The sequence below is a fragment of the Chroicocephalus ridibundus genome, chromosome 6 (assembly GCF_963924245.1).
Source record: "Chroicocephalus ridibundus chromosome 6, bChrRid1.1, whole genome shotgun sequence".
Taxonomy (NCBI): domain Eukaryota; kingdom Metazoa; phylum Chordata; class Aves; order Charadriiformes; family Laridae; genus Chroicocephalus; species Chroicocephalus ridibundus.
Window position 1 is genome coordinate 22,107,290 of NC_086289.1, and position 144,179 is coordinate 22,251,468.

Below are 144,179 nucleotides of genomic sequence, written 5' to 3' on the forward strand. Positions count from 1 at the left end.
TTCTTTTCTTTTCTTTTCTTTTCTCTTTTTTCTCTTCTTATCTTTCTTTTTTCTCTTTTTTCTCTTTTTTCTTTCCTTTCATTTCCTTTTCTTTTGCTTTCTCTGCCCTCTCACTCTCTCCTTTCTGTCCACAGACGCTAGAGGTTTTCTTCCTCCCTCATTTTCTGTTTCCTTCTTCTCATATTCCATTTTTCACATTAGAATTTTATCTCTATTCTGTCTATTTATCCATCCATCCTCCTTTCATCTGCAAATTAAAGGTCCCTTCTTTTGTTCAGCCCTTTTTTTTCTCTAATATTAGTAAAAATCAATGTCTGTCTCTCTGTCTATCCATCCATCCTGATTTCCATCTTCTCACTTAGTCCCATCCTTCTTCTATTTCCCCTTCTTTTGCACATTAGTACGGGGCGCACACTGTCTCCAACCTCTCGGATTTTTTACGTGATGTCCCAGTTTTCCCCTCCTTTTCTTCATCCCTGGCAACGGCGAGCGGGTGTCCCCCGCCTGCGTATCCCCCTCATTCCTCCCCTAATCCAGTCAGCGACTCCCCATGCTCCCCGACCCCTGGGGGCAGCGCCTGCTAGCCCAGGCTGTCCCTAAGCCCAAAGCACCCGCAGGCCACCCGGCTGTAGGGTTCCCCTCGTCGGGCTAGAAACTTCTGTTGAGCTACCCGGGAAAGGAAGAAGCGATCCCACCGATGTCTCCCAAAACCCCGGGAGAGCGCACCCACCCGCCGCCCAGACCCCGGGGGACTTCGCCGGGTTTTGCCTATCGCCGCCTCCGGCCAGAGGGGACGGGACGGGCGCGTGGAAACATTTCGGGAAGCGCTCTTGGATCTGAGCCTGGGGTTAAAGGTCCCCGTCCCCCGCCGGGGCTGGGGCAGAAGCCCGCTCCCCTGCCCCGGCCGAGGCGGGAGCGCCGGGCCCGGCACCGCCGATCTGCACTGCCCCCTCTGGCGGGACGCCGGGGAACGGGGCCGGGGCCGCGCCGCCGCGGGGGCACCGGGAGCCTCGGGCCAGCGGGGGTGCGGCCCCGCCGCGGCTCCCTCCGGGCAATTGCCAGAGCTCCCGGCCGGGGACCCGGCTTCCCGCAGCTGGCAGGGCTCGGTGCACCGGAGCAGCACCGGGACGCCCTCCCGCCCAGCCCGCTCCTCCCCACGCCGCGTCCCGGTCCCGGCCGGCAATTTCACGCCAAGGCCGCGGTACCGGCGTCGCCTGCCGCAGCTCCGCCGGCTCCCACCCGTCTGTCTCCCCCGCCAGCACCCCGATACCCCCCGAGAGAGACCCGAAGGCAGCGGGAGCCCCTGAGGGTGCGTCCCGAGGGAAGGCAGGCGGTCCCAGCCCACGGCAGCCCTCACCCATCGCCTCCCCAGGCACTCGCCCGCACCCCTCGCGAACCCCTTCCCACTCCACTGTTGTGCCACCAGCCCAGCCCCCGGAAGGGCAGCGTCTCCCCGTGCCAGCAACATCCCTCCAACTTTAGTAGCTCAAAGTGCTCCTGCTCATCCCGCAGCCTCTACAGACAGCCCACTCCGTCCTCCGCTCCTCTGCCCTTTCCCTGTGTCCTCCCCAGCTCCACCATCACGCCAAAAGGCACCAGGTGGCCAGCCCAGCACTAAGGCAACCGTGCGGGGCACAGCAACAGCCCTATGGACATTCTCGCAGCTCTGAAGTCACCCCGAAACTCTCAGGAAGGGGCCGAGTCTGCCCCGGGCTCAGCTGCCGGTCGGGGGGACCCCAGGGAGAGGCCTCCGAGCGCCGCAGCGCCCCGGCCGGGGTCGAACCTCGCCCCTGTATCTCCCTCGTAGGTTCCTCAGCAGGTACCCTCCTGAATACCCTCCTATCCTTCAGTGCACACCCTGCCTCAGAGAGAGGGAGAGCAGGCGCCGGACAAAGGGAAAGGCACCCATTTCCTTAACGATGCTCTCAAGCCAAACAGGCAAGCAGTGTGCATTTCCTCTCGCCACTGAAAAGCCCCCCCGATCCCCGTGTCGCTGGTGCCTGCCCTATTACCTGTTGCACCCACTTTCTGTCTCAGTCTATGGGGAAAGTGCCTGCCCCCCTCCTGCACCCCACATCCCCCTCAGGAGTTTGTCCCTTAAAACACTCAGTCCCGGTTTCTTTCCTGAAACGCGCGGGCAGCCGGAGCCCCGAGCCCGCAGCGGAGGAGCCGGGAGGTTTTGCCGGGGGGGTCCCGGGCAGCCGCGCTCCCCCGGCCGGGGGAAGAGGCGGACGGTGCTCGCTGAGAGCGGGGAGAGCCGCTCTCCCTCTGCCTCCGCATTTCCCTGGGAACTTTCTATTCCGGAGTTAACTATTAACTGCAGGAAAGCAGGCAATTTTCTTCGGAATGTGAACTATTTCCTTTATCCAGGAGATAGATGGGGTGATTGATTAATATGGAAATTGATATTAAAATATGGGTCGCAGCCAGGCACACTTTCCCGGTAGTCACAGCCGCACGGCTACAGCCGCACGGAGGAACAGGAGTCCAGGGCAGGCAACGCACCCAGCTGTCGCCGAGGGTTTTCCTGGTTCGCCAAAAAATGCTTTAGTTATGAAATACACACGGATATAATTATAATAGCTCGCATTAATGTATTCTGAACGGCGCTGAGCAAAAGGGCACACGGAAGGGCCACAAGAGCGCTCACGGGGGGAGAAGGGCCGGGAGTCCCGCCGCAGAGGGGGGAGATGTTGGGATACCGCTCGATGGTCACCTCGGGGGAAAAGGCGCGGGGGGGGGTCCCATATGCTGGCGGGGTCGGTGGCTAAAGAGCAGAGATTCACGTATATAAAGATGGTGCATAGCCAAACAGGTACCACATACCCATCTGTAGGGTACCAGTCTGCTGCAAGGGGAGAAATTAGAGATGACAGCAGGGAAGTCTGTAATTGTAGACTGGAGTTAGATGATACTTCAGCACGGCTTTAAGGTAGGAAGAGACGCGTGTCCGTAAATGTACCCACGAGCCTTCCGTCCTTAACCGTTCACTCCTTTTATTTGCGGTGGCACCTGTGCTCTTTGGTTAAGGGTCGCAGTTTGACACCACGGGGAACTGTTACAGCCTGGAAAGCCGGCAGAAGCCCTGTCCCCATCTACCCCGGCCCCACCATGTGTTGCTGTTCTCCCTCGGCCAGTCCCGTTCTAATTAACCGGCTCCTCTTTTAATTAAGTTGAGGACCCTCCCGGATGCGACCCCCGCTCTGCCTGGCGGCGCGCAGCCCCACGCTACCCCAGCCGCCCCCCGGCCGGCCGGGACCCCCGGGCGGCCCCGGCCCGGTTGCCCAGCCCGCCCCACACCCGGCCGCCCCGCAGGGGTGCCTGGCACCGGCCCCTGCTCCTCCCGGCCCGCTCGGCTCAGCCTCCTGGCGATATTTTTCATGTTCCTTCCCCCCCCAACCGCCTATTCACATCTCTTTTATTTTTTTCTTCCCTTTCTCGTCTCTTTATACCGGGGAGGGGGGGAATTTTCCAGCCCCCTTTGCTGCTTTTTCCTCTTTCCTGGGTTTGCCCCTCTCCCCCTCGCCCCCTTCCCCGCTGTTTCCCTGCCCCTCGCCCCCCCGCCGCCGTTTGTTTGTCCCGGTGCCCGGACGATCATCGCGGTGTATGAAGTTCTAACTGGTTTGTGTCAGGCAGCTCTCTCTAAGCAGCCTGGCGTGACGGATTAAACATCAACTAGTTAAATAAAAATTAATATCAACTGCCTCCTAACTTCTAATGTCATGTTGTTTATAACTAATGAACTGATTAGGGGATAAACACATCAGGAAGACATTTCTGCTTCCCTGCTCTTTCGAGAGAGATTTGCAGAATTCAAAGTAAATCTCCCAGAGTCCCTCCTGGGTTTTTCCCACACCAGTTTGGGGAGGGAGGAGGGGGATTCCGTGGGGTTTGTTGGGGCTAGGTCGGAGGAATCTGGTGCGTGTGTGAGGGTTAGCTGGACTTATTTAAACATCTCTCCGTGGAAGGAGGTTTCAGAGCGGCAGGAGCGTGCGGCGGCGAGCGGGGCTCCGGCTGCAGCGAGGTGAGGAACCGCTCCAGACAGATCTGGCGGCTGCTGCAGACCGGGCTGGAGACCACGTCTGAGAAAAATACTAATTGCTGCCATTATTGACTTTTGGCGTCCCATTTTAATATTTAAAATGAAACTTTTTTTTTCCCCTTGCTTGAAGCGACAATCGATGATTTTTAAGTGTTATGAAGGAAAGCGCTCCCTCCGCCTTCTTTATTTTTACAATGATCCACTTGTCTGGGGCATGCCTTTCGGCAGTCCGCGTTGTTAACATTTTCCTAAACACTTCAGAAAAAGAAACACATACACACACAAAACGCCCAACAGCCTCATCTTGGAGAGGTCCCAAGCTTTTAAACACTGTTTGCCCAGCACCGCCGGCTCTGACAAGACAATAATAACAGGGGAAGCTTTTTAAAACCAATTTAGCAAATGCAGAAATGTAATTTTAATGAAGAATCGATAGCAGAATGGTTCATTTTTCCTGGGACTCCTTGTTGGAGCTGAGAGAGACTTTCAATCAATGGGGAGATGGAAGAGGGGGGGTAGAAAGAGAGAAAGAAAAATATTCGCTCAGTGATGTCTTTAGCACTGGGAATTTTTCTTATTTTCTTTGGAGCTTTGTTTTATTTATTATTTTTTTTCAGTCACGAAGTCTTTACCAAAACGCGGCGGTAGGAGCAAGGAAGAGACGAGTGGACAGATAAATGGATGGACGGATGGATGGGCAGATAGATAATCTCTCAGAAGCACAAAGCCAGGCGCTCACAGGGGCAGACTTCACAGGACTGCCTTCCGCCGCCTCCAAAGTAAACGGCGGAGTCCCCGGCCCCGTCCCCCGCCACCCCACCTGGACGCTGCCCGGTCCCTGTGCTGAGCGCTGCCAGTCCTCGGGTGGGCTGTGCCACGGCACGGATCCCCCCTCCGGCCCCGGCGCGCTCCCCCTGCTCCCCCCGCAGCCAGACCCCACCGCCCCCCTTTTCAAGTTGGAGGAAGTTCCTCCTCTGTCCCGCGTCCCCCTCTCCCTGCCAGCCCCTCTCCGAGCACATTTTTATGGTAATAAGACAACAAATTAATCTGCTGTTGCAACAAGACCTCCCTACAGGTAGCCAGTTTGCGGGAGGGGGGCAAGGGGAAGTAGATTCAAAGTCCAGGCGCTGCCTCCCCCCACAGGACCCCCCCCCAGCCCCTCTCCTCCCCGGCTGCACAGCCCTGCTACACTGGAGCAGGTGAGTCCCTCCACTTTTATAAGCAGCAGCGCTGTATTTGCTTTGATTGTTATTTATTTTCCCCTCCTTTTAGCCTGTCCCGGCTCAGTAGAGCGGCGTTTCTTTCTCTGTGGCTGGCTATTTTTTTTTTTTTTTGGTGGTGGTGGTGGTGCTCTGGTGTGTGTGTGTGTGTGTTGTTATCTAAACCGTTTAGTTTTGGGTGGTTGCGCCTAGATCTCGAAAGTCAGCGGGGGAAAGCAAGACACCCAAGCGGGGAGGAGAGAAGCGAAGAAAAGGCCGCGGCGGATCTACTGGTTTGCAGCCGTCCCGGGGAGACGGGCCATTAGGCAGAGGAGCCATGGCTCAAAGCTCAGGGAGAGCAGGTAAGGGGGGGGGGGGGGGGGGGATGGGGGCGCTGAATATTCAGCAGGGAGGGATGAGACCGTCACCCCCAACTCCCTCCTTTGGCAGGAGGCAGCCTGCCTCTGCTCTCTTCCACACACACCCTCCTTGCCTCGCTAGATTCCCCTCTCGCACTTGCCATCGCACCTGCTAAATGCCCCGCTTTTCCTAATGGGTGCCCGCTCCAGCCACCCCCATCGAAGGGCTGGGTTCCCACCGTGTTTACCGTGAGAGCTTCGCAAGGACGCGCAGCGGAGTCTCCAGAGGCGAGCCAGAGCCGGGCTGAGCCCCGTCCCCTCCCGCCCGGCCTGGCCCGGCCCGGCCGCTCTGCCTCGCCGCCCCCCCGGCGCCCGGGCCGGCCGTGGAAGCTCCCGCCACCCGTTCTAAGCCCCCGGCCTATTTTACACTCCGGTTTTGGCTATTTGCCCCAGTCCCGGAGTTTCCTCCCGTCCGTAGAAAGTTCAGGGCATCCCCTAAACTCTTTCCCCACCGACTCTCTCCCCCACACCCCGTGAAACTTTCCTCGCTGTGGTGGCTCTTTTGCTTCTGGACCTGCGCTCCCCCCGCCTCGGGGCTCTCCGGCAGCCCCAGCGCCTCGCCGGTCTCTGCGGGGCCGGGGCGCGAAGCAGCTGCGCCCCGGGAGCGGGGCTGCGGGGGCCGGGCCGGGGGCCGCGGGGCTGGCTCTGCGGCGTCCCCCCTCCCTCCCTTCCCGAAACCTGCCCCGCCGACGGACGGGTCTCCGGATCGCCCCCCCCCCCCCCCCGCCTTTCCCCGTCGTCAATTTTATGATTTGCAAACAAAGCTTCAAACAAACCCCGCCGGAGAGGAGAGGTTTTCCCCGGCGCTGCCGCTCGCGGTAAAAGCACAATTACGCGGTTTGGTTCCTTCAATTTACGTACATAAACGGAGCTTTTAATTTAGGGATTTTTTTTTGGGGGGGGGGGGCGGGAAGGACAGAAACCTAAATGGAGGTTTAAAATGCAGACCTCGCCGGCTGTCAGCCCGGAGCCGCGCTGCTGCCCCGGCTGGCGGCCGTTTGCCGAAGGGGCGGCTCGGGAAGAAAGGCTCCGGCGGGCGCTGGGAACCGGGGCTCGCAGCTCCCGTTTTCTTTTGTCGTTTCTGGTGGAGTCGCAGGGTGAAACAACCCCCATCTAGAGAGTGATTCAAGTGCACAAACAGAGAGACACATACGGGAGGCAAACAAAAACACCCGCCCTTCAGAGAACCGCATCTCTTTTCTGTCGACAGATTTCCCATATATAAATGTTTGTGCATCACGTCGGTAAATCTTAATATTAAATACGTTGTATATGTGTATATATATGCATGCATATACACATACACGTGCGAACATATATTTTCATAATCGAATCAATTAAATCTATTATATATGTTGTATATCATATATAAATATGACAAAGATTCACCAAAACGTAAAGGAAAAATATAAAGGCAACGAAAAAGGCCTCCTAAAAGAAAAGGCCACAGCGGCTTTTTTTCGCTGTTCTGCACCGAAAATCCTCTAAGTCGAAACTGAAAAAAACCTTCAGAAAGTTTGCAACCCCCTCTGTTCCTTTTCCCTTCTGTGTTTTTAAAGGATCTGCCGAAGTCCCTTTGCATCTGAGGTTTAAATAGGGAGATCAATAGAAAACAGTTGTAATGATCTAATTAATTATGGCAAAATTAAAAGCGAGTAGAAAATCAATCTCTGATGGTGTTGAAGATGGAATTAAATTGATAGTCCATCTGTTCACCTCCTAGACCGTATAAATATGCAACCCAAGGACGGAGCTAATGGGATCAAGCTGCCTGGGAGACTCTCTCTCAATCTCTCTCTCTTATTTTTACTTCTTTCCTTCCCGAAGTTCAGCCCCGCAAACCCAGCCTGCCCGTGCTCCCACTCGCAGCCCCGCGTTCACCCAGCGTTACTCCGCTCGCTGGAGACACGCAAAAGACGTTTGTGCCGAGCAACTCAAACCGACAACAGCAGCCCACAAACCTGAGGGTAAAAAGCCGTATGGTTGTGGGGGGTAAAAAACAGGGGAGCTGAGGAGACAGCGTTCAGTGACAGCGTGTTCCCTATCGTGCTGTTTTTAAATCAAACGGACAGGCTTGATGATGATGATGATGATGGCTATGGAGTAGTTTGAGGATGCTCTCCCTCCCTCTAAGCGTCTTTTTTCACATCGGTCGGGGTTTCAGAAAAGTCATCCGTTTCTTTAGTCGGATTTCTACAAAATACCGTGTGTGCGCTGGCAGGGAGAGGCGACACATTGAATTAGTTTTGTTTGTCAGGTTTTTCTGACCCTGTGAAGCTCTAAGAGCAGAGACCCAACGGGAGGACCCCGGTGCCGCCCTGTCCCACGTCCCCGCCCGTCCCCGCCGGGCCAGCCTGCGCCGGGCTCTCCTCGGGCTCCCCGCGGCCACCCGCCTGCCCGCCGCCGGGGGATGCTTCCCAACTACTAGCGGCGCTTAAAAAGAAAGGAGAATCGGTGTCATTGCTAAATTAGACAGAGAGGACGGAATTCATATATTTGCCCGTTAAAAAAAAAAAGTAATAAAGAAATACCCTTTTCCCCCCCGTTTCCCCGCTGATTTGTAGGTGTGGAGCGCACGCTAACCGCAGAGCGAGCGAGGACGGGCTGTCAGGCTGGAGGAGTTTCCCACCATCCCGGCCCCTGTTTAATTGTGAAAAATGAAAGCTGGGTGCTGCGGGTCCGTTGGAAAACAAGCGAACAAAACGATGATGTTTATTGCCCGGGTTAGAGCTGCGTGGGGTGGGACGGAGTGCGGAGGGGTGTTGTTGGTGGTGTCGTTTAAAGAAGTGAAGCCTAAATATAAATCAACTAAGACCGGTCCCAGGCCCGGCTCTAACGGCGTGTGCACACCCCCGCCGCGTCTCTGGTGAGTGTGTGGGGGCGAAAAAACCGACGGTGCCTCATCAGGTTGTGCTACCTTAGCTCTGCCGGACTCCGATGCCGACGGGGAGAGTCCCGCCGGCTTCGCCCGCCGCCCCCAGCGCAGGGCCGGGCCGCCGGGGCTGGAGCCGGTCCCGGAGCCCAGCGCAGGGCCGGAGGAGGGGGGGGAATGGGGGGGCGGGCAGGCCGGGCGCTGCCTGCGGGGACTTCCCTGCCAAAGTTTGCCTTCCCCTCACACTTCCCCATCCGGCCAGAAAGAGTGCCCGGGGGGGAGCAGCCCGCAGCACCAATCGGATTTATTAATTGATGTATTGAAAAGAAGGATTGATTGACATCTCCTAATGGAAATTACAGCCCCGCTTTCCTGCTGAACGCTGCCCTCCCGGCTATCCCTTCATAAAGAAACCCTTGAGGCGAAAGGTAGATTTTCATTTAAAGTGCCCCCGTCCTCAATTTCACAGATTAGATACATTTTAAACACAGACACACATATTGCAAATTAGAAGCTAATTTAATTATAAATCAAAACTGGGCATAAATCTGCACTCACCACAAAGGATCCATTTAGCAGAATGCAACAACCTCCCCTAACCCTGGAAAACTGCCTTGCAGAAATAACACTGTATATACATTGCCAAAGTTATGGATTGTGCACAGTTCAAAGAGATCCACGGGAGATATTTTTCCCCCACGCTGGGGGAGGGGTAAAGCCCCGTGTGTCAGAAATTAGCCGATCACATGGTGACAATTTCTCTTTCTCCTAGAGAAAGGAATTCTCCGATAAATAAAAGTTTGCATAGATGTAGAAGGTTGTAATTCTGAACTTACAGGCTGGGAGGGAGTCGGAAGCGGCAGATTTTTGAAGTCCAGCAGGTCAGGATCAACAAACGCGCTCATACACGCGCACACACACACACGCACACACACACCCACGGAGCCGGGGTTCGTATTGATTGGTGACGTTTGGTTTGCAAACCTCAGAGAGGAGAGGAAGAAGGGAAGGGATCAGGGTGCAAGAGAGGAGAAGGCAAGACAGGCAGCTCGGAAAAGCGCTCCGCGGCTCGGAAGAGCTCCCTCGCTCCCTCCCTCCGTCCCTCCATCCCAGGTCCGCTCGTGCTCACTCCTCTGCCGCGCCGCTCTCCCTCGCCCGCACAGTTGCTCCCTGACTCCGTCCCTCTCCCGAGCCTGCCCGGCTGAGGCAGCCAGGGGAGCTGGAGGGGAGATTTGGTGTCTGCTCACAGTTCAGTCCTTCCCCGCCCCTTCCACCTTGCAGCTCCCCTTTATAAGTTAAAATTCTCCTTTTCTCTCCTTCTCTTCCTCCACCACGCTTAAAGACCCCCCTTCTTTCAGCCCCTCCGTTTCCTCGCATACTCCTGCCTCTGCCTCTCGCTCTGTGCCTTTCTCCTCAGATGCACTAAACTCCGAGGCCATTAACAGCTGATGTTAAAGAGGAATGACTCTTCCTGCCACTCTTTTTAATTAGGCGCCGAACTTGGGCTTTCGCGGCTCCCAGCCAGGGGAAGGGAAGGAGAGAGCCCCCCCTGTGCGAAGGGGACAGGCGGAGAGAGAACTGAAATAGCCCGGTTTCCCGGCTTTCCCAGAAAGAGGGGAGGGGGAGAGAAAGTTTCCCCACCAACTTACGACCAGTTTCTCCTAAAAGCCCCGCAGACCCCCGCCTTCCCACCCCCCCTCCCCCGCCGATTCAAGCACTGCTTGGCAAGCAGGACCCCCCGCGCCCGGCCGGGCAAGCCCCATCCCTCACCTGCGGCTCTCGCACCGGGCGGAGGGGCCGCGCCAGGTCCTTTGTTGGTGCGTTTCCAGCCTTTGTTTAGCGGTGGAAACGAGCCTGCCTTCCCCGACCCAGCTCCCGGCGCATCCCCCCGGACCGGAGAGCCGTCCGTGGCGGAGGGAAGCGGGGACAGAGGCAGGGCTCGCAACGGGGCTTGGGAAACGCTGCCAGAAACGCGAGCGGGGCAACTTTCTCTGGGGAGGTTGGATTTGTGTGTGTATAGAAGTTGTCCGGGCTCAGCTTGGCTGGGAAGGAAAAGAAGACGGGACGCGTAGAGGGAAAGGAAGAAAGACGGAGAGAGGGAAAGAAGAGAAAGGGGGAGAAAGAGGGAGAGAGAGAGAAAGAAAGAGAGAGAAAGAAAAGAGAGAAAGAAAAGAGGGAGAAGAGAGGAGACGGAAAGAAAGAGGGAAAGAAACAGGGAAAGGGGAAGAGCAGAGGGAGAGAGGAGCGAAAGAAGGAAAGAAAGAAGAAATAAAGTCTCGAGGCATATCTATCACTTTCTAATGCATGTGCGGAGAAGTCTGCTCCCAACTTCCCCCGCCGGCCCTGCGGAGGGAGTGGAGCGCAGCGGCCGCCCCTCTCCCCGGCAGGTCTCTTTGTGCGATCATTTTTGGAGATGTGAATCCCAGGCAGTCATTACCACACTTTGGCCCCTCTGACTGCTGGAATTACCCTTTCCGGGGACTTTAATGGGCAAGACATAGGGTTTTTCGCTGATCCGCAGCAGTTTTCGCTCCCTCCCCGTTTTTATGGGTGTATTATAGTTAGGGGTTATATAAATGTTTTTGCGTGTGATAACTGTAAATCCTAACATTTGCAAATGGCCCGGAGGCAAACTAACCTTGGACGGGCAGAGAGAGGGAGGGAGGGAGGGTCTCCCATTACTGCTGATTAAAAGGAGACTTTAATAAGCGTCTAATTCACTCATCGGGAGTTTTATGGAGAAATTAGAGGAGGACAAAAAAAAGACATCTCTAGCGTGGGGGAAGGAGGCAGCAGAGGGGGCTCCTACGCCTCTACCCCAGCAGCAGCCCAGGGCAAAGGGAAGAGGCAGCTGGGCCTCGCCAGTGCCACGGCCTCCATCACGCCAGGAGGGTTCACATCTGGGCCAGCTCCTTTGGGTCAGAGGAGCAGCACGGACCGCCCCCCTCCTCTGCCCTCACCCCCCACCCCCTCTCCGCCGCTCCGGGGCTGAGAAATGAGCAGGCAGAGGAGCGGAGGGGCTCCGGTACCGGGGGACAGACAAAAGGAGAGAAATGTGGCAGGGGTTTTGTGGGGAGGGGGAGATGCCGGCCGACGGAGGCCGCCTCGCTGGGAGCCAGGTCCGGGGACCCCGCTTGCAGCGAAGGCTCCCCCAGCCCGGGGCCGGTGCGGGTCTCAGGGGCAGGGGATGGACCGAGGCCCAAGGCCGGCGCCGGGAGCCGTGTGCCCGCTCCCTGCCTACCTGCTTGGGGAGGGAGGGGGCAGGCTCGGGCGGTCTGCGCCGAGGCTGTCCCCGTCCCCATATGTCTGTGGCCCGGGAGGCTTGGAGACTCGCCCCAGCTCCGGCCGGCCCGGTGCGCTAAGAGGCGGCTTTGTTGCAGAAGTGTCTCTTCACATTGTTGGCTTTTTCCCCCCTTCTTTCTTTCTTTTCCTTTTTTTTTTTTTTTTTTTTTTTTTTTTTTTTCCCCTCAATGAGGCTGTAAAAGGTCTCCGGCTTGTCTCGTTTTTGTGGCAAACGCTCTCTTGTAAAGAGGAGAGGTTAAAGTGTCGGTGACTGAATAAAGAGCAGCACACGTGGGCTATTACCATTCAGGGCAAACAAATGCAGAGAAGGGAAAAGCCAGCAGCAGGCAGGGCGCGGGGGGAGCGCGGCCCCCCCGGCGCACACACACGCACCCGCCCCGCTGGCAGGGCCCGTCCGCCGGCCTCCTCCCGGCCCCGGCGTCCCCCAGACATGCAACCCACCCATGGCTCACAAAAGAGCGAGAGAAAGAGAGAGGGGGAGACATGAGGGGGTCTTAGATGGGAAAAAAAAAGAAAGTAGCTTTAGGGGAAATGTGCTGTGGAGTGTGAAATTGCAGCCCGTGGTGCTCCATATTGTACCAGAAGCTCTCCAAAAACTCATCCTCCAACGTGACCAGAGGTGCTTAGAGGGGGAGAGAGTGAGGCAGAGGGGGAGAGGGGCTCGGAGACACAGGGGGAGGGGAAGGAAGGAAGGATGGGGGTCCTTTATTCTTTTCGCGCTCCCTTTTTATTAATTGTTCGTCTAAAACCTAACTTTGTGTTTATTTGTTAAACTCGGCCACCGAGAGCAATCTCGGGTCTCCCGGGCAGAGTGGCTGGGGGGGGCGGGCGGCAGGGCCCCGTCTGCCTCCCCTCACCCTGCCCGGCCCGGGGAGAATCTCCCGGGCAGCTTTGATCCTGCTCCCACATCTCCACACTGCTGTCCAGCACCACGGCCGTGCCCCATCGCCCTCTCCGCCCCCTCTTCCCCCCGGGGAAGATCAGACCCCCATCACCCCTACAGCGAAGGTGTGATCCCTAGTCTGGACACCCCTTTCCCATGGCTGTGGAGAGGCAGTGGGATGTCTCCTCAGGCCAGAAATCACTCTGTCTTCAGACAAAGCACCCCAAAAGTCGCCCAGGAAGATGTTCGCAAAGCGCTCCCTTCCTTGAAGACCCCTCTCACACTCATACACACGCTGACTTAAACGCTCACATCCCCGGCCTTTTTTTTTTTTTTTTTTTTATCGTTTCACAGCCAGGAATTTCGCCGCCGACTTTCCCACGCGAGATTAAATTAGTTGTGGCATGTCAGAAAAATACATATAGATGGTCAACGCTGATTTATCCTGTAAATTCGTAAAAATGAGGCTGGGGAGTATTAAGGGCAGAGCTAAACCACCTCCAAACCACCATTTCGGCTGAAAGCGCTCGCACCCGTGGCAAAGGGAAGAAGCCGGGCGGTGTGTTGAGCCGAGGAGTTAGCGGCATCTCGAGGTGGGATAAATACAAAACTTCTGCCCCCGCAGCACGCCGTCCTGCCAGCCATAGGGCGCGTTTAACTGGTTCCCAGTGTAGTCAGCGACAGACAACCCGTAAAAAAATGGGAGCCAGCGCGGGCGCAAGTCCTGGCTCTGGAGACAAGGAGGATGGCAGACAGAACAGTTTTGCTCCAGGCCTGACTTCTCCGAGGGGCTCCCCCCGCCGCCCGGCCCCCATTGTTCCCGGGCCGAGCGCCCTTCCCCGGCGGGCGGCGGAGGAGAGGAGGCAAAGGCCGAGAGCAGCGGTTGTTTAACCCGCTTCCCAGGGACAAGGCGAGCCCGGCAAGTTGGCGAAGCCAGGGCAGCACGGGAGAAATAAAAACACTTGGGAAGGGAGCTAACAGGGCCCTCGCGGTTATGTATATTGGGGCCGGGGGTGGGAAATGGGATCAATGGAGAAGATTTCGGCTTGATCAGCTGGAGAAAGCCGACTAATGAAGCAGATCGAAAGATAGCTATCGCCGCAACTCCCCCCAAAAGTTTATTTTTCTTGAAATTTCCGCAGAGAGGCGGTCGCCTCTTTTGAAGTGTAAATGTTTGCAGCTTGGGAGGGGTGGTTAGCGAAGAAGAGGGAGATCCTCAGATCCTCTTTGAGAAACAGAAATAAAAGATGGGGGGGGGAAGAAAAAGAAAAGAAAGGAAAAGAAAGGAAAAAGAAAGGAAAGGAAAAAGAAAAGAAAGGAAAAGAAAGGAAAAGAAAAAAGAAAGGAAAAGAAAAAAGAAAGGAAAAGAAAAGAAAGGAAAAGAAAAGAAAAGAAAAAAAAGAAAAGAAAAGAAAAGAAAAGAAAAGAAAAGAAAAGAAAAGAAAAGAAAAGAAAAGAAAAGAAAAGAAAAGAAAAGAAAAGAAAAGAAAAGAAAAGAAAAGAAAAGAAAAGAAAAGAAAAGAAAAGAAAAGCACCCTGCTTGCTTTCCCCTTCCCCCACCACACATACCACAATATCACCTGGTGCCCCTTCCCACACCACACTTCCTGGAAGAATTGCTTTGTCAACATTTAAATCCACCAAACAATTTCTGTCTGACCAGATAAAAAATACCGGCCTGTCCCCGCGGCCCCGGGCACGGCCGTGTGCCCTGCAGGACCGAGACCACGGGCCTCCTCCCACTCCCACGGCTATGCATGCATCTCCTCAACCTATTCCCACTTCACCAGCCCCGAGTGCTTTCTTTTTTTCTTTTCTTTTCTTTTCTTTTCTTTTCTTTTCTTTTCTTTTCTTTTCTTTTCTTTTCTTTTCTTTTCTTTTCTTTTCTTTTCTTTTCTTTTCTTTTCTTTTCTTTTCTTTTCTTTTCTTTTCTTTTCTTTTCTTTTCTTTTCTTTTCTTTTCTTTTCTTTTCTCTTTTCTTTTCTCTTTTCTCCTTTCCTTTCCTTTCCTTTCCTTTCCTTTCCTTTCCTTTCCTTTCCTTTCCTTTCCTTTTTCTTTTTTCTTTTTCCTTCCTCTCCTCTCCTCTCCTCTCCTCTCCTCTCCTCTCCTCTCCTCTCCTCTCCTCTCCTCTCCTCTCCTCTCCTCTCCTCTCCTCTCCTCTCCTCTCCCCTTTCTCCTTTCCTTTCCCTTACTGAGAAAGCAGTCTTGTTTTACCAGGCTCGGGGCTCCCCCGTTTACAGAGGTTAGCTCCGCGCCGTGGGACTGAAGCGTCGTTTCGCAGAGCGCTCACGTTGTGCATTTCTCGAGTCTCTTATTCCTGCCTTTCTCATTACTGAGACGGGGAAACAGCAATAGGGAGTGAAGAAAGTACGGCAAAATACATTCTCAGGAGGAGCTTTGGGGTCCGCCGGCTCCCCCCACCCCGGCCCACCACCAAGCTGTTCTCACCGTACAATCAACAGTTACGAAGGCACAGAGCATCTCTGAGAGAGACAAAATGAACTCCCCAAGTGCTAATGACTGCACAGGGTGGGAGGCGATGAGGAAGTTCCCGGAAAGCAGAGGCCCTGGGGATGGGGCGGTTAGGCGAGGCAGATACAGCCCCGGAGAATGTACCCTTCCACCCGGCATTGCTGGGGGCTCCCACCCTCACCTCCCAGCCTTCGGCTTGGCTGTCGGCCCGAGGGGCGCGGGGCGACCGGGGCTGCCTGGGGCGGAAGGGAGCGGGGAGCTGCTGGAAGACGAGAAGCGTCCTAGACCGCTCGGCGGAGGGGAGTAATGAAAGGGCCGTTTGCAGCCGCAGGCAGCGCGGGGGCAGCGGGGTGGCGGAAGGGGTTAACGGCAGCGGCGATCGCCGCGCTCCCAGCCCCGCCGCGAACACGAGTTGTTGTTGTTGGCGGGACTTGATAACCACCGGCCCCGCCGCCCCGCCGGCAGGTGGATGCGCGGCCCCGGGAATGGGGATGGCGATGGCGGGGCTCCGGGGATGGGGATCCGGAGCCCCGTGTTGCGGATGGAGGGGCCCCGGTGCCGGCCCGCGCCCGCCGCCGCCCCTTGCCCGCCGCGCCGCCAAGCCGACCGGAGGGCGCCATCTAGAGGCCGCGGCGGGTCACGCCGCCACCGCCGCCCCGCACCTGCGCCCGGCCGCCCCCTCCGCCCCTCTGCCCCTCCGCGGGGGCGGCCCCGCCGCCGGCCCGGGCCCGGATGCCGGTGGGAGCGGCTGATAAAGGGAGCCCGCGGGTGGGCAAGGGGCGCCGCGGACGCGGGTGGGCGAGCTGCGGTGAGGGGGGCAGCCCCGGGCCGGCGGCGGTGCTGCCCGCGGAGCGCAGCGGCCGCTCGCAAACTTGGCGTCCGTCAGGAGTTGCCCGCCCCGGGTGGGGCGGAGAAGCGCTTTCTGCAGCCGAGCGGCAGCGAACGCCGCTCCCGAGCGCGCAGCGGAGACACCCCGCTCCTGTGGAACACGCACCCTGCGCGGGGGGCTGGCGGGGCCGGCAGTGGGGTTCAGGCTGTGCCCCCCGCGCAGTGCACACCCGGGAGCTGAGCGCTGTCTCGCTTTGCAGTTAATCGTCGGTGATGTAAAAAAAAAAAAAAAATAATTTTTTTTTTTCCCCAAATCATCCTTTTTGCACACAAGGGAAAGAGAGAGGGGAGGGCGGGGGGGAGAGAAAGATAAAACATCAGCTGAAGTGCCAAAATGATTTATGAGACTGTGGAAAATATTTCATAAGGATGTCTCAGAGATTCTTTTCTTAAACCAGTTAGAAAACAAAGGGGCTGTTTCGTGACAGATAAGCAGAGGGATGGGGAAGGATGAAGGAGAAAAAGAAGAGAAGAAGAAAGTACATTTCAGGTGATGATAAACTCGCAGACTGAAAATCAAAACTGAGCTCACAGCAATTACTACCCTGCCTTTTTACCCCTCGTTATTACCCGAAGAAGCCGTCTCCCCCTTGCTCTCTGTTGCTCTGCTAGGTCAAAGCCACATCTATTTTAGCCGTAGACTTACCCCACTCTAGCATTAAAAAAAAAAAAAAAAAAAAAAAAAAAAAAAAGCAGCAGAGATGTGTAAAGTGGGAGGTTGGATTTGCTGTTATTTTCCCAAATGTGTGTGAGGGGAAACTTTGCAATGACTGAAATGGGCCTAACCTACTGGTTTAAAGAGCTTGCAAGAAGCTCTTTCTCTCTCTTTCTCTTTTTCTTTTTTCTCTCTCTTTTGCTCTCTCTCTTTCTCTCTTCCTCTCGGTCTCTCTAGCTTCTATTTATTTTTCGTTTCTTTTTATGTCCTTCTCTCTCGATCTCTCTCTCCTCTCTCTGTCTCTCCTCTTTTCCCTTTCCTTTCTCTCCCTCCCTCACCTTTCTTTCTCTCCCCGTCCATCTCCCACTCTCCAAGCCGCACACCGCGGAAGCCTTGACGTGTATCGAATCCCCCCCTCCCGTTACACCCCGAGTAAAGTCTCGGGTGAAAAAGAGCGGGGCGTGAGAAGGGAGACGAAACTACCACGCCGCGTGTGCGTGCGTGTGCGCGCCTGTGTTAAATACGGGAGTTACAGATCCAGAGCCGCAAGTGACAACAAAGCGGGGCTCGGGTCCCTTCCCGCCGGCCGGCCCGGGGCGCCGCCGCCCCGCACACGCGTGGCCCGGGGCGCTGGGAGCGCAGGGCCGGGGCTCCCCCGCCGCCGGGTCCCGCAGGCGGCGGCCCCCCCGCGCCGAGCGCCGCCGGCCCGGCCCTCCTCTCTCCTCTCCCCTCTCCTCTCCTCTCCTGGCCGCGCTCGGCTCGGCGCGCTGGCGAATCAGAGAGTGTCGGAATCTATTGCCTTTGTCTGACAAGTCATCCATCTCCGGGGAGGCGGGCGGGGGGCTGAGGGCGCTGCGGCTTTTAGAGAGACACACACCGGGAGCGGAGGCTCCAGTCTCCGGCCCCGGCTCCTCGCAAGCACTTCCCACCTCGGGCGAAAGTCCGCCGGGCGCCGGATCCTCCGCCCGGCCGAGAGGAGGGGGCGCGCCCGCCCGCCGCTCGCAGCTTTCCCGGGGATTGCTACTCCGCTTTGAACTTAAATGAACTAGCCCCGGACCGCGGGAGGAGGAGGAGGAGGGAGAGCCGCGTCCTCCTGCGCCTTCTGCCGCCCGGCCGCCGGCCGCACCTTGCTCCGGCACCCCCTCCCCGCCGCCGGGGATGCTCTGAGCCCTCCCAGCCATGACACCCACCTGCCCCCCGGCGTCGCCAGCCCCTCGCTCCCACGGACTCTGCTGACTCCGCCGGCCCCGCCGCCCCGGCCCCCCAGAGCCGGCGCAGCCCTCCCGCCCCCCGGAAAGTACTTTGCTCCCCGCTCCGCCGGGCAGGGGGGCCAGCGCACCCCGCCGCTCCCCTCCTCTCCTCTCCTTGTGTGTTTTTTTGTTTTGGTTTGGTTTGGTTTTTTTTTTTTTATTTTTTTTCTCCCCTAAGTCTTGAAGTTGAGTTTTAGAGGCGACACGGCGGCTTCAGCCGATTTCTTCCCCTTCCTTTGCCTCCCCATGGATATGCACTGCAAGGCAGACCCCTTCTCAGCAATGCACCGTGAGTACTGGAGCCCGGCTCCTTCCGCTGCTCTCCCTCTCTCTCATCCCTCCATTCCTCCTTTCCCAACCATTCCTCCTCACCTGATCCTCCTCCAGGTCCATCCTTTCACCGCCAGCCGCTCCTCCCCTGGCCAAACCCGGGCTCAGAGTGGCGTTCGTAAGGCAGGACGGGCACCGCCAGCCCCAGCGGCAGAGCGGGGGTCCCGGGCAGCCCCGGGCCCGGGGGGAGCAGGGCTCCGTGCCGGCGGCGGGGCGGGGGCCAGGACCCCCAGCCCGGGGGGCAGGGGGCTGTGTGCGACTGTGCCCGGGCTGCGAGCCGTCCGTGTGCCAAAAAAAACACCCCCCCGAACCAGATCTTACCTCCGCAGAGGCACTTTCCCCATCGCCCCGCAAACAACACGAGTTTATTCCGACTCGTGTCAGCCCCCAGGCTGGTCCCTGTCCCTGCCCCGCCGGGACAGGGCTTCCCGCAGCCCTGCGTGGCTCTGAACCCTCAGTTTCCCCCGCGATCTGATGCTGTTTGCTTTGATTTCGGATTTCAGTGGCAAGAGAGGGGAGACGCCAGTTTCAAATTAATGGCGGGTTGGTCGGTGGCGGTTCCGTGCTTCGGTTTGGTTCGGTTTGGTGAAAGGCTGGACTGCGGGAAAAATAGGACAATTGTATGGCTGGGAGATCTGGCGGCTTCGGAGGCTCCCAAGAAGTCACGATCCCTCCTGGTTTATTTACCAGATCCCCGGTGTGCATTTTAAATGCATTCCTGGCACAGAGGAAAGTGCATTCGTGATATGTTTTCACTTTAAAGAACATTTATAGAAAAGAGGGGGACGAAGGAAAGCGAAAAGACCCCTTTATCAGGGACTGTAACAAGGAATTTTCAGGAATTTTAATTTCACCGCAAGGAAGGAAAATAATACCGAGATTTAAACTAAAGAAAAAAAAATACAAATAGAAAGCCGAGATTGAGAGCATCTTGAGTCAGGAAATGAATAATTAAGAGCAATTTGTAACTTTTGACACCGAAACTTTTGAGGACACGCCCTGCCCGCTGCATAAAAACAAACCCAAAAGATATAAAATGGAAATGCCTGAAGTTTAAAAAAATCCCGATTTTGCGGTGAGAAGGAAGACGTAGAAATACGAACCCATGATCAGATCCTCAGACATGGGTGTAGATAACTGTCTTCCTGTTTCCAAATTAATGATTTCCAGGATACATTGCTTAAAATTTAGGGTTTAATTTTCGAAGACCTTTAAAAGAAAATAGTCCGTGCATTAGACATTATTTTTAGTTTTCAGCGGTGCGACCTGCTTTCAGACGCGATTGCAGTAATTCTGCCTCCGGTACGATCCGGAACATGTAGGCAGCCGAAAGAGGCGTTTCACTGTCGCTGATTTTTTAAAAACTCCGGTGAGATTCGTGAATAATTTTGATTTCCGATTTAAAAAAAAATAATAAAATCAACATTTGATTTGTTCCCTAAAGTCTATTTCTAGAGCTCCAGACCTAGATATTAGTAAGCCATTAAAATACATACGGGCGCGGGTTCCTGACAGAGACACACAGAGACAGCAAAACACCATCCGTACGAAAGCGGGACGACTGGCTGGGTATATGTATATACAGACACCGGCACTTATACGCAGATAAATACACGTAAATATCTTCCTGCCCTGATAGAAATAACCATAGAAAAGCACGGGGCAGAGCAAAACAAACTCGTGTGAAAAAATATCCGGGCTGCAATAATTTGAATTATTAATTTTTAATCCTTTTTGCATCTGTTGCCTTTTAATACTTTGTAATGCGAGTTATAAAAGGTGCTTTGAATTATTTATCATGGAGTTGCCGAAGAAATTGCTGTCTTGTAACTTTAGAGGCAACATGTGCAGAAGGGCTTCTGAACAAATAAAGAAAACACACAGCAACATATACCCGCGGGTTTTAGTGGGGGAAGATAAATATCCCTCCCTCCCCTCCGAAACCCTAAATATGTTTTAAGAAAGACTAACAAAAGAATGCAGCAAATAACCCCGGCTGATCGGGGAAGGGACGGGGAAGCCAGCCGGCGCCCTGGCCGAGGCGGCTGGGAGGGGATACGTGGAGGTGTTACTGAAGGGGTGGGGGAGATGGAAAAAACTCTATTTGTGCGAAAGGACTTGGATCGATCGCAGGGCAATGAGAGTTTCCACTAAGTTCAGAGCCAATAAGTCAGTGTCAGAAGCAGGGGAGAAAAAAACCTCAGCGAAAATACAAACAGATCATTTTTCAGCAAACTGCAAAACGAACTAAGATCTCTTGGCGAGGAAGATACAGAAGGTTAGGGTTGTGTGAAAGGAAAGCTTTAATACAGTGTGCACTCCACAGCTATATCAGCTGGATATTCCGGAGATAGAGACACCCAGGTAGCAGCGCCAGCGAAGCTGCACCGCCTGCGAGTGTGCATCTGCCCGCACGCCCGGGCAAAGGCGAACTGCTCCCGTCTCTAACGCGGACCACCCCAGGTGCAAGCGGTTCACAACCGCCTGCCTTGCCCAGTCCCAAAAGGAGACACTTCCTTTTATTCCCGTCACTCCTTCCCTCCTGCCCATGCTTAGCAGGTGCATACTTATTTTTTCCCCAAGTTATTTCTCAAAATGGAGAAAGATCGGGGAAAAAAGCGACGCTAGCAGTCCTATCTGAGAGAGCGGGTTTTTGTCTGGAAAGGGGGGGAAGAGAGGAAAACGCAGTATTTTAAATTCTCCTGAATTAGATTTGTGTGGGGCAAAAAAAAGACGGAACCGTGCGAGTCAGGTTTTTTTTTTTTAATTGAAGGATTTTTCCTTCAAAGATCGAAAGCTGAAGAGAGAGAGGGTCTGCATGTAAACGAACACCGACCGCGGGACACAAAATATTCTCTTTCTCTCTCCCTCCCTCTCACTACATTTCTTTCCCCTTCTCTTTTTTCTCTCCGAATCCCTTCAACTCGCATCCGAAAATAACGGGAGAGGAAGCGTTGCATGGGGGACATGCCGCGGGGTGAGGGAGGGCGGGGTTCGCGAGTAACTGTAATTGACAATGTGATAGAAAATCGTGGAAAGAAAATGAAAGGCGAGAGGAAAAGCCCCAGAGCAGAGAGAAGGGGGACTGCGGCAGGGTCCGCCCGGAGAGGCTGAGCAGCTGCGCTTCGGAGTTTGGGAGCGCATCTATCCCCAACTCCTGGGAAAGCAGCCGGCGCTGAAGCTGCCTCCGTCCGCGCCCCGCCACAATGGCCCCGAGGAGCCGCCGCTCCGGCGTCCCGGGCGGGGACCGCGGGAGGGAGAGGGGCTCCCCGGCCCAGGGAGGGGAGACGGCATACGTGGGGGACAGTCCCCGGCTAGCCTCCGCTCGGGAAAATACACTCTCCCTTCTCTTTGCTTCCCATCTTTCCTCTTTTCTATTTCTTTCGTCCTTTCTCTTTCTTTCTCTCTAGCTCTTTCCCCTCTTTTTTCCTTTTTCTTTTTTTCTCTCTCTTTATCTTTCATTCTCTCTTTCTCTCGTTACCTTCCTTTCTCCTTCTCTCATTCTCTTTCTCTTATTCTCACTGTTTCCCCCTCTTTCTTTCTCTCTTTCTTTCTCGCTTTTTCTCTTCTCTCTCTCCCCCACGTCTTGTTCCCCCCTCCCGACCCCCCGCCGTCACCTCCATCCATCTGTAGTGACTGGAGATTTTGCAGTACAAGTGGCGAAGAATCCACGACTAACGGTGTGTTTCTGGTGTGCGTGGGTTGTTGTGTTTTTTTTATTTCTCTTTCCCCAGCAGGGCACGGGGGTGTGAACCAGCTCGGGGGGGTGTTTGTGAACGGCAGGCCCCTACCTGACGTGGTGAGACAAAGGATAGTGGAGCTGGCTCACCAGGGGGTGCGACCCTGTGACATTTCCAGGCAGCTGCGGGTCAGCCACGGTTGTGTCAGCAAGATCCTGGGCAGGTAAGGAAAGAGGCAGCTCCTTCCCCTCCCCTGGGACGGCAACGGTGCATCCCTCCCCGGCTCCGGTGTGACCTCCCGCCCTTCCCGCCGCGCCGGGCTCTCCCCGCCACCTCCCCGGGCGGCCCCTGCACCTCCGCGCCGCGGGAGGCCGCGGCTGAGCAGGGCCCCCTCCTCCAGCCGGGAAGGACGTGCTCGCCCCCCGTTCCCCCGGCGGTGTTTGGAAACTCCTGGGAAGACAAACAATTTGCAAGGGGTGGGCGGGAGGGCGGGAAAGAGAAGGGACGGGGGGAGAAAAAAACCGAAAGAACGACAAAAAAAGCCCCCAACAACAACAACAACAACAAAATCCCCCAACTCACAACAATCCCTGAGCGGCCTTAGCAAATACACGGGTAAATAAACAAACAACAGGGCAAATAAATAAATAAATACCCGCGGTAACCGATCGCCGCCAAATGTGGTGTGAAATATCCCCAGAGACAAGCCAGAGAGGGGAGGAACACGACTCCCCCGGGCCCGGCCGCTGGGCTGCGGAGCGGTGTCGGCGGGCGGCAGAGCCCAGCCGGCGGTGCGGGCGGCGTGTGTGCGCTGCCGTGCCCTCTGCAAAGGACGGGCCACAGCCGCTGTCGCCAGCAGCGCTGATGGCCAGCGGGGCGATGGGCTGGGGCTGCCCCGTACGAATGAACCGAGCTCCCGTACCCCGAGCTCGGGGCGGGGGGGTGTGAGCCCGGCACTGCCCGTTCTCCGCCGCCCCCTCCCCGGGCTTCGCCTCCGGCTGGCCGCATCGGAGCGAGGGTTTCTGTTTTGTTTCCCCATCCCCGGGCCTGAAACGAGTATGTGCGTGTGAGGCGGGGGAAGGGGGAGGCAGCGAACAGCCCAGCGCCCCTCGCTTCTCACGCACAAAAAAAAAAAAGGGGGAGAAAAAAAGGCGAAAAAAAGAAAGGCGAGCGGGAACGAACCCTAGAGAGGAGAAGGGAGTCCCCCAGCCCCAGGCGCCCCGCGGAGCCGCGCCATGCCGCACCCGAGCCGCCGACGCCCGACGCCGCGCACCGGCGGGCCGAAGCCGAGGTGGGGAGCCGGGCCCGGGGCCGCGGGTCGCTCCGAGGGGCAGCCGGGTGCTCGGGGACGGCGGGGCTGTTCCGGGCATGGCAGGTCACTGACCGTCCTTTGTGCAGGTATTACGAGACGGGGAGCATCAAGCCCGGCGTGATCGGCGGCTCCAAACCCAAAGTGGCGACCCCCAAAGTAGTGGATAAAATCGCCGAGTACAAGAGACAAAACCCGACAATGTTCGCCTGGGAGATCCGGGACAGGCTACTGGCCGAGGGCATCTGCGACAACGACACGGTCCCCAGCGTCTCCTCCATAAACAGGTAAGAGCAATCCCGCAGCCCTGCTCGCGGCCCAATCGCCTCTTTACTGCCCCATAAAAACCCCTCTCCACAGCGCGGACGGCCCAATCCTTCCTCGGTCAGGTTAGATCCAGCCCTGCTCCAGCCCCCCGCCCGCAGCGGGACCCCCGGCCCCGCCGTGACCCCCGAGCCCACTCCTGGGCAGCGGGGCCGGAGCCGGCTGTCCGACCCCGGGCCCCGGCAGCGGGGGAGCGGCTCTGCCCCGGGGTTTGCTGCTGCCCGCCGTGGGGCTGCAGCTTGTGCCTGGACCGGGGCGGGCAGGGCTGCTGTCAGAGGAGATGAGCTCCCCGCCGAGCAGCCCGGCGGTGCCGCAAGGTTTGGAGGCTGTTGGGGCTGCCGGGGTGACGGGGCGGCGGAGCCGGGTTTTCCCCCTGTCCCTCCAACACCCCTCCCGGGGTGTAAATGATAGCCAGCCTTGCCAGGGTATTAGGGCTGAGCCGAAAAGCTGCCGTTATCCGCTGCCAAGCCGGGCTCAGACCCCCGAGCCGCTGAGCGCTGGATCAAGTCTTCCCTTGCACCCACTGCCCCGGCTCACTCCTCATCGCCAGCCCCAGGGACCGGCTAAACTTGCGAGGCGGTGCCTTCCCCCGGCTGGGATGCGCCGCTCTCTGCGGCCTCCGGCTGGGGCCGATCCCTGCCCGGGCAGGAGGCACGGGAGGCAGCAGGATGGACTCAGCACTAGCGAAGAGTTTCCCTCCCTCCATCTCCTCCCCCAGCTGCTAGGGTGCGACTTCTGTTGGTGGAGGGACTCAGATTTGGTCTCAGGTTTGAGGTGACAAAAATAACCATATGACAGGCAAAAAAAAAAAAAAAAAAAAAGGATCGATGCAGGAGAAAACGGCCGGTGATAGATGTAATCAAGTACTAACACACTGCAAAGCGCTCAGGCTGCTCACATGCCTGCACATTCAAAACGCGACATACATCAGATTTCCACACTTTGGCAACACACCACACTCTTACCCACCCAGTAAAAGTAATTACGCTGTTTTAGTGTAATGTATGTACAGATACCTTGACTGTGCCCCCAGAAATACAACCTCTAGAAACAGAGTAACGGGGATATTTTCAAAGGGGATGTATGTAGGCACAAAATACCTCACCGAGAGAGTAAGAATACATGGAATTTTGCACGGAATCCCAAATATACAGCACTTCCCACTCAAATAAATGTATATAGGATATATGTAAATATGCATGCAGGCTTTTGTAGTGTCTGCATAGATAAAAATGCACAAGTCAGTATATTGGCCCTTTTGATATATAACAAGTTTAGCCAGATATTTTTTTTTTTAAATCTGGTATATTTATAGCAAGGGAAGCAAAAAATAAATAGCAGGGAACCGCAGTGCTATTTTTTGTCTCGCGCTTTTCATGGCAGATTTATCAAAATATGTCTAATAACTCAGACTGTGTATTTCTAAATCTGGCATCCTATATAAATGGGTTTTAATATTTTGCAAATGATATGGAATTATCCCAAATCATCTTGAAAACAGCAGGTAGAATTAGCTAGTGGAATGTACCTTGGCTAAGAAAGATTCCCTCAGACACACTGTCTCTGTAATATACTGCTAGGCTACCCTAGGAAATTATCCCTGTGTGTGCCATCTGTATTAAAATGGTTATTAAGTTATGAACAGGGTAACATAATACTGATCGGTTAATTATACACCCTCCTAAAAAACCTCCAGGTCTCTGTTACTCTCTCAGTCAGGTATTGAAATAATAACAGTTTGACATTCAGGCACCTTACAAAGGCAGCTGCAGAAGGACAGCCAGCTGTCCCTGGGAGGAATTAAGCTGGTGGTACAGGAGTCCAGAGGAACGGCTGTGGGCTCTTTGGAGGCATAGCGTATACAGACCCGACACACATGTATACTTTGGCTAGCTCAAGGGATGTTAGCATCCAAATGTCACTGAAGTCTCAGCTCTTACGCCTGCCGGACTTGACGCCTTGTGTCCGGGTTGCGATGTCCTGGGCAGAAGGATGAGTGTCAGGTTTTGCTCCCACCTTTGCTACCGATTTGCGGCAGGGCTTTGGGGGTTTTGTACCTCAGTTTCCCTACCCTGGAAAAGAAGGCTGATCCTTCTCAGAAGGAGGTGGGAACAGATGTCAGTTAGATTGTGCTTATAAAATGCTTTGAGAAGGACAAGTGCTTTGTAGCTGCTAAGTATTATTACGTTAAAGAGGCTCAGCTGTGACCCACCATGTTTGATTCATACTGCGATGGCATTTGAGTGTGTAGTCACCAAGGCACAAGAGCATTTTGGCTTCATACGATTTAAGTCTTTCTCCATTGCTTGTAAAAATTCAGGCCCAACTTTCCACTGTTCACCTTTGTATGGGGCTCCCCAAAACTTACATTCTTAAGGAAGTGAGCCCATCATATCACAGGTCATAACATTTGCAAGTCTGTGCTAGGCAAAAACAGGACAGTAAACTGGGAAAAAATTGCAATGGAATAGGAAATGGCGAGTATATAAGGGCCCAATCCTGGTGCCGTGGAGACTAGCGTGAGCTTCATCACTCCAGTGACTTTTGTGACTCCAGCTCACAAAACTCACAAAACACAAAGAGAGGAACTATGTTCACAATTTAAATATGCATTTTTCTCTGTCCCATCGTAAAAAAAAAAACCCACATAGAATCAGGTCAATCTTTTGTAACAGCACACCCCTTACCTGCGGTACGGTCACAAATTGGAGTTAATCGAACACTCTGACTCTCTGAGCAGCTTCAGATAGATGACAATTTTTAAAACCAACCCAGAAATATCTGTCTTTGTATTTTCGCAAAATGTGGGGTTTCCAAATCAAAACCTGCATTGTCCCAATGCCCAGAACTGTTAGAGCTACATCCATGAGCAGTTCAACATCTTGAGACTATAAGCGAGGCATTTACAGAAACAGGAGTTTTCTGTGTCCCTGGATAGACTGTGAATACTGCACTTCAAAATGGATATCCCCTTGTAATGAAAAAAAGCTACTTTTGGTTATTATAATATTTTCTGAAAATGTATTAATTACATTTTCTTTCTTTCTGGGGATTAGTTCAACATTAACAAAGGCTTTCGGGTGAGAGACCACAAAACAACACAGTTTCAATTCCATTTTTAAAGTCTCCCTAAAACATTTTTAAAATCTGTTTTCCATTAATTATTTTTTTGTGATACATGAATTACATGTGCCTACGTCGCACTGATCTGTCAGTATTGCACTGAGGATATCAGGACACGTTTGGGACAACATGTAATTCAGTATTGAGATTTATCAGAAACTTGTTCATATCAAGCTTATGCAGATAAAGGCTAGATATAAACTCTGGTGAAAAACATGACTTAACTACCCTGTCAAGTTTCAGGGAAAGAATTAAGTCTTCTGCTATGCAGTAGTTTTGCTTTAATTATGGCAAAAAAAGTCTAGAGAGTATACTAGTTAATAAGCGAAGTGCAGCAGAACTGACAGGATCAAGACAGAGCAGTTATCTTTGCACTGGGAGCTTTCCTGTTGCCGCTTCATACATTAGGTACTGTACAGTATAAATCTATTGTGTATGTGGAGGTATACACGCATATATATATACATACATATATATACATGCATATGTGTAAACACATATACGTAGTGCATGTAATTGAGCAGCAGGCAAGTGACAGAAGCTCTTAATTCTTTGGTAAGGAATTCCTGCTTACTTTAAATCACTTGAGCACCCCCCTTCTTGAGCACCCTGACAGCCCAAACTTTTCCATCTATCACGTAACTATAAACGAATTACCTTTGGTCACTTTGGGTTAGAATATTTCAATTGGATCTAGGCACTGCTGTAAGCCTTGCGGCGGCGGTCTCCTAAGTATGATCTTGGTGGCAGATGTTAATGGGAATTTTTGCTTTGTTTTGCGGTACATACAGTTAGCCTAAGAACTCAGGTTTCATGAGATAATAATCACTCTGGAAAAATCTTTTGAATTAGACAGTGTACTTTAGTAGGAACAGGACGGAGCACATCACAGACGCACATTCACGGTTATGCAAGTGATGCAACAGACATCGTAGTTTAATCATTATTTTCTGCTTCTCTTAAATTCCTTATGGGTCCAGAAGGGCAAAGCAAAACATTCCCCCTCCTCCAGTTTGTCCCTCTATCCTGGCTCACATGCGGCTGGGTTCAGTACTAGGGACTCACAGTTAGTCCTTCTCAAAGGAATGATGAAGCCAAAGCATTATGGAGTTCAGTCAGACTTTTGGATACACTTTGGCCCCTGGGTTTCTGAGAGTAGACCTAACTAATACCTGATAGCAGAGAATAGAGTTTAAAGCCACTAGATGTTTTTTCAGTCTTTGCTTAGGTATTGCGTAGACATTAATTTCTAGTGTTAAGCACTTGGTTTGGGGAGATGTTTCCTGTTTCATTATATAACAATTGGCTAATGATTCCTAAGGTCTCCACTAATGATGCGCTTTTAAAAAATACACATGGAAAAACATAAACATTGACTCAGGTTATAATGACCAGTGAAATATACTTGTACATTGAAATATTATTGAGGATGTGTCCAATTTCAGTGGCCGTGGGCAGGCCTGTAGTTTAGAGCAAAGAATGGCGTATTAGGAGATCAGATTTCTCTTACCAGTTCTGCCATTAACTTCCTGGTTGATCTTGGGCAGGTCACACGGACTCCTTATGAGGCTGCTTTGCCATCTGTAAAATGAAACTAACAGTATTTAGCTGCCTTGTAAAATTCTGTGTGATCCTTCACTAAAAATGCCCATGGAGTTCGACACGTAATGAGAAAAGGTTCAAAACTGGAGGTAGGTTGTTTTACATCATCCGAGGCTTTAGCCCATGCGGGGGAGATAGAATTGAACAGAATCTTGATTGAGGTAAATGTAACATCTCAAGACAAACAATCGAGTCTGGAAAAGGCAGGCGTATTAGGGCAGGGGCTGTGTCATATGCGGAAGAAATCAATGTTATGCAAACAGGGCTCTGAGTCACTCTTGCTAGCCTCGCTTGAGAATTCCCCCAAAGGATACCGTGTCCAAAGCCACTGCCGAATCTCTCCCTGTCTTTCCCAATGAACAAATCTATAATTCTTGGAGGACAGGTAATGAGTCGAGGGAGAATTTGGAAGAATATGGAGTATCCCTAGCGGCATCTTGTTTGTAGTGACCAAAGGTAGTGACAGCTGCATGGCCTGCAGTGAACACAGGGTGAACTGCACAGTTTCAACTGGCAAGCGCGTGTGTCGCACAAACGCATCACCAGCATCAGTATTTAGTAGCCACATGTCAGTTTCCTCAATAGAGAGGCCAAGGATTCAACTGGCCATGTAGCCTGGACTAGCCTCTGACTGACAATGGGTTGGTACAAAGCAGGGCTGAAGAAAATTTGTCCCACAGTCCCCAACAGAGTATACCAGGTCTCGTAGCCTGGCACTTCTTAGCAGGCACAGAAGAAACTCGGGATCCTAGCAGGGATCCTCTCACTTAGTTGATGCTGAATCTAAGGTTCCCATTCAATTTCCTGCATCAGGCCGTGCTCTCAAGGTAGAAGACTTCTACTGCCAGTTGCTTTCAGCTGAGCAAAGAATGCAGTCGGGTCATACAGGGCTTCATTACAAGGAATATACTCCTTTAAATTCAGATTCTTTTCCATCAGACACAAACCTGGTATTATCTTCTTTTTATCATTGCAAATAAAGGACAGGCTCATAAAGCAGAGGTTACAGACAATGTTACTGCAGCTGAAAGAGTAAATGAATGCTCACAGCATTTCTCTTTGTCTTATTCCTCATATCTGGCCACTGGAAGGTTGTATGGTGGGAACTACAATAAGCTAGCCGCATTTTTTCTAATTTTCATATTGCAAGGATATTAGTTCAACAGAGGCAGTTAGCAAGTAAAATTGGTTGTGCCTGGGAAGTTTTGAGCTCCCTGTTCTGTGAACCTCGAAGTTCAGAACCACATCGTTCTTTATCACCTAAAAATCCCCGCCCTTCCTTTTTGTATAGATGTACAGAAAGCTTGATTTTTGGTGGAAGTTAAACATTTTCAGGCTTTTGCATCTAGTGAATGATTGCTGCATTCTGCCATGGAGGTAGCTGCATTTCAGCGCTGAGTGAATGAGTCTTACAGAGCTAAACCTCATTTAACAGAATCACTATTATGTGAAAAAACTCATTTGACTTTGGGAGAAAAGAGGAGAAAATATAAGTGGCTTGGCCAAGCAATGATGAAGTGGTGAGAACAATATAGTGATCTGAAGGGCACAGTCCCTCCAACAGGAAAGGAATTATTCACATTTAAACAAAGCAGGACAGCCAGGAATGAAGGAAGGGAAATAAGAAAGGAAATATTTAAATGGTAGCAGAAGGTATCTCCTGATAGGGAGGTCCATTAAGTTGTGGAATTGTATCCCATAGGAATTCCTGATTTCTTGGAATATATATAACTAGACGGCATTAATAACAAGCAAGCATACAGTAAGAAATAATCTTGCATTGGCTAAAGAGATAGATAATGCCCTAGCAGGCCAGCTGGACCCTTTATGATGTGATGACATGACGCATACAAAACAAAGTCATGTTTTCAGCAGATATCAAATATCCCCAAAAATCCATCTCTGTTGCTAAAGCCCATTCAAACAAAAGATTTCCATATTACTTTAATAAAAAGATTCAAAACAGCTAAAAAAACCAGTTGAATAAAAAGATTCAAAACAGTTGAAAAAGGCTGAGCTTCACTTAGATTAATTTGCCATAGTCTTCAATTAAGGCATGCTGAAATTCAAATGGAGTCTAGGCTCACTAGTTACAATCAGCAAAATGTTTAGGGATCCAACTTTTGGGAAAGGTTTCTATAAATGGAGAGGTAGAGACTTTCAAAAGCATTTGTCATTGGCCTGACATCCGTGCAGTTAACTAGGGCTTTAGGAAATCCTATCTGTGTGTAGACAGCTCTGATGGTGATTACTACTCCTGAAAGTGTCAGAAAGGTTTGAGTTTTTCTCCCAAAGAATCATTCTTTAAACTGAGAGCTAACAGGAATGAGGATTTTTCCACTGTAATCCCAATTAATCTACTGGAGTCTATACACGCATGGCCATATTTACCAGTCCCAACTGTTTAAAAATACCAAGGCAGAGCCTAAATCATGCAATTGGCATAAAAATCATGAGTACTTGTAATACCATATGGGTTTGGTTTTACTTGTTTTCTCTTTTCTATCCTAATTTTTTAAAGGGATTTGGATATCTGACTCCCATTAAATGACTTTAAAAACACCTTAACAATGCAGTCCTTTGAGCCTTCAGAGCGCCAACAGGCCCCTTTTCAAGCCCCCACAAGCACTGGAAACATACTTTTTTAAATAAGAATTGAAATTCTCATGCTATCGCTTGACTAGAGGAGCTGGAAAACCCACAGCAAACACCGTTAGGCTCATGATGAAATACTAGACAGTACGATATTCAGCACTAGCCTCCAATTTTCTCTAGTGCCAGTAACTGAGAGCTGATTTTGTAGCACTTACATGGCTATCTACCCAGCTGAAAATCACAAATCTAATCACTTGGTTTCCAAACTCCTCAGAGTGCACTTACAAATATTCATTTCCAATCAATTTGCACCTGCTAATATTTCTGAACGCTCACATGTGATGACAGAGTCAGAAGCAATGCTGGTGCTTACTATTTCTATAGCAATGGCATAAAGAGGCTCTGTGCATAGATCACAGCCCATTGTCCAAAACAGGCACAGCGTAAATTGGAATTTCTTTTGAGAGGTTCTTTGAGAAAATCAGCATATACATGCGTCTTTCTTTACGCCATCCCCTTAGCTTCTACTAGATTCATAATTCAGACAGTCCTCAAGGTGCCAGGGATCCTGAAACAAACATCTTGGTCTGCTAAAAGAAATGAGATTATCTGGCCAGGGTTCACCCACCAAGCCCAAGTCTAGGTAAAAGGCAGAGCAGAACTAGAGAGCCCTCTTCCTCGGGCTCACATCTGACGAGACACAGGCTGAACACTGGCCAGATTGCGACAGCCTCCCCCTTCTTCCCGATAAGTAGGCATATAAATAAATAAATAAACGGCATCCAAACTGCACTGAGAACTCAATAAAACAATCACATCAAATATGAGGAGGTATAAATCTCATGTCTGCACAGGTAACCCACTCAATTGCTTTTATTATGGCTCAGCCTGACTCCATTTATTACCATCCGTGGCCTGGGTGAAGGATGTTTGCATGGAGGGTGGTCTCCTGGTGAAATCCTATCCCCGGAGCAGTGACAATCAGCCCATACAGAGGTAGATTTTGGTGGGGAGACCAAAGGCAGATCCATCTGTCTGCATGAAAACCAATCAATAAACCTGTAACTAGACCCCTTGTCGCTGGGAAATGGACAACACAATAGTTCAATCCTGGAGCCATAGGAGAGGAATAGCTGTGGTTGGGGTGTGAAGAATGACAGGATGTATGCATGAAGTGTTTGAGACATAGGGACAGAATATGTCTGTCCATACAGATATCAAGGAGGAGTGATGGGATAGGGGAAGAGTAGAGGGTATGTTTATATATGTATATATATATTTAGTAGGCAAATTTGAAAGGTTGGGTGTTCAGAGGTGGGTATGGGGAAGGAAAAAGCAGAGTTATACAGCATTTTTTAGTAGGGCATTTATATCGGGACTGTGAGTGCAATGTGGGTAGGTACCTTTGGGGAAATGTTCTGGTTGGATACTATGTATGAGTATATTGGTATATGGCAGGGAACATGTATCTCTGGGCAGGCACGTAGACGGTGACACAAAATGCTGGTAGGCTAAAGGCAGCATATACGGGAGTTCGATGTGGTTGGGGAAGGATATTCCTTTGTCCTCTGTCTGGCTTGGGATTTATGTGTGTACCAGTTTTGACAGAGAGGAGAAAGAGTGATGTGCCAAAAGCCTGAGCTAACGGTCTGTGAGTTCACAGATATGCTTTCCAGAAAATGCTATGTATGAAACATTTACCCAATCCTCACTGTTAAATCAGGAAGGGAGATTCTGGTGGCTTGTCTCTGCCTGTATGAAAAATAGAAGTAGGACATTTCTGGCTGCTGTCATCCACTAGCTCTGCAGTTCCTGTAGTGTTTCTAAAATCTGTACGGCATATTGTTCCCCAGGCTTCTAGCAACTCCCCCAACACATACACACATGCATACACACACAGATATGCTGGAGTTTGCCTCTATTAATTGTTCTCTCCTGGGGGCCAATTTAGTTTTTATTTCTTTGGCTTAATTTTGAACAGTTCCTCTTCCTTCCAACGTTAAGCATCCTCCCCTTTTCACAGGGTCCAAGGCACAGGGTTAAACTTCCCTCTCTGGTTTGGAGGCAAATTGCATCAGGAATAGCTATCAGCCATAACTGTACTTCACTTGAGAGGGGTGCTATCCATGTTTTGCAAGGCAGATTGATGGCTGTTTGTCAATTTATAAAAGAAATAGCAGAGCCTGTGACCGGATGACAAAGTCACAAAACCCTCACATATCTGTCAGACACAGTGCCCTGCACCATGTCCAGTTTCTGGATAGTTTGGATGGTTCTGGCAATAATACCAGTACCAATTTCTTTGGTCAGGGAGGGTTAGTATCCCAGCCCTTTGATTCCTGGAACTAGTCCTCATTTTCTTCAAGCTGGGCGGAAATATGAGGGCAACCTCATTACCCCCCTGCCCATTTCCACGCTCTCCCTTTAAAATTGCGATAGAGTCTTTGGGCACTAACATTTGGGTGCTTCTTAAAGGGACTGTTGCCTTTCAACACACTCATGTTTCTCTAAAAATTCTTTTAAGAACAATTTTTGGTCACTTGCCTTTAAAAAGAAAAACACAGCACAATGTAGCTATGTAATAGGGCCCGCTGTTAATATTTGCCTGAATTTAGGTTTCTTGGTTGTTTAAATTTAGACTTTCAAGCTTGAAAAATTATACATTTATACATAAATTATACATACACAAAAATACATATACGCTTATTTATAAAATCAGTAGGGAAGGGAGGAGATGTAGAAGAGAAGAGGAAAGGAAGGAATAATATCTCTGAAGAAAAGGAGATCGTGTTTGCATACTGACTGCATAGGGGAAGCGTATTTCTGGGATGTGCTACGTACGAATGGGCCAAAGCTGTGTAAGCAGAGGCAGAGCGGAAAATGAGTAACATCGCAAATTCCCTATCCCTATGGAACAAATGGCAAATTTAGAGTTTTAAAGGGACAATGTTTGTGGTGCTGTCTCTGGCAGACAGCCAGCCAGCCACAACACGAAGCAGTCAGAGGCGGTGGAGAGCACGGCTGGGTGGGGTTGAGGGAGGAAAGGGCAAGAGATAAAGATGGAGTGAGAGGCTAAGGCAGATTTGACTTGGATAGTGTCAAAACCAGACCTGCTGTGGTTTTACAGAAGGCAGTCCTGGCCATTGTGCCAAACAAGATGCAGAGAGTCATCCAGTATTGACATCCAACTCCCTTGCATGGCTTTAGCAATTTCAGGCTACATGTGTGCCTGAGTCGGGGGTCTGTGCACACGGAGGCAGCAAGGATGGGGACAGAGTAAGGGTATCTGGCCGTACACAGATTCTTGTGAGGCGCACAAGCTGGAGAGCAGGGAAGAACTCCCTGGGTGAGTTTGTGTGCTTGCACATGAGAGAGCACGTGTACATTCGTAAAAAGATGAGTGCCGTGATTCTAACCCCCTTTTGCGGATTACATGAATTTTTTTTGTGACCTGCAAATATTTAAAGAAAAATACATGCCTATGTGTGACCCTACGATGGGCCTTGGTCCCTGGCAGGCAAAACTGGTGGATCTGGTGGCACAGGGAGACATGAAATGGCAGAGAGTGTGGGCCGTTTCATGTGGATACGTATACAAGGAAATGCCCCTGGCACAGTGAAAGGCAGGGGATAAAGTGATCCTGGGGAATACTGTCTTTAGAAGAGTGCAAGAGGAGGGTGCGATCCCTCTAAACAAAGCCTTTGTACTACTTAGAACACCACCTTTCCAAAATGAAAGCACCTTCTGCACCATTTGAATGTGCTCTTGGATCATTCTGTGCACAGTGAAGTAATTTGAGCATGGAAACCTTGGTGCATTTGTGCAGATAGACTGCTGAGTCTCTATTGTTCCACCAGACAATCTTCTCTGTAATAGATATTTGGGCGAGATGTGCCCTATACTCCATGACATGTGTACAAGGAGGAGCGTGGGCACATCACTAGGGCAACATGTCCAGCTGGGAGTATAGACTTATAGCATGTAGGTATTACTGGTCTGTGTAAGAACTAAGAATAGTATTATCCATGGAAACAACATCGTAACTCTGCAGTTACATGGAGGGAGTCACAGGGGCGAGCAAAGGCATGGCAATGCACGTCTTGGGAAGCCTGTCTAGGTTTGTGTGGCTCTGCACAGGATTCTGCATGACTGCTTTCCAATGGCAAGGCAGTCGTGTGAATGCACCGATGAACTGTGGCTGTGAACAGATGCATGGGGGACCTAGCAGTGCTCCATGTGTTTGTCAGCAGTTCTTTTGGGTGGACCTGGGTATACAGTGATATGGCAGCCATACCATTAACACGCGAGGAGAATGCAGCTGGTGAGATGGGCAGCGTCAGTAACACTGTGTGTGAGCGTGTGTACCACAGACTGGCATCTGCTGAGATGCGTGAACACAGAAGGTGTATGGCAGGGTGGGCATACATATACTTGGAGATGCCATGTACAAATGTGGCGACATGTGCCTGTTGGGGGTACCCAGTGCATCTGCGGGAATGAGGGTTGTATATGGCATGATGTATCTGTCAGGGAGCAGATGTGTGCTAGTTCATCTGCTACACGATGCAAGAAGGGAATACCTGGGGATAGTGGGGGCAGAGGGGGTTACACTAAAGGAGATCTTTCTAATGATAGCTATAGTTTAATGCACTGGACTCTGCCCTTCTCTCCTCTCCCCTCCCCTCCCACTCTTCTCCTCATTACCCAGGTTATCTTGTTTGGGTTAAGAGGCCAATTTCAACAGACTATAATTGAAGAGTGAAGAGAATCTGATAAGATAAGGAAGGGACATCATTCCTCAAGGGATCAATAGAGGTTTCATGTTCCTCCTTCCCCTGCTGTGTCCCTAACACGCTAACACTCTGTGTCCATGGGCCTAGTTTATTTGCTCTGCTTGTCTGCCAGCCCAGAAAGGAAGCGTGGGAGTAGGGGGAGGTTGTAGCCCCCGTCTGTCACACAGACAGAGCAAGGGAGGGGGCATAAGGAAGGGACAATGGGGACACCAGCAGCAATATGGTCCCCTCTGGGAGCCAGGAGCAGGCAGGGAGGTGACAAGCCTGATGCCCTCCTGGCTCTGGCAGGGGCACGGGCTCACAAGGGAGGTGTTCACCTTTGGCCTTTTATCTCAGCATTGTGCTCTGCAAGGGAAGGATATTGATAATTTGTCTAGATTTAGACTTGCTTTTCCTAGTGTCCTCATGCAGACAAGCTCAAAGGTTTTTATAAGCACTCCCGAGGTGACCTCTCAGGGCCCCTCAGGGTGAAGGAGATATAATTACCCCTACCACAAGGAGGGCTAGTAGCCACTCCTGATGAGGTTTATGCTAGGATCTGAGGTTCAGGTTTAATGGCCCCAGTATCTCACAAGCCATTCTTAGCAGTTTTTTTGGACCAAATCGGCATGAGAGGATCCCCTTAAGATAAATGGAGCTGCCTCAGCAGTGAATACAGGTCCCTTCATGGCAGTGCTGCCAGGGCTCCCACGCTGCACAGGCGGTTTGTCCCACTCTTGCCTCATGCCCCTTGGCAGGAAGACGTGTATCTCGCACAAGCAATGTGAGATCCGTACAAACCCATGCAGCAGGGATCAGCGCTGCCTGGTGCGTGCAGGCAGCTGGGGCAGTGTAAAGAAGTCCCTCCGGGAGGCCCAGCCTCTCACATCGAGTGAGCATTGTGGGTGCTTCCCTGTCCCCGTGGCCGGCATAGGGATGCTCGGGCACAGGGAGATGAGCTGGGAGGTCAGCACAGTGCAGGATCCAATCCAGATCCCATACAACAGGGCTGGGCAAGTTTCTGGAGAGCCTGCGACACAGAGGGGTCTGGGGCTGAGATATCTTCTTCCAGCTGATTTCTCTTTTATTTTTAACACCCAGAGAAACAGACGCTGAGAGCAAGTCAGTCATGCAGTGAGCATGTGGCAGAGTTGGGAATACAACCCAGATCCCCTGACTCCCAACCTCAGGCTTTAACCACTAGACCATGCTTCCCTCTAAGCCACCTTGAACTTTCCTCAGTGAGGATGGGGGCTACTAAGCCTCTGTGGGCTGCAGTTTACCAAGCTGTCAGGAGTGTGCTCACTGGACCGCCTCACCAGAGACAGCCTTCCTCACACACGCTAAAAAAGTTGAAAAGAAATTCATTTCATGGCCGGTGGTTGCTTAAAAAAGGCGATTCCAGCATATGTATGTGATAAATGTTAACTGTGCATTAATCGCATTAAAGAGGACCCTATAAACTTTTCATTTCTAATTAAATTCTGGCCGGTGATTCTGGCGAAGCCAGCACACTCCGGGCCTTTGTTTATGTGGAAAATTAAAATGCAAATACAATGGAATTTATTTCCATTACTAGAGTGATATGCTGGGCTCCTCTGTTTAACAGCCTCCAATTATTTTCAAACAGGTCTCTCTCTCTCTCTCCCTCTCTCCCCCCCCTCTCCCTTCCTCACTCCCTCATTTTTTTCCTCCCCCTATTACCCTGATGCTGCTGCCCCAGTGTGAGGGGTGGGAGCTGCTAAAGCAGTGGGTGGGCTAAGGATGGTGTCATCTGTTCAAGGTCAAATGCAGGCAGGAATACAGAGGAGGAAGGGGGAAAAACAGTGGGAGAGCACAAACAAGGAGGCAGGGGAAGTAACAAGGCTTGAGCTAATGCAAGGAGGAGTAAGGAGTTACCTGTTAGCAACCTCACTGAAAAATATAAGCTAAACTCACTGGCTTGCTAAATCCCAGACGTATAGATGACCTGACTGAGAGAGGTCACGGGTCTTTCACTGATGGAATATTTTGGTGCGAGGGTGCAGTTGAGAGTCTTCTCTGGAAGTTTTCTGAATCTTTCACAGCCTTTTTCATAGACTTTGTCTGGATGTGACTGCTGCTGGGCCAAATCCTGATGGCCGAGGAAGCACAGAACAGGCCCAATGCCAGACACATTGCCTGCACCGAGCAAATAAATCCGTGCGGCAATGACACATAATCATCAGCTGAAAAATAACTGAACTCTCTTGTTCATTTCCAAGGGACCAAATGTGGCTCCGCTGTCTTAGGGCATTAGCGCACAATATCCACACAAGTCAGAAGCTGTTGCACAAACCCAGAGATTCACTGTACATGTAAAATTTCTTAACAAAGATATTTACTGCTAAATGCTGCTGAAATAGAATCCCATTCTTCTTACATATATAAGAGACCCAGGTCAGTTCAGACATGGAACATCGTCAGGCAGTCACACACAAATCAGAGGCATCTGCTAACTGACAGGGGTGCCCTTCTCTGTGTTAATGTAGAAAGTCACACAAGATGACCCTTGCAAAGGCAAGTGTGCAGTTCACTGTAGACGTATGTAGTCACTTACAGATCCCTTCACAGACTCAGTCAAATCTATTTGAAACTGCACACTATAGTCTTGCATATATTTGTGAAGAAACCTAGGATATGGAGACTTACCCAAAACCATAACTGAAAAGTCTTAGCAGAACCCCTGAGTGCACGAGAAGGTGCACACACACGTAAACATATTCACACAGCCTTAGAAATACGCTGGCACACACATGTTATTCACAAGTTAGTGGCCACAGACCTTGAAGCACCCGGCTGAGAACCAGCCACCCTGTGTGTCCCACACACGCAAGCAGCGTTCCCTCGGCACACCCCGCTGGCAGGGAGAGCTCGGGAGCCAAAGGGATATTCTTTTAGTGCATGTGAGCATCTTAAGGAATCACCTAGTGTAAATGATCCTGCCCCAGCCGAGACAGGGAAACAGGAGAAGGACACATTCACTTACAACACTGAAAAGAGGCCATTACCCAGTCAAACAACCCAATCCTTGACATCATTATTCAATACACAGGAGCCCTGAAATGCACACTAACTCAATCACAGAGACACACGATTACAAAATAATACTGATGGAATCAATGAGACGGACATGCGGTCATACAAAGCGCACCCACCCCGGTGTTAATACACAATAACAGCCGCCCAACAAGGGAATACAAAACAGCCATTCACGACCACAATGGCAAAACACGGGCCCACGTTCTCAAAGGAGAACTGAAAACTCTGGCAACAAAACCCACCCTGGCCAGAGGGGGCTCAGAGCAAAACTTAGGGTGTGGGCAGAATCTGGCTGTTGTCAGCCTAGCAAGGAACAAATAGTAAAGCCTTAGCGAGGAGCGCACCCAGCGAGCTGATGCCCTAGTGAGGCTGGTGGACCCCCCAGGGCAGTCAGGACCATGCAGGATCGCACCCGCTGCCATTGAAACAGACCGGTCCAGTGAAGTGACACCTTTGCTCTATGACCAAAAGCATCATGCAGTCACATAGGCAGGGGTGCGTGACATTCAAGACTCACCATAACACTCGCCAACATAAAGGAAGCAAAACCTACTGAATATCAGAAATACAACACATCCACACTATGAACAGATGCAAACGCTGTTCAGCACCCAAAGCCACACAACCATCTCACAAACGTGCCTCCGCGAAACAGCCCAATCCTCTTCCCAAGCCACAGCAGCACACCCAAGTCTATCACAGCACTGGTGTCTTTCCCCTTCAGAGAGGAAAAAAACAAAGTGCCCACATAAAACATACTCATAACGCCACAAATGATCGACCTTCCTCACGCCTCACAGACTGTGCCAGAGCATGCTAACCCAAGCGCTTAACAAAGCGCCAGCTTTTGCAAATCCTGCATGATCTTCTTGGGAGGGAGATGGGGGAATCGTACTCCAGGTCCTTTCCCTGGCACAACAGGCATTGGCTCGTACCAGGTTGTGTGCGGAGGAATATGCCATTACTGAAAACGCCAGCCAGGCTGGGGGAAGGCTGCTGTCGGTTGTGTGTGCCTGCGTGCGCTGTGTGTACAGGAATTCCCCTTCCTCTACCGAGTGCCGCTGCTTGTAGCCATTAAAAAGCCCAGGTCCTCATGCTGGGTGTTCAGTGAGTATTGATTCAGTCTGCAAGCAATTTTAATATTTCTTCAGGGACTTTCCAGCAACAGCACAAGTCATTAATTCACCCTCCCAAATTGCTTATTCAATAGCAGGAACATGGCTCCTGAATAAAGTCCCAGAATTTATGTGACTCACATGAGTCAGGAGGTCAAACAACTGTTATGGAGCGAAGTTAAAAATCCAAATAAAATATTGACACTTTTTTGGGGAGTGGGAGGAGGGGGAAGGGGGAAGGGAAAGAAAAGGTATTTAAAATAGGGTTTTGTTGCAATGCCCCCAGGATAAAGAATGGAAAGAGATTGAAGACAAGTTGGAGTTTGTAAAATCAATGGGATTTATTGCATATCCACTTGGCATTTAATAACTCCTTCCTTTCCACCTCCCCCTGCTCTGTATGTACATGGGGGAGATAAACTCTTCAACAAAACTACAAATAGCCAGCCACAAAGTACACAGACGGACAGCCAAACACCAACACACGACGGCAGGCACGTGCAGGGATGAATATTACTGCAAGGCAGTGGCATAGCATCAGAGGATCCTCTCAGGACCCAGGGTCTTGACTGAGCTAGACAGAGCCCATCACATATGGCACTACATATGCCCATGGAGTAGCAGACAGTCTATGTCCACAGTCCTTGTAAAAAAAAGGTGGGAGGGGAAACTGAGGCATAGAGTGAATTAAAAGAGCCTGCTCAGTCGCAGAGCCCATCCATCAGGGTGGCTGCATTAGGATCCAGGTCTCCTGATGCCCACTTAGTGGTTTTGCTGCAGGACACTGCCTTTTACGGGAATGAAAGCACACGCGGTGACCGAGATCAGACCGCAAGAAGGCATCCATCTGACAGGAGGGACACACGAACCACACAAGAAGAAATGCATCCACAGACACCAGGCAAGCCCATCCGTATGCAGATAGATGCACAAAGAGATACAAATATATACATGCTTTTACTGAGCTCATTGCTATTCAGAAAGCACCGCAGCCAGATTACACACAGAAGTAGAAACATACCTGTGGACAGACAGACATGCAAGTGACTGTGTGTACAAATGCACGAGCACAAACACACACACACTGGTACATCAGTGTAGTCCCCTATAGCTGTGTACCCACACCAAAAAAGTCACACAATCCAATGTTTTGTTACAAACCCAGATTTTACTTACAGTGGCATCTTTTTAGCTAGCTGCACGTAAATGGATGCCCACACACACTCAATTGCATTCTGCACAAGCATATTAATATATAGGACTACCTCATTATATGATACTGGTAACTGTTTCAGTGAAACTGTGCTAATTTTCTACCAGTCAAAGACCTGAGACTGTAGTAGCTGTCAAACAATGTTTATTCATTAGCACTAACTCCATAAAAAAACAAGCACACAAAAATATAGCCTAACCATCTGATCAAATAGGACTTAATGGCTTGGGATATTTAAGTGGTCTTTCTTTGCTTTGTTTGGTTTTTTGTTTGTCTGGTTGCCTTTTTAGCAAAGCTTTAGGGCAGGTGCTTTCTCTGAATTGAGATTTTCCAAAAGGTGATTTTTCAAGGGCTTTTTTGCATTGTGATAAAAATGTTTCACAACATTTTCCTCCTGAGATGTCTTTTCACCAAATACACAGTGTGGTTTTAAAAGTAATCAAGATAATGAAAAGTCTGAAATTTCCATAATGATACTTAAAAGAGATTAATATTTTTGCATTAAAAATATGCTTTTGTGTTATTTTTAAGATTGTTTTGTTCATGATTGATTTTGCAATGGCCCTTTAAAAATGGCAAAAATGGCAATCTCTGGGCTACCTTATGCTACCTCCTGTCTTCGTAGACTACAATATATTCAAGAAAAAATGTAAAAGTAGTATAGCTGTTTGCATACCATCACCTATGTTCTTCTGTACTCCTCTGCCTATGAATCCTGATTGCATCTGATCTCGTCCAATCTAAATTAGATCAAAAAATTAAATACATGCTAATTTACAGCTGGAGGTATTCCCATTCATTAGGGGAGCAAGTACTAGTTCAGATTAAGGGGACCATATTTTGAAATAACAGAACTAGATAAAATCCCTAAAATTCTCTAGAATATCATGATATTACAAGATATGTAATTTGCAATACAGTATTTCACTGCAAAAGCCTAAACTGTAGAATTTATATAATTAGATATTTATAACTCAGGTCTTCAGGTAGTGTTAATCAATTGCTCCTCTTCTATGCTTACCCCAGCTGGTGCCTGGCTCAGTGTGTCAAGCTCTGGACAAATCAGTCTTAGAAATCGCAAAAGCTCACAGGGAGAAAAGTTGCCTGCACGGGGATGTAGGGATGAAGAAATGGTTGTGTATGTAGGAGGATCATTTAAACTGTTGCTCTTGGGAGGCTGTTTGTCAATTTGGAGTTGTTGAAGGAGTCTCAGCTGAGACGGTTTCATTGACAGGGAACAGGCAACAGCCTTGTTTACACAGGGGCAAATGAGAAAATTAATCTGAATTAACTTTGCAAGTGCATCGGTTAAAAGCATTAAAACATTGTTCAGATGCTCATTCAAAATTTGAGCGTCCTAAATTGAATTTAGTTTACTTCATTTCCAAAGTGAATTAAGCTAAACTAAATTAAAGCTGCCTTAATTCTAAACAAGGGAGTCAGAGGTGTAATGTAGTTTAACTAGACCACTTTAATTTCACACATTCAGTTAATTCAAATTAGTTATTTTGCATAGCTGTATGTAGGTAAACCCTTGCTAACTCCCATGGACAGAGACTGTATTTATATAGGGACTGGGAAAAGGGGACACGGAAGTCCAGTGTTCTCTCTGTCGGCCACCACGATAGTAACAGAATGGGATAGGAATAACATGTTGCTGAAGGCCCAGGGAAACCCATAGCTCTGCAGTTAATCAGATGGACACTAGATAATGGGATTCAGAAATAGAGCAGATCTGCACTCAGAAAGTTGTACAATTGTGCGAATGCATGCACTGGTATGGGCCTTATAATACAGCAAGGTTCCACATTAATTATCTATCAGTATTCAGATATGTTAAATATTACATAATGGATATTACAGTCTCGTTACGGATCAGTTCTAGCTGGTTATGACTTACTATTTGTAATAACTGTGCTTGGTGCTGTACAAAAACATCCATATACCTGGCTGGTGATGGTTCCAAGCCACAGATCTGAACAGCCTATTTGCCCATTAAACTCTGTTAAAAACTGTAATGGTTGAATAAGTGTTTATTATTCTTCATGGGGTCAGAATATATAATATGTGACCCAAATGTCTAACTGCATATCCCCGCAGTTGTAAATGCAGACCTATAGGCAAAGACAAATAAGTACACGCATTGTGTGGTAAATTAAAATGCACCAAGAGACAAATGCTAGCGCATTTGCAAACACAATATAGATACATAAACAAACATATAGCTCCTATTCTCTAAATATTAGACCTGATAGTGACTTACATGAGCCAAGCAGACTGGATACAGATTTGTCTTTTCATTATAAAAAGACGGCTTTGTCCTATAAATCTGAAAACTAGCCTATCTTCTACAGAGGTGGGCACCAACTTTATGCTGGGAGCCCATGTAGCACCTGCACTCCGAAGTGCCTGCCTGTGCCTGGCTGCTTTGGGCAGCATAATAAAGCAAGGAACAAATAATAGCAAAAGCAGTGAGGACTAGAACAGGAAGGGAAAGATTCAAGTTCTCTGTGGAAATTTTCAACTTTTCAATGTGGTTTTCATTTTAAATTAGAACTTGAATAAAATTCTGCAGCTACATTTCAGTGTAGTTGGAACCTGCTGTTTCAATAAAATGTAAATATATTCTAATTTTATTTTTTTTAGCTCTGAATCACCCTAAAAAGGTCATTTTAGAGAGAAAAACCAACAGTTTTTCCATTCTGATAATGCTGAAATTCTTATCACAATTTTGTTCATTTATTTAAAACCTGAGGTAAAAATAACATTAGATCTAAATTGACAACATTCCCAGCACTGTTTTTATTTTGATTTTGGGCAAACATCTTCTACTGGTAAGGGCTCCGCTATGAAATTTTCACCAGTTCTGACAAACGTAAGGGAGGCACACGCAGTGACACCCCTGTAAAGGGGATAATTTACTTACCCACCACAGGCAAGCACGTACTGCGGTGGAGGACTCTACAGGATACAGAGATGATACCGAGATAATACACAGCTGATACACAGCTAATACACAATGCTGCCAAGCCCCAAAGTTAAAAAGTCCTGAGTTACACCCTCCAAAACCAAGAGACTGGCATAAAATTCACAAGGCTGTAAATAAGAATGTATTTGGGTTTTTCTCCTTTGCCTCCAGTGCTGGCCCCTTGGGAGGCAGCCAGGTCCCACTTCCACCTGGTCTTTGCAGCCATGAAAGCCAGAAATACCTTGGTATTAAATGAAAGCTGAAATAATTGCATATCTTCAAGATCTGAGGTTTTACACAAAATACCAGATATGGCATAACTTGCAAGAGAGTTGAGAATGTTATCTACATTTATCTGATTCCTCCCAGTTCAAGGCTCCTTTCGTAATACACACGTGTCTTCTGTTAATCAAAATGAATGTCCACAAGGAATTCAGCACAGACTCCTGAATTTTAATAACTGGAAATGGGCTCAAAGCAAAGCTTTCAATTAAAAGTTCCCATGCTCCAGATTAAGATATTTAACCTTGGCAAGCTCATGTGTTTCTGTAGGTCTTCTTAACTCACCCGCTGGCACAGCCGCTGTTCTGACAGCTCCGGCCCGTGCTGCGTGGCAGTCACCAGCGCGCTGGCAGCTCGTGGGGCTGTACCCTACGCCAGCTCCGTGCTGCTGCAGCAGCGCTGCTAGCAGGAACCAAGCCGGCCGCTTTGAACTGCAGTCATTGCAATGTAGGTGTGCTCTTGGAAAATCATTAATTCCTAGGAGCTCAAAAAGTTCTGGGCATTTTCACGGCAGAAATCTCTTGCTAGTGAAGGGGACCTAGTCGCTGGCAACGCTTCTCTCCTGCTCTCTTCCTGTGGCCTGTCGTTTTTGAAGCTTTTGGTCTTTTGTTGCAGAGACTATGAGTTTGGTGAGGGGGAGTGGTAGGTCTGTAGCTGCTGGGATGGATACTGTTGTGGGTGCTGTGAGTTGAATATCTGCTCTGTGGTTGCCCGTGGTATTAGAATTTGGATTTGATGACCAAGGTGGCTCCTTCCAGGCCTGTGTTTCTAGGTCCAAGACCAGCAGAAACCTTTTTGTCCTTTAATATCTCCCTAATTCACCTTAAACCTGGGACGTCAAATATCTACACCCAGGATCAAGTTTGCTTCCAGTATTTTGTTAACTGTATGACATCTTCTAGATGTTTGGATTTTAATGAATTTCTAGCTTTCCTGACTGCAAAGGAAGCCTTCCAAACGTGAACTGAGTGTAATAAAAGTAGAAACACCTGCCTGAGGACATTTCTATGCTGCAGTCACTGCTTGACTGCAGCTCATGTAGATGTACTTTAGCCAGCTTTAAGCCAGCCAGCCTGGGTCCTGATGGCTCTGTAGCCACAAGCTTTGCAGAACACAGCAACTATTCAAGCACACCTTCCGTCTCCCAGGTGGGTTTTGTGCCCTCACACAAATCCACTTGGATGAACGCGAAGATGTTTCTCAAAGCCTAATGCAGCGATTCATTCTGGGAGGTCAGGCTAGGCAACTTACACGTGTGGGGCTGACCACTGTCAAGCCCATCGGTACCAGTGGCACGAAGTTGTGTGTTCCAGCCCAGCAGGATGAGTTGGCAGGCCAGCCCCCTGCCTGGCAGATCCCCCCCTCCCAGAAGGCAGGCACCATCACCTTTCTTTCCTTCCACCCCTCTTCCTTACATCTGGACTCGTACCGTGTAGCACAGCAGAACTGGAATGGGCAGAGATCTGCTAGAAGCTGAACGTTAATGCTCTGCTCAAATTAAATGAAATAAAACCATATGGTGTCATCATGGGTCACTGATTTAAAACAACAAAAAAAATCCTAGCTCCTCTCTAAGCCCTTCAGATAGTAAAACTGCTGCTGTGAATTCTGCCTCTTCTCAGAGTGCAGCCAAGAAATGCAGTGAGAGAAAAGGGCAGGATTGGGCTTTCTCCTGTGTTTGGAGGCAGCAGGATAACCTGGAACAAAGTGGCACTTTTTTCCCCATGTCTTCAAGCATGATGTCACTGTAGCTCCAGTGAAGTTGATGGACCTACATATATTAACAGCAGATAAGGAGTCAAATCTTCTCAGGGAGGGCTGGGATTGTGTTTTGAGATATGTAAAGCATCTCCATTTTGACCTCTCATCTATTTGGAAGCTTCAGAAAAATAGATTATCCCTCTTCAGGCACCTTTTAGGACTATCAATCTATCTATCTAATCAAATTCATCTGTTGTACTTGTGCTTATATACTAACGTGGTACATGATCACCCTTCTTTCTCCCTTTCCAAAAGGTAGGGAGAAGGAAATGTAATTTTCATGACAGGAGAGAGTTTGAATGTGTGAATATTGCTCGTGGCCCCTGAATATGGCAGGGTTTGAAGGCATTCTGCTGCCTTGGCAGGGAGCGCCAGAGCCTCCGGCCAGCTAGCAAGGAAGCTGAGTCTGCTGCTCCTGCCAATGTCAGCTGTTGTTCTGAGGGCTGCAAGTGTTGCGGTAGATTTTGAGAGCAGTAAGAGAAGCTACTGCCCTCCCCCCCACTTCCTAATGGAAATGATGTTGTGGCTTTGGGGGGGCAACTGCAGCTCTGATCTTCCCAACTACATCTGCTGCTGCAAATTCAAACACAACCACCAAAGCCCATGCAGCTGAAATACAGCTCCTGTTGCCTTTGCCTACCTCCCTTCCCTTCACGTACAGCCACTGTCAGCAGGGTACATGTCACTTCTGCTTCAAGCAGGGGAACGGAGCCAATACTGTGCTACAGCTCGCTGAAGCACTTACTTGGCCCCTGTTATTAGAGACTCTGAGCCCTTCACTCCTCCTTCCAGCTGTCCTCGCTGTGCCCCAGGTGGCACGGCAATGCTCCTATCTTCACACTTCAGGCAGGAAACAGAGCACAGAGAGAAATGCCATTTGTCCAAAGTCTTGATGAGAGGTCCATGACAGAGCAAGGAACTGAAGCTCTTTCCCTAAATCGGATTAGGCTCTAACTATCAGACTTTCTATTTCCCTTCCTTCACCCCCCAAATCCCTTGGTTGTTTTTCCTCACCGTGCTATGAAGCTTGCTTTCCATTTTGGACTTTGTTTGTGCAAACAAGACTTTTTTCCCCCCTTTCTTCTGCTCAGCTGTGAAATCAGCTGTGTCTCGACCCATGCACAGAAACATAAGACTCCCTCCTATTTGAACCAAAACCACATTCAGAGCTCTTTATGCCTGCGGAGCACCAATCTGGAGGTTTGGCTCCATGGGGGCTGTCACCAAGGAGCCCAAAGCTGCCTCTTCCCATTCCCATGTCACTTCTTTTCCTCAGACATCCTCCCTCTTTTCCTCAGGCTTGCTTGGACGCCAGCATGACTGGGGTGGTCACGGGCCCTTTTGTAGGAAGCAGTCTGATGCAGAGAAGGCATCACTGTCTCACTTAGCCCTGCACCAAGTTCCCTGCAGGCTGCCTTGTCGCTACTGCCGGCAGAGCCCGTGGCTCAGCAGTCGGGCCCTGCGCTAATTAAGCAGTGCAGCACAGCAGGGTGTGTGTTCCTTGGCCATCACAGCCTCCCTTGGACACACTGCAGAGAAAAGGCTGAAGCTTCGCAATGTTAGCCTTCCAAGAACCGCTTTAATTGCCCAGTAATGCACACCCTGGGGTCTTGTAATGTGCTTCTAATATGGAGCATTTAAAATATGAATACTCCAAAACAATTACAAGGAGTTTGGTGCTCTGCTGAATGTATCCTTCCACTCTGAAAAATAATCCATGACAAAGGAATATGATCAAAGTGAGGATGCCAGTGCTTTCTGAAATCTGCCAGGGTCTCCTTGAGGCAGCAGGACACACCACTCCTTCCCTTAGTGCAACTTCACTTTGTTCTTCCAGGATTAAAAGAATTGCTAGACTGGGACTCTGTGTGATTCAGACCTACTTCATCTCCCTCTGATCAGCCCTAGTATGATTTTTTTATTTGAGATACTGTCTAAAGACTCTGCCAGCAATAGTCAGAGAGGAGAAACCACAGAGTATGTCAGGCTGTAAGAGAGTTTGGATAGAAACGTCAGAGAAGCGAGGGACGTTTCCTATGAACTGTCATTCTTTTAGCAAATAATTTCTGGACAGGTTTAGAAGTGATTTTTTACTTGCTTATATACAAAGAGTGAAATAAAGTTCTGCTTCTCAGAAAGGACTAACAGTCAGCTAATTTTAACTTCTGATATTTCTTTCTACATTCTTGACCAAATTTGATTAGAGCTTGTTACAACTGTCATACTAGGAGAGGTAATTTTTGTCTGTCCATCTATATTCAGAATCAGCAAAAGGAATTGCATTAAAACTGCTGAAAATAACAAAGTGGAAATCAAACACTGGAAATTCATGATCTAATGCCGAACGTTTAAGAAAGTCAAAGGCATTTGGAAACAGGCAGTTGGTTTCAGCTGGAGCTGTACACAGTATTAACTCTAGAAAGAGTTACTACAAGCCAACTATGGTAACTCATGAATTCCAGGAATGGATGTATAATTCAGAGTATGATACTATGTACTGTAATGACATTATATGCCATTACTTAAGATAATATCGCATATTAAATTCAGATTGTGAAATGAAGTTCAGTTGCTTTACTGCAATCAAAGATCTATAAATGTCCTGTTGCTGAAACTTCAGAAGGTTATGTATTAAAACTGTGTATATTCTCTGAAACTCTAAGTAGACGACTTGTGCAAAAACCTCCCACTGGAAAATGAAAAATGGGAATTTACAGTAAGCACCAGTTTATGCCCCTAATTAAACCCAAATGCTGTTACTGGGGTCACTGACTGGGATGGAATTAGAGCAGGGATGAATTTAGTCCAAAGTGACAATTTCTTTTGGAGAAAAGACAGACTTTTGAAAATCTCATCATTTATTTCAAGAAACCAGCACAGCTGACTGTTGTGCCAGGATTTGTGTCCCTTCTGCTTTTGGGAAGGGCTGAGGAAGCATTCTGCAAAAAGGCTTGTCTTTCTCCAGTGTCTAGAGGCAAGAACACGCCATCAAAGGCAGCAAGAGGTGATCGAGGTTTTGCTCCCTCTTACGCAGCGGTAATCCAGAAATCCTCGGTTTGAGGCAGCAGAGCTGGCTTAGTGCGTATTTCAGTCTCCAGTAAGGGTGAGACACTTTCAGCAATCCTGAAGTTTAAAGCAAGCATTATTATGCCGCATCTGTTGCTACAGGACCAGGTCAGCTGTGTTCATCTTTCATCTGCTGTTTCATTAGGTGGTCTCGTGTAGGACAGACTCGCTCGAAGCCTCTTAAAGCAGCAGCAGTGATGCCCAGCTATCCTGCTGTCCCGAAATGAATCGACCCAGTGGGATGCACGCCGTATTCTGTACTGAGCCTTAGGGTTGTGAAATTTCTCCTCTACTCAGGGGCTAGTCAACGCTAGAGTTCAGTCATGACTGTAGGGCAAAGGGCAGAGCCTCTTCATGACCTGTCTCTTCTTTTAGGCGTAGGAAATACCTTTTACCTGAGATCTCATTAGATTCACTGTGCATGAATGCCATGAATTATTTGACCCAGGCCACTGGAGTTTGCACAACCAGAACTACTCCCTTTTGCTCACTGCTTCCAGACACTTTCTCTTGACATAAACCCAGTTTCATTCTTAGGAGGGGAGCGCTTTTGAACAGAGCCTTTCACCTCTGGGTCACTAGCTGAAATCTGGCCCTGGTTGGTAGTGACCGAAAATCATTACCAGCTGACGGCTGCTTGGTGAAATGAGCTGGTGAGTCTCATTCCAGTTCCTAATGGACACATCTCAGTAAACACAGTCACAACTGGCACTAACTGGCATTCCCAGCCGAGAGACCGTGAACTGAACAGGGAAGGAAACTGAACCTTCCTGTTCGCCCCTGCCTGGGTTTTTGAAGCATTGTGGACAGGCATTTTATACCACCATCGTTTCAGAGGCTGTTTTCACTCTAAATGGCGTTTCCAAACTTTGCAATTTTCATGCAGGATGATTCAGCACAGCCAGATTGGCCATCTCAGTATAATTAGGCTCATCTTATGGTTCTCCTCACTGGAAGCTGAGCTGTCTGATGCCACCTCCCAATACGAATGGCAAATCTGATGTCATATCTCAGTATGAATGGAACAGTCTGATGTCACCTCAGTGCTAACAGGACATTTTATAATATGTCATCTAAGGCTGCAGGGAAAATCTTCTAATCCATTCACTATGCTACACTACAGTAGAACATAACACAGTATAATGTGTAGGTTAACTTAGACACCCTCAGGCAGATTTTGGATAGACGGATGGATGGATGGATGGATAGATACATTTATACAAAGTATACATACATTATATCACTCTATTGATTTTTAAAAAGTTCCAGGTCTGCCTGGCTATAATGAGATTTTTGAACTTTGTGTTGCGATCAATGAGGGGAATATTATTGGCCTGGAGAATTGATATACCCGCTCTCTGTGGCTTGTTCTGCTCCTGGACTGCCCCTGCCCCCAAGGTGTACGATTCCATCAGACACTTAACCTCTTTTACAGTGTCATCAGGCTAAAAGGAATCTAATAGTGACACGGGACTTGTGCTCAGCACTCTGGCACTATTGCTTTCCTGTCACAAATAATTTATAGCTTTCTATTTCCATCCCTTTGCCTGCACCCCATCCCCTCTTTCTGTTTCTCTGGGCTGGGGGAAATCAATAAACTCACACAGCCAGAGTGGCACTTCAGGGGATTTTAGGGGGAATGTGAGAGAAGAGAAAAGAAAAGGAAAAAACAGAAAAGAAGAAAAAAGTTATATTATTTGCCCTAGCACAGACTTCTCAGATCAGCTCCTCAGCTAGTGCATATCAGCATGACCTCAGAATCTGGCCCCGAGGCTCTCAGACACCTTCTGTATAGGTCCTCAGCAGCTATAGATTAGGGCCCCTGGTACCACTGACCAATATGGGTCGAGGACCTTGATCTCAATCCCCAACTAGAACCTTGACATTCCCTGTCTCCAGCTATGTCCCGGGCAGCCTCTCTGCCACTCCAGCTACTGCCCAGGCTTCATCACGTGTGCATCAAAGTTTCTTAACATGCTGAGGTGATATGCTCTGAAATAGCTTTCTTTTCCTAAGAAGGTTTCACTCTCAGGAGTTGTGCTTTTTCAGAACTGCCCTTTCAATGTCTCTGCCTATCTCTGTCGATGCCATGACACCCACTAGCCACACATTTGCTCTTTGAAGTTTTGCCAACTTATTCTTTAGAATGAATCTTTGATGGAAGTTCTTGGGTGGGCAGGGAGAATGTGTTATTTGCTTTCCCTTTCTGAAGAGATTTTTGGGGAGAAGTTAAAGCAGGGCTGAGAGTTCCAGAAACTCAGGCTGAAGAACATCTGCAGCTTTCACCCTAACTGGAGAGGCTCATTTTAATCTCAGAAAGGAATTTGGTCTCCATGGCCTCCATAGGTCATGCCTTATTTGCCAAGTTCCTTGGTGAGACAGTTGTTCCTGAGCCACAGATACCCAGCATCTGCCAGTAGGCAGGGACCCTGCCAGTCAAGTACTAGGTGCTAGTGATTGTATTTTACCACTGACCTTAGCTGGATTTAAACCAGTGACCTAGAGGTAAAAGATTTAATGTAACAAGAAACGGAGCACTCACAATTACAGTTCAGTTTATTTTCATTCTGAGCTGCATTATGAGCTTTGTAGCATTCACTGTGACATCTTTTTGGGTTTCCATGCTGTGTTCATTCACCACCTGATAAACATCAATTTTTACTCTTTTTGCTGGAGCTTCTTTTTCCTGGTGTTCTATATCCCATCAGCACTTCCTACAGATGCCCTCTGCTCCCACCTTCTTCTCTATGAAGGGCACAGGCTTTGGGTAAGCCTTCCATCAGTTCAAAGCATACAGTTTTATGTCAGAAAGGTATTTTTTAGGTACACAGCAAAATTAAATCTACACCATTTGTAAATCCAGCAGTGGTTCTATTAGCTGCAAAGACTGCCTTGTGATCATGCTGGCAGGTCAGATCATAAATGATAATGCAATTGCTAACACACAGGAGATCCTAACGCGTTCACTGAGCACCATAGTTATGCAGTGAATACCCACGTCTGGGGAGAAGACGACAGAGCAGAGCAAGGGCAATTCTCTGGGAACTGGACCATTAAAGCAGTGGAATCAGGGGGACAAGAAGGCAAATGAAGCCACTCTGCTGTGCCCGGAGCTCAGATCAGGCTTCAGGTTCTGACAGCTGGGATCGCGGGTATGCAAAGGCACAGAAAAGTTGCAGTTGAGTTCTGAACATGTTTTGCTCTTTTCCAGGATCATCAGAACCAAAGTTCAGCAACCTTTTCACCCAACACCAGACGGGAGCGGGACAGGTGTGACTGCACCAGGACATACTATCGGTAAGGAAACTGGCATGACGGGTGGTGACAGGAAAGGTGGAAATGAGGATGAAGCTCAGTTGAGGGAAAAAAGTCTGACAAGCAGATGCTAAACAGAGCAAAAGGGAGGAGGGGGTGGGGGAAAAGAAACCTCAATGGAAATCAGAGGTTTCTGTTCTTCGTTTCCCTCATTGCATTGCAGAGAAGGGAATCATAGCAGAGAAACCAGCCCAAGGTAGGGGTTTGCCCAAAGTGATTCTGCCTTAACATCCATTTCACATTCACACTCTTTCCTTCGCCTCCCTAGAGAGAAGCATTTACCGCTATCCTGTCTAAGCACCAGCCTTCACCTTTTGTCTCCTTCTTACTCTGACTCTCTTTTCCCCTCTCTCTCCCAATTCCTCTTCTTTCCCTTTGCTGGAACTGGTCCATTTCTTAGAGCTAGTAATACACAGACCAGGGTAAGATATTCCTGGTGCCTCACAACTGAGTTCTTTATTGTTCTAGCTCTACAGTCAGGTATCCCATGGGTGTATTTCACCGAGAAAATGCATTTTCTGCTGGGGGAGATGGGTTTATTGAGGTGAGCAGAAGATGGAGGCTGTAATAAAGCGACCAAATATCTCCAAGTCTGTTATGTTTAAAGGTACTGTGCTAGATGTGTGATGAGGTACTTTTCACTGATGTCTCTGCTGTTGCTAGCATAGCTTTATCCAGGAACAATTCAGAACAGGAAAAAACATGCTGTATTCTGGGATACTGTGAAATACAGTGGCTAATTCATGGCCGAAGATACTGTTGGTTACTGAGAACCAGCTGTTATACAAGTGTTTACTGGAAAGTGTTGTTCTACATGGGACAGAACTGGCAGATATAATCCTGTACACAAACAGTGTTCAGGAGCACAATGAAATGAATGGGCCAGTATGGAAGAGCATTTCTGGATGCCCTTTTAGTCTGGACTTGCTCACTGGACTAGGAATCACTGACCACAACAGATGGCGTTGGCAGATATTATTCCTTCTTGGAAAAGTAGTGCAATGTCTAGGGAAAGTGTTGGCTGAGCTGGGATAGTGCCTGCTACTGGAGTCTCTTATTGCTCTTGGACGTACTGGGAAGTGTGGGTCTACATCGGATAGCATTGACAGGTTCTGCTCCATCCTGGAAGGCTTGTATTGGAGGCATTGATTGCTTCAGGTCAGTGCTTTATGAGCTGAATGACGGGTAGTGGCCTGTAAGAGAACTGGGATACTCTCCCCATTACTGGGACACGCTGGGACATAATGGGCATGCCTACTGGATGCATAGCTCTGCTTGTTCTGTAGTCTAGAGCCTTGATTATCACGAAGTGATCATTTCTAGTCTGGATGACTTGTCATTTCTGGTTGGGGAACTCATGAGCAATCTTGGACAGCCCTGAGTGGCAGGAGGAGTGTGCCTGTTGACATTGGTCAGCATAAAAGGAAGACACTAGATTTTTATTAACCTGGGTTGGAGTGTGTATCACCAACTCACCATTTGTTCTAGTAGGGAACTGAATTTATTGTCCCAAAACTGAAGTGCGTCTAACCGATGCTAAGAAGGTAATCTTTCAGTGAATGTTTTGGGTGGACGTGTGCATTCCTGGTGTAAAAATGCTGAGAGGAAATGACAGATGGACAAAATACAGATGGACTAGGAAGTCACTAGAAAATGTGACCTGTGCAGCATTGCACTCAGTTACCATGGCATACACTGGGAAGCCTGCTCTGAACTGGGATATAACAACAAGGTTTTGCTTCTTGATGGAATACACTTGCTTGTTATTGATGGCCCTGTACTGGAAGGCTGTGGAGCTATGGTATAGGAACAGACTGGCAAAGCTGGGATGCAGCAACATTAGCAGTAGAGTGAGTATGAGGCCTTCCGTGTGAGGGACTGGGAGTCTGCTTAGTGTCCAGGCTTTCCTATGAGACTGGCGGCATGCGTAGCTTTCAGCTGGGGGATCCCTGAGTGCTGTGCTGCTCTCCTCATGGCCCTTTTTCCCTTTTCCTTTTGTCCAGTGCCCAGCACAGCATCCCCTCCCGTCTCCAGTGCCTCCAATGATCCAGTGGGCTCTTACTCCATTAACGGGATCCTGGGGATTCCTCGGTCGAATGGCGAGAAGAGGAAACGTGATGAAGGTAGGGGGAGGGGAGAAGCTCATCCTCCCTTTTATATTCTTTGTCCCCATGTACAGGCTCCAATTTCAGGCCAAGGTTTGCAGCTGCTCCAGGGGCTAGATCAGTTTTAGCAACAGAGACCAGTTCCCCGCCACTGCCCTGCTGGCTTGGAATGCTCTTCTTCCGAGGCCCTTTCATGACAGGCTGCGTCTCCAGACATCTGCTCGGCAGGCAGAGAGCCGTCTCCATTGCTGGAGCTGATCCCAAGTTCATTCACTGCTGGAAACGGCTGGAACTGAACTCCCCAGGTGCCAGCAGGTGCCCGGACTTTGAACTGTGGGTAAACATGGTTTCCCCGACTCACTCATTTTCAAACAAAATGCCATCTCGGAGAAGCACCAGCAATGTGGGAGTTATCTTTCATTCCCCTTGCAAACAAGTTCCTGCCCTGTGATGTGCCATGAGCTACATTAGCTGGTGATCATAAGGGCCCAGTTTTCGATGGGTAGCATTTACCACAGCAGAACTGCCATGCTTGCAACAGTCTGAAGGCAGAACAGGAGGTCTTCTGAGTACTGTGGCCCTAAGGTTGTTATCTAAGGCGTTTGCTAGAGCTCTAAGGTATTAGGATTAAGCTATCTCCTTTTCCTTCCTACCTGCTGGGAAGGATTTAGGGCAAAATGAATCCTGAAATGAGCCAAAAGCTGGAGCCTCAGGTCTAGACAGACTGAGTCAGGAGGGGCGGGTAAGGTCTCTGTGCTTTTATGGTGGTTTTGTAAACTTTTTTTCTTAAATCTTGCTCTTTGATGCATTCAAGAATTGAGGGCCAGAAGGTGAACTTTTCTAAGAGTAGTGCCTGACCAGTTTGTTCAATTCAGCCCTGCCTTCAGTATGTTGTTTTCCAGTGTTGCCTGTTGCGTGGGGGGACCTTTTAGCAGTACAGGTGGCTCAGTGTGCTGCGTGTGCTGTAACCCCAAAGCTGCGCGGTGCAAGAGAATACCAGGTTTCTCTGGGGTACGTGGTGAGAAGAGAAAGTTCTCCAGAGAGAGAGGCTGCGTTTTGGGGTTTTGCTAGTCATTTTCTCAGCATTGGTTCTGGTGAGGTTCACATCTGTAAGTTTTTGATCCAAATAAACACAGTAATCCCAAGAAAAAAAGGCAGTCATTGTGACCCCTTTCTCCTTAATACAAAGTAAAACTAGAGGCAAGGACCCGATCCAACTCCTGTTAAAGCAAATGGGAAGATTTTTGCTGATGTCATTGGAAACTGGATCAGGCCCCAGAGGAAGATCCATTTCCCAGCTAGATGGCAGTAGGGCCCAGCTAAGAGAAAAGTGTAGCAATGGAAGGGCTGAGTCAATGCCTCAAAGTCAAAAAATGTCAGGAATAAGAGACTGCAAACATTGCAAACTCCTCCAGCATTTCCCACCATTACATATACCGGAAATAGTGACATTTCAAACTGAGTAAGAAGTTTCTCTAATGGTTGTGCAAATCTCTTGGCAGTTATTTGGGGGTTTTGTGAACCCCTGTTCTCATACAGTCCAGCATGGTGATCACCAGCTCTCAACATAGTGCCTCCATAGCTCATTTTGAAATGAAGCAGTTCAATCTGGCGTTAGCAGCTATTCTTTCCAAATACCTAGAACGATCATCCTACTTTAGATGCAGCCACACAGTCACTTCCAGCCCCAGAACCTGAGCGTTTTTGGGGCACTACAGTTAAACACAAAAACAACCAAGCAGCCATCTAAGACTGTGACACTTCACAATGATATATTGACAGTAAGAACAACTCTCTGTGTCTGTCCTTAACTCATCCCAGATTTGATTTATGAAGGGCAAGCAACACTCTGCAACTCCCTGCTGTTGGCCAAGAGCCCACATATCCCACTAGGAATCAAAAAGGTACTAGACAACCCTGGAGATATTACTTGACTTTAGCTCTTATGACACAGCTGCCACTGCCTTAGAGAACAGCCTTCATCCTGCCATCCCAGATATCTGCCGCAGGGAGATGTCACATTCCCGTCCCAGAGCAACCTCGCATGGGACACCCTGCCAGCTGCTGAACACCCCTAGCCAAGAGTTGAGTTATCTCGGCTAACACTGGCCTTAAGAAATGCTGAAAGACATCACCACTTTGCCGGGTGTGGTCCTAAGGCTAGAAGGGTTCAAGGGGAGGTTTTGCACAGCCGGTGACCTGCATTCACTCCTGGACAACGTCCCCTGTAGCTCTGAGGGCTCTGATTGTTCCTAGCTGTGATGTGTATTAGGAAAGCTGTCAAGAAGTCCAGTGCAGGTATTTCTTTCATGCTCATGTTGGATGTATGCACCTTCTCAGTATTTCCCAGAGCTTCTGAGCACTGTTGCAGTTTCTTAACTGCAGGGTTTATTCTCGCACTGAAAAGCCCTTTTTGAGCTCCCAATGCACATGTACTTTCCCAGCATTTTGGGGGTGGCTCTTCTCTAAAGGAGGCAGAAGAAGCAGCACTCTTCTCTCTTTCTTTCCACTCTGTTGGACCAGCTCTGCTTCAAGGATTCCTCCGTGATGAATGCAGTTCAGCAGAAAGGGGGGAAGTACCAAGCTGCTCCTGAATCCCTGGTTCTGAAAACCTTGTTAGCAACCTCTGTGATGGCTGGGGGGGAACAGGGTGGGAGAAAGACAGAGGAGCCTCTATGTGAGCACACCCCCTCCCCCAGGTCCTCCTTGCTGCAGCTGGTGCCTGCATTAGACAGTAGCACAGATGATTAAGAAGAGGAGAGATAATTATGTGTCAAGATGATGTAGCAGAACTCCCGAGTTGGACAGAAGGAGCCAGACGGATGCATGAGGTGGGCTCAGCGATGGACGCTGACAGCCAGGTGTGTCCCTCACAGGGAGTTAGAGGGAAGAGGGGAAATCCCAACCTACCAAATGTGCTGGTTGCAACTGCGAGGGTGGCCTGGGAAGACTATGGTATTGAGAGAGAGCTAGCAGGGCGGTACCCCTGAGTGCCTACTAGTCACAACAAGGAACTGTCACGTCACAAGTCTTTCCTCAAAACTCACTGTGTCTTCCTCAAGTGAGTGCTTAGGAAGGATGGTCAGGATTTGCCCTGTTAAGACCATATATTCCTCTTGTTTCAATTTTTCACCAGTGATTATAAACCCTCTAACTTAGTTGGTCTCCTACATTTTTTTAAATAATTTGGCTAAAAATCTTAACCAGCACTTGTGCAGTGCAGTGTGGCATTTCTTGCGGTCTGTGGGCACAGCCAATGTTGCTGTAATTTCCCTCTGACCTTCCCCACCATTTACACCCACCATCTTCCAGAGGCAGAAGTGGCCCTGCAGCATGTAATGATTTTCCCAAGATCACTGAGGGTCTTGCAGTACCAAGCTGCAGCTGGAAGCAGGAATTCCTGGCTCTTCATGATCCTAATGTTGTACTATGCTGTGTTGGCAGCCCAAGCTCAGCAGGGTCATTGTTAGACTAAAGAGCAGCAATAAGAAGTCCAGAAGGATAAAGGGGAAAAATAATATGCAAATATTTCTGTTGTTTCATAACCCCCTCACTGATAGCTAAAAGGATGAGAACTGGGGTGACCCAGAGGCACTAACAAAAAATTAGTATCACTCATACTGTAGTCTTGAGCACTGTATAAAGAGAAGAAGGGAGAAATGGGAAGAAGGGGAAGGATGGATAGATAAATGGATGGATAGATGTAGATATATACAGACAATTAGATAATATGAAAACAATATTTCAGACTGTCCCCTGCATACCACAGCATCTCCAGGTGGGTGAAACTTTTGGGACCTCTACAAAACCACTCCTATTAGAGACAGCTCTTTCTCTCCATAGCAGGCCACAAACATGCTCCTCTATAGACCCAAATTCTCATTTGGGATTTGTGTTCCAGTGAGGCTGGTGCTGTAACAATCTCAGCATTATTAATCTTGGTCACTGACAATATCTGTAGTATTTGACAGCATTACTGGCAATAATATCTGCAGTGCCGACAATGGCAGAGATAATATCCCCCAGTATTATCAGCATTAGCAGGGATCATATCTGCAGCCTGTTATTGGCGGGAGCAGACGTAATGTGTCCAGTATTATTAGTATCAGTAGTAATAAAACCCACAGTCTTGTTAGTATGATCAGTGCTAATATCAGCAGTAGCTTTGTGGGAGAGGAGGGGATGGAGTGATTGCTACTGTAAATGGCAATAATACTCAGGCTGTTTGCAGTAAAGGAATCCCCAGCGGAGATGAGGGACAAAACCTCAGAAGGCAGAAGTTCCTCCTTTCCTTTCTTCACCTGTCATTTTGATGATTAGTGATTTACATTGAAGTAAGTGACGCAGGGCTGCGTCAGTGCAGGGGGACAGTAAAGGGTCACCAACATTTTGGCAGGTCTGGTGGTGTTTTCTAAAGAGCTGTATCAGTACAGGTGGTTCACCGTACTCTTCAAAATGGGGTTGAGCTATGCAGAGCAGGGTGCTGCCTACGAGCAGTAGGAGCTCTTGCACTTAGTCATGTAGCTGCAGGATGGGCAGCGTCACTGCACTTCTCTTTGGTGCTGCAGGCATCGTTTTCTGACTGTTATTACCATGACACCCTCTACTGAGAAGCATTGCTTTTGGTACAGGTGGTTTTCCCTCACTCCAAATGGGAGGACTCTTGACTGCAGGGCAGGGTTTTGACAGTGTTCAGCTTGGGGATTTTGCCTACCTGGCCATAATCTCATTTTCCTACTGGGAAAGTAGAAATGTCTCCTTCAGGTGGGGCATGAGGCAAGCAGATCTGCAACAGTCCCAGTCCTAAAAGTTGTTTTTTTAGATACATAGACTGTCCTGAAGAAAATTTTGAACTCAATTGCTGAAGTAGAAAGTAGTGCAGAAAGACGTGTAAAGTGCTTAAGAAGGTCTGAGTTTTTGAGCAGATGCGTGTGCCATTGCAAGTATGATCCCATTTGTGTTCTTCAGAGTGGCAATGATAACATAATTTGGGAGATGTGGCTGTGACATTTCAGGTGACTTTATGTCATTGTCAGTGGCATCAATATATGTGTTTGCAGGCAGTGTGGCTGTGGTTATTGTATTGTTGTAACTGTATCTCTATAGGTTGTGGGTTTGCGACACTAATGATGAGATTAACTGTGTCACTGCTTGCTATGCTGCCCCATTACACTCAAGGCCATTACACTCTTCACGGAGGCAGCTGTGAATTATTTCTGGTGGTATGTCAGCACCATTGCATGCGGTAAGGTTGTTTCAATGTGGCAATTGTTGGTACACCGGTGCGGGCTGTATCGTACTATCACTGCAATTCATATAGTTGTTACTGCAGCTGATGTAATGTGTTGACTGACAACAGACTGTCACCTGGCCATGAGAGTGAAGTTGATATGCCTACATCACTGCATCCCTGTGTTGAAAATTTTTTTTTTTTGCAAAGTATGACCATATTGTTCCAGAGCATACTGGGGTTGTTTCAGGACATACAGCGTGCTTACGCTGTCATCTGCAGTACGATGATGCCTTACCAGTGCTGTAGTTGTACTAGCATAGAGAGGTCCAGCCCTTAACTGTCCTGTAGGGAAATACATTAGTTTTCTTATGCTGCCTGCATATGTTTGCAAAGAGTATGAGTGAGTCATTCCACTTGTCTGTATCATGGCACCTGATGTATGTTCATCTCTGGGCATATTCGGTGTATTTCTGTTCTCCCAAAAGAGTTGTGTTGTTGAAGACAACAGAGTGTGTTTGGACCCCTGCAGGTGACACAACAGCACTGCTGTCTGTGGTGTGGCCGCATTGTTTCATGCTGTGATTTCTTGTCACCACAGCTGATGTGTTTGCGTTATTCTCTATGATTGCTTTATTGCGGGTCAGCAATAGTCTTAATGACACTGGAGACACATGCAGTTACATTGCCTCAGGTGCTAACCCCACGTCCCGACCATCACACACAGTTGTGGGGTGTGCACGCAGCAGTTTACGGCTGTGCACGTGGAGTGCGCAGTTTCTGGAGCATTTCACACTCTCACAGTGTCTTTCTACTTTCCCTGGGACTGTGCTGTTCCATGCAATGTGGCTGAGTTTCCAGTGGCTATCAGCTTGCAGCGATGGTCACAGGGGACATCCAGGCTCTTTGTGTCTATACACAGAACTGTAGGTAACACTCCCTTCCGTTCTAGATGAAAATGTAAATTGAAGAGGGAGTTTATTCTCAGCAGCCACCCACTTCTCCCTCCTGAGGTTCTTTGGCTGGTGAGACTCCTAGGAGGGCATAAGAAAAACGCCTGCTGCTCATCCTGCACAGCTCTAAATAAACTGCAGGAGGACAGTCAGAAAAGGGAGAGTATGTGAGGAAAAAGAGAGGAGGGGGAGACTGGGTAAAGGAGACGACAGTGCATAAGCAGCCCAGCACTGTCAGAAATGTGGGCTATTGCACCACGAATCAGTCAGTCTGTAAGCAAGAAAGCCAGTATTTGTGTGTGCACACACCCCCCCCCGAGGGTCTGGGGGGTACGCATTGCTCAGAAGGACTTCAGGTAAGGGAGAGTTAACAGCTTACATCACAGAAAGCAGTTTGGACAGAATGCTCTGCTTCTAAAGCTTGGAGTGCTGCTTAGTTTGGCAGGGTTTGGTACTATCTGAAGACAAGCTGGTCTGGCTTCAGCTGTTATTTGTGTGTGTCTCTGCTTGTGTATTTGTGTCTCTAGGAATGCACGCCTGTTTGTTTTTTGTATTTCTGTGTTAGGATCACTGGTTTCACATCTGTGCTTATCTACTGGGGTGAGTGGCAGGTTGGACCCGTATTTTTGTGCATGCCTATGCAGACCTGGAAAATGTGTATGTTAAGCTGTGTATAATATTGCCTAGTAGGAGTATGCATACTGTGGATCATATGGATGTCTGGGCATGTACAGCTCAGCATTAGTCCTATGTATTTCTATGAATGCCAGGTATTTGTATTCACATTTTGAGCATATATGTGAATGTTGTATATTTGTATGTATATTCTGTGTGTATGTGTTGTTACATACTTGGAGTATCACTGTATCTTTGTGGTTGCTGGATATGAATATGTAGCCTGTTAGTGCTGTGCACTTCTGTATATAGTTTGTACAGATGTGTATTTGCATTGGGGTTATATATTTGTGTGTATGTTGTATATATATCTCAGTTGTTTTTGCCTGTGTGAAGGTTGTTTATATATGTAAATAGTTTGTATTTGTTTACATGACTTAATTTTGTATATGTGAATTTAAGGAAATTCTCTTGAGTTTCAGGTTTTCGTTTAGTTAGTGTATGTACATTTTTGTAAGTTACTTGTTTATGCAGAAATTACATTTAATTGACATGCACCTGCTTTAGTACTTCCTGTGTCCCAGTTTGCATTCTTGTGTCTCTAAATGTTACTGGCTACGTTTTGTGAGTCTTACTTATGTGTAGAGCTTTTCTTTAAGTTTATTTGTGTGAGTGCTGTGAATGTGTGCTTGTCTGACTGTTTATTTATGGGTATTTAGTTTGTGGTTAGATCTTCTCCTTCCACTTTTTGACTCACTCCTGGGAGGGGCTGTTGCAGCTAATGCGTCAGCAGGAGTCAGACAGCTACAACTCCTCCCAGTGTCTCTGCCTGTGCCCTGTGTCCACCGGTGCAGAGGCTGCTCCATTGCTTTGCTGGTGCCTGTCTCAGGATTTTCTTGCTTGCTCTAGATGAGTTGTGGACTGGTTCTGCCCGCATTCAGGGAAGTGACTGCTATATTTTTTCATGGTTGTAGAGTATGGGAGTCAGAGGGAGCATGGTGCCTGGATCCATGAGGATCTCAGGTTAATGCACAGTGGATGACAGAATAAACTGCAAAAGGGATCAGGAGTAGCTGGCAATGTCCAGGCAAATGCTATTTTAAAGGGTTGTCGGTGACTTGGCAATGGGACATGAGACTGGTGGATCAGGGTGCCATGACAGTAGGAGATAGGGATGACACTATTTTGGGGTCAAGTGACAAGGCACTGAGACTTAAGGGCAATACTGCTATGGAATCCAGGTGACATGGCACTGAGGCACAACAGGGATCAAGGTGACATGCCGTTGACCCAGGCTGATCTATGGAACAGGGAGGGCTGGGAAACCTCCACCAAGAATCAGTTGAATAAGGCAAAGGAGAACTGGAGGGGCAGGGTGAAGGAGATCTGAGGCAACTCAACGGACGTGTACAGTGGCTGCAGAAGCCAGGTCACCAGCAGTGTGGGACATACAGTGTCTCCATGAGGAGATCAGTTGCATCCTGGTGTAAAGGGCTGGGGCAGTCTGTTAGCAGTGTCTGTTTGCATCACAGTGATGGAGAGCAGGGATAACACAGTGATGACATCAGGTGATGGACATTGCCTGTGACGGTAGCCATGGACCGTAGGGACTGTGTGGGCAGGGGCACTATTCCCAGTTGCTGGAAAAACAAAGAACCTAACGGGCAGTAAAACAAAAACAAAGGAGACTTGGAAGCACCTGACAGCCCTAATTCATCACAGCCCAAGATTTTTTTTTCCCCCTCATGTTCCCATTATATTTGTTTGTAAAAGTGGAAATCAATTTTGAAGGTAATTTTCTGGAAAGAATGGAAGGGAGGTGGGAGGGCCGGATAAGGCAGAGATGGCAAGACGAAAAAAAAATTTAGGCCAGGCACAGCCCAGGGGCAGCTCTTGGCAAGGTGAAAGAAAATTGCATATTCAATCTCCATCCATGAATCTCCCTTGCTGCTGCCCGCCTCCTGCTCGAAAACAATGAAGGCTTTCTCCCCTACGCTGCACAACGCCTGAGTATCAGCGCTCACTTTAACTTCAGGGTCATTAATTCACCTGATTATTGCAGGAGAGGAGAGGGTTGCAGAGGCATCCGTTCTAAAGAGCCCTCCCTTAGCTCATCCTTTGATTAGTTTGGGGTGGGGGGAGTTGAGATAATGTGTTGTCTTGGACTCAGTTTAAAATGGGAGGGGTTGAAGAGGGGGTGGAAGGAGGTAGAGGTGGAAAGGGAAAGATGTGGCCCGGCTTGTTGTGGAAGGGAGGGCCGGAAAGCAGTCATTCTTGCATCCCTCTGCTGTGGTGTTACTGCAAATTAAAAGTAGCATGTTCCACTCCGTAGCTATCTTTCAGGGAGGGGAGGGGCATGGGTATATGTCGGCATAGGGATGGGGGGGTGAATCTTATCATTGCTTCTTCAGCAGCCCAGCGTAGTGTCACCCTGTGAGGTGACATTTGAATTTACAATTCCGCTGAGAAAAGCCATTAATTCACAAATTAACATTTCTCCCTCTCTCTCTCTCTAGCTCTCTCTCTCTTCCTCGCTCTCTCTCTCTCTCTCTCACATGGATGTGCAAGCAATTGAAAAGACAAAGGAAATAGCCTTAAGGAAGAGACTTTACTGCTACTCTGTCTGTGCAGAGATTGCTACTACTGCTTCTAGATAGATAAACCAATTACCTGAGCTGCTCTGTTCATGGCAGCCTGCTATTACCCCCTTTTGTAGAGCTGACTCCATTGCTGGATTACACTGTGTGTATCTCATTAATGTAAACCAGCACGATACTGGGCACTGTCCCTGACCCTTCTTGCCAGAGTCCATTGCTCTGCAATGGAAGAGGGAACTGGGAGAGGACTCAAGAGCAGAGGTGATGGTAGGCACAATGTACTTCCTAATGCATAGGGACCAGGCCACACAGAGAACCTGCTTAGAATACCTGTGCCGAGCTTACAGGAGATGGGGGCTTCACTTTTACAGAGGAGACTGCATGATATTAACCCTGATCTCTTCCATGTCTTGGTGAGCACTGAGAGTGCTGTGCAAGAGGCCTCACGTAAGGCACCAGGTATGGGCAGTGCCTTGCAGCTCCATTCTCAACGTTACTCTGAGTTTCCTCCAGGTGTAAAAATGTGCATGGTAGGCAGATGTAGAGGAGTAAGTACGAAAGCTACATATACATAGCTGTGGGCAGATGTAGCTGACTGTACCTAGGAGGTAACTGACTCACAGAGGTACATGACAAACCTCAGAATAAGAAGCAAAAATAAGCACTCTAGCTTATGGACTGAGAGGGCCAGATTTCTCTGTAGTGCCACTCCACTGAAAGCCAGTCAATGATGCCTGTGGAGAAGTTTTTGTCAAAGACAAACACTGGACACTACTTCCACACAGCCCCCAGTTCTCTTATGATTCCCTTTTGTTACTCTCTCCTGCCATGCTCTTTCTCACGTGCTTACTTCTGCTGGCACTGCTGCTATGGATGCTTGGACAGCACATGGGTACAGTATACACACACACACACAGACAGAGGCACTCAGCCGCAAGCTGATGCCACCCCAGGCACATGTCTGTGACACTAGCAGCCTGCCTGTACATACTCACAGCCTTGCAGACATGGTTTGTCCCCACCTGCTCTGGTGAGGTCCCTTTCAGTGGCTTCAAGCCTGCCTGCTGGGGTACACGCTGGCAGGCAGCTTTCTGAGCACCTTGAGGTGCTCTCTACAGACAGGCCTGTAGGAACAGCCCTGTGTGACCCCTGGTCACACAGCTATATGTGTTTGGGGAGAAAATGTCCCAGCAGTGTGGTTTACATAACGACTCACATATTAGTCTTTGCTCACTGAACAGTCTACCTATATAGAATTGGACAAAAATCTTCACCAACAGGTTTTCACCCCATAAGGGTTTGATAGGCCCTGTTCAAGCCATTCTCCTAACTTTCATGAAAGGCAGAAGCTTGCAGGGGACAGTTCTCCAGGTAAAAGAAAAATGGATCAGAACTGCTGTTTCTGGAAGCCTGTCCTCCACATGCTCAGGGCATGGAGTATGTGTCTTTCTTCGGCTTTGCCTTGGCTCCTTAAATCTTCCTAAAAACTTATCCTCTTAACAAGAGCATCTGCCTCTCTGACATTCCCTGTGCCCCACACCGAGCGCAGCACATGGCTGGGGAGCAGCATCCCGCAGCCGGGGCTGGAAGACAGATCACGATGAGCGAAGGAATCGGCAGGCAGTGCCAGTAATTCAAACCATCCTGACCGTTCAGTGAACCCGAACCTGCTGACCTTGACAGCACTAGACAGCAGCGGCCTCAGGAATCCCAACCTTTAGCAGAGGATGGCTCCTGCTCTCTCCCTTTCTTACTCTCTCTTCCTCGTTCCGATCACATCCCGGCAGCCAAGGGAGCCCAACAGACAATCCCCAGTGCACCAATTAGCTCCTAATTTGGCTATCTCTGCACTCCCAAGTCTATATCAATGTAATGTTAAGCATCGCTTGCTGTTCGTAGATGGAAATCATTCCTATAGAGGGGTGTCTTCTTGTGCTAAAGGAAAACACTGAGCACCTTGTTCTCAGTCAGGGCCAGAGAGAAACCCCTCCTCCTCCCAAAATGTGGGCTGCTGCTGTTTGGAAGGAAAGCAGGAGCTCTTTGCTTCCCGAAGTGATAGCATCAGATCCTCCAGCCTTGTTTCACGGGATCCCTGTAACAACATCTCACCAAGTGATTAGTTTGTGAGAATCCTGGCTGGATAGGTGAGGGGCAAGGAGGTGACTAGAGAGGAGGGGAGAGAGACAGAAAAAACAGTATTCTTAATTTTGCCACAAGAACTTGCATTAAAGAAAAATGCTGTTTGTGAACATTTTAAGACCCTTTCAGGGAATACTGGATTTCCTCCAGCTACCTCTGCGGCTGCCAAGCAAGACCTGAAATGAACAGCATTTTGTGTTGGCCTGCAGAGGGTAGGCTAAGCACTAAGACCTTGTATATGGGGACAGCTCTGTTAACAGTAGATGGCCTGAAAGAAGGAGTTACAGATACCTGTCTGTCAAGACACTGCAGACATGTCTGTCTGTCTTCTGTCTGTCTCCACTGATAATTCTTTAAAGGTGATTTTTTCATGCATCAGTCAGATAAAATAAAGGGCACTTTGACTAGGTGTCAAATGCAATTCATGAACATTTTAAGGCCCTTTAAAATATCAGAATTTTGTCAAGGGGCCTAAAAATAATGCCTAGGTCCATATTTCTCCTTTGCTTTTCCTTCATTCATCTAAGCATCCTACTGATTACATCCCATCAGGTTCAAGGTACGAAGTCCTCTTCCCAGACAGGTCAACAGCTACAGGAAAAGACACAGGAGCACAGTGCCAGAACAGGAGCTAGGTCATGGATATTGCTGTTTCCATTTGGATGTGGAGTAGGTCAGGATTTCTTTCACTGGCTCTGCTTTTTTGAGAGCTTAGAGGTGTTATTCTGCTTTTAAGGTAGGGGATCAGCATCGGAACAGGTTTGTAGGCATTTATGTATGAAATGTCCATCAAGTCTTGAGTGCCTTCTAGTCCTCTGTCAGATGTTTTAGAAAAGGCTGTTACAAAGGACAGGTACACTTCCGTGCTTGGTTTCCCAAAGGAGCTGTTGCTTTTTTGCTTTGGCTTTTGGCACCTAGTGTGGGAAGAGGTAGGCCTTGAACAGAAGAGTTGACCTTGCAAGCAGATCATAACTATCATAGAGTTTGGGACAACTTTACTAAATCCCAATGAATTAAAAAAATACCCCACTAGCTAAGCCTCAAAGATGCTTATGGCTCTTGTCTGCACAGCCCTCTCTTGTTTGTGAAATTGATTGCTACCCATGACTGGGACACCTCTTGTTTCGGGATGACCCTCTTACAGTTCGGAACATACCTCCGACATATAGATGTCATATCAGTATAGGATCCTTCATATATCAGTAAGGGCCTCTACATGAGTTCATGCAGAAAGAGTCCAAATTACTCTACTAATGCCTTACAGTTATTATAGGAATGAGCATTCAAAAAAAGAGTTTGCATGGTGACAGTCCAAGCAGACTGCAGCATATCACAAGCCTGTAGCTCTTTCATTGCATGGCATTTTCCAATTACCCATCCTGTATAATACATTGTTTATTAACCTTCCCATTCTGAAGATCTCATTTACTGCTGAAACGTGGCTGACTCTCGGGTGGACCATGGCAGATGTTGAACAATACAGAGCATCAACAGTGAAATTTTGCTGTGCCATGTCCAAATGAAACCACAGGAGAATTAAGATATGCTGTGGGTAATCACTCAGGCTGGATTTTGTTCAGGACAGCCAGGTTAATGTCTGCACTCTTGCAAAAAATGCCATGGGAATTTTAATGACTCTGAGTGATTGGAGCCTTTGTTTTATGGCATGTCAAAAATGGCAGCTCTAAAAACACTCTGCTTGAGCACTGGTTTAGTGCTGACTCAGAAGGGCTTCCAATAACATGATTCACTAGCATCTGGCTCAGGGGCAGGCACAGCCGCCTTTGACTTGCGAGGTTAAGGTAAAAGTGTGTATGAGGGGAAAATAAAGTGGAATGAAACGAAGGGAGAGTCTAGAACAAGGGAAATGGAAGGAAAGGCAGTACTAAGAGGCATGTTAGTGTGGGACCAAGCCAATGGAACCCAGCGGGCTAAAGAGGAATTCATATTTTCTACACTGTGCATTAGAGGTGTCCATGGCCTGATCCAGATCTGCTGAGCCCTAGAATTGGTGGCCTCTCAGGTGCCAGTGTCAGTGTGCTCCACTGAATGTCAGGGATCTCCCAGAAACTGGGAGATGGGGCTGGATGGGGACAGCCCAGCTCTCTGCTCCCTTCCCTGTCTCTAGCGGTCCTGATAGCAGTGTTGATTTGCATGTCAGGCAAAGCACTGCTTGAGAAAAAAAACAACCCTCCGAGTGTGGCAGTGTCAGCGCTCGCTGTTGTTCGACAGTGTAAAATTAAATTAATAAAGCCCCCAACACAGGAAAACATAACAGGAAATTAATGGCCTTTACTGTCGCTCTGATGCAGTCATTTGCAACCCTGCTTTCCGCACCAAAGACTTCATAAATGCAAGCAGTTTCTCTAAACAAGCATAGTTAGGGCTGCATGCGATGTAATTTTTTGCGTTGCTTCTGTTCTTTGGAGCTAACAAAAGCCACCCTTTTTAATGTGCTCACCAAGGGGGGATCCTGCCAAGAAGTAGCTCCACAACAAATGGCCTTAGGAAGATGAGAGGAGGGAGCTAAGTCATGCCAAGGATGTTAAGAACATCTTCTGCCCTGGCAGAGGGAACAGCACAGCTGCCGGTGCCTTGCTTTCCTGCGGCAGCAGCTCTCCCTGAGGGCTCTGCACTAAAGGCAATGTTGTGGACACCACAACAGCATAAATCAGGATAACCCTTCTGATAACTTTCAGGATGTGTAAATCATCATAACCACCGAATGCAAGAGACTTGCAGATTTACACTAACTAGAGGATCTGGCTGACTCTGTGATAGTGCTACTTGCTACTCCGCCAACATAAACAAAGCAAGTGTACCCAGTCCTGGAGGCAGCTGCATTTCTATCTGGTTAACAGTCAAGCCTAATAGTGCTAGTAAGAGATACTGGACCTACACTCTGTCGCTCATTACAATGGTATAAATCCCCAGTGCCTCCTCTGAGGTAAGGGAATTGTTGTGGGTTTGCAACAACCTGACTGAGAGCAGAATATGTCCACTCCCCTCCGGCATACCCAAAGTTCACAAAGCTGCAGTGACTGCTCGCACAGAAGTCACCAGCTTTGACCACCCAGGCTAACACACCCCATCTGCGCACACGCCCATACACGCTGTAGTACGTTGTACACACATCTGAGGCAGCTGCTTGCAGCCTAACACCTGAAAGGCCTTTACTGGTGTATTCAGTAAGGCTGGATGTGCTGATTATTACTATCTAACACACAAACCTAAGTCTGAACAGACTTAGTTTCACAGATGCTCTGGTCTGAATTTGCAATCATACACTTAGATGCTGTAGTAAATACATATGATTTTCATACGCATACACACACTCACTTCCTTAAATGCACATTTGCATGCTCCCATGATAATCCAAGACAGATCTGAGTACACAGTTCATTACACATTTGCACACACAATTCATTTCATTTACATTCTCATTGAGCATTGCCATTTTGCTCATGTAAGCCCTGCATTAAAGCTGCACTGCCCATCCCTGCTCCATCTGAGTTACTCTGTCATCCACAGCCCCTGTGTTAGAAGCACTGCAGCCCCCCAGCTGTCAGGCACCGGCACACATCTCACTCTTCCTCAGTCAGGCACGCACACTTCCCTGCATGAGCAGCCTTGCTTGCTCACCGATTCCTCATTTGAGCTATACTCTCATTTCAAAACGTAAAAATCCCTTTGTTTCTGACCCTTTCTGCTCTGAGCCTGAGCATGTAAGTAACAAATACACGCAGTTTATGTGTCAGTGACACAAATTACAGAGGCACATAGACCAGCACAGTACCATCAATTAGCATACTTAGATTCAGGCTTGTGGATTCCCTTGACACAAACGGACACAGGAATCTGAACAACTGCAGAGTTCACAAAGGCTGATATACCTCCTTGATGAGTGCTTGCCAGCACTCATCTCCCACTATCCCTATTTTTACAGGATACTGTATATAACCTGAACTTGTACCGTATCTTCTTTCACTATCACAGTGTAGATCCCTGATAACTTTCCTTCTCTATGCACTGCTGGACCTTACCAGCCCCTTCCATGCTCTGTCATCTCTATCCTGCCCTCACTTGGGATCCTTTCCAGCTGCATTTCAGGTTCGTCTTTCTCCCCACCAGTTGTATTATGACGATAAAAGCCCTGACAATTCTTGCAGCACCACTACGTGCTGAAATACAGCAGAGATGTATTTCAGAAAATACAAATCTCAGAGAGAAGATGACACCTTCTCTCACATTACTCAGAAGGCTGCAAAAATTCTCCTGGAAAGAAATGTAAACCGAATTTTATAGTCTCCCTTTTTCAAACCCTACTGAGCAAGGCAAGAAAGTTACACAGGTGAAAAAATCGCCAGATTAGGGCTGCCAGTCCTTGCCCTTGTCCCTGCTGTGGGGAGTACAGTATTACTTTAATAATCATCGAGGATGCAAACAGAGTCTCTAGAAACATCACGACAGCCAGACTGGATCTGCTTGTGCAGACCAGGACACCGGTATCAGACACTTCTAACCATGTGAAAATTTGTGATCTGCTCCCTCAGCCCAGGTATTTGTCCCCGATCTCTCCCTTGGTTGGGGGTCAGCTCAGACACAGATGCAGGAGGTCTGCTATTCCCAGCAGAAGCTCCATGCCAGGGTTTGAAGCCCAGGTCTGATAGCGCTGGGCTCCTTCCTGGACCCGCGCCGAATGCAGTGTGAGGGTCTGCGCAGGGCTGGCTGCCGTGAATGACAAGCGCTGGCTATTGATCGCGTTCTGAACTCGGCCCAGCCGATAGAAGGTAATTAATGACTCCATTTGCCTCAGTACCGAGGAGAACAATTGAGTTTGAAACTGCAACAACTGGCAGTGCGGCGAAAGGCCCCCCGGGACGTCCAGGAAAGCTGCCTGACAGGCCCGGGCTGTGCGGGGACACGGGAACACATCAGAGGGGGAAAAAAGAGAAGGGAAATCAGATAAAGGGAAAGAGCAGTCTTAACACAAAGGGTGACTTGGGAAAGGGCAGCACGTGTAGTCGCAAGTGCCCAGAGAGTGGGACGGGACTGCTCTGGGTTAAGCACCCCAGCAGGGACAGTGACAAAGGCAGGCTGCTGGGGAGGACAGGGTTGCCTTGCTGGCACAGAGGGATGGCATTTCAGCAACCGGCTCAGCACCGCTGCATTAGACAGATGCGTTTCCCTTGGAGGCTTTGGCAATTAGATGGGTTCTGCTGTGTCACCTGGCTGGCAGTTCTCATGCCAGTCACATTCGCATTTATTATGACTGTGATTTTTATCAGTAGTGCTGCAAGGCCCCAGCTGAGATCGGGGCGCCACGAGGCAGTGGGCAGACACGCCATGGGGCAGTAATAGCCCCTGCCCCAAAAGAGAACAGTATCTCCATGTTTGTGTGCCAGCTGCACAGCTTCTCATGACCCTCCTACGTGTTTCTGTGCCACAAAGATCTTCTATGTCCGCAATGCTTCTGAATTATTTGTTGAGATGGCCCCGTCCCACCTTGAGCAAGGGTGCTCTCTGTCACCTGTAGCCAGGGAAGTAACTGTATTACGCTGCTTTGTGCTACTTGTACATGATGGTGTCCTTGCAGCTTCCAGACCTGGGAACGTGTGTTTGTTTTGGAGCTATTTAATGGACATATTCCATGTCAGATGTAGTTAAGGTTGTTCCTGTGTCCTCTGGCACAGCATTTCCTTGTTAACTGTCAGGATACTTCTGTGACACCCGTGGAGCCTTTCTGTGTCTTGTGTTGAGGGTCTGTGCTGAACATTGGCTGTATGCGCTCCCCCAGCGCCCCCTCGGGAGGAGAGATGTTTCCTGTCACATGTGCAAGGCCAGTCCTGATCACGCTGACAGCAACTGTGTGCTCTTGTGAGGGACACAGTGACTGAGGCCATGGTTCACCTCTCAAGCTCTTTGTTATGATCCTTCTGATTTAAGAGGGAGGTGTCCCTGTGTCACAATACCACAGAGTTTCCCTCGCCAGTAAAAAGGGAACTGGGAGAGGTGATGATGCTTCCTAATGGTACAGCTAGTGCAGTTACCTAGGTGGCATCCCCAGACTCATCCTGCAGCTGAAGCCTTGCTTCACCACAGCACCCCCTCCAAGTGCTGCTTTCTTGGCAAATCCCCGTCCCTTAAGCTTTTACTCCTAGCACTGTTCTCCATCAGTTGAAGTGACTGTTGCCCACGACAGTGCCATTCCTCATGGGGGATCTGCTAGTCGTTCCCAAGCCAAATTTTCCCCATGAGCTCTCCCTTCACTTTCACCCACAACCCTTTGATGGACCCTATCTCTTCCCCAAAGTCCTCTCTGCTCCTTACTGCCACCTTTGCTCATACCCATGCAGTTGTCAGCTCCCTTACTTGCGTATTACAGTATTTGAGGCTTCTCCTGATAGGCCAGCTCACAGAGCCATATGCTTAGATGAGAATTGCAACTTTGACCTAAAACCAGATATGTGTCTGTCCCTTGCAGTTTCAGGGACAAAATGAAAATGCATCCTCCACAGGTTTTGACACCAGGAAACAAACACAGAGAATTTCCAATCCATTGGTTTTGAAGAAAATATAATGATCCATAACTGTGAATGTATCAGTGTTAGCAACACAAGACATATAAATCTGTCTTTCAAGATCATCTCAGTGAAACTTTCTCCACTTCACAAGTAAAATCCATAGGCACAGCTTGTGTTACTGCTTTAAGTCCAATACTACTGCAAGCTGTTTAGACAAGGTCCATCTCCAGGTAGCCTACAGGCCTCTGTCAAAAGTTTCTTTTCTTTTGTAGATTTTAAAGCCTAGGCCCTGGCAGAGTGCGCACACACACACACACTCACACCCCCCATTCAGAACTCCCACCTAAACTAAAGCATCGCCTTTCTCCATACAACTTTTCCACCTCTCCCTATCTATTTGCTTGCTTTGATCATTCCAATTTCTTATCTAACTCCGTACCTTCCCTTTCTCCTCCCTTCATGCTTTTCTTTCATTTCCCACTGACTATACAGGTCCTTTCTTATCAGCTGGTTCTGAGTTTCCTAAATACACATACGCACTTAACGTGCACACACACACACACGCGCGCTGACACAAATAAATAAATAAATAAAAAGGTCAGTGAGCAGAGCAGCAATAACCCCTAAAACAGTACTATCAGAGGGACATGATTGATCAATTGAATTCCATAGCGGCTGAAAAATGTGGGATTAAGTAGTGTATTATACGCACAATGAGTTGAGGCATGATGTTCATTTCAAGTTCATTTCGCCAGCCCTCTGCCACCAGATCAGGCAATCAATAGGGGCAGCAGATATCATATATCACCTCTCTCCGTGCTAGGGAGAGAGCACCATAATCTCTCGCAAATTTAGAGTGACAGATTTGTCAAGATCTGAAGGGCCCCTGAATAAATGAAGGAAAAGAGACTCCTACAGCGACTTGGGAAAGCTGTGGTTTCAGCTTCTTCACACAAAGGCATGGCCTGTGCACACATGGGGGACACACGTGCACAGGGCTTTGCAGGCAGGCAGGAATTGTAAATATATGTGCATGTGTGCACTAATTTGTGTAACCACCCAGGGCACCTCACTAAGGGTAAAATCCAGTTTAATGACCATCAATGGAAGTTGTACTGTATACGTGAACCCCTGTCCGCTCACACCAAACACCATGCAGAGTGTAGGGCTGCCATCCTTGAAAATCAAATATATCCTAAACCAGCCACCACAGACAAACAGCTGCGCAGGCATTTACGGTGATGCAGAATCTAAAGAATACCAGATTAATGATCTACTGCAAAAATACCCATGTGTATTAGCGTCACGGTGTGCACAGTCATGCACACGGACTGACACATGTGGAAAAATCCTCAAAGGCAAACAGCTTTACAGGCTACAGACAGGTTGAGACAAGTGCTGATACAGAAACACACATTTGTTTTGCTGAGCCTGGGCCCAGGAGTTTTATGCCAGCTTTCTGTGGGGAGGACCAGAGAGAAGTGCCTACTGGAATTGGGAGCATGAGCCTCGAGCTCCCCTATTCCTCCTGAAAGCTACCCCCTGAGGTGACAGCCCAGTCCACCTAAAACATGAAGACTGCACTGTCACACATAGTGTGCAGTCCATCAAGCCTCGTCTTTGCTTTGTTTTCTCTTAGTCAAATCTGCCCTGAACTCCAGCTTTCAGGAACTCGAGAATTTTCCCTTGAGTGAAAAAGCACAAGGAAAGGAGAAAATGCCATGGATCAGTGCCACTAAACAGCCTTGCTCTGGCTAGGGGTGGAAAAGAAAGAGAGAAGGGGCTGCTCGAGGGAAGGCTGCTGGCTGGGACAAATCAATATGTAATATTTTCTATGGTCTTGCGAGTGGTACTGTACTACGTTACTGTATATAATGTACTATTGATTATATCATATCATATAATCACCTATAAACGGATATATCTCATAGTCAGAAGGCAGCAGGCTCAGTTATAACTCTGGGCCACCAGTTGGGCATTAACTGTGCCAGGAAAATACCCATCTTGGTACCATCTATGAGCTAAAAGATGAAGCGGCGGAGTGGCATGTCGCAGAGTTGCACAGTGAATGCCACTCCTGGCTCCTGGGAGCATCATCTGCCCATAAGCACTCTTGCAATCACATGGAGGAGGGAAAAGGTCTATACAGATCCCCCAGCCACTTTCTTGAGAGGCAGCACATTTCTGAGATTCCCAGCCTGGAAGCTACTGAGAAAGGCTGAGGTATGAGGAATAATAGTGAAAAAGCAGGAAGGTAATCGCAGTGTAAGAGGGAGAACCTGACTTTAGGTTAGACAGGGTGATCAGACAGTCAGACTTGTGTCTGATGAAGCACAGTAGGTAGAGATTCGGCATGAAGGGTATGGAGGTATATCAGCACAGATGAGACAGGGGATTATAGCCAGTCTCACCAAAGTTAGGCTGAGAGGTGACAGCAGAAAGATACTCAGCACAGTTGGAGAAGATTATAATGAGCAGACTTGCCTCAGATGAGATGAGGGATTATGACAAAGGAAGATTCACTTCAGCTGGGACAGGAGGTTATAACAGACAGACTCACCTTGGATGTGACAGATGCTAATAGCAGGAGACTCACTCACTTCAGATAAAAAGGGGTTATAACCGAGATAAATGCACCTCATTTGAGTTGGGGGATAACAGGGGAAAAAAAAAAAACAACAGGTGGGTGATAAGATGGTTTATCACAGGGAAAGATTCACTTAGGATGGGGCAGAGCATTTATAATGGACTCACCTTGGAGAGGATGAGTGGGCTGTAAGAGACATTGGATGGCGCAACAGAGATAGAGACACCTGGAACGTGGCAGGAGGCACTGCAGTAGATTGGACTCTGTCAGAGGGCTGTTGCAGGTAGAGATGCGCTTCTGGTGATGCTTCTACCAGAAAAAGGCTTTTTTCCTAGTCAGAACAAAGCAATACCAGGAAGGCCGATTCCTGCTGAGCAGGGATAGGTTTTGTAATATAATAATTCATTTTGGGTAGGAAGGGGGACCGACACAGACAAAGATTCATCGCATTTTGGAGGGAGTTTTATAACAGAGATACGGGTAGTGATAAATCACAAGCTACGTGTAGGAGAGTGGGACAGAGATCATAACAGAAACCAACAGACACTCCACAGGGAGAGAGACTTGTCTCTGGTGAAACATGGAGTCAGAAACAGGATCATTCCTGTTATCTGAGAGGGATGAAAGACTCATCTGGGGTATGACAGGACAAGTTGAGATGAGAAGGAAATTATAATAGAGATATAACTTCTATTGGGACTGGGGAGCTACAACAGAGACTGACTCCCTTCCAAGCTGCAAGAGAGACCTTTCTCCATTCCAGGCTTCCTCAGCCCTCCCCAGTACAGGTCCACCCTCAGCACTCTGGTTTCTCTGTGAGCTGCCTCTCCAGTAGCCTTCTAGCGATGCTAATCGCTGTGCTTTGCTCCCATTTTATGCTCAGCAATGGAGATTTGGCGATTTTTAACACTGAAAATCAGCAGAACCGAAACTCATCTCTGAGCCGAGCACCATTCTCCACAGCCTCGCTCACCTTGGGCAGGAGAGTCCCAGTGGAGCCTGTGGGAGCAGCCTGGCCACTCCAGCAGTCAGGAGGGGGCTTCCCTTGGGTCCCCGCAGTGTCCCCTTCCTGCAGGAGTGGCACAGCTCCCTGGGTGGAGGCAGAGGGCCCCGGTCTTTCCCATTCTGTCCTTGTCCCGCATCCCTTGCTGATCTGAGCCAGGGTGGTGCTAACTCCCTGTTTTCTCTGTCTGTGCCCTGCAGATGTATCCGAGGGCTCAGTTCCCAACGGAGATTCCCAGAGCAGCGTGGACAGTTTGCGGAAGCACCTTCGTGGCGACACTTTCACCCAGCAGCAGCTGGAAGCTTTAGATCGAGTTTTTGAGCGTCCTTCTTACCCTGACGTCTTTCAAACATCAGAGCACATCAAATCTGAGCAGGTGAGGGCCCAGCCTGGTAATGGGGACCCACAGGCGCCCATAGGATGATGGCAGGGAGATTCCCTCACTGAAATCACTCTCCCCCACTTCACCCCTTGTTCTCACACTGACCTGTTATTGCACATACATCACCTTTAGATTTTACAGCACTTTCTAGTTGTAAATATATCACTGTGCTGATGCACGTGTATACATGAGCTCTACCTCCTCTCATGAACTTGCTGTATACATGCACACTGCGCTCTCCCTAAATCCCCCACGTCCGCCTTTCCCTCTGCACACACACCTGCAGGAATGCGGGCATGTTCTTGCTATGAACACGCAAACACTGCCATGCATGTTCACCGGCACACAGCACTGCATGGAGACTCCTGCACTTTCACATCACACCGGTGACCAGCGAGCCACAGCATCGGGCTTTAACAGAGCCTTTTCCTTCATGGCCCAAAGCTGAGACTTGACTCCCATCTCCAACCTAGTTTTCCGCACTCTGCAGCTCTGCCCCCCTTTCCCTTACTCCCCCGCTCCCCCGGCCTTTTATCCCAAAAGCTGTTTGTCTTAATAAAATGAAAATCAAAAGTCTTTTTAAACCGCCCCAAGCCATAAACCAACAAAGGAAGAGAAGGAGAGGCTGGCTGTGGACTCCCTTCATCCCAGAGTCCCTGGGTTTATTACAATGAATAACCTTTATTTACTTTCATTAGACTATTAAGCACCAGCACAGTCATTTTTCCCCCTGAAACTCTGAGCAGGGCCCATAAAGCAAATCCGAAGCCTAATTGAGTTCATTTTAATTTCTCTCCGATCACAGCGAATTACTCTGGTGATAAATCAGGGGGCAGGCTCACCCCCAGTAGAAGGCCTAATTTGCAGCTAATTACAAAACTGATTTCTACAGGAAGATCAATACGAGAAGGAATTGGAAATGACTAGGCAGTCCTAGCCAAGCAGGGACAGGGGCGGGGAGGGGGCAACGTGCGGGGAGCCCGCTGGAGGAGGGGGAGACGTGGGGAGGGGGTTGGGGAAGTGCATGGAAAAAAACGGAGCAGAAAGAGCAGAAAATCAGTTTTAATTTAACGTAATATTAATCAGAGCAACTTTTCCTGCTGTTTTGTAGCCTTCTTGGTTTCTCCAGCTCCCGCGTCTGGTCCGGAGGCTGCCACAATAAAAAGGCAATTACCAGAGCCTTTCGGACAGGACACCCTTTCAGATTCAATGGCTCTCCCCCTCCCACCCTTCTGTTAGCCATGTGGCTCCCCCCTCCCCAATTTCATACCCCAATGCACAGAGTGACAGAGGCAGGGGATGAGGCTTCTTTGTTTGTTTTTAAAGAGCTAGGACAGAGGTAGCAGCGGAGGGGAGGCAGACGACTCAGGAGAGAGCCTGGCTACAGTGGGCCAACACTGGCTGCTTCCTACAGCCTGCCTGTTCCAGTCATGTCATTGCAGTCCTCTGCCCCAGCTGTCCTTGTCACCAGGGCAAACAACACCTCCCGCCTCCACTCAGACAAGAGGAGGGGACGTGGGTTTCCTGGTTCTTCACTCCTGGGCTGGCACAGGCAGCCACCCCCATCCCCACAGCACTGAACGAAGGCTCAGTCACACCACAGAAAATGGGCCAGATCCCTCGCCCCTCTTCCCCTTCACAGCAGCCCACAGGCAGGTGGGACAGTTCATCCTAGGAACCCCCCCGCAACCCTCTTGTCACTTCATCTTCTCCGTTTCCTCCTCCTCCTCCTCTTCCATCTGTGCAGGAGTTTGCAGCTCTCCTCTTCCTCCCCCCCATCTGTACACCCTTCCCTTTCTGCCGGCGCATCAATAGCGAGCTGTCTTTCTCCTCTCTTCCCCAGGGTAATGAGTACTCCCTCCCAGCTCTGACCCCTGGTCTCGATGAAGTCAAATCAAGTCTATCCACCTCTGCTAACCCAGACCTGGGGACAAATGTGTCAGGACCCCAGACGTACCCTGTGGTGACCGGTAAGCTGCCTGACCAAACAGCAGAACCAAGCTTTTTATTTATTTCCCTCATCACCATTAGCTTCTGCTTTTTCTGCTAATGCAAGATATCCCTCATGGAAAGAGACAGAAAGACTGTGGAGGACATAAGGGCTTGAAATTCAGAGTACTGGCAGCTTTGGGTACACCTAAAGGTGCCCAGGTGTGACTCAAAGACAGAGAAACCCAGGCATGAGTCAGGAACTTGTGTGCCCAGGTGGGGCTTAGGGATGGGTGTTGGTAGAGGACAGGTATGTCCAAATGCGCACTGTGATTTTTCCTTTGTGTCTGAGAACAAGAGGGTCATGGCTTACCCATGTTCTGCACTGGTTTTCTTGGGGATAAATAATAATTTAAGTTTTATTCAGCTCTGGCATTTGGAAGGGGCATTTGCAAACTAAATACTGAGGTCTGCTGAACTGTGATTGCTAAACTCCCTCTTCCTTAAGAGTCTCTAACGGCAGCTGGCAAAAGAAATTTGTTCACAGCCTTTCCCCTTCCCTCATGTGTGGGCCCATTAAACTCAGTTGTGACTGGGAGAGTAGGAAATAAGAATAAGTGCAAGACAGTAGAGAAATCAGGATGCACAGAAGTAGGAGGCAATTTCTGCAGCAGCTGCTCCTTCCTCTTTGCTGGTGGCACATGCAGGACCTGAGTGGCACAGGGCTGTCCTGGGGCCACGGGGCACACCATCCTGATACCAGTGCTAGACTGCCTGCCCTGTGTGTGTCTAGAGCCATAAGGACACATTCTGGTGCCACAGCCCTTCTCAGGCTTTAGTTGCCACCTCTCCCTGCTCTCACAGCTACCAGAGATTAGCACATCTCCTGGGTAGCTAGAGCAGCTGGCGAGGCCCAAGTGATTTATACCTGTTTAGTATGTCCCCCCTTGCCCTACAACTTCTGTGGCCCCTCTAGAAGCCTTGCAGTGTAAGTTGAGTAATAACTCACGACAAAGAGGTGTAAGTCCTGTTAGCAAGGGAAGGAGCTGTTGCCTCTTGGCCAAAAAGCTGCCCTCTGATGGCACAAAATCAAGAGCGCTGGAGTTTGTACCTCAACATTTTCTTGCAGAAGCCCAGCTAATAGCCCCTGAGGTCAAAGCAGCTCATGGTTGAGGCAGGCAGTCATTGCCTGTTCAGCAAATGCTGAGCAAAGGCATATTGTTGCATGCAACTTTTGACTACCAGGAACTTTGGGACTGGGCAAGATTAGTAACAGTTACCCTAACTACAGAGGAGATCAGGAGATCCAGTGTGAGGTCTGCAAAATGTTATGGAGAACCATGGGGAGGTGAACTGCATATTTAGGGAGTGTCTAGAAAGCATGACATACCCAGACTTTTTTTGTGGCTTTTACTGCTATCAGGCTTGATCCAGGGTCCTTGTAGCCATGCAGTTTCTTAGCCAAACATACAAAATGGTTCAGCTATGGCAAAATTGTTCCACCTTTCATTGTATTTGCATAGGCAAGGCAAAACTCAGCTGGTGTCCATCTACCATTTAGCAAATCTACATCTCTTACAGGAAACACTTTCCTGTCTTTGGGGGGCAAAGCCAGTAGGAGAGCAGCACTGTCCTTCCTTCATGGAAGTCAGATCCCCATAGCAGGATGTAAAGGTGAGATGCCTAAAATCAGAGTTTAAGATTCAAAGGGCCCATTAAAATCATTATTTTTAGTCCTTCTGCCTAAGTGAAGATGGTGCATCCCAGCCCATTAATATGAGAGCAGAATTCCTGAAGATTGGGTACGCTGCACAAGCTTTGGACATGACTGTCACAAGGGAACAGCAGGAGATAGATTTGGCCTCACAGAAGAGGCTGTGGGCTGGGGCGTAAAATCTTCACGTCCCCCCAACCCTGTGCCATCCCCATTCTGTTCCCTGCAACACTCCCAGCTCAGCTCGAGAACATCCCCATCTGATCCATCTGGATCCAAGAGTGAGAAAAGTTCATTTCAGACCCAGCTTGACATTCCCAGGTGGCAACTTAGCACTAACATCTCAATCTGTATGCGACATTTCAATCAGTGCAGAGTAACAAAAGCAGAACTATTAGCGTTGGGAGCTGTTCACTGGTGGTAATGATGGGGAAACTCAGAAACTGGAAACGAGAAGGGAAAAAAAACCCTGAACACCCTGAAAGGCAGCAGGGGAAGAGGGGCGGAGAATTTTTCCTCTACACTTAGGCCAGGATCCAATGTTTGGATTAATGGTGCCATTACCCAAGAAAGGACTTCAGATAATGCTCATTCTTAAAATGTTTTTGCTGGCAATTAAATGGTTGCAGTTATTGATCTTCATTGATCTGATGTCCTCAATTTGCATAATCTATTAAAGATGAATGATTCATTATATGTTTGCTATGGGGCTGGGCAATGCTTTCTGGAAGAACCAGAGAGGTGAGGAACTCAGTGCTGCTTCCTGATCTACCCTGGCCAGGAAATTAAGGAAGAGGCTGGGAGCATGCAGATTTCTTTGGTGTCACCCAGATCCCTCTCCCAAGAGGGATACTGGAGTAATAGCAAGTACGGAATTGCTATCTGCCTGTTTTGCTGATATGATTTGTCATGTTTGAAATGCCTCTTTGCTCTTGTCCCAGGGCAGTCTGTGAACCCAGGTGATATCTGAAACAAACGTGAAACTAATCCACCCACGCAGGGTACAAATTCTTTGTGCAGTCACTTCAGGATGTAAGATTTAGCTTTAGTCTACAAGAAAGTCTCCCCAGCTCAGGCTTCCCAGGCAGAAAAAAGTATCACTAGCTCTTTCCAAACCAAAGCTTTCTGGCATTGGATTCTTGCCCTTTCTGAAGACTTCAGAGAAAGTCCTTCTCTCTTTGGCTCATGACTAGCTTGCCTCAGCAAGCTCTCTCAGCAAACACGGTTCTGAGAATACATCCCTCCAAAAGCCATCAAAACCTCAGCAATATGTAACTACCTAAAATCTTGGAATGTAGTGCGATAGTTAAGTACAGATGTTGCTGAAGTCTCTCTATCTGTCTGTGAGCTTCCTAGAATTGAAGAGCTAAAAATACTGCAAAACAGGCAGCCACCTCCCCAATGTGCAGGAAGGCCTTCCCGAAAGTCCTGGGCAACTATTCAAAAACACAGCTTAGCACAATTCCATACAGCACAGCCTTGCCTAGTACTGCCAGTATCAAACACTTCCTTTCAGACAATTATTCTATCTAATGCATCTTAGATGGTCCGTTTATCACTCACTTCTCCTAAAGCAAATAAACAGAAACATTTGCTTACTATAGAGCAGACAGGACAACCTTATTTCTTCCCATTAAGTATCTTCAAGAACGTTCCATGAACGAGCTGACACTTAGGGGCTGGCTGGGCACTAGGCTAGGAAAGATGCTCCTGCTGTCCTTCATATAGAACAGAAAATGTAGAAATTTTCAACTTCCTTGTGAAGTGTCAGAGAGAGAAAGCTCTTAAGACCTGCCTGAGAACACCATCTCACCTCTTCCTTCACAGACACAGGTCAACGGGCCAGCTACATCTTGCCTCGATGTTGCATGCCCATCATAGCTAGACTGGCGTACATCCCTGACAGTATCTTTGGACACCAATCAGATTTCCTAGAAGCAAAGATCCAAACTTGAACATACCAAGATATGAAGAGTACATGCAGTTGAACACCAAGACAAGAATTCTGTTGTTCAGAGATGTTCTACTTCAGTTATTTCTATTGAAAGCAAACAGCCCAGGCAAATGAGTACGAATCTGTGGAGGGATAAGTAAACACAGAAAATCTCAAGAGCTTTATTTTATTCAGTAGTTTCCACAGGTCTTTGATTTTGGAAGGTACTAACTAATTTTTAGTAGCTAACACCTGAGAGGTGAGCAGAGGAGAACCTCAAGATTTTGGCACTAGCAACAGGAGTACTTTAAAAGCACAAGGTTGTTCAAATAAGGCTCAACTCCTTCAAGAACAAAAGTTAAGATCCTTCTTTAAGTGCCATCTAAAGTCACATCTTTTGGAATAGGCATCCATGAAAGAAGTGGTGTGTCTTCAAACCAGGTTCTGAGTTCTAGGGACTTAGATGAATAGTTTGGGAGCAGAATCCTTTCCAACCCAATTATCTAGCCCAGAAGTTACCCAGCAGAGAGGCAGCACTATGGGAAATAAAACACAATGGACTTTTCACGTATGGCTTGAAACTTGCTTATTAACAGACTACTAAAGGCAAGGATTTACCTACTAGATGGATCATAAAATTACAGCAAAGGTAAAGAAAAACCTCCCTTAATTGAACCTGGCACTTTTAACTAAATAGACCTTGTTTGCCAGGCCACTGCAATCAGTGAGATCTACAAAGAAAAGTAAAGGTAAAAGACAAGCCCCAGAAAAAAGGGGCAAAAAAAGCACTTCAGCAACTTCTGTCATTGACTGAAATGGGAGTCTGTGTCTTCTTTTGCTGTGAGGAGGTTTCTGAGTGTTTCTGTGTTATGGTTAGCACCTATTAACAGGAACAGGTAACTTTTAAAATCATCATCACCCACGAAAACAGCTACCAGGTCCTTTATAGAAAATGTTTCTTTCTCCCTGGAAAAAAAAATAATTTCCAAGGTAATAAGCATCATCCAGGGTGAGAAATTGTGACAACTCCCAATGTGTCAAACAAAGGCACCAAAATAGCACAAACCTCATCAATCTCTCCTACTCTAGACCTCCCGTCTCCGGCATGGGGACAGATTATTTTTCAGTTTAAGTTAATTGCTTAAATTCATACATGAATGTATGCAAAAAAAAAAAATTAAAAAATGTAATTAAATATTTATTATTTTAATTACATAAAATGTAAAAAAATAATTTATAATTACTGACATTAAAGCTAGTACTTGCTACGTCTGAAAGATATATAAAAGTAGTACTTAAACAGCATTTTATGAAAATTTTCAAGAAAGTTGTGATGCTAAGCACGGAGAAATCACTGGCTAGACACCTGGATCCAAAGTTTTTCTGAAATGATAAAAAATCTTTTGAGAACTTTAGGCTCCTGCAAGGTGAAAAGATATTATTTCCTTCGTTTCAGCTTAGTGAGTGAACTGAAGAGAATTTTGTTCAGTTCAATAACCAGGTCATTCAAAACTGAGAAACAAACTAGTATTTGAAAAAGCAGGAACATTTGTTTTCCTCTGTCAGTGAGTGAATTAAGCTTGGTGTGAAAGGATGAGATGTATTAGTTCTAAAATCAGGTTCTAAAATCAGTTCAATTTCCTACATATATATGTCCTTTCCTTCATTTAATAAGACATTTTTAATGCAAAACCTGCTTAGAAAAGCTTGCTTTTTCTGTTCTAGTATATTTAGGAAGTCAGGGAACTTGTGGTCATTTTATTTAATTAGCATGAATAATTACAAATACTGGTTTTAATTTAGTTCTAATTTCCATCCAAATATAACTTGACACAGATCACAAGTAAAAAGTTAATAATCTAATAAAATAATAATATGGACTCATCGTTCACTATTTTCTCATATAATAATATGTAAAGACAAATTATATTAAACATAATTGCTTAAATAAATGTGCACAGATGCAGTTCATCTACTTAGCAAAAATTGAAATAACCACATTTAGTGTAAATTTTGTATTTGTCAAAATATTTGTTACCACCCATAAAAGTCAACCTTTTAGAAAACAACCTCATAGTGCAAATGTAAAATGAGTTGATCCAGCTTGCTGGTTTAAATCATGATTAAAACTGACCATTACATGCAGTTGTACTTAGATCATTATGCTGAGAGGGGGAGCATTTCCTTCCCCTTTTCCTTGTTTGTACTGGTGAAAATTTCCTGTCTTGCTCCAACCTACTTTAGCCTCTGCCACCAGTGAGCAGTGGCCCTGGTCAGGGCTTGACTGAGCTGATTTAAGAAAACCTCTTTAACAAACTGCTGGGAGCCCCGGACTGGCTTTGGCAACAGCAAATCCTGCAGTTGCAGACGTGCGCTCTGCGGCACAGCATCACGGCTGCCGCCGCCAGCAGTCAGGCAGCCTGTGGGGCACACCGCTGGGTGCCCCAATGCCCTGAAAATCAAATGATAATCATTCATGTGGCTGCTACAAGGTTGTTACTATCCAGCCTCATCAAAATTAAGGAGGTGTCTTCTGTAAGCAAGCCTCTCCTCTATTGAAGATGAGGAATCGGCAAAAGTAGAAGTCCACAGGACCTCCAGATTTCATCAACTCTTTCCCATCCCTAAGAAGAGATAATGTCTTCTTATCTAGTCAAGGAATTTGGAAAGGCAAAAGGTGTTACTACTCTTCTCCAGGACCAAATGGCTGAGGGTGATAGATGGTCAGATGAACGATCCCTACAACAGTCAGGAATAGCAGGGGGGAAAGGAATCACATAAACCATTTCCATGCATCCAAGGGAAGTTTCACTGACCGTAATTTTATGATGCTGAAGAAGGTGGCTCTTGGGCTTGAAAGACGTGTTGAAGTGGGGAATCCAGAAATGGATGGGCCCGAAAGAAATAATGTTTTCACCTTCCTTAAATTAGCATTTAAGTGAACAATAGCAGCAAATGCAATAATGTCATGTAATGACAATAGCAGTGAATTGGCATTCCCAGTCTGATTTCCCTCAGCAAGGGGACAGCACTGCAGGCTGCCACACTCTATGCTGCCAGACAAAAAGGGACTTTTTTAGAGGAAATAATTATATCATCTTCCCAAGAATTCAGCTTTTGCTTTTTCTTTTGAGGCTAAATGAAGGATCCAATAAGTATGGCTACGATGAAAATTTTTGTGATGTAGATATTTGCCCAGTGACAGCAAAGACTGTGCTTTATATCTGAGTTAAGCAACACCTGTCAGCGGGTGTTCATAACTTTTGATCTCCATCAGCTGTACTGGATTTAACCAGGCCAGCTGCTTGTACAATTGAAATTGCCCACTGCAGCCAATCAGAGAAATGGAGAACTTACGGAAATCGTTGGCCCTTCTTTGCAGGTTTAGGATTGCAGTGGGCTACCCAGGGAGATCTGTCCTGTTAAGTGTAGGTTCAAGTCCCATCCCACCAAGGAATAAGCATACACTACACTTTAAGGCAGGAAGTAATTCCCCAACCTGATGGGCTGGGGTTCCAGAAAAGGCACAAGAATCCAAACTCCACTGAACTTCTCTGTTTGCCAAGTGCACAAGTTGCACGTCTTTTTTTCCCCCAAAGACTTTAAAGCACATCTTTCTTCATCAGCTCCATCTGCAAACAGATGTACTTAGAGCCACATGAAGTTGACTTCAGTGGGGTTCTCAAGTGATTAACACTAACAGTACTCAACTGGCTCCAAAGAGTAAGTCCAGATTGCAGGTCTACTGGAAGCTCCATATTTTACTCTGTACAAAGACTATAAAACTTTTTCTCTCCAAAGTAACATGAAGAGTTATCAGATCAGTTTACTTTGAGAGCAGTAGTTAATTAGATCAGACACAAAATCTAGATTTATAAAATTCAGTTTTATAAAAAAAGGGGCAAATAGATTTCAAAACTTGACATCAGTGATGTCACAACAGTTTTGACTCTCAGGGGTCAGCAATCCAAGGTTGTTTCTATAAACATGTATTTCAACAACCCACAAGTAAAGTACTGGGCTAAGAACATGGATGGATCTGTGCAGAAACAGAAAATAAACCTGAAGATGCAAGACTCACTCCCCAGTCAGCAAGAATACAAAGAGAATACAAGAGAGGCGGAGTCTCCTTCTCTGGAGATATTCACAACCCGCCTGGATGCATCTGTGTCCAGCCTGCTCTGGGTAAACCTGCTTTGGCAGGGGGGTTAGACTAGATGATCTCCAAAGGTCCCTTCCAACCCCTAACATTCTGTGATTCTGTGAAGGTACAATGAGAAGCAGATTAGTCTTGGCACACTTTTCAGTTGTCCTAGCAAAGGTCTGTTATGATCACAGACCAGGGAAGAAAAATAAGATGATCTTTATCTTCAGCGCAACTTGCATAATACTCTTGCAAACGAGAAGCTAGAAAGCTAAGAAATGAAAGAAAACGTGGTTCTTTTGACATGACAGAAAGCAAAAGTAAAAGATATGCTGTGTCAGTCCAGTTTCATCTTTTGCATGACTTCTAGAATTTCTGAGGCAGGATTCTCACGTGGGATCAAGCAAGGTGAATGAAACCTTCCTAAGGAATGGAGAACGCAGATACAGAAAAAGATGTTTCAATGGTAGGCACAAGCATAGGATTCAAAACACCTGAGCCAAGATTCAGCTTTGGCACAGGGTTCCTGCACGAACGTGGATACTTCTTCTTTGAGCTCAACTCCTCACAGATGAAACAGTGATCCCTAAGGGATGCTGTAAGGATATGTGTTCTAAAGAATTAGGCAGTGGGGTCATAAATATTTGATAGAGACCCCAGGAAAAGACGAAGAACGCTAAACATTGTCAAGATGGTGAGCGGTGTTGTTAAGTGGGTGTGTACAAGCCATACCTTACGCAGGGATGTGCCATCTTGATATTCTTTGTTTACTGAAAAGAAAAGGAGCACTGGATGCAGGTAGCTTATCCTCCAGGAAGTCAGCAGTGAAAAACAAGCAGCTTATCTAGTCTTGCAACCCCCCCCCCCCCGCTTCCCTTCCCTTCAGCAGCAGAGAGCACGATAAAAGCTGAGATGAGTCTCTGTAGGAACCCAAAGCTGTGAATCTTCCTCTCACCCTGTCTGGCCAAAATCCCTTCATGCACAGGGGGAATTTAGGCCGGAGATCACCAGTTCTAGCTCTCCGCCAGAATAACAGAGGAGAGGGTTAGAAAGGAAGAAAAACATCCATAACTCAGCAAGTACAGTCAGAAAGTGTGGAGCAGGAGATGCAGAAAATATGTAGTCCTCTGCTATGTTTCTAGCTATATCCCCACCTTGCTGACCCTTCCAAATTTCCCCCACCATGACATTGGGTGGTATTTTTTTGTTGCTTATAAACAAGGATATCATTTGCCATTTAGAAGAAGAAAGGAACCTGGACAAGGATAGATTTCTGCTGCTTTGGGGGGATTGCAAACTTATTCCACCTGCCCTTTGATTACAGGGTGGTATTCCAGCCTCAGGAATAAGACACTGACAGATACGTGGGGGTTCCCTGATGCAGCCTTACTGAGGGACACCCCCCATGACACAGAGAGGCCAGTATAGCACTGCTCCACAGCTTGCTGGCACTTGCAGGACTTGGGATAGGAAGGGGCAAGTTCTCCATCAAAAACACAGAAGAATTAGAGAATGGAGAAAATCATAAGTGAAAACAAAAAAGGTGCAGCTGACGTTTGAGGTGGTTAAAATGAAAAATGGAACTGTGCCATTCACAGGTGGATAAATAGATCAATCAATTGATCCCGTCTACACTGACACACTTTGGAGCTATAATTCACTGCTGGGGCAATTATTCCAGCATAGCAGTGGCAGGAGACAGAATTCAGGTACTTTTAGTCAGGGGAGAGTTGGACAACAAAGGAGTTAAATTGGTAAATGGCATCCACCAGTAATACACGGAATATAAGTTATGTCTGTGCAGTTGCACAGCATAGAGGAAAAGACAGACAGATAGATAAATAGACACATAAAAGTCTGAGTTTTGTTTGTGCAATCATTCGCTGTCTGACCTTATCCTCGCCTCCACTCCACTACTGTTAGAGAGAAGAGTGTTTAGCATGATTGTGTCCCAGTCTCTTTGCCATGTTACTGTTGACTTCTTTATCCCCCCCCTGCACTGAGAAAGTGGTGCTGCCTCTGGAAGGCGCGAGGAATTTTTCTTCATAAGCCTTGATGTGTTCAAGAGAGGGCTGGGCTCATCTCCGCTGTGAGCCCGACAGGGGCTTTAACAGCCTCACAACACCGGGACAAATAGCTCCTGGTCCCTTAACCCTTCTCAGCTTTGCAAGGCAAGGCCTAGCACTGTTGTTCCCATTGCAAGGGCTTTAGACAGTCTTTCAGACTAAAATCCCCTCCGTGGTGGCTGGGCAGAGCGGAAATCCAGGGGCTGGATCAGATTGGCCTAATGCTACAGCAGCTTAAGCGGTCTGTTTTACCAGAGATTATGGTTTCACTTACACAGAGTGCCTGAAAAATGCTGCGGTTTAGGAAGGATTATAGCTGAAAATTCCATGCTTTAAAAGAGAAATAAAGCAGGGGAGGGACTAGGAAACCCAATGTGCCTGGGGGCTGTGCAAACAGGATTAACCTCTGCCCACAGCACCTCTTGCTTCTGCCCCCCCATGCTACCTGAGTCCATCTTCTTCTCTGCCCTTTCCTCCCCAGCAGCTCCCTGCACCTGCTCTCTCTTGCACAGTACGGAGAGCTGAAAAAGGAGCCTGGAAAATTCCCAGGACCAAAGTGTCCCAAGCTTATTTAAGTATGACTGTGAAATGGCTTCCTTGAAAAAATATCACTTCACGTGGAGCCCCTGAAAGCCAGGGGAACTTTTGGCCCTCTGCCTGCAGATAAATCTATTCATCCAGATTATCTACTATCAACTTTATTCGGATAAAGGCTTCAGCACTCCCAGACTGCTGGAGGTGACTCTGCCTGTCTGGTCTAAAGGTAAATCTGTGCAGCCCTTACGATCTGATGACAGAAGATGCAGGAGAAAAATAGCTTTGGGGGTTCTCCATCTACTGAGACTGGCACTGGCATGTGAAGGCTCACTGGTAGGATTGTAGGACAGTATATAGTTGTAAAAATCAGAAGCTGGGTGCTGATGTGCTGCCTACTCTGGTGACTTTAACTGTGCAACAAGAACCAGATACTCCAGCTTCTATCCTCCACAAAAGGTCACTGCCAAACAGAGCTTCCTATAGCAAAAAGGGAGAAGAGGTGAGAATCCTCACTTAGCATACCAGAGACTTCACATAAGTAAACTAAATAAAGAGGAACTGTACACCTTTTGGCAAGGACTGATCCTTCCCAATCAACTGAACCATAAACATATGTCTTTGCCGCAAAGGCGTCTCTGTGATCAGAGACCTTTGCTGGCCATCCAGGTTAGAGGTACTTGGAGGAGAACACAGATGGCAAACTATCATTTTTGCCAGGTAGCAAACCTTTAGGAAACAAATGCCTCAGGTTAAACAGCATTCACAGATAGAAACTGACCAGCCCTTTATTGTCTAGGTGAGCATTGCACCCTCACAATAAGGTGCCTAGAGTTAATTAAGCCAGTTCTACGTTGATGAAGTCAGATTTATGACCTAGTTATATGTCACATTTATATTTCTCTGTATAAATCAAAACCACCAGAACTAACTTATTTCATAGGCCATTGGAAACACTTGCCATCATGGCAGAGAGATGGCTTTCATTTATTGGCTTTAATTTGTTTACCTGAGGGTGGATGGTTTGCTAGATGATTTGGATCAGATCTGATCACATCATCCATACTTCTCTTTCAGGTGTTCAAATACAGGACTCTATTACTGCTGACCCAACAACAGTGGGTGTTCTGGAGTACCCATGCTTTAGGTCAGAGTTCTCCAATTCCCAAACCTCTTACTTGACAGCCAAGTTAGGAGCAGTTGCAAATCTGCACATCAGAAATGGAGGCTCAATGCAAACAACAATGAAAATGACACCTTTTATAAGTCCCCCACGTTTCCTCTCGTCCATTATATCTCTCTGTCAAGGCATCTGTCTGGCAACACTATACTCTGGGAACAACCAGAGTCAGTACTCACTACTTTTATGGTTAAAGCTCCAAAGTGTGCCACTGTGAACAAGATCAATTGGTTGATCTGTCTAGCCACCTATTAATTATACAGTCCCATTTTTATTTTAACCATCTCAAACTTCAGCTACACCTTTTTTGTCAAAGCTTTTATGGAGTTTTGCTTGAGAAGCTTTGGCCATTACACCGGGCATCCTGTTTAATAGATGCTCGTAACCACACTGCTCTCCTGCGGAAGGTTACCTTGGTTCTGAAGAGACAAAGCGGTATCATTCCCTGGGCCAAACTGTAAGTGTAGCATCTTCATGCGCCCGCAGCCAGCAAGAGAAAGCAGCAGGAAAGGGAGCACAGAAGCTTCAGTGCATTCTTCTCCTTCCCAACCCTACGCTTCTTCCTGTCCTCCCTCTCCTGCATGTTCCCTCCCTCACCTCTCCTTTTCCTGCATCCCATTCCTCCCATCTGCCACTGCACTCCATTCTCCTCATCTCCTGCTTCCCCTGCAGAGGCATCCCTGCAGTCAGAGCCTAGCCCCCGGGTGCATTTACTGCTGTTGTCTCAGCATTGGCTCCTCTGATCTACTCCTAACCTTTTTATTTTTATTTTTGTTTTTTTTAAATTAATTTCCCTGTAGATTTTAACCACTCCATTTTCATTTACCCATTTTGTTCTTCCTCTCCTCCCTTCCCCACCCTCCTCTTCCTCCCCCTGTTCCCTTTGTCTGTCTGTGTCCATCCCTTACCCTACCACAGAAAACCTCTCCTCTCCCCTCAGTATAAAGCAAGAGCCTCATGGAGCCTCTCTCACCCCTTTCACCCCCACCACGCCGGTCGGCTCTGGGCAGGCTGATCTTCAGCCCTTCCACATGGCCCTTTCAGACGATGCGTCCACGCCTTGCTACAGTGCCTTCCTTCATCATGGTGCCCACTTTGGGCAGTCCAGCAGCCAGCCTCTGATAGCAGGTAACCAGCCTTGGCCACAAACTCAGCGGGGATGCTGCAGGCAAGGGGTTCAGTTTCGTCTGACGGGGAGACCTGTAAATGCTGCAAGCTCTTTGAGTGCAAGTGGGAACCAGAGCAACCATGTTCCAATTCTGCGTATGCAGCACGTGTTCTCAGCTCCATGGAGAGTCACAAAAAGATTTCATGCCTGTCCTTCCTTTTTTAGAATAAAATGTGAAAAGAAGCTGTAACTACCTAGAAGTGAACTGGGTGTCCCAGTTGGATGGGTCTGGGACTTAGTATAGAAATATTTGTACAGCAAAATCCTGTGTTGCCTCAATATCTGTAATGCCCCTGAGTACTGTAGGCCCCGCAAGGGTACTGTGTGCTAGCCTAAGGTAGGGGATAGCAGCTTCAATAACCTAGCCCAGCTCCAGGACTGATAGGGCTGTTCAGCATGGGTTGTACAAATTACTAAGTTAGATAAATACATAGGCGGCTGGTGAGCACTGCCATAGCTATGTTGTGAGCAATATTTGAGTCACCTGGTTTGGGAGTGTCAATGTGAGTGGCGCCTTCACACAGCAGACCAAGTAGTTAAGAAACAGGGCATCACGTCTGAATGTCAAGACCAGGAAGGGTGGGTGAGAGACTATAATGTCTTACAGACAAAGGAATACAGACCTGAGCTAGGCGACCTTTAAGGGTAGAAGAGAAGTGAAGAAATAGGTTGCAGAAGATGGCAGCACTTAGGAGCAGCAGGCTGGAGGGGAGGATGGGGAGGAAGGACAAGTTTCAGGTAGGTACTAGGGGAAACTCCTGTGCAAGGTGATTGAAGCAATATTGCTGCAGAAGCTCAGGGGTCACTTGGATGAAATACTGGATATCATTTTAGGTGACCACTGAGGCTGTTGTCACTCCACTGTCAAAGAATGTAATTTGGGCTTTTTCAGAACAGACGAAGTCTTAGCGCAGACCACAGTTCCTAATGCTCAAGAAACACAACTTACCTCTGCCTCCCTCATGTTTATTTCTCTTTTGACCTAACATCCTCCCTTTGTCTTGTCAGGCAAGATTTGCATTTCTAAACCTCCCTGTAGGAAAGCATCAAGTCACATCAGGAAAGACTTTTGCGTTCATAACAGTGTATTGGTCCAATCTTACCGCAGCCAATAAGAGCCTCTGAGCTCTGGGCACTTCCTAAGCCAAGGAGTCTCCTGACAGACTCTCTCCGACAATATAGTTCTCTAGGGGTGCACCCTCTAGAAGGCACTGTGTTTCAGGAGAGGCACCTGCCTTAGGACCCTTATGGAGAATGAGACATGGGAGAAAGTGTTCAAAAGCTCAAACAATGACACAGTGATGAAAGTGCTGTTCCTTACTCAGAAGGCTCTTGGAGAAGGGAGAATGGCTGGAGTTGGAAGCATGTTATGAGCAGAATAGGTGATAGCTTTGCCATAGCCCTGGAGTACTAGAATTTAATAATCCTGTCTAGCTGTTGGTAATGAGAGGAGGTAATGGGAGGGGCCTGCTTGTATGTAACAGCATTTTAAGAGTCTCTCTGTGGGACTCATTCATATTGCTGATACTGTATTTGTTTGTTACCTTCTTTTTCAAGATTGGGATTTTGAAAGATTATCACTTGCCAACAAATTTTCCACACCAAGTTTTGAACATCAGCCTCCGTGCGCTCATGTCTGAATAAAAACACAGGGGTGTATGTGCGTAGATGGAGAAGCAGAGTGAGTGTGTATGTGTTCCCACCTGAATGGAAGTGTCAAAATGAATTAATTTTGCCTGCTGCTACATAATGTTCTCTCTAACTTTTCAGTGACACTGTTTTCTCACTCATCACCTGTTGTTATTTCTCAGGCTAGTTGATAAATGAAACCAAAAGAACATGAATTTTAAGCATAAAACTTTCTTGCCTTAAAAGAATGTGAGAGAAAAAAAAAGAACTACATCTAGTAGGTGTTAATCATACAGATTAACACAACACACAGCTGCAAATCACTAAAGGAATGATGGTAATAAAAGAGTAGAAGAGTGTAGAATATAAATCCCTGAGGCATTATATATATATATATTTTATCAATATTGGGGAGTGGCTGGAAAACGGCTCAGCCGTTGACTGGTAGTTCTGTGCCATTAACTAAGAGAGGTGAGTTAGGAACATCAGCCACTGATCAGGTACCTCTTCAGGGAAAAAGAATGAATTTGTACTTCTTTTTGCTTGAGCAAATCATCTCAGTAATCTTTAGTCAAGACCTATGAAGGCAATGACACTGGTTTAGCCTACCTCATCCCAGAGAAACATACTCTCTTCAGGTTAATGCTCCATGTTGATTAGTTTTTGCTTTGCTGTGTAACTGTTATTTATTCCTGATCCCCAAGCCAAGGTTCATGCTTGTTGCAGGGCCTGCTGTATCTGTTATCATTCTGACGCTAGTAGAGCTAAAGCAACTCTTGTTCTTCTTTCATTGGCATATCCCAGGACAGTTCCGGTGACTCCAGTGTTGTTAATGGGCCATACTTACGCTGTCACTTCTAAAGGGGAACCAGACTCCAGCCCTCCAATTAGAACAGACAGGGAAGACAAAATTTAAGAAAAGAACAACAAATGGCGCAAGCTTTACAGTTCACCTAGGGAATGTGGAAGGCTGTGGATGTCTGGAACAGGCTGAGATCTCGGTAGGCAGCATTGGAGGTTGAGCTGTAAATCTCCCAGCAGCTGTGGGGGAAAGATTATCTTAATTTATTTAGTTTTTTTTTTTTTTTTTGGTTTTGGCTTGAAACTCCCAGCAGCTTCTGAGATGATTTCAGTTCATTTAAATGCAATAAGCACTAACAGCAAATGCCCTTCTGGCTGGCCCATTTTCAGGCTAACCAGTCCAAATGAGGAAATGCCTCTGGCATCAACCGAGAGGCCTCCAGCTGCACTTCCTAAGAGATGAAAAATAAACTACAATCATCCACCCAGTCCACACCCCTCTCTACTTCTTCGGTGGAGAAAAGATATCACAACTTTAAATATTACTAATAAAAAGTTGCACCTGTGATAAAAATGAAGTGCGACTCAAACTAATTCGTACGATTGTATTATTATATATATAATACCAGCACTTGGAAGGAGTCCAACCAGTATCAATCTCATGCTAAGCACTGTGCAAATATACTAAAAGTGTGCCCTTGCACCAAAGAGTTTGCAGCATAAAAAGAAGCACAGAGAGGTGAAGTGACTTGCCTAAAATCATCAGCAGGTGAATGGCAGAGGTGGGAAGAGAGACAGGCACAGAAACCTCTTGGATCGCTTTCCAATGCTTTGCACATTGATCATGCCCTAAAGCAACATCACCACAGTTTTGGAACTGCATCCACTGCATATAGACAGGACCTCAGCTACTCTGGCAATGAATATGCTGCCATTCTCTGAGCAGCTCAGGGCCATTTTGATTTAGTTAAAATAGATCCAAAATCTACAATGAAACAAAACAAATTCTTTTGAGCCTCACAAAGCTAAGTTTTAACATCCATCCTTACAGTGTGAGATCAAAAGTGCCACAATCTTCCCCCAAAATTTTCAGCAGATGGACAGCACTTATGTAAGAGAAGGCTGCACAGCACTTGCCTATCGAGCTGCTAGTCGTGTCACAGTGGGACAAAAGGTGATATCAAATCGATATTGAAAGATCTTATCCCTATTGATCACCTGTCCTGATTCTTTCCCTTTCCAGGTCGTGATATGGCAAGCACCACCTTGCCCGGCTACCCACCCCATGTTCCCCCAACTGGACAAGGCAGCTACCCAACCTCAACTCTTGCAGGAATGGTTCCTGGTAAGTCAGCCTCCAGACTTCAGTAATGGTGCAAACACGTATACTAGCATTGCAAGAGCTTTCACCGTTGCCTTTGCTGATATAAAGGTCTATTAATTTAATAAAAAAATTATCAGGTGCCTGTAACCAATGTAGCTAACAACCCTTTCTGTAACATATCTCTTTCCCCCTAGTAACTGATTCACTGCTGCTATGGGCAACTAGCTATCTATAACCTGTGGCAATTAATTGGTAATTAATTAACCTTAGTATTCATTAACTAATGTAATTATTCTCCAATGACCCATGCAGATTATTATGTACTGCTTGTGGCTCAGGATATTCAGCTATCTACTAACTTAGGGTAACAACTTACCTTCTATCAAAAGCCAGGGCATCAAACTGAAAATCACCAATGGTAATTTAATACCTGCAGTTTTTGGACACCTACTGTCCATAGCCTGAACTAGCTAAGAACTCAGCAATGATTAACAGCATTTCAGGAGAAACTAACTATTCACTTTCAACAACCAACTACTTACCCACCTCTTGTTTGTAAGATAGTGCCTCCAATCGAAGAAACTATCTACCTAATCCTACATCCAAAGGCAAACTGTTTCTTTGCTACCCAATGCCTTTGGAGAAATACCTTATCTTGGCAAATGGATTCTCCCAGTGTTTAGGGAGAAGAGAGAACCATTTACCTAGGGCAATTGAAGAGCTTATTTCCCCAGGCTCTATTCCGCACTCCTCTGATGACAGTTATCCCCAGCCCATAAATGAAAAGGCAGGATTTTAGTTTCTCCGCCATGGTAGCTCGGAACTCAGAACTTCCTTCATCTGCCACTGATTACTGTTTATGTTGCCACCCTGGGTTGTGAGTTGTGATGGATAATGAGCAGGCACACAGTCCATTCTGCAACCTCTGCTACTGGAGGGATGACTCCAGAACTGAAGCAGCACAGAGCTGAGAACAGAAAGCTCTTAAATCACAATGATATTATTTGCCAGGCCTTATGAGTGAAAAGCCTAGCTTAACCCTCATCCAAATCTCAGAACAGCTAGCTAAACGAACATACACTGCAGTGACAACAGTGAAAACATCACTGACAGGAAATGTTTGCATATCAGAGTCTTAACATCCTTAAATGACAAACCACTGCTTATATACCATGAAGTACTGGCTAATACCTATGGCTACATTCCAGAGCTAACACGCTACCTACCACTTATGATCCTAAGGCACAACAAAATCTCAGGCTATGCTGTGAAGATGATTGACCTCCAGATCAGGAAAAGATAGTGGATTGGTCCCCTCCTCACCCCCACTTCAGTCCCTCGGTATAGCTGACCAGCTTGCTGAACTTCTGGGGTGGTGCAGAGTTGGCAAATTGTAGGGCATCTCCTTCTACACTAAATTTTTCAGGGAGATGATTTGGCTCCAGAATCAGAGAAGCACTAAGACAATATAAATCAACTACCCACTCTCCCCCCCAGTAACAGTAGGTAGACTCAGTTGTCAACATCTAAGTCAGTTACAGGTTAAAACTTACAGAACATCATGGCATATAGAAATGATGAATAACACTAAAAAGGCTGGCTTTTTGAATAGGTACTTCTAAAGACCAGGCTCCTCTCAACTTCTAACTGTTCTCAACTTTTTAACCGTTCAGGGACTGATATGTAAGTTTAACATCCTCTTCACAAGGATGATACTGACATCTAAACTGGGACAAAGATTTTAAGACCACTAAACACAGGGGTCACTTATCCAAGAACAGGGTATTTCAGCTCCTTGATGTGGAGGCTACTTATCCATTAGACAGCAGTGTCTCCAAAACCACACAAATACACAAAAGGAAAGGAACAGGATGATAAAGAAAAAAGTTGAGTTATACTTCAAAAAAAACCATAATGCAAGTCAAATGGATATCTTTACATTAAATCTGATGTCAACATTCAATTAGAGGAAGTTTTTCTGGGGGCCTACTTGGGCATCCTGCAGTAGTTACTGCATCTTTCCACAGAGCATCAAGTTCTGGCTGTTTCAGTCATACCCCACTGGTCAGAGCCAGCCTGGCAGCCCTTCTATTCCTGTCTTCTAATGTGACTGAAGCCAACAAGCTGGAGATAAAGAGGCTTCCTGGGAAGGAACATAAGACTTGGCTTTAATGGGTCACACTGCAGATCTCTGCAGCCACTACTCTCTGTCAGGGGCCAAAAGTGAAAGCCTGAGGAAGGGTGTAAGAGTAGAGTAAGCATGTATCGGTACTTTCTCAAAAGATCTCCCAGCCTCCAACAAGTTGCAGCTCAGAGACTTCCTCAGCCAGACTTAGTATTGTTCTATTTAATATCAAACACCGTCAATAGGTTTCACCTCCACAAACTTAAAACAGTGGAGGGGAATATAAGCCTTTAACATCTGTAGCAACCTATGGCAAGAAGTTCTGTAGCTTAACTACATATTGTGTGAAAACTACCTCCCTTATTTGTTCTGAACCTGCCACCTGCTAGGCTCACTTCATGCTTCATGGTTTCTGTATTAGAAGACTAAACGTGCCAAGATTTAAATACAGATACCAAGAAATACTGTTAGTAAAGGTTCCCAGAGCACAGATTGCACAGAATATAGGCCTCACGAGATCGATCCTCTGTGCTTGCTGCAACCTCTGTTAAGAGTCCAGGTTGAACAGAGAAAACAAATATGATGTTGCCAATGGTTTGTTACACACCCCCAGGCCAAGAAAGATCAGAGGTCAATGCTTTAACTACATTGGAAACAAGAAGCCAGCAAGATGACCACTCAGGGAGTATCTTTCAGAAACACACTGACAGGCAAACAAACCTTATGTCCAGATGCGAGTGAATATGAGAACGAGGATCTGTCTTCTCTAAATAAAGGTGCAGAGCTAAAAATAGAACTGGTCAGAAAGCAGGATTTCCAACCCATGCAAAACTCAGATTTTTTGACATTTGTTTTCAACTTGCATTGGGATGAGGAGCCAGAATCTTGAAATAGTTCAATTTGCAAACATCAGGATGAAACATTTCAATAACGTCAACATGTTCTAGATGTCAAGGCATATTAAAATAATAAAAGAGTTGAAAGGAAATTAAATGAGATGAGAAAGGCAAAATGAAACAAAACAAGAAAGTGAAACATAATACTTTGTTTCAATTTGCGATCATTTCAGAACTTTTCTTTCCAAAACTCTATTGAAGCCGACAAGCTCGTGCAAAACATTTCCATTTTGATGAGACAGCGTTTTCCAGTGGAAAACTGTTTCTGAGAAGATTGTTTGACCAGTGCTAACCAAAGCTGCTCTGTTCTATCCGTGACAACCTTTCACTAGACTTCTACTTGTATAGTCTAGCGAAGAGCTTGTCTCCAGTAGCCGTACGTCCACGCAACGTGGTCAGTCATGCACGCAAATATCGCTGAGGTTTATGCGGATGATGTGGCAAGATATATATCCTGCATTTGCCCTTGCCTGTAACTTCAGGTCCCAGGCTGTAGATGTGGATGAAAGCCAGTAGTCTCAGCACACTCTTGAAAAAGCAGGGGTTAGTCACTCAAAGAAGGATGAATCAGGTATTGTGCTACACTTAACCTATGCGGCTGAGAGATGTTTCCTGCACAGGTAACAACACCTTTGATCCCTGTCCCAATTCTTCCTCTTTCCCAGAAAGGCCATCAAGTTTCTGCAAACTGATTTGGTGAAGTGAGCATCCGCTGAAGGGAACTGCAGTTTACACAGAGGAGTGTAGAGCCTGCAGAGGGCTGGTGATGGCAACGGCAGGGAGTCGTTAAACAGAATCCAATGTTGATGAGGAAATTACACTTGTTTCATTAGTGATCGGGGAAGGCGATAGCTCAGTTCCTCTTGGTCACAGTTGAGCTCAAAAGCTCATTATCCTGCTGCATGCATGCTTTCACTCCTCGTCAATAAACACTGTTTCCAGTGGCTGCCCTCCCTCCTCCCTAGCTCTCCATAGCCGGGGCTCCTTCTCCTCTACTTAACCCGTGCTTTAGAAACACTATAAACAGTTTAGGGTGACAACTCAGAGGAGGGTGAGAGAGAAGCCTTGAAATATCAGAACTTCTCTCCATGCAGAGAAGTGATGCTTGTATGAGGCATTTCAAAGCAGAAATTCTCATCTGGATAGGTTTCTTCCCTCTTTGGGAGGCAAACTCATTCCAGTATATCCCACAGATAAATCAGTTCAGTAGAGATAAATCTGGACTACGCATTGCTTTTTGACATTGTATCCTATCCCACAGCATCTTGGTCACCTTGGCAGGTTTCACGTATTCCTTCCCAGCTAACTGTCAGAATTTTTAGTGCAGGATGTTTCTAGATATGGACACATGTGGAGTTACTATCATTAAAATAGTATTTACCAAGGTCTGCCACTCAAAATGAGGTTTTATGCTGAAACTGAAAACTACTGTGACTAAAATACCTTTGGACGGTGATTGGGTTTGATACATACGCATTTTTCTACCGACTACTTTGGTTATTACCCTGAACGTCTTTAAAAAACCTGGCTGGACAGACTCTCCTCGAGTTTAAACCAGTGCAAATCCCCAACTTCAACAAACTTCATTTCCACCATCTGAGAATCTGCGATTTTGGCTTTAACTCTCCAGTGAAGGGAGATTTGCAGAGATTACAGTATAATTAATTGACATTTCTTTGATAATTGTATCACAGGCATACAGCGCCTCTTGCCTTGCCTTCTTTCCCTATTCTATGGTATCTATCAGGAACTCTAGGTGCTTTCCAAATACTTTTGCTGTAACAACTCCACCTCCACCTCAGAGCAGACCAGAAGATAATAGGCTGTTCTTTCACCGTCTTCTATACACACAGTGCCTTTCAGATGGCACTACTCGTCCTCTGCCTGTTGCTACTGCATTAGATTGAGGTTACAATCAGATAATGGCATGTTTTTACTTAACAGAATAATATATTTTTAAGTTTGGGGAGCTTTATTTATTTTGAATGCAGCACCATATCTCCTCGGTTACCAAATATAATTCCTGCACAGCCTTCTAGAAAATAAGGACGGTCAGCTCCTTATGCACAATAAAAGAATATTTAAGAAGACTCTACAACATTCAGATCTTGGGTCAGAGGCTGATTAGATCATAAAGTTCACAAGTATTTTGGTTTGGGCCCATTTTACTGAATGTGAAAAAGAGCTGTAGCCCAGATTGTCCTTCAGACTCAGAGTAGCACCTAAAGCACTAATCACTAGAAAATTATTTTTCTGGAACTAACTCACTAACTAAGCACAGAGGTGGAGTTCATCATATATGAATCGCTTTTCTGCCTAACACCACCATATGGAGTAAGAAAGAGCGATTAATAGGTTTTTCATTTTGTTTTATGTTTAAGTCCACTCTACTGTCAGAACATTTTCAATAACAAATGATACTCCTTTCCACAAATACATCATCACCCTCAGTACCCTACAAACAAAACTTAACAGCACTGCGAGTTCCAATGAGTTTATTGTGAGCTTGTCCCATCAAACTTCCATGCCTGCTGTCTTGACACTACTAGAGAACCTTAGATTTTATTTAAAAGAAAGCTGATGCTTAATTGCAGGAAAAGATTGCATATGCAATCCTACTGCAACCTGAGAATCAGAAGTAAGAAGGCAACGAAAAATAAACCAGTTTAATTATTTATTTTTATTACAGAATTTCATTATTTTAAACTAATTTTTGATTCTGAAGAGGTCAATCTTGTGATTTTTAACTGTATGGGTAAGCAACACTGCACTGAAAAACACTAGTGTCCTGAAGGGCACAGTCCAGCTGGGCAAGGCAGCTAGATACACTAGTTTTCCTGCTGGCATACAGATTCAACATGAGCACTGGATTGATGGAATAGCAGACGCAAATCTTCATTCTTAACTGTATTCCACACCTTTCTTGCTTTCTTCCAGGGAGCGAGTTCTCAGGGAACCCCTACAGCCACCCTCAGTACACGACCTACAACGAGGCCTGGCGGTTCAGCAACCCTGCATTACTAAGTGAGTACCTCTTTCCCACAGCACACCCCCAGCCTCGCGCTCCTTCTGTTTGTCTCTTTGTTTTCTTTTCTTTTGTTGTTTTTTTTGTTTGTTTCTGAAGAGGGCTTTCAAGTATTTGGCCAGGTGAAAGGCCTTTTTCCTAACTCTTCAGTCCAGTGTCTAGGTGGATATGTACCTCACACGTTTTTTGTAACTGTTCTGAAACCGATTCCTCTTGTGTGATCCGTGTGAGATGGATCAGAATTCCAGTTCAGCTCTGTCCTCTCCATGGCCTGCAACCACATTTTATTCCAGATGAAATCAGAAGTTAAATTCAGGTTCTGATACTCTGTTAGGCTGCAAGCAGCATCCATTCAAGGTCTGATTAAAAAATCCAGATGAGGCTTCACTCCTCTCCCAAGCTAAACCCACAGTCAGTTCCTGAGGATCTGGAAATCCAATAGAAGTTCTTCCTATTGGACCCATTGGAACAGTGTCCAGAGCAGGAGACAGGCTGCACCACTAGGTTTACAATAGCCAGCAGAGTTTTCTTGCAGGGATATATCCATCTCCAGTGACTCTAATATGCACATAAATAGTCAGGTTTTTTTCAGAGGGGGAAAAAACCTCCCATAAGACCATATATTCTAACACAACATTTCTTTGCAAGGGAATAGGAAGAGATTTATTATATGTAAAATAAATCAGCTGTGATTATTAGCTACGTATTTACTGAGGTTTAACAACTGGGTAATAGATGCACATTTTATTCCAGTGTTGTTAAACCTCAGTAAATGTGATCTTAATAATCAATCACTATTTAACACACATTCAATAACCATCTAGAGAGCTTGCATGCCAACTGTGACCAAAATCCCAAACAATAAAACATTGTAATTTTGTTTCTTTTCTCCCCTTCTGGTTTTAAAAGTGACCTGCTGTACTTTGTCAGGTATGCTCAGAACATCTGTCCCTGACGCTTTCCTTGTGGCCGCAGATCAGGCATGGCGGATTTGTGCTGCAATGCTCATGGGCTTCCCTCTCGGCGACTTATTGATGGTCAGAAGGAGCAAAAGGATCTCCTTCCCGGAAAGGGGCTTCAGAGCCAGAGGCACAATAGTATCTCTCCACTGAAATATGGCTCTTGGTTGGCTTCCACTAATTGCCTTTCCCTAATCCCATCAAGAGCTGAGTCCCCAAGTTTGTTCTTTTGGTTCCTTTCCTTTTCTTTCTTCCTTTCCTTTTCAGTTCTCCTTTGTTTCTTTTCTTCGTTTGATTGTTTTATTTTTTATTTTATTTTATTTTTTTTTACTGTTTGTCCTTTCAACCAGTCCATTCTTCTCCTGTGTTAACTTTCAGGTTCCCCTTATTATTATAGTGCCACATCCCGGGGCTCCGCACCTCCCACTGCTGCCGCTGCCTATGACCGCCACTAGTTACCATGGAAACCACATGAAACTGCAGGGCGACAGCTTAGGCCTCCACATTGTACCTGTCTGATCACCTCCCTCCATCCCTGGGAAGGGTGAAGAGACCTTCTCCGTTCTTCCCCACAGTCCAGTTCCTTCCTCTTCGCCACGAAGGCGCCGGACCAAGCGCTCACCACTTGAGACTGAGACCCCCCTGCCCTCCCCCTGTCCTCCGCCCCCACCGCTCCCCCCACACCGGGAAGAGCCTGTGGCCAACTGGCCTCTCCTGCGGGAGCCCTCCACCGCGCCTGGGCAAAGCTCAGCCACGAGAAGTCCCCTTGGCTTCCAGGACTTCGGGGGGACTGGGAAGCAATGCAGCTGGCAACCATTGCCTTACAGGACCCCCTTCTTCTGGGAGCGGTAAGGGCCAGGGGAAGCAGGGGAGAACCAACGCTCATGAAACACTGTTCCCCAAAGATATGTTCTTCTGTGGTGGACTCTTCAACATGGGTAACACCTGTGACGCTCACCCTGTTTGCCAGGACAGAGGGAACAGCCTGGCTAGAGCAGAGATGGCAGTACAGAGACCTGGCCCATCTGTCAATGGAGAAAAGGACCAAGTAGCTATCTGCACCCCACGAGGGGTTCTCTGTGCACCTCATCCCCACTCTCCAGCGTGGCTTCCCCCATAGTTGGTTGCACCCCTACGCGTGGTGACTTTGCAGGCCAGAGTTGGGAGGCACCTCACACATACACCCACAATTTCTGTGACACACAATCAGCTCAGACAGGAGGATGGAGCAACATTTACAAACCAACCGACGAAATGAAGAAATATATAAATAGATATATAAATATAACTGTGTTTTTATGCTTTGTCATGAAGGTCTGTAAAAAGGAAAAAAAAAAAGAACAAATCCCCAATTTTCTAAAAAACCCAAGCAAACAAAAACAACAAAAAAACCAAAATAATAATTAAAAAACCCTACAAAAATAAAACTCCAAGTCCCATCCCTCCCCGCCACCTGAATGGCAGACGAGTTCCTCTGACGTTTGATGCTCCTCTTTCACTCTAGGGTTTTGTTTCCTTTCTGTTTTGCACTACAATGGGATGGTGGTATTGGAGAGGATTGGATGCCAGCTCCACCCCTGTCGCCTCCTCCTCCTCCCCCTTTCCCAAATCCTGTCTCTGGGGAGCAGTGTGGACAAGTCACATCTGACAAAGTTACCAAACACATCAGTCGACAAAAAAGCACTGAGTCAACAAACGTTTTCCATGTCACTGGTTGGCAAACAAAGAAAACAAGCCCAGCTGCGCTCTAACTGCGCTGCGTGGTGGAAAGGAAAGTGTGGGGCTTCATGTGGGCCCATCTGATTGCCCTCCGGACAGCTGAGACTGAGATGGACAAATTCAGGATTGGCTGGGATTATTGCTTGGTTCCCTAGCCCTTAGCCGCCGCTCCTTTTACCTTAACCCCTCTACCCATGACGACTTCAGTTCACCCACATCCCAACTTTCGCAATTTTAGATATGTCCAACACCCATTCTCCAGATCCCCACAGCCGGTGACAACAGCCTCATTATCTGTCCCCAACACCCAATTTCCTAACCACTACAGCCTTGCTATATGGGCCCCCTTTGATCCCCAGTCCATCTGCTCATACACCTACTAATTTATAGGCCTCTATTCAAATCCTTACGCCTGCATCCTACCAGCCAGTCCCAACATAAAGCCCCATCTTTTCATCTTCAATCCTATATTGTGCACCCTAATATTCACCCCTTATCCCAAATGCTCACCTGATGATTCTCTACTCTTTTTGGTTCCCAAGTGACTGGCAAACACTGTTCTGCAAAAGGCTAACTGTCAATAGAAATGCTTATTACTCCTGTATCGTCAGCAAACTCATAAACTGTTCCTTGCACTGACACTTCCTAAAAAATACTCAAAGAAAACATGAAGGCAGCTATAGCCTGTCCCCAGGGCATCAAGTCTGCCAAAATAGATCCTTGTTGTTTTAGAGAGGTTTCAGATAAAACTCGTGGGCTACTGTCCATGGACAAAGACAGGATTGAGAGTCAAACCCCCAAAGGGCATAAAAGTGAACAGCGGAGCAATCTGTACAGCCAACATTATGTATAAAATCCAGAGCCCCCAGCCTCAGAGGAGATGTGGTTGTGGACTCGGTATTCTGTCTACAATTTTAACTTGTATGTATGAAATCCATCATCAGTAAACAGCTGTGTTGATCCCAAAGGCCCCTTTCACCTAACACTTTTAGCCCTTGCATGGCTCTAGCTGATTATAGGTCTGTGTCTTCTTTAATGGGATGCCCAAATGATAAGGGTATTGGGAGGGGGGGGGATCTTTACATAGAAGATATAGAGCTAAAATCTGTTCCTGTACAGAATAAAATCAAAGAGGTTACTCCTGATCTATTAAAAGTGTTATTCCGCATGTCTTACCTCTGAGTAACCTGCTGCAAATACCAGAGTTGTTACACTGTCACCGAGACCAGAATTTGGCCTGTTATCTCATTTTATTCTATATGAGAAGAAAATTCAGAGTAATTTCTAAAAATTTACTTTCACCACTCCTTCAGTTTTCCTCCATGGACACTGGATAGATGCTGGACCCTCTTAGTAGTCTCTCTTTTAGTCTCCCGGTCCAGCCTTTGCTCTATTTATGCACCACCCAGTTTCACTCAGCAGGTGGTCGGGGCGGAGGCGGTAAATCCCAGGACCAGCAAGGGGAACCTCCCGAGGAGGCTAGAGAAAAGGAGACTGTCACGCCTCACACTTGGCAACCTGCATCCCAGGGGCCACCTCAAGAGAAGCTAGCAGCTCAGAAATGCTTAGTTTTATAATGGTGTTTCACTAAACTTGAGACACGAGCTAGGGTATGAAAGCAGGATTTGGTTGGCTCACTCATGGCTGGCTTGATTTGACCCTCGAGGGACAAATCCATTGTTGGTGTAACTCCACTGATAAAAGAGGATTTCCACCAGGCATTGGATTGGTCTGGAAAGTTCATAAGTACAGCATGTAGTTCGACCAGGAAAATTAAAAGGAAAGCAGAATTATGCAAAGGACTGGGCAGTCTAATCCTCTTCCACCACCATCTGTAGACCCCCATGCGAATGTACTGAATTACATTTGCCAAAGAGTTTCTTGTGTTGGTTGTTTTGATTTACAGTCGGTGGATGCATTGTAAAGCAGTATTATAGCTAAAGTCTAGTAGCTGACATGGGGATTTATGTGGTGATATTACGCAGAAGAAAACCATCAATATTCATATAGATTCCATTAGACTGGACTATGCAGGAAACGCAAAAATTCTACCAATTATTTAATATTATGTTATTTGCAAAAACAATTGCTGCTTTGTAGGAAGATAATGTGTGTAATGTGAAGGCAATTCCTCTTGTATATAAGTTCATCTCCATCTTCATCATGGTAGTTATTAAAACAGCCTCGTCTCATCCTGTAGATAAGGAACACACTGTCTGTACTGTGCAAGTCTCGTTGTGCTCACTGAAAACAAAACGATGTGTTCAATAAAGCACAGCACAAATCCAGAACCTGAGGGAACAGCCAAACCTTGGAAGGGCCCCTTCCCCAACAGGCCAACAGTTGCTTTGTTACAGGTGGATTATTATTTTTTCATTTTTCTTTAAAAAGTTTTACAGGAAAAAATGCAAAAGAATTGGAGGAAGAAATCACTATGCAAAATCCAGTGAAGTCTATGACTTGCATCTCTCTCCACCATTCTGCTGTCTCTTCCCTTTCTCTCATTTCTTTCTCACACCCTCTTTCCATTCCATTTCTATCTCTCCTTTATTCTTCTTTATTCCCAATGGACTCTTCTATCCAGAGAGGGAACAGCGTTACTGATATGAGAGCAGGTATCTGGGAACTCAAACTCCCCAATTCTCCTTTGGCTCTAGAGAACCTTTGTCAAGTCCAATTTACCCCCTATGCCTCAATTCCAATCTTCTGTAAAATGGGGTAACAATAGTTCCTAGTTCACAGGGGGATTGCGCAGCTGAATTAATTAGCATCGGCTCAGTGCTTTGAGATCCTGGAAAGAAAATTCTATCAAAGTGTTAAGTATTATTCTGAATAATAATGAATGTTTCCATTACATTTCTCTCTTCCTTTTTCTCACAAATCATTCTTTGTTTCTTTATTTTTCTTCCTTAGCTCTCCTTTCACTTTTTTCTTCTCCTGTCATTCTTAGATCTGCTGCTACATTTGCTTTATCTAACGGACCAAGCAGAAATGTTGTGTGACTGGATCTCCTTCTCTCACCATTTTTTTTGTGGGGGAAGAATCTCATGAGTTTTCAAATGCCATGCTTCGCTGGCAGCAACTGGGACCATGGCATTTAAAACCAGGCAGCACTTTCAAGGTCTGTTCTCTGAAGCTCCCACGTCCTTTTGGCCCAATGGGATGTGGGGCAAGGAGGAGGGAAGTTTGCGCGGGGTGGATGCATTAAAGCTGGCACCCTTGTGACCTGTAAATCTGTTGGGGAGGGTTGGTGGCAATGAGCCCTGCTGTGGAAACAGGGAGAAGTCTGCATGCTTTCTGACCCATCGGTAGCGATGATTCAAATTCAGAGTAAGACTTCAGAATGAATCACAACATGAACATGAGGATGTTAAACAACAAAAGGAAAACAAAAAAAACCTGCACCTCTTTCTCCTCTTGAGTATATAATCATATATGCACATAAACATTTTCCTAAAGGAATTTTTGGTTTGCTGAACTGTTGGAAAATCCCCAGCCTTTTGTCCCTAAGGAAAAGCACCCCTCTGGGAAAAGAAATAAGAATCATAGCTGCCCCCTTTGGCACTGACAGAACGAGGGCTTCTGAGGGACCCCACAAACACCACAATGTGCTCCTTGGCTGGGCCCAGGACGGTGGCAAACTTGCAAAGCAGGAAGGAGGGACCAAACAATGACAGTTACAGAACTGACGACAAATCCAACCGTAAGCTGCTCTGCCAATGCTCTCCAGGCTAAGCTAGACATGAGACCGTGGAGGGGAGGGGGCCAGTGCCAGGTGCAGGGTCACATCCATTCTAGGCTGCTGCGGCCACTCTTGGCTTTTCCTCATCGCTTCAGTTCTGTTTGACTCTTTTCTTTTCTCTTTTTGTGCACATGAGAAATAAAAACAATTTTTTTTTGGTATGTCATTTTTGTGGCTTCTGGCTTGTTTCTCTTTCCCTCTCCTCTTCTCTCTCTCTCTTCCTCAGTGCTTCTCTCTCCAGTGAATTCCCCTTGAGGTCTCCAGGATGTTACGTTTCTTGCACCTAGCACCCTTCAGGCACCATGTAAACACCACTATGACTGCTAACAACCACCACGCTGGTGATAGAAGGCACTGCGCATGCTTGCAATTCAGCGTCTGAGACCCCACCTGCCACCACCCCTCTCCTATTCATTGCCAGCAGGACTCCCTCGTCTATCGATCTCACTCAATTGACTCCCAATGATCCATAACACATCAGGTGTCCCCAGGTAGTTCAAAAAAATCAAAAGGCTGTTGGGTAGCCGCAACATCAGAAAGAGGTGGGGTAACCCAGAGTCCCCTTTCCCTCTACGCCTGTTTCCTCATAGCCCCAACTGGGGACGGGCAACACCTGCTCAGCGTGCCTCTCAGAGGATTTAAAGTGTTCCACAATCAGCCCTGATGCTCCATCAGAGAGCTGTGGGGACTGTGTGGAAGGTCTCAGTAAAGGGAAGGTGGCTGACAGGTCTCGGGTCTTACCCTCCACTTCTCTGCTACCCTGGGTTCAGTTTCACAAGAGGAATTCTGTTAGCCTGATGTTTTATTATAGCTTGCTTGCTTTTAATCTCTATCTGTCTTGGTCAATCGGGGGGCAAAACCAAATGCAAAATCATTAATAACCCATTCTCCAAGCTATTCATCGTCCGCCTAACAAAGAGCTAGGCATTGTATTAAGGTATGCTATAAACATACCAAATACTGAGGTATTCACTCAATTTTTCCTCAGTCAAGCATTAATTCTCCAGGAAGTCAGATGCAGTTTAAGGTCACAGAGGCGGAGCAAAAATGTAGCAAGGAGTCAGGCCAGGCTAAATCAATTTTGCTTCTACAATTTTTATTCATTTAAAAATATTTTCACAACAGCTCATGGAAGCCAGTGGGCCACATTTTTTTGCTTGTGCTTATGTATCTTAAGGAAAGCCTGTGCAGAAGTGCTGTCATGAAATCAAATGCTTTCATGGAGCTTTTGCTCGTCAGAGTTAAAACATTTCCTTTTGTTTCAGTTTATGTTTTTCCCTTGCAGTATTAATAGAATAGGCTGAAAATCCTCCAACAGGGCATTTTCCATAAGTGAAAGTCAATTTGTTGAAATCCAAACAGTCTGTAAAAGCAATTCAATTTCCACAGCACTGCAGTAAAACTGCCTGGCAACTATCCTGCAGTCGGAGACCCTGGGTTTCCAGGGTCCGCCGCCTGCGAGACAGACTGGCCCGGGATGTGACGCAGGGATAGGCTTGTGCTCGAAATCCGAACAAAAACGGATTCCAAAATTCTGAAATCTTTTGTCCATCAGAATTATCTTTCTCTGCCAAAGTTTAGATTATAAGAATCAAACAGTGGATTAATAGATGAGATCCTGGATGTTAAAGTGACTAGAATCAAAGGAAATTACTAATGTACATCTGCTGTCAGAGGTGAAAGACAGGGGAGGAATCAACAGACAGATGGACCAGAAGAAAGCAAAATGGGTTTTCAAAATTCATCGTGGTAAAATAGTCTTAGAAGAAAGATTTAGAAGCTAGCATCATCATCTCATTTGTATTCCACTTAATACAGCCCAGAGAACCGCACCCTGACATTCCTACATAAGTCTCCATAACTGATAGTTGAACTATAGCAAAACTTTTGCAACTTCCAAGAACTTATATATCTTGCAAAAAGAAATACTTGCATGAAAGAGCTTTTTCTACCATTCCAACTAGTATTATGTTCCTTTAATAATCCTGCATAATCAATGGGAGTTCTCAGTGTGAAAATGTTGTGTGATAAAACTAAAAAGAGCACCACAGTCTGTCTCCTAATGAGGAAAACAATATTGTAAGAGATTATGCAACACTAAGTGAAGAAATCCTCTTTATAATTATTCTGACAAGAAAAATAAAGAAAAGTTTGAACATTCTGAGATGATGACAACCTTCTTTAAAAATAAATATGTTCTTTAATAAGGTGTAGGCAAGGAAAGATAATAGACATCTGAAGGTATTAACTGAGCTAGCGGATGAATTTATTGGACACAATCAGTACTGAAAAACTGTAAGGACCTGGGGAGTGGCAAAAATGGAAGAACAGCAAACATGGCACCAATGCTTTAAAGGAAAAAATTTATCCTGAAAACTATCATCTAGTAAGAGGAGACAATGATGTTTGAATCCAAAGGAAAATACTTTAAAATATTAAGGGAAGGATCAGCTCACTAAACAAGTAGCAGTTAATGAAGATATTCATAGTCTGTACATAAATTCTTGTCTGCTTTAGAAAAAAAGCTGGGAATATCCTCAGGACAGTTAACTTATGTGATTCAGGAGCTGTCTGCTGTGAAGCGAAGAAAGTTTATTAGAGCCTGTATTGCCAGCCCCTCATACTTGAAAATCATGAACAAAGTACACACAAAAATCACAAGATTGGCTGGAAACCATGTAATTTGTATATAACACCAGATATCATACACGTATATAAAATAAAAACAAAAGAACTTATATTTGACTTCTAATTTTAGTGTTCTCAAAACATCTATAGCTACATTATTAATTGTGCCTCTTCTACTGCGAGAGTCAGAAATTCACCACTTCTAGTGAAAAGTGAGCATCTCACCACATGGCAGGGACCCCATGGTATACTGCTTTAGGAAGCAGCTCAAATGTCACAAGACATGGAAATGCCCTGTAACTCCTGGCAAGGCTGACAGAGCTGGTCTGGTACCAAAGCTTGTCAAAGACTTGGGTTTTTTCCTGCCTTCTGCTGTGTGACATTTTGGTGGAAGCTGCCCATCCAAAGCATGTTTGATCATTTCGCGTTCAAAACTCTACCTGCAAATTCATTCCATGGCAGCTGCTTGGAGAAGACATTTTTCCACTGTTCTCTGTCCCTGTAGCAGGAGAACCCTCCTTGTCAACCCTGGATGCTTCTTGCAACCCCTGCCTCCGGCCACCTCTTCTGCCCTTTCCTTCAAAATCCCTTTCAGTGCCTTGACAGTTCTCCTGCCCCAGACATGTTGTCCCTCAGCATTGCCCCTCATGTGGAAAACGTGGATTCTCTGTAATCCCCCTTCCTTGTTCTCTGCCCCCTACCCTCTCAGGTATAAACCCTCCCACGTTCCTTGTGGTGCACACTGGGGAGACCATCCTCCACCCCACAACCCCTGCTCAGGCACTATTGGCTTCTCCACACACTCCTTTCCCCTGCACATTCAGAGGACCTTCTCTATTCTTACTTTTTTCTGCTGCTCTCCACAGTTCCCTTTACTAGTCTGACAGGAACACCAGGTTTCAGGACAGAGGTAACATCCATCTTTACTACAGGCAGCCTCACTTTCTGCTGCTTTGTAAGTAAATACTGACCAGCTGAAGCTGAAACTGAAACTGCCTGTGGCTTCCATGCCCGGGAAAAAAACTGTAAGGGACTGTCTTGATGCAATGTGTGGCTGTGGTTTCACCAAGAGCTATGCTGTGCTGAAGGATAGGATAAGCTTTCCATTATGAAACATAACAAAAATGGCTTCACTTCTAAATTGTCTCCCTTTAAAAACATATTATTTGCATCAGAATTACCCTGGCTTTGCCCCTGTGCCTGTTCAAAAGCAGACAAATAATTCTGTTTTAAAGGAACACCCCGACAATGAAATATTACAAACATAATGACTTTCAGCCTGAAACACACCCTGTTGAACACTTACGGAAGGAAGACAAACAAAACCTACACAAAAAACCCAAAGCATATAAGATTGAACAGTGTGAAATTTCACACAGATATAGTACTTCTGTGCACAGGAGGAGGAAGCATTTTTCCTCCATGTCAGCCTCCATCAGAATGCAGTTTTAACTACAGACCTGCATTTGGCACCTCCTCAATACGCCAGCAATGGTTAGTTATAGCGCCTAGCTAATAAGGCAGCTTCCACATATGCACTTTTCAGACTCATATATGAAAGTCAAATCATCATTAACAAGCAAATCAATCCAAAGCCCCTTATTTTCATGCCCCTTTCTCTAACATCAAGACCAGCAGTCTTTAAAATCTCTGGTTTATTTTTAAGGAAACTGCTCTTAATGTAACTGGGAAAAATGAGCTTATGGACTTAGATGCACTATACTGGCAGCTATTCTTCTACTGATTGTTTTTTGTTCTTACTGTTTGCTAATTGAAAAAGATTGAAAATCACTTCTCTAGATACGCTTCAAATCTCAGAGCATGACATAAAATCCAGGAATCCAAATTTCTACCAAGCAATGTCTAGCTAACAAACAGTTAGCTGTCTAACCCATCGGGAAAGTTTATATATCCTATGCCTCTGTTAAAGCTGAGTAGAAATAGGATAATAGCTTGCTAACGCTATCAGCTGAGACAACCTTTTATCTCCAGCAGACACGGTCCACACTCAGAAGTCCCAGACTGACTCCGCGTAGAATCATTCCTCTTAAATGTCATGGATTGCCTGTTTTAAATTGAAAAGTCCTAGAGAAAAAAATAGCTGTAAAAGAATTGAGCCAAGGCTGCAAAGCTGGGTACCCAAAAGTTAGCAAGTGCCAGAATACAGGAAGATCGGACAGAACTCTGCAGGCAATGTGCCAGAGGAAAAAGGAGAGAAATTAAATGAACTTGTCATACTTTTTGCTCTCTAACCTTATAGAGTCTATTAGTAACAGAGTAAGATTATCACAAGAGGCTTGCATCACCACGAATAGAAACCCCTCACTCCCTGTGCACTGGTCTCCCCCTACCAACCACCTTTGTCCAACAGTCCATTTATATCACACAAGTGTAATATGCTAGTAGGTTAAATTCGTTAATAAAGCAGGATGTGAGCATGTTATACCTACTTAGTATTCAGTTTGCTCTTTTATAAATGATTTGGTAGAGAAACAGGCCCTCCTCTCCCTCTCTAGCTGACTCTCATCTGATTCTAATTCAATTTCTCTGCCTATTGTTTATTTCACCGCTCCCCTGTGAAGTGTCAAATGCTGATGTTCCGTCAGCCTAGAACTGTCGTTTATATTTGTCATTCAGTCCTTGTTAAAAAATAAAACAGGACTGCGCCTGCCTTGGCGCGCTCTGCCTGGGAATTCCCTGTGGTAAAATTAGTCCATTTAGATGGAAAGTTTTGTGTCACTCCCCTGTCTAAATTGGCAGATCTGGCTCTTTTGCAAAAACCAATAAACTGTGAACCTTGATGCATCTGTCAATCAAACCCATCTTTCGTGAGCAAAGCCAGATGACAACAAAAGCTGGGCAGGCTCCTCCGATTGGTTCTTCTCATTTAGGCATATCAGGAGGCACCTGTCACTCCTCTGGCTCAGCATCGTGCTCAGAGGGACTCCATTCACGGGGAGATGAAGCCTCATTGGGGGCTGGGTTGGGGCCGGGATAGAAAAGGAGGAAGGGGGAGTTTACCCTCCTCACTTTCAATGCGATCCGCAGCTTGGCTCTTTCCTCATGGCTCTGGTCAGAGGCAAGGAACTGGCACCACCTTTTATTCTGGACGTGTTTTTTTCACATCTTAAGTGAAAGCTTTGATTTCTTAAACTATGCAGGTTTTCTGGTGGCTAAAAGGACGTAGCAGGAGCAGTAAATGTGACATGCGCCACCGAGCCACAATACCACAGAGGAGAGAGAGGACGTATTCCAAACTCCTTTCCAAAGCTGCTGTGTGCACCCTGCCTTCTGGTCACCCACTGAGGAGGAGACACAGAGAGTGTATTTCTACCTCTCTGCTAGGAAAGGAGGGGATCGCAGACTGATTGAATGAGGCCTTGCATGTCAAGGGAAGCATTTTTTATAAAGGCATAAAAAAAGGAAGAAAAATGGCAGCAAAGAGCAATAGCTCCCACCATGGTGCTTGAGAGGAGCTGGGGCACTTAGGAGCTGACGATACTTGCGGGAATGATCCCTAGAGAGATCATACTTCAGGGGACATCTCAACTTGCCCAGTTTTCACTGGAAAATTCTGAACTCTGCTGGGTACCCCACAAAAGGGTGCCAAATTTTTATTAATCATTTCTTTTGCATTCAAAAAGAGAATTTAACCTAATTTTTCAAAGTGTAATCATTTGCATATTTGCATTAGGTTGCCACTGAACCGTTCAAGAAACTTGTTCTTCCACAGAGCTCCTGCTTGATGATGGATTTATGTTGCCTCCTAAACACACCATCACAAATCTCATCTCAGGCACCTGTACCTTCTCTTTCTACTTTGTTTTGCTCAGAACAGCTCTGCCATCATATGTCACCTACGTTGTTTGCAAGTATCGATGTAATTGTCTTGGCAGTGCAGTAGCCAGTCAGTTCTCTCAAAACCAGAATATGGAACATTACTAATTCTCACAGCTGCCTCACAGGTCTCGTGAAAGTTTTGTGCTTTTGCTGCAGTTACAGGATATATGATATAAGATGAAAATCTCAACTTTCCTAAACCAGTTGTGAGTCCATGTGGTTCCACTGTCCTGCTTCAATTACAGGCTCAAAAAGACAAGAGAAATAGCTTGAAAGCAAACAGCAAAAAAGCTCTTTATGACATTTAAGCTCATGTAATTATTCTTGCAGGTGGAGGAAAGCAATTCTTGCTTACTGAGTGTTTTGAGACTTGCCAAACTGGGCATACAAAGTACTGATTTTCGTGTGAGAGATGAATCTGGTAAAACATTGACCAGATGATGCTAGTTAGCATTCACATACACGTTTGCTGGGCTACACGTATAAGGTCAAAATACAATCTGTACATCATTGTTTGGGGTCTTGAAAAGTCCGCCGAAATATTGCTTATAGCAGGCCGCTTAGAGGGTGAGTACACAAAGTAGCACAGCCACAGGCTACAGTCATGGAAACAAATATTACAGTCCCTACATATTGTGATTATGAACCATATTACAATAGCACCTAGAGATACCAAGACAATGACTGTGTGTGTTATGGACTGTACAAAGTAAGACATCGTTCCTGTCCTGACCAACCTACTTATCATTGCACAAAACAGAGAGAGAGGGGAAGTGAGTCATTCAGCGTTGCCCACCTGATCATTGCCAGAAAAGGAGCGACACACAAATCTCACCATCTGTGTGAGCACGCTGGATCCTCTGGCCCTTTATGTAGGTATGACTAAAAGCAAAGGGGGCCACCACCAATTAGCCCCAGCAGAAGTATGCTGGGAAGCGATCACGTTCTGGGAAAAGACAAGAGGTGGCTGCTTAGACCCACCTCACTGAGGTACTTTGAAAGGTTTGTCAGATTCTTGAGAGAGTAATGCAAGAAAAGATAATGACTCTTCAGCACAGGTTTTCTCCCTGCTGCATACTTTTCTGGCAGGGGAATAGATACATCTAATGTAAAGAAAGTCTAAGCAAATAATCTGGAAAATGCTGTTACAAAATAGAAGAGAAACTTCAGGATATTACATAGTGGAAAGGAAGTGCGAACAGATAGCTCACAGAAGCACACTGATAGTCCAAACAACAGCCATAACAATATTAATACACGGAGACGCTTGGCTGAAGTTGCCAAAAGCAGCTCTCTAAGATGTAATCCATATTCAGGGATCTTACCAAACACCACAACTTTCCCAAATCACCAACAGCCCAGCACTTTCCCAGGTCATGAGCCATCTGTGCTTGTTGCAGATGCAATCAGGAGCAGAATGAGATTTTCTTCCATGATTTATTCCCATCCCAGTACTTTACTTTGAGGATTCATTGGGTAGTAACCATAAGAAACTGGCCAGTATCCTGAACTGTATAATCTTTTATTATCTGGTTTCACCTTTGTCACAATATTCCAAAGGCTCAGTTTCTACAGTTGTGACCAGCTCCTCAAAAGGGTCCAAATGTGAGCTAGGCATGTAAATATGTACAGACCAGTATTTTTTACTAGAAGACTTTGAGGAGTGTTTGGGACGCTCAGCTGTACATGACACACTGAGCTTTTTTTGAAAATTTTTGTAACAACAGTTGCTAAAGATCCCTGAAAATCTATCCATAATTTTTTCTGTGTCTAATCAGACCTGGGCTTTAATTAATTAATTTACTTTTAACATGCCCTTCTTTGAAAATTCTTTTCTATAAATTCATTAGGAAAATCTTCCCCTGGTTCTTCTACCAGCTAGGATACATATTCACCATCCAACTTCTTTTTAAGTTTTACTCTAAATCAGAAGGGACTTAAATTATACCCTCTGCTCCAACTATTTCATTGGGCTCCCTCTTCTGTCTATATCAGGTGATCACTCTCACTAGATTAAGGTTATTACTGTCTGTAGCAGGAATTTTCTTACCTGTGTTTGCACAGCAGGTAACATAGTGGTCTCCTGGCCCACACCAGAGGTCTCAAAGAGATATCACAAAATAAACAGCAAAATATTTTTTTGAGAAAGGCCATAAAGTACCATTCCTTGCAAACATCCCAGTGATGTCGAACATTTCTCCTTGGAGGCAACTTCTCTGCCATTACTGACTTCCCAGAAAATCCTGCTCTGGGTCAAGGTGCCACATGAGAAATTCCCACCAAAAGGAGGTGTGAGAGACTGAAAACAAAACTAAAGGGAACTCAGAACAGTCTTTGATTCTGGAAACCTGGCACAGTCTTTATCGATATCTCCAATATTTTCCTGTGTGCCTTTCTATTTTTGTCTTTGAGTATGGATTGCCTATTTTGATCCATTATTTTTTGTTTATTCATGTGTTTTACCACTTCATATGTATCTGGCTTGGCTGATACAGCAAAAAATCAGTAACATTTTGATTTGCTCGGAGACCTGTTTGCCTTCACAAGCTGAGACTGAGCACAGACTTCACCTGTTCTCTCAGAAGATAAGGAGACACCAGAACATCTGGGACCCATGGTAAAGGATGTGGCAGGGGAAGACAGATGTTTGTGTGGTTATATCACAGGGCTGGGCTTCATCATTTTTGTGTTCCATTCAAAGGTGACTGGCAGGAAAGGAGGCGAGGCTTTTTGGAGCCCTTCCTTCTGAGTGAGTCATACATCAGCAAAGGTACTAGATTTGTGGCACCTCTGGATTACGAGGGCTTTAATACAGGAAAAGCAAGATCTTTGATACATCTCTTCCCTTGTGCAGCCCCTCAGAATACAGAGAAGTCAAGCCTGGATTATTTGGTTACATACGCACAGAACTGCACATGTGTTTTTTCTGCAATACATATCTGTGTAGTGTAACAATGATCATCAGAGCCTGTATTAAATGGCCAACCAAAAGCCTCAAAAGGCAGCTGTAATCTTACTGCTGAATTTGGTTTATGCTCCAGAACAGCAGAAGGGTTCTCAGGCTCTTAATTTGCCAAAACAGACACCTCTCAGTTTGAAATTCCCATTCTGATAACAGAGAAGATATATACTTACAAAATCATACAGCTGCAAACTTCCTTAGGCTCCTTCTCCTCAGACATAAGTGTTGTGATTGCAGGTCCTCTCGCTTTGTCCCATTACCCCAGTTTCAAAGTGACAAAAGTGTGGTGAATCTCTAAACCACTGATCATGTGGTTTGCTCAGCAAAGATGGAGAGTATTCTTACTGACACTGTTTCTCCCTAGGCACCCAAAACCAGCCAGTGGTCTAACATGGCTTGTTTCTAAACTGATAAAAAAAATGGTGGGTTTCTAGTTTTTGGTTAGCAGGGCCAAAATAATAACAACTATTGTTTCTGCCATCTATCTCCGTTGGATTATATTTTTCCCCCAAAGTGAGCTTTTCTCAAATGCTGAACAAATCACCTAAGATACAGCCCAGACTGAAGAGGCCAAAGAGAGAAGAAAATGGTCATTAGATGCAGAGATGGAAACAGCCTGAAAACAAATGCACTAGTCGTCACCTTTTTGTGAACATGACCCACACCTCCTCCGTGGAGGATTTCATGTCCCTGGAATAAACATGGTGCAAAAGAGCTCCTTCATGCTACTCACTGAGCTGCCAAAGTAGTAGACGACTATTCATAGTAGTTTCTGCTGTGAATTCCAGCATGACTCCAGTGTTTGAAAATGCACGATACTGACGACAACCAACTTGTTTACGCCGTCAATTATGGTCCTCAACTCGAGCAATGAGATTTTACCTTTCTGTCCAAGATCACCAGCTTTTTCAGTCCTGCAGCCAGATTGATGTTTATCTTCACTGAAGTTGAGTCCCTCAGACTCGTTGGAGAGCTCCTACCTAGCTCCGTTAATGCTACAGTAGTGGTATGACAAGTAACTTGTGCTGTGCTAAAGACAGAGATTGACTCTACAAACATCAGCGAGAATTCGTCAGCTCTGCTCATGACTGAATATCTGCTTGGCTGGCTGGTCAGTCCCCTGAATTTCCTTTTACTAGCCATAGATAGAGTTGGTTAAAGACAAATCGCTATGCAGACCTATGCCATCTCTAGCAACATATCAAGGTCTCCTGCTTCTCTCCCAAGATCAGGCACTGGTGGTGTGTCTTAGAACCCCTCTGTAAGAATCTTTAGGAGCAACAGACTTCCCTCAGCTTCAACTGGAGTCACAAGCACATACAAGGCACTCAGGGATCTCTTATGTTATGCGACCACAATAATTCTTCCTTACAAGCCTCACATGACTACAAAAAGCTCTTGTTTCTGATCAGACTGTCTACAACTTTCTGTAAACTTCCATTCCAGATTAAACACCACATAATGAGGTAAAGCATTATTATGACCGTTATTTTCTCCACCAAATATACAAGAATCGTTATCAAGTTCTGGGCTCCACACAGAAGTTGTAGCTGAACCATTCACTCAAAGATCCTTCCAAATTCAAATCCTTTTATATCTTCAGGAATTTTCTGTTCTGTTTTACAGTTATGCCATTTTCTTACCTTTATCTGTGCTCCATGTGGTCTGTTGCTGTGCTGCTCAGGGCATTCTTTGACCTCTGCATTCCCTGGTGTCAGGAAGGCTCTTAATTGGAATTCATCAAAATGGTTCTTGAACACTCCCCAGAAGCCAAGCCAGAGGCTTCCTTAGCAGAACCAGACCCTGCAGGTCACAAAAACACAAGATAAAGATGACACTTGATTAGATTACAAAGTAACAAATTCAAAGCTGATTAAAAATTTTTCTTCAACAGTTTGTGGTTTTGACCAAGTGAATTTGTAACCACAGGAAGTTACTAAGACTCCAGAAAAGACTGGACAGTTTTATAGATTAAAAAAAAAATAAATCAAGAGCTATTAGCATTCAACGAGCATTCTGGAAAGATATGAACATTTCTGGGATTGAGCCAACCCGTAGATTACTTGAGATCCAACAAACTGCAGATTCTTTCTACATCTGCCCATTGCACAGTTCTTCTGCCTTCCTCTTAAGAATCTGTTGAGACTACTGCTAGACATGGCAGACCAGACAAAACATGAGCCTGGCCCAGTCTTACAAATCCTACGTTCCTAAATCCACAGGTTTAGCATTAAAAGCAAGCAAACTCAGCCTGCAACTCTGGAATACAATTCCAATCGTAGCTGTTGTTGCAGGAGCTGCATATTGAATAATTTGTAAGTCATCTGTCTTGCCATCTTGGATAGCTACCTGTTGTATCCCTGTTAGTTCTATACGCAACCTGCTTGGAGCTTACGTTGGTCCAGTTTGTCTCCACTATTTTATGCAGACTTCAGTTTTAAATCATTATCTTTTCAACCACAAGGGGTTTTTCATCTCCATTTCACAATACAGAAAGATTTGTATTGTTTCACTCTACCGTTTCAATATTTAGAGATAAATGTTTGTGTTTCTGTCCCAAATGTTCAGTGACATAAGTGAAAATATAATATACCTATTTACTCCACTAATGTGTCCTATATCATGTTCACCTGACTGGCTCAGGACAGCCTGATCATAACCATTTTTCTCAGAATCTTGATTTGCGTTTTGCATCCATCACTGTCAATCAGAAGTCTGAAGTCAAAGGAGTTACACTCATGTAAACAGTGTGTAAGTGAAACTGGAATCAGGCATTGACTTTTAAGATAGCTGTTTTCAAGTTCATTGCTACAGCTACCCCAGAGGAGACTCTTAGCGCACTGTGATCATCTTGTCTGGCCTCTGATACGAGATACCCAAAGCGCTGCTTTGAATTAATTCCTGCTGCGGGTCCAATAGCTGGGGTTGAGCTAGGGCAATCTGTTTCTGAGGAACGTTTGCTACCAAGTATAAAGGTTCTAGTGCTGGAAAATACAGTGAACCCTAGCTAAAATATTTTGACAGGCGATTACCTGCACTGTTGGAAATACGCACATCATTTCTGGTTGAATTTACCTACTATCAACTTATAGATGCTGGAGCTTGTCAGATCTTTGTATACTATGCTGCAGAGCCTTTGCTACCAAACTGTATGTTCTTCATTTTGATTCATATTTATAAACTGTAATACTACTAATCTTGTGTTTAATGAGAAAAAAACCCACCTTTATAAATAATCTGCATATAGGCTTCATATCTCTGCGTGGAGGCCCTCTTTATCCAAAGACACTCAACTCCTATACAAGCACCTTCTCATTAACAATCAATGTTTCTGTTCTGTGGGATTGTAACCAACTAGGTTCTCCCTTCACAGACACCTCCCATTCAACCAGTTCTTTCCAGGCACCGCATACATCTCCCAAATTTTCTGATTAAAATCTGTCTGTTTTCATGACTTCTATGCACAAAAACCGCTGCTCAGTTGTTATTGCCACAACTGTCTTTTTGTGTATATTAGTTCCTATACGTATTTTTGTTTGTTGTCTTAAACTGCAACAAAGAACGGGTCCTCACCCCAAACAGCTTACACTTTAGGATCTCACATAAAAAATTGCTACATTAACGTGTTTCCTCCTTAAACCCACTACCTCAAGTCACAACTGTTACTTTGGATCTGCTCGCCTCTAATGGGAGTATATCTAGGTTTGATCCCCTGCACTACAGATGAATCTCAGCTTTACTTACCTGAGTACCTACCATGGAAACCTGTTACAAAAGCCTTGAGAAGGAGCTGCCTGCACCATTTCCTTGTAGTGATCATATCAAGAGAAGAAAATAAAAATGTTTGAAAATAAATCTTCCCTCTACCCACTATTCCTTTGCGTGGATGTCTTTTCATGTACACTTGCTCTGAGGGCAGTAACTTGAACTGGCTTTGTAATTGGCAGGAAACTTGGGGCCCTACAAAAAGTCTCTCAAGTTCTCTGCAGTTTGACTGTGCTAGCTCCCTGCTTCCCACATCTCCCGACCCTGCCTGCTCCATTTTAGCACTCTAGAAAATCTGATGCTCAGATGTTCTCAGGTAGGATGCAGTCTACACCCAACTCTGTGTAAAAACAACAACATAAAGACAACCATAAACAAACAGTCAGTCTCCTTGATGCTCAGTTGCACCATTTTTACCAGATGAGAAATATATTTGCATTATACCTGAACGAACCATCTAACACCACCCCACTTGTGTTTCACCACCCTCATTTTGGGGTTTGCCACTTCAATTCCGCTCTGTCTCTAGGCTGTTTACAACACGGGTACTTGTTTTGTCAGCTGGATGGATGAAACCTTTGGTCCCAAGACAAAGATGATGACTGAATGCTGGTAAACTGAGCCACAGTGCTCCAAGAAACAAAGGCAGGTCCCTCTAGCCTGCAGCTAAAGGCTCAGGATAGCAATTTCAGAAATGTTGAGCTCTGACTTAATGCTGCTCCCAGCGAGAGTAGCAGGAAAACTACTAGTAACTCTTCCACTGAGCTCAGCATTGAGAATTTTGGAACGTCCCACTTAATATTTATTTAATCTTTATTCAAATACTTTTGTTTTATTCAAATTTAAATTATTTCTGGCTTTGGTTGGTTTTAACATTATCCATGCTGTAGGACATGTATGTGCACACATACCCACACTTCTGCATTTGGTAGTTGTGAAGCCAGAGGGACTAAAATGATCACCTAGACTAGAGACTGAATCCATAAGCCGGAGTCATGACATTTTAATGACAATGTAATTACAATGTAATTTTAATTATATTGGGGAGTTCCTCATTGTCCCTGTCTTGGACAATGTGAAATGATGTAACCTGAGATCGTCCAAAAGCACATATGTGATTAGGCACCTCTTTCTCACCCATACTGAGGGGAAACTGGGAACCCAAATCACTGACGTTGTTTTGCAAGATGTGATTCCTTCTTGGGTGTTCCTGATGAGTAGACACAATGGCAGATACCCATGCATTGTGAGGTGGTGGACACCACTCAGTACCTACTGAAACAGTATTTAGGCATGTATCAGCATTTTGAGGGTTAACCAGACTTGTCCCTAGCTTCCCACTCACTTTGATATAGGGAGAAGCAGAGATGTGAGTATTACATATGGAGACTTCTGGCTGAGCCCCAGAGACACCACACAACTACTGGCTTTTACTTTTGGGATTTTTTTTCTTTATTTTTTTTTTCCTTCCTTTTTTTCCCCAAGCCATGGTGCAAATTGTGGAAAAGCAGCATCCTGACTCCCGTCACGAGACAAGTGCCACTCTCTCCCCATCCCTCTTGTGCATTATCCATCACACTGAGTTGGACTGGAGGGAGCCAAAGAGGAACAGAATTTTTCCTCTCTCTTTCATTTTATTTTTTTTCAAACAATCTCCTCCTTCACCTCCCCTTTCTTCTACTCCTCCTCTTCTTCATCCTCCCACCCACCCCCACCCTGTCCATCTCCCCTCATCCCACTCACACACCACTCCCCCCCTTTACCGGTATCCAACACTGTCAACCCAAACACATGATAAATTGCCCTGTCAACAGAATTCATTCAGGGACCAATTAATTCCACAGAAATGAACCAGGAGCCATCAGTTGCTGAAAAACTCCAAGTGCAGGGAGCGAGGAAGCTAGCTTTGTGAGTGAGAGTGAGAGAGAGAGAGAGAGAGAGAGAGAGAGAGAGAGGCTTGGGAAGTTAGTCTGACAGAAATTGGTCATTTAATGCTTAAGTGCACCGTAGACAGCCCTGTCATAGCAGCCAGCATGGCAAAAACTCCCCCAGTGCTTTATTTATTAATTATGTGGAGCAGCACGGGGGTCACTTCACTGTCTTGATACAGACTCATCAACTTTACTTCTTGTCACTGGAAGAGATCCCACAGCATGTGGGATAGAGGGCCAGGCCTTATCCTGGCTCTGTCTCCTGCCATCCTGCCACAATACAGGCTAGAAGCAAGTTTGCAAGAGCACCACCTGTGCCCTTGGTGAGAGTGGGCAGTGGCAGGCAGGGACACAAGAACAGTCAGAAGCAGGAGGCAAACCATTATCCTGCTGCTGCCCAGCTCTGAGGCAGAGGTGGTGGGAGCCTAGAGATTTCATTTGCAAAGCTTCCTCATTATCCTCCTTCGCATTCTCCTTAGCCGTGATGCCTGCAAAAATCTGACAGCAGTTAGGCTGCTGATGCATTATGAGTACTGCCTATCCCGCTGATCAATAGCATCTCATTGCTCCTTACTGTATTCCCTCAGCTGTCCATGCTAGCCACTGCTTCTTGACTCATACTTGTAAGCTCTGAGGGCAGGACCATCTTTCTCCAGCATGCGAGTACAGCACCGGGCAATGCCAGGTTCTGATCCCTAAGAACTGCTCCTCGAATGGTAGTAACAGAAACAACAACAACAATTCTATGCTTTTAAAGAATCATGGAAAATTATGCTGGAGTTGACCGTAGGAGATTGTCAAGACCAAGCTTCTGCCAAGGCAGGATCAATCATCATTAAAGTACTTCTAAACCTTTTTGTCTAGCCTGTTTTTAAGAACAACAATGAAGGTTACACAACCTCCCTAAGCAATCTACCCCAGCGCTCCACTACTTTATTCCCCTCTATACCCTGTTGTGGCTTTAAGATTTGAAAACACACACTTCCCCCACAGAAAACATCAAGCCAGGCCCTGAGATACATCTCCACCTTTAAACAAGAGACAGAAACGTGTCTCTACCATATGGCAGAGACTACAAATGATGCATGGGCTGCTTTTCACATTCTCTTTTCTGGTTGGAAAAGAATGGGATGCATTCTGGTTTAATCCAATACAACGTGTATTTTCCAATTGGGTCAGCAGAACCAAAACTTCATCCTCCATGTAAAAGCTGAAGAATGCAAAGAAATCCTGGGAGTGGTGATATTGCACCACTATCAGGGGCACACTGCAGAGTTTAGGCCTCCCACTAGGAACTCTGCTGATTCAAGTGGCCTACTGAAGAAGAAACATCTTTTCCACCACACATGAATACTAGTGAAGAACTGCAGTGTCGGAACACTTCGGTCCGCACATTATTTACTCTGGCACCCGGAGACACAGAGCTATACTTCAAAGTTTTGGATTCCTGGTCTGGATTGTCCCAACCTTTGGGAGTGTTAAATATGAAGCTTAAGTGCATTTCTTCTGCAGATGTCTCTCTAAATACACGCCTGTCCCTCCATGCTTATCAACACAATAGGGACACACAAACTACAGCAGAAGTCTGAGCCAGTGAATCATTGCAGTTCTATCTTGGCAAAAAGCTGCTGCCTTTCCCACTCCCAACCCCACCATGGTCCACTTTAAAGAGGCAAGAAATCCTTGCCCTGCCTATCACAGTACACAGAGGGGAGAAGAGACCTAGCAGTTCCGGCAGACCCTCCAGCACATCAGATGACATATTAGATTTAGTTTAATGCCACAAACTACAAAACTTACCCTCCTGATTTGGAGCTACCAGTCAGATCCTTCCAAAGCTTGGAGGACCCTTTGGAGGGGTATCCTAGACTGCTCCCTTGCACCCATCCCTATCCCAGAGGCAAGAACCCAGATCTTCCAAGATCACAACTCCACAACCACCTTATAGCACCACCGGTCAGCTGACAAACTAGAATAACTGTGCCAGTTTCCTTAAAAGAGAGATGTTTTACACAGGCCGGGGGAGATGCCAATTCTGACCTCAAGACCCAACAACATCTCTGAAGAGCATATCTTAAACAACGAAAGCCAGGAAGTGAACATCTGATCCAATGACAATCTGTATTTATGTATATCTCTATTTATGACTCCACTCTCTCAGTACTTACCCAGTAATGGATAAATCTTATTGTGTTATGGAAGATACAGCTTGATCAGGAAACTCAGTTAACAAAGGACTACTTAAGTCACACGGGAGCCTTATAAATCCCTTCCAAGATCAGCTGTAGTAGAGTTTCTCAATCAGGCTTTAACTGAGCTTTTTAGCACTCATTTCTTGCTAGCAAACAATATTTCATAAAAAAATTTAGATGAAAAATGTTGTCTGTTCCTTAGTTTCACACGAGAAGAGGAAGAGAATCTTTTATTTCAGCTAATGAGTAATGTACATGGGTAAAGACTGTTTTAGCTGATCTGCAGGATGTAGGGTCTGCAGTAATTTTTACCACTGACTCTTAGGTCTAACTGCCTGTGGTGTAAGTATTAGCACGCGTGCAGAAATAGTAACCACCAAGGTGCCTTCACTTTTTGTAATCATTACAATATAGTATTAATCAGGAAAAATGCAATCATTTTCCCAGGGAAAAAAAACGAGAGATTCCCGCTAGTCCTGTTCATTTAATTCCTGTGCTTCATCTAAAAAGTGACAGGGAAAACAATGAACTTAAAAAGTGAAACTTAGGTATACAATTGTAATTTCTTGGCCTTTAAAAACCTCATATTTCAAATATTAGAACAAGGATCATATTACAAGCTAGTTCATTTGATTAACATAATTTTCACATTATTATAACTTCTTTGTAACAGGAACCATGAATGCCTAGAAACCGTAAGTAATGCTGAGGTCACTCAGATATTGTAGTGATACTATAAATAACCAAAACAACAGATAAATATTTTTAAATGTTCCTACTTGGTGCCAGAAATAAACTACACCTTTACAGAGCAGGTAAGACAGAAGAAATCAGATATGAAACAGTTTTGATAGTGGAGGACCTAATAATGATCAGGTCAGAAAATTTACTTTTTTCTTATGACAGACTTTCTTTGGGAGATGCTGATCACCTTTATTGTCTAAAAACATAAGCAATAAAGATAAAACCCACTCTGTGGAATTAAAAGATACTTTAGGCTTCCACTGGCTGACACCAAGAGACATCCCCATTACAGGAGCACCCTGTATTCTGCTGTTACAAGTTTGTTCAATGCTTTGTTCTCAAGGAGCTCACTCTGCAGGCCGAAGAACTCAGCAGGTCCCTCACCGCAGCTCTGCTGTAGACTTCATTCTGTATAATCACTTCCTCTCTGAGGCACGCATTTTTCTCAAAAGCATCATCTCCTGGCAGTATGTGGCAACTTACCTGCCTAAGCTAGAATATAACAGGTCACCAGGTGCCAGCATGAAATGGTCAAACCACTTCAGTGTCTATTGGGGAGTTATTCTGTGATGCAGCTGATAATGTGCTGATGATGCAGCTGACTTACAAGGAGTAATCTGGGGGGTTTCAGTGGGTACAGACCACCATCATCCACAGTTATGCACACCAAGGACACAGGGCTTTGCAATGTAACGAGTACTGACAAGCAAGAAAAAATGTCACATGATTCTAGGAGATCAATGTGGACTGTTGCTGGGACCTTTACTTGGAAGAACAGCCTGACCGGAAATCTGTAGGCTGTTAGCTTAGTCAACAGCAGAGGATGAAAAGTGGGATTTGGATGATGAACTTTCTAGTAATAGGGGTTGCTAGCTGCAAGTGTTCAACAACTCAGAAGACAGCCTTAAAATCTCGGAAGCAAAAAGAATCTGGGGAATAACTGAGGGTTTCCTCCTTTTTAATCCTTTCACCTTCTCAGCCACATGGCTAGTAAAGCGCCGTTCTAAAAATGAAAGTTACTTTTTAATGTAATAGTTTGTCTCCTGGTGCTGGCTTTTAAAAGAAAACACGCAACTAAAATATTACAAAGACATCACAGTTGATTGTGTTGGACTGAGTAATCCTGGGCTTGGATATGCAGAGGGCTTAATATGCAGAAAGTGGTATGAAGACTGTATGTAGTCTCTCCTTGTAAGACAGCTGCATCTGCCTGTGACACCAAAACAACTCTTCTAACAGGGGGATTGCCGGACTGACTCACTCCCCAGAAGCAGAAGATATTGGCAGCTTAAAGAACAGCAGAGAGCTCTGACCCTGCCTCACTTACCATTCTCGGGCCATTTTTTCCTTTTAAGCTGCTGTGTGGCACTGCCTGCTGTGCACTGCTGTTCTCAGAGGGCGGGGGTCAGTGCTGGTGCCCCATCACTTCAACAGCGTGGTTGCAGCATCATGGCACAGAAGAGCACACGCTGCCCTCGCCTTCCTGGAAATCTCAAGTTTGTGCTATCTTATTTGATTGTTTTAGGCTGAACTGAATGTTCTTCCCATTGATACAGCCGGAACCACTCAATACCATCCAGCTGGGTCTGCCAGTGGTTGCTCTTAAGTGCACCTATATCCACATGCCCAAAACACTGGGGAAGGCAGTATCAATGCATCAGTGCAGGACCGCAAGGATGGGCTCAATTAGATGCAAAGTACCTACTGAAGCCACACATTCAAGGCCTACATGTGAAAACCTGGTGTAACAAGAAGAGAGAACTCCTGCCATAAAGGTGGCAGGAGCTGTTGTCATTGTGTGAGCAGAGGAACGTTGGTTTGGCCCTGGAGCTTACAATGAGTGCTTCTTTTCTAGTAGGTAAAGCCAAGGTGCCTTCACTTTCTGCATGATGAGAGTTTTCAAAGAGCACCTGAATAATTCAGGGAGGCTTTGATCCGAGTGCAGACGGACACAGGCATAAAGTGTTTCCAGAGCCAGCTGGGAAGCAGTACTCCTGGCACTTTTCACCTCCTGACACCTCTCCTTGACATCTGATCCTAGGCCAGCAGCTCTCCCAGATCTCATTGTATTGGAAGCTCAATGACGTGTTTGGTGTCAGTGGAGACCCCACAGCTCTCATCCCCCACAGTCTCTCTCAGTGTGTGACACTCATTTACCACTTGAGAAGCACGATGGGGCATGAGAGCACATGCTGCTCCACAGGTCTCCTTTCAAGGATGGACGAGATTGCCCTTTGGGGAGAAAAGTTCAGTACGTCCACATCACTGCCTGGCTGAAATTGTTTCCGATCCAGAGGCAAAGGTCTCTGCAAGGAACTCCTGGGGTCTATTTTTGGGTTGGGACAGAATCAGAGTTGGGGTAGGCCTTTTGTATGCAGCCATGAGAAAAGATAACAAGAGCTTTTACTAAGCCTGTGTGGTCTCCCTGTTGCTCCCTTCCTTTCTCAGGTAATTCTGCATCTTGAGTCACGCTTTTTTTCTTTTCCTGTGACCTCTCTTTAAAGTATGCTTTTCACAGAATCACAGAATCTTTCTGACTAACCTATAAACTACTACATGAGCCACAAAAGTTCTTCTGATGTCAATATATCTCCCTATATTGATTTGTATGCCCAGACTGTCATTGTGCTAAGAAGCCAGTCTGCAGTTCTACCTTCCAGTGGACTGGGAGCATATTCTGACCCAAAGGGATGGGGATGAACAGAAAAAAGCAGAAGTTAATATAACTAGAGAGTCCCTATGCAGATCTTGGGTCATGTAAAAGCATGGCTCTGTCATACAAGCAAGACACAATACAATTCCTTCCAGTCACAGTAATTGCCTTTCCAGCAGCTTTCTTAGGACGTGTTTGAATGGATTCCACCACCACAGTTTCTCAGCTCTGCACAGGCATTGCTCGCTTTGGCCTCAGACTAACACAGGACTTCCCAGGCACTCCGAACCACGCCCATTTTACAGCTGGGGAGCTGAGGCATAGGGATTAATTACCATGTGCATGGTCACACCGCAACTCATAGCTCAGCAGAGAATCGAAGTAATGTCATTTAGATGCTACTTAATGTCACTTAGTATTTGATCCGCTAGACTGTTCTTCCCACAGCTGATCACCTTTTTGTATGTAAATCAGCCACTAGAGCTGGAGGAAAGGCACTGTAAAACTTAGATACTGAAAGAGGTAAAGAACCTGCTGGAAAAAAAAACAGTCTAACCAAGAGAGCAACATATCTGGCAGACTTTGCAAAGGGAAAAAATATGCTGTTGATTATCAGTTGAATGTGCAGAGGTACGGAAATCTCCCCTTGTAATGCTGATGGCTCTGTTCCCTGGAACTTTCTATCACCTTTCAGCCAAGCAGTGACACATATCTGCGAGTCCAGAAATGGGCTCTTTGTCCCAAGATGAACTGAATGTCCTTCAAACCAGGACTATATTTTTGTTGTGTGTTGTGCATTGCTTGTGCAGCAGGACTCTGGTCCTTTCTTTTTCAGGAATACTAAAGTGATAACTTGGAGAGGGGGTGGACAGGTTGGGTAAATCCAATCCTGCAATTCCCAAGCCTCTTTTCTGCTCCATGATATACCCATGACGGCATGACAAGCTTCATAGCACAAGGACAAGAATTAGACTATGTGCCCCGAGGAGAAGAGAGAAAAGGTTATGAGTAGGAGTTAAGGGATGGAAGTAAAGAAAAGAAACACAGTCCTGGAGTGCAAACATGCAGGCAAGCAGTGTTATCTGAATGTATTGTCCTAATCAAGCCCATAAGTCTATTCAAAAGAGTACCATTACATACACAGTGTTTGCAAACTCAGGCCATGATTAAACAGCAATGACATGTAGCAGAGTATGAAGGAAAGCAGCGGGTGCTAAAATGCTTAGCTGTTTTTCTTTTGAGAAATCAAGTGTGCTTCAAAGATAACAGGCCATGAAGATTAAGCTGCTACTGCACCAAAGGAGAAAAGCAGATGGAGCCACCAGCACTGCCACAGACGAGTACACAGAGATGTTTAAAGGCTGGAGATTTTATCAACCCCTGCTCAAGGAGGACTGTAGGTTTCGGCTCTGGAAGGTGAAGAGAGGCAAAGAGGAAAAGAAGGGGAGGAACATGAGGTAGAAGGATTTCATTAATTAAAAGAGATTAATTAGCACCATAAAAGCAGGCACCATGGATTACAGCAACTGTCAGCAAAGTGCAGTGACAGCTGCAGCAGAGCTGGCCGGCCACTCCCGTCCCTAGCCACCGGCCGTCTCCCCACCTCAAGCCATTCGGGCAGTAAAGTGGGCCAGCTTGGAAATCACGGAGGACTCCCAAAATAAGGGGTAACTTGGAAGATGGATCTCATCTGGACAGTGGAATGAGCTGGTGCTGTTTTTTTATACTTTCCATGTCACCTTGAGCAAATCACTGATCTTGCTATGCTCCAGTTCCTGAAATAGGGAGATATTTCTTCTGAACTGCCAATTTAAATTGTAAGACCTTTGGGGCAGAGAGTAGAGCACACCTTCTATTATATTTATAAGGGATCAGTAAGCATTAAAGAAGAGCTGCAGTAAAGAGCTAGTCAGCTGGTAACCAGAGTCCAGATGCATATAGCTAAAGTTAGAAAAAACATTCATGCGTTCCCTCTACCCCACAATGTACCTTTCACATCAGTAAAGTATTTCATAGCTTCACTATGTTAGAGGCATTTTTAAACTCCAAGAATCTGGAAGCAAGTGTTTTCTGTTTATTTTCTGATAAATGTTTTTACTTCTATTGAAAACATTTCCACTTCAACATTTTCTTTTATTTGTAAAGCACTGGAATATGGAAAGGCTCTAGAAATCCCACCGTCTTGGTTTTGCCAAGGTGAAATATCTACCTTGCTCTGAAATGACTTCATTCTGTTTAGTCAAACTTCTCAAAAACTATTCTTGTTCTGGATCACAGCACACTTTTTGATGTATTAAAATTCCCAAGAAACTCTGTATTTACAACCTTTATTATAACCACCTCCAGTACACTCCACTGCAGCGCCATCAGTAACATATAGTATTCACATGTGAAGCATCTTTGTATTTGCTATTCAGCATCTATTAATCCTGTAAAAACATACTTATTTGGAAGCCAAATAAGGTGTACAACAGGGTGCAGTTCAATTACATACATGCACAGCACTGGAAGATCTGATCTCCACTAAATGTCCCATTTGTTCCTTAAAACCACAGCAGGTACTTCTATGTATGACAGAAAGAGAGCCTAGAAATCTCAGGGGAGAGTGCTCTGGAGAGACTCCTGCTCTCAGCTTTCTAATTCTCAAAGACACAAAAATGTCCTTGCAAAAATTTCTTAGCTTCTCATTGCCTCAGTTTCTCAACACACAAACTGAAGATAATGTCTAATCGAGCTTCATAATACATTGTACGGAAAACATATTTGTCTGCATCCGTGGGAGAGGCTTGGGAGGGAAGCACAAAGCAACTGAAACAGAGTTGGCACCTCCTAGAATGGAAACACACACAGTCCCAGGCAGACTTTGAGAATCTGAAGCAATAAGTTGGGGTTTTTTTTTCCTGTGCTCTCAACTGCCATTGCAAGTCACACACATCATCTGGACTCAAACATGAGGAAAAGAAAATGTGAAAACTGCTGGTCCACTGCTGTCCACCCTGCCATTTGTATTGTAACTTGTGAGGGACTCGTTCTTGGCTCCAAGGACAGGGTGCAGAACCAGGAGATAAAGCGGTAGATTTACTATGTGACGTTGGGTGAGTCACTTCTCTTTTCCCATGTCTCAGTTTCCCCAACAGCAAGAAAGAGAGGCAGGGAGGTAAATGACCTACTTCATGGGACCAGCAGAAAGGAGGCAGTTCACCCCCATCCCAAGTACACACTGTCTGCCAAAAAGATGCATAATAAGCATCTTCTGACCCAGGCACCCTACTATCCATGAGAGCTCCTTGCTCCTTTTAAGATGCTGGAGCCAGCGGCCCTGTAAGGCTCTCTACCTGCCTGCTACGCTCACAGCAGCCATCTCAGCACAGAGAGTCAGACTCTGGGCTGCTCCAGTCTATTTTATCACAATTTACTCGGTAACAGGTTACAAATGTGGCATCTGATGAAAATAATGAGCCTTGATGTCACTTAGTGCACAAGGCTCCCTGCGTGTGTGCAGGGAATAGCAAACAAGAGCCAGCCTGCCCTCCTCGCAAGTGCCAGCACAATTGGTCCCAAGGCACCATCCTCCCGCTGCGCTCTGCCTCAGCGACCCTCACCCACCAGCCACACTGAGGCACTGTCACAGACTCAGTGCAGCATCGAGGTGAAGCCCAAGACAATCCACAGCAGGGCCACCCTCTACTGTGATGCGTCAACATCCCTTGGGAACTCACTCAGCAGCCTGCAGGCCAGGTCTCAAGGACCCTAGTTATGCCCCCAGGTGCATCTATGTCCCAGTTCCAGAGGTACACATCAGCCAAGGGCAGGAACCGTCCCATTGTGAGGAAATGGTCCCTTTTCTTGTCTTGGCACTGTTAGTATGATGGGAAAAATTTTCAATGAAAAAAATGCCACTGAAAAGCTAGAGGAAGGTTACCCAGCTCTTAAGTGACTAAGTACTCCTGGTCTTAGGGGATAGTCAAGCCAAGCTGTACCAAAGACTTGTTAGGTGGCCCTGACCAAAGTCCCTTTGCTCTTCTGAATCTTGGTTTTTTTTGCTGCTGAATGGAGGTGAAAGTATGGACAAAGATAAAGGATGTAGCGGCTGGTGGGGAAGGGTACAAGCAGATGTGATACAGAGCAGAGAAGGGTCAGAGAAGATGGGATAACACGGAAAAGAGCATGAAACAAAGGCTAAAGCAGATACAGGAATGGAAAGTAAAAACTGAAAAGGGAGGGGCTGTGAGACACATCCAGGACACAGCTCTTTATTCAAACTCCAAAATTTTGCTCTTTTTTTGTTTGTTTTTAAGCTTGGATTTGCCAGGTATTTTCAAAGTTTTCACTTAAAGCCAACAAAACAAAACCAACCCCCCCCAAAGTAGGACAAGAAACCATTCTCTTAGACTCAGTGTTTTCAGATGCTTTGGCTAGACATCCTGACCTGATACTTAATTTAAATGCTTGAAAATCCCCTAGAGAAGTTACCTGCTCAGAGGAAAGGAGCCTTGTAGCCCCTAACATTTACTCTTATCACTATTTAAGTTTTATTTCGATATCACACACACAGAATCACAGCATGGTTTGGGTTGGAAGGGACCTTAAAGATCATCTTGTTCCAACCCCCCTGTCCCGGGCAAGGACACCTCCCACTAGACCAGGCTGCTCAAAGCCTCATCCAGCCTGGCCTTGAACACCTCCAGGGACAGGGCGTTATATAGAAGTACACCACTGCTACATGCATTCCTAGTCTCTTGGGAATAGGGAACAATATAAAAAAATAAAAAAAAAAATAAAATCATTGTTTCACTCTTTTTCTGCACAGGAATACCAATTAAGGAGTTACCCAAGATGCAGGGGGCTCTTACAATACCAGTGCTTGCCCCCAGGGCAATAAGTGAGGATTAGAGTCCTCATTTTGCTCCCCTCTGTGGACTCAAAATCCAGATCTTGATTCCCCAAGTGTGAGAGGATACAGTCTTTCCAAACTCCAGACCATTTGGATTATAAAGCCTCTGGGATATAATCTACTTTTTTAAACAAACAAACAAAAAAACCCAATAAAAACCCCAGAACACAACACGAAAGCTATCATGACAAGGGCTCTGATCTCATGAGAGCCTTTCATTGCTACTGTAATACAAACACTAACCCCACTCCTCTCATCAAAATCTCATCCTCTTCCCCAGAGCTTCAACACTGCTTATAGTCAGGTCACTGCACGTAGCCCATCTGTAAAGGGAAATGGCAGCAGGACAAGAGAAGGTGGATGAGGACATGCTGACTACTTATGTTTGTTGAGTTGGTCGCAGTGACATCTAGCTTTTTTTTTCCTGAGCTGACAGCATAAGGCATACAAGAAATGCAAATCATAGCTTTTGGTGTGCACTGAGTCTAACACAGAAGTATTTGAACAGGGAGAAAACATCAGATATAAAATAGCTTTTTTTAATCTAGCAGAGATAGAGTTAACTAGAACCAGTGGCTTGGAGGCTAGAACACAGACAATTTCAGATGAAAAATACAGTCCACAGTTTTAATTTACAGTGACTAGCTATTGGAACAAAGTGACAACAGAAATAGTGAGTTCTTACTCTCTTAACCTCATCTGTACAACATATGCCTCACTCAGGAGGGCACAGCAGATGACTTCAGGATTCCTTCTATATAGAAATCTATTCTTTCTGTTACCTACTCATCCAGTGCTGTCAGGTCCCTCAAGTTGTCATCTTTCCTGATCTTGATCAGCATACCTGCCTTTGTCCCACTTACAAGTTCCTCTTCCCTTTGTTCATTCCTTTTTCAGGTCATTAACAAATATATTAACCAATGCTGGCATTGGTACAGATCGCCTGTTTTGCCTGAATGCTTCTTTCAGCAATATGAGAATTCTCACCACATCCCTTACCAGTCTGCTTCCAAATGGATTCTTATATTTGGAGAAAATTTTTTTCTACTACCACTTCAGTGTATGGCAGTCTCTGGGATATGGCAGACAAGGCATTTTCTCTAAACCTCTGTCCACAGTCACTTGAGAGTTTCCCTCGTGTAAGGAAGTCTGAGCATTCCTATTTTGCAGATGTAAAAGTAATCCACAAGAGACTAATGTCCAGATGCACAAAGCCTTTAAATGCCTAATTCTCACTGATCTCAGAGATGGGTTACCCGTATGGATAAGAGCTCAAATGACATTGCGGGCAGAGAGCTCTTGTCTTATGTCAGAGGCAGAGGCTCTATGTCTTAGCCAAAGTGCTTTGGAAGCACAAATATAGGCCTCAAACGCCAGCAAGCCTTCATGCTCACCCACAGAAAATATTGTAGGGTCAGGAGATAGATACACTAAAGCCAACATGTGAAGTAGTTACTGTCCCTCTTCTCTTCGAAACACCTGCAAAACCAAGGCCAGCTCAACTCTGCACCCAGAGAACTGCCTGCTCTATCTCTACATACTACAACCTCTAACCCCTGGGGCCTGCTGACTGCGACAGATAGGAAAGCTCTCTGCAGCACAGTGTCTGCTGGAATGTTTTTTAATTATCTCTGGAAAGTATGGACTGTGTATCATCATTAACTGGACTAAACACTGACGGTCAGTGAGTCAGGTACCAGTAAACGGTGCAATTAACAGCCAGAGAAGAGAAGTGTATTCAATCTGAAAGCTTTCTTTCTCAATCCATCTCCACTCATCACCCAAAGTGCTGAGCAGCGGACTTTTACTTTCAATTACATTAATCAGGTTAATTCCAAGTTAAAGTCAACATTTTAATCAAGAGGCAGCAAACTCGCCCAGGGATGTAGAGGGCTGAGGGGAAGAAAGGAGGGAAAAGAAGGGCAAGAGGAAGGAGGAGGAAAGGAAAGAAAAGAAAGAAGGACAGAAGATGCCGGAAGAGAAGGCAGGATATTACAAGTGATGGGCACCACTGAAAGAATTAACTGTGATAAATAAGGAATACGCTTTTATGTTGGACCTCTAAGTTAAAGGGGGTTAGCATTTATCTCTTTTGTAACTTTGGGATACCAGGCTGTTGCGGAGGGAAATCTGGAATGCAAATCAGAGCACCCAGGAGTGCTGTATTTTATGGCCAGGCCTGTCCACAGGAATATATTTTCTAAAGTGCCTGCAACGACCAAAGTTGCAGACCCATCCCACTATGACTTCTGTCTGCCCAGGCATTACTCTCCCACATGTCCCTGTAATGCATAAAAACATTGCGTGCCTAAAAACCCTACCAAGTCCTCCAGCACATTGAACAGAAATTCCACCTGCACCAACAGCTGAATTAATCACATTAACACTACTGGGGGATCCAGTAGTGCACAGATCAGATACTAATGACTGAAGAAATATGGCATTAAGTGATTTAAAGAAGCCTGCTCTGACAAGCCCATTGTATGTCACTGCTAGAGATTTTTAAACTAAGTGAAGGGTGAGTGATGCCCAGCTTCCATTGGATTTCAGAACGACTTGGGAGCCTAATTTCATTTAGCTCCTCTACAGATCAAGTGATACAAATCTGCAAAGGAAACTACAGAAAGGATGCTGGAAGGTTCACATGGACTGACGGTCCTCACTCTTGCCAGAGGAAACATAACGTGTGTGGGGTAAGATGCTGACAAAACTTAAGAGTTTTGGTTCTGGCCCATCACACCCTTTTCTCTCACAGTTACATTATTTCACAGTTTACAGAGGAAGTTCAAGAAGGTGTAGCTCCTGTTCTACAGAGCCCTACTGAGTTCTGACAGAGAAGCAGTCTCACCAACTGTGGTGTTTCAAGACTATCGCCCAGACAGTGTAGCTACTACTCCTTAGACTGAATCAGAGAAGGCACTCACTCTGGACCTGAGCAAACTCTGTTAATCCTCAGCTCATGGAGCAATGCCAGTTTCTTCTCTTGGAAGCTTCACCAAGAAATCAGAGGGAGATTCAGAAGACGGGAAAACAGAAGCTGGAGGAAAACCCGTTTTCTGCAGGAAGGGGGCATATGATACAATAGATAGACTACCAGGAACATTTATTTACCTCCCAACTCTAGTACTGACTTCTCCCATGACCTTGGGTGAATCATCTCTCCTGAGCCATGATCTATCCATGCAATGGGGACGGCAGTGCTGCATTATTTTCCCACAGCACTTTGACAAAAGAGCTGTAATTTAGCCTTTTTTTTTTTTTTTTTTTTTTTGTAAGAGGAGATTGTGGGCATGTAACTGTAATTTTTAATTAAATCCTGCCCAGCACCATGTCCTTTGACCCATCCAGATAGTATCTTTAACATCTCTAAAGAATACAGAAAAATGATATAGGAATCAAACAACAAAACAGTGCAAAAGGATTGAGAGGCATAAAAGGGAAAGACACACGTAAACCGAGGAAAAGCCCACAATAAAAAGATGTCTATACGTGTTACCTACTAAAATTCAAGCTTAGGGGTCCTTTCAAACAGCAGCAGGCATTGCGATTCCGTTCCCATGCTTGTGAGGTTTGATAACATAATGAGAGCCACGTGCCCCAGTAGGGCAGAATCGTACCTGCCTTTGGAAGGGAGCGAGAGAAAATGAAACATTGCCATCCGTTCCCAAAAGCCATCAAGAGCAGAGCTCCAGGACTTTCTCCCCAGCAGGAGCTCAGTTCCAGCACTTCTGAATTTAAATTTTAAAAAGTTCCTTGCTGTTTAGCTTGAACAGGGAAACAAATGATGCAAAAATAGAAAGATTGGAGTAAATAAAATAAGAGCAAGCAGTTAATTAGTGGGTCTGATCAAGAATGCCCTGCCGTGCTTATTCTTCCTCCAGCATTCCCCACTCCCCCTCTGTGCTCGGCGCTCTGCTCAGACGCACACTGCAGCAGTAGAGACGTGCCCCTGTGCTGCATTCTCCCCTCACCTCTGCTCAACAGTTCAGATCTGCTGTGCAGCACAGCTGGAGCTGAAACATCCCTCTGTGCCACCTTAACCAGCGCTCCCCAATACCAGTCTCCCTAGTAACATCTTCTTTTCCCTCCCTCCTCTCAACATCACAGCCAGGAAGCACAACAGGTTTCATCAGTGGCAGGAAAACACCCTTTTCCCCTAAGAGTAGGAAGTTAGGAATGTGATGACTTAGAAAATTAGTTTGGGATCCAGACAGAATATGAACTGATAAGGAAAGATTCTGCCAGGCCAGTGGAAACAGCAAATTCCCTTTGTCTGCAGGCAACGTCCTGTATCTGAGAACCACTGCTAAAGTCACCCAGGGCCAGGAGAAGCAGGAATTTTGGCACAGGGGAGATAGAGCTCTGGGCACACGGTTCTGGCTGCTGACCGCACCACTGAGCAGTTTGTAACTGTGGCTCAGTAGCTCTGCCATACCTACTGTTAGTCTAACATCTCTGCACAGACCTTTCCTAGGCTGCACACCTCTCCTGCAGCAGCTCTGATAGCTAGGGTTGGAACCTTGTTCAATAGCTGGTTAGCAAAACCACACCTAAACATGCAGTAATAATGGCAAAAATGGAGTTATAGTTGTAGCTTGTTTCACTCAGATTCAGTAGGGAAGTACATGGCTCAGTTTTGCAACCACAGTATGGTTCACTGGTATGTTATACTGGTATTTCTACACCATTAAAATCTCTGCATGTACATATGGCTTTACCATATGCCTGTAGACAGCCCAGTTCTTGACAGCCAGTTCTAGGGGCTACCAAAATGTTACTAAGAGTATGGTACCTTCCTAAAAAAAAACAAGCCATATCCTGAGTGCTGAGGAACTCTCCTATCCACCTCCATACGGCAGGGCAATACCGTCACACCTAAGTGCAGGTAGGGAAACCAAAACACAGAACAGGAGTAATTTCCATAATGAGACTCAACAAGTTCTGACCTCTTTCTACTCAGCAGTCCTACCCTTCAGCATCCTCAAAACAGGGCAAGGCTGCTGTGTTCACTAACCTAATCCACTGCCAACTGTGTTGATTTTCACATCACACACTACGGCCTTCCTGGGGCTCAAACCTTCATCTTTAGCCCTGCACATACACCTCATGACTTACACACCTGTCTATTTTACTGCGTGCTTTGAAACTGGATCCACATTGCCATGATGCCTGCTGATTCCCCTCATCCTGAGGCTCTGGGAAGTGATGTGGAGTAGAAAGCAGAGTTAGTGGTCCTGAACCTATTGGTGGAGCTCCCATTTCAATGCAGTCCAAGAAAAAAAACATAAATCATAGCTCCCAGAGATGGAAAGTGTCTGGGAGGTCATGTTCTCCTCTGAACCCACTATGCCTTGCTGGAGGCTTCAAAGTCCCCAAAACCCTGCACTCCTCAGTGGTACGGGAAGTTCAGGGAAGAAGAAAGGAGAGTCTCCTTTTCCATTCCCCTTTCCCCGCTGAGAGGCTCTTGTGGAAGGACAGGCTATTGATTCCTCTCCCTCCAGCCTCTCCAGCAGCACGAGGCCTGGGCCGGGTGGAGTCAGACTCAATCATAATTGCATTTGCATAATACATTTTACCTTTCTCTCCTCTGCTGTAGTTTTCTGAACTTGCCAAGTTGCAAGCTGACCCTGCGAGCCAAGGCGTGATTAACTGAGAAATTCACAGCAGCACCACTTTAATCAAAGGGGACAGAGGTTACAACAGCTCAATATTAGTGATAACCAGCCTTTGATCCACAGAGCTAGGCCAAGCCTGGCAGGCAAGCTATGAGGAAATGCACCGTCAGGGCTTTTGTGGGGAAATAATACCTTATTAACCCCTTCATCTAACCTGCTGTGGGTGAGCAGAGAGAATCACCAGAAAAAAGTCCCTTCCAGAGTCTTCATTACAGCCCGCAAAGCTGCTCCTTTTTAAGTCTGTACCTAAAGGTGTTAGATTCCAGCAACGACCCAGCTCCATCACACAAGACCTATAGACTGACTTGTAATGGTGGCGACAGCTTCTAAAGGCTCCTGCTTCTACTTGGGACTGACCACCGGTATCCAGCCCAGAGACAGGCTGACACAGAGGCGGCGCAGGCTGACGGCTCTAGCACTTCCCTGCGCATCCGTAGACGTCGGCTGAGTCCCGAGCCTGCTCCCCACTGCCATGCATCTCTGGATGAGTCCCTTGACCCTCTGTGCCATTCCTTCCCTTTCCCTGCTTTCTGCCCATCTTCCCTCTTTTGCCTGAGGAAAAGCCATTTCTTAACATGCAGGTCCAGTAGTATCTAAAATAATGTAGCTAACCTGGTCAAACCTTAATGTGGTCTTCTACAAATAATTAAAGATCATTGTCATAGTCAGGTTGCGCCAAAGATAATATGAAATCTAAATATTGTGAAAAGTAACATTTGATAAGAGATTTGTTAAAATTCAATACATAGACCTGAAACAGAAAACAGACTCAGAATCCCAGCGGACAACAGAGCCCCAGTTATGGTATCCATGGAGATACTGAAAATTCACAATTTTTTGAAAATCTTCAATTCTGAAATTTGTTTAACCTAGGACTGGAAATGATCCACACAAAAAGAAATCTGTTGTAGAATAAGTTTCCTGACAGAAACAAATTTGTGTCAATCAAAATGTTTTATTCCAACAAAATAAAATAAAATAATGTTATTGTTTAACGAACCATCTAAATATTATAGAATCAAACACACTTTTGAACAGAAGTTATTCTGAAGTGAAAAAACCCTTTTGCTTTCGAAGGAGTGAAATGGAAGGCATCACTCGTAGGGAGAGGCTTCCATCAAAAACTTGTGAAACAAAATCTCAGTGCAACTGACAACTCAGCAATAAGTTTATGTTTTCAGTTAAACAGTCTTCTCTGATGGAAAAAAACGCTCTTAAAACCAAACAATTCCCCTGATTATCTTTTTTTTTGAGGGGACACAACTAAAATAAAATGCCATTTTCCTGAATGCTCTTTATTCACTCAATCTTACCTTCTTCCCTCAAACGAAGAGTTGGCTGGAGACCGAGGGAAAGTCTCACCTTTGCTGCACAGACCAAAAGGACTCAAAGTTTCCCAACCAAGACATTCGTCCAACATTGTTTAAAAGTGCGGGAACAACCTTCCTCAAACTGGGAGCCAGCAAGGGTGAAGAAATTAGCTCATGTTCTCCCAAAGCAATGTGATGTGGAAACCAAAAGCCCTCCCATTGAAAAAAATCAGGCTTTCCAATACATTCATATTATAATTTTGGGTCATGATTTTAAAAAATGACTTGTGTCCATTTTTGAAGGATTGTCTCTAGACACCTTTAGGAGTCCTCATTTTTGAATAGCGAGGGGTTGAGAACCAGATGAGTTTCCCAGGCTGCTATTGTGGCTACAGACAGCTCCAGGCAACTGTTTCGTTTAACAGACTAAAGCCCAGCAGGCCCTCTGCAAAGCCACACCTCAGCTGGAGGAAGTCAGCTCTCATCGTGTTGATCCCATTTCTACAGGACTCGGCCCCCTCCCCTGTCACTTTCTCCTCATCCCTTCCTCATGGACCATCCTCAGCTATTCCCGTCACTTCTAATTTCCTTCTTCCTCTTCAACACATTGTTTTTGTGTCTCATTCACCTCTGCATTAAATATCTCTAAGAAAAGGGAAGGGAGCAACATCAAATCTCACTCTGACAGAAGGAAAAGCACTTCAGCAAAGGCAAGCTATATACCAAAAACCTGCACTGCAGTTCCTAACCTCACCCTTGTACTCTGGTAAAATGAACAGACCACCAGTTACCGGTAACATGAACCAATCCTCTCACCCAGCAAGTGCAGGATACTGCTCACTGGTAGAGGCTAACAACAGATATCACGCTAAGCCCACTCAGCACATTGACCTCTGCTGGCTTATATGCTAGCACAAGGCTTTGGCCACTTCCCTCCCCCTTTCTTCTCTACCCCCCCGCGCATCTATTCATTAATTGATCCCTGATCATCTCACAAATTTATTTCCCTCTTTCCCCAGGGCAAGTCCACCCCCTTTTCCCTGTGCTCTGCCATTAAGATGGGTCTCACATCACCATGCACAGCGGCACACGCACAGCTCCAAACACCTCAGGGCAGGCACATCATTTCCAATTGTGAGCAAATGCTGTTGGTTTTCATTAATCTGCAGACACTATATTTGCCAATTTCTCCAACTTTTCTTTCTCACTCTCTCTTTGTGCTCCAAGGCAGGTGAGTGCATCAATTTTCTTCTCATCTGTGGCAGTTAAATTAAATGGAATCGGCCTGATTGCTGAAAATCAAAGAGAAGGCTGATAAAGCAATTAAATGCCTCTAATTCCTCCTCTTGAAAAGGTACAGCTTGGCTCAGAAGCTAATTAACTTCATAATGAAAATCCTTCTTCACCCTTTTAGGCTTTCTTTCCTTCTTGTTTTTGGTAGAGGTGGTAGGTTGCCTATAGAAGAAGGGGGATGCTATAGTGATAAACATGGCTTCCTGGGACATGGCAGACAACCGGGTGCATGCATCATGTGTATCATGTCAGAGTCTCTCCAAGGGCTTAAAGGGAGCAAATTCTGCCACATAGGGCAGAATGTGCCATGGTGTTTGCTCTGCAGCTGTACAAAAGCTCTCAGTAGAACTTTCTTGTCACTAGTTTTCAGGTTTATCCTGTGCCCAGCCCATGAAGACTATCAAAGCCAAACCCATCTGCAACAGCTTCAGCTATGGCAATTCCAATTTTTAGGTCTGGGATTCATTTGTCAAATTTCTGATAGGAAGAACAAAACAGCAGCTTTGCATTAGACACTTAATTCATCTTAATTGTTACAGTCAAAGAAAATAGGCGGGCATGGATCTTTAAAGCCATGCACTCCATCTCCTTAATCCACTTCTACTTAACACTCAGTATTTGGATGTCTGCTCCTTGCCACTTCCCTTTTGTTGGGAGTTGGAAGACTTTCTCGGATCTAAGCATGTATCTTTCAATTCTCTTTCAAGCATCAGCCCACACTAGACTATTTTCTGCTTTTCTCTCAGCATGCTCCTCTTGGTCCAAGTCCCCTTGGTACCAAAGTACCCTACGTTATCCTACATCCAGTCACAATCCAGCGTGCAGGTAGGATCATCCTCCCCCTGCTCCAGGGCAATACACCCTAGGCATGAATCTCATATGAGTGTTGGATTTCAAGTTGGGTCTCCCAGGACACATATGCCACATACTCTGTGGCATGCTGATTCTCTAGGCGCAGTCTGGTCCTTTACTGAGCCTTATTCCCTTTAATTTGTCAATGTGGCAGTTAGTAACTCCAATGAAAATTAAGTGGACAAATCTATCTTCTTCAATATTGTGCCACTTTAACTATATATAAAATATTACAAATGTGTAAGGGGAGGACAACTGATGCATTGGCTTCCTTAGTTCAGGATACACCTTGGTTCACACTGGCATCTGACTTCCCACCAGGCAAATCTCTATGAATGTTTTTACTTTCCAGACTTATTCCTGCTATTAAAAATCTGTGCTTCAGGTTAAATTAACCTCCCCTTTGGCGTAAAATCTGCTTTGGTTTTCCAGGTTAAATAACTCTTTACTAATTCTTGCTAATTTTTACCAAACACATAATTAATGTATTCCGTATATTGCCATTCACCAAAATTTGGTCAAATATAAAGGGAAGTATATTCTATTAATATTAATGGCAATACCATATAGCCCCTGGGAAAAGATAATTTTGCTGTTACTTTTCTCTTTCTGTAGAGAGGAAGAGATAGCAAATTTGTTCAGAACTGAAGAGGGAATTTTGCTTCCTAAAAATAATTAACTGATCTGTCACCTGTCCCTGATGAAACTTGCCATGGGGTTTTTAATTACCACAAATGATCTTATCAATGCTGCTGTACCTTATGCAGAGAACAGTGCTCTTAAAATAGTGTAGAATGCCCAGCAAAGCTTTGAGACCATCTTTCGCATATACTGAAGAGTCTTCTTTTGGCATTGTAATTGGGAACATCTGATTTATAGGACAGAAATGCTTTAGAGCATCAAGCTTAGACTCTTTTACCTAGTCTGGTATTTGCCAGGATCTGTTAACATTGTGTAAAGAAATATTCTGTACACCCCCTGTTGACTCCCCAACACTTTCCCTGGCAGCCCTAAAGGTAGCGTTCCTGAATGAACGTCAAGCCAAATCCCAGTGGCACTTCTGTCCCATCCTGCTTGGTTTGCAAGCTCTAACCAGATCACATCCCAAGGTGGCGTGGCCTCAGGCTGTTGGCATCCCTGTGTTATCCTCTCTTTGACAAATGGTTTATTTTTGCTGCAGCAGTAAATCTGGCGGCCGTTGTTTACTCCTCTGTCTATGCACTCGTCAGCAGGAATGTACGCAGCTCTGCAAACCCCAAGCCCTTAGCTAACAAATGGCTGTGCACTCCATTAGTGCTCACTCTCCGCTGTGGAGATTCCTGCTTGCGGGCATTAGAAGATATGCAGAGGGAGCCTCTGACCCTATGCCAAACAAATGGAGACAGAGGCTTGGGTTCACAGAGCCCAACTCACCAGGCAGAGCAGCAGCCGCTGCCTATCATCCACTCAAGAGAGCAAACCTTTTCAATCAGATCCTACTGTTAGACCCCAAGCTTTACTGACAGCCAGCATCTTGCTTTTAACATCCACAGAAACGCTCTATTACCTAAGGGAAATCCATCACATGCTTAAGGATGAATTGTACGTTTGGTTATCAACAATGTTAATATTGCTAAAGAATCAATAGTTTGTGATTGCGAGTACCACTTTAACCCAGGGGTCTCAAAACATGTTAGCAATACTAGCCCTTTGGCATCTCTGAAAGGTAACCCACTACCAGCTGCCCTTCCTGCAATGAGGGAGTAGAGGCATAAGCACACAGCAGTTTGTCAAGGTGACATAGATAAACAGTGCCAAAGTGAGGACTCAGGCGTCTTGATTCCAAGTACTTGCACTAATGAGAAGATGAAATAGTTACACGTTTGGTCCAGCACAAGTTAGAACCTTAAATAGATATTCTGTAGCAAGGCTGCTGAAAG

General features: G+C 46.3%; 1 protein-coding gene across 17 annotated transcripts; it reads left to right on the plus strand.

Moving 5' to 3' along the window:
• The first annotated feature begins 3,895 nt into the window (after window positions 1–3,895).
• On the plus strand, window positions 3,896–105,454 carry PAX2 (paired box 2). Of its 17 annotated transcripts, none has more exons than XM_063338564.1 (16): window positions 3,903–4,024; window positions 4,660–4,821; window positions 5,186–5,241; window positions 5,455–5,603; window positions 18,162–18,272; window positions 22,048–22,216; window positions 23,392–23,589; window positions 52,395–52,480; window positions 54,502–54,621; window positions 76,452–76,627; window positions 78,477–78,603; window positions 90,031–90,100; window positions 91,074–91,261; window positions 94,975–95,076; window positions 101,014–101,100; window positions 102,458–105,454. In XM_063338564.1, the coding sequence occupies exons 2-16, from the start codon at window positions 4,720–4,722 to the stop codon at window positions 102,577–102,579; spliced, it is 1,863 nt and encodes a 620-aa protein (XP_063194634.1). In that variant the 5' UTR covers window positions 3,903–4,024; window positions 4,660–4,719; the 3' UTR covers window positions 102,580–105,454. The 17 variants fall into 17 exon arrangements, with proteins under 17 accessions (XP_063194642.1, XP_063194640.1, XP_063194641.1 ...); XM_063338565.1 differs by having other exon boundaries at window positions 22,051–22,216; XM_063338566.1 differs by having other exon boundaries at window positions 3,905–4,024; window positions 102,439–105,454.
• The last annotated feature ends 38,725 nt before the right edge of the window (window positions 105,455–144,179 follow it).

Coding starts and splice junctions, on each gene's coding strand:
- PAX2 (XM_063338564.1), top strand. CDS start 4,720: ATGGATGGACGGATGGATGGGCAGATAGATAATCTCTCAGAAGCACAA. Junction 18,273..22,047: donor CCCCTTCTCAGCAATGCACC/GTGAGTACTGGA, acceptor CTCTTTCCCCAG/CAGGGCACGGGGGTGTGAAC. Junction 22,217..23,391: donor GTCAGCAAGATCCTGGGCAG/GTAAGGAAAGAG, acceptor TCCTTTGTGCAG/GTATTACGAGACGGGGAGCA.